This window comes from Lycorma delicatula, chromosome 1, assembly GCF_047948215.1.
Source record: "Lycorma delicatula isolate Av1 chromosome 1, ASM4794821v1, whole genome shotgun sequence".
In the NCBI taxonomy this organism is placed as follows: Eukaryota; Metazoa; Arthropoda; class Insecta; order Hemiptera; family Fulgoridae; genus Lycorma; species Lycorma delicatula.
This window is the reverse complement of record NC_134455.1, coordinates 286,388,371-286,532,549: the sequence shown is the minus strand read 5'-3', so window position 1 is coordinate 286,532,549 and position 144,179 is coordinate 286,388,371. Positions and strand designations below refer to the sequence as shown.

The 144,179-nt window shown below is 32.5% G+C and overlaps 1 protein-coding gene across 1 annotated transcript; it reads right to left on the bottom strand.

The window, feature by feature from the left end:
* Positions 1–64,149: 64,149 nt before the first annotated feature.
* Hmx (H6 family homeobox) lies at positions 64,150–124,459 on the bottom strand. Its single transcript, XM_075354898.1, has 4 exons — positions 124,218–124,459; positions 82,863–83,005; positions 65,911–66,221; positions 64,150–64,695 (listed from the first exon to the last, which is right to left on the bottom strand). Exons 1-4 carry the CDS (start codon positions 124,457–124,459, stop codon positions 64,150–64,152), a joined length of 1,242 nt encoding a protein of 413 aa, XP_075211013.1.
* Between the last annotated feature and the right edge of the window lie 19,720 nt (positions 124,460–144,179).

The window sequence follows — 144,179 nt, the reverse complement described above, 5'->3', positions numbered from 1 at the left end:
CAGTAGAATGTTAAATTAGGTTAGTCAGTATTTTACGAAGTGAGGAGGTTTGGAGACATATTTTAGAAGGAAGAGTTTGTGAAAGAATCGTTTAAGAAGATTTAAGCTGATGTGACCATTAAGGAATGAAGAACGAGTGAATTTGTTTCTAGAAGGAAGTGTTAAGAATAAAAAAAGCAAAGGAAGAAATATATGAGAAGACGTGTGTAACAGATAATTACAGAGGTATGATACCGGAGGTATGTTGGGGGTAAGGTGCTGCAACAAAAAGATAGGGAATGGTTAAATGGAGAAAACAACTAACCAGTTGAACGAATAATATCAAATAAATTTTCGTGTCTACATGGAGATCGAATCTGCTAAAGATTTAATGGAAAAAGCTTTATTCTTTTAAGATAAAGTTGTTGTTTTTTTGCCTGATTACAGTGCAATGAAGTATTGAATTATAGCTGATTCTCTCATAGGATGGGTGAGAATCGCTCCTCGCTTGAGATGGATGTCGATTATAGGAGCAACACATTTTTGTCAGGGAAAGATCTGTTTTAGGGTTGTGTGTCAGTTTACGCTGTACCTTTCTCCGACGTATCATCCGGTTCCACCTATTTCACCATTCAATACAAAACTATCAGCCACAGTTGAACAACCAGATTTGATCCAATAAACGGCGAGGCCCCTGCTATGCAGTTGGAGCAGCCAGGTCTGGTCTGTAGTAGTTCAAGGCAGATGCTACGGTCCGCAAAGTGAGATTGATCACAAGATGTCCCAGGAAGAACAAACCAAACCCCGAGTTTGAAAATTCAACAACCTTGCCTATTTAAAGTGATATGGATCACCACAACTCGTATGAATTCAGTTTTTACGCGGCTGACGCAATGAACATTTTATGCTCCCGCTAGGGGCTGATAACAGAAAATCCCGCTTGTGGTAACAGAAAATGCGATCACTTTTTGAATACCAATCTATAGCTGGAAGTACAGCCAAGCCGTACTGAATTTAGCGAATAAACGAACGACCTGATTGGTTTTTTAATAGATCCTTTATTTCAACAGTTTTTTACAAAATTATACTCAAACTCAAATATTTTCTTCATTAGCTAAAATATTGATATGTAGTACACAGAACAACTTACTTTACATAGCTTTCAGATTAATCTCTCGTCTTTTACTTTTTAATTAGTCTTTTCCCAGTTTATGAAGGAATTTTTACCAAAATATTTTAGGTAGGTCTTACAGTAGGCAGACAATTTAGATAATAAAGTGGTAAAAGTTAAATTAAGAGCTAGCTATATATGTAACAATAGTAAATGTGATAATTTATTAAATATTTGAAGAAAAAATAGTATTGGCAACTGGAAACTGTCATTACGAGTAAAAATTCCTTTTTCTGGAGCAAAGTATTGGTTCCAGAAAACGTTTTATACGATTGGTACTTGGAAACAAAATAATTGCGTAATTTTATTTCAACTCAATTAAGATCCCTCCTGTCCACGTTCAGTTATCGTCATTATCTTCGTATAACATCATGTCATCAGCTCATAGGCTATTATTATTTACGCTCTGGTAGTTTTTCTTTGTAACCGTCAACATAATGAGATAATATTTTGTAATGGTTATTAAGCTAATGTAACAAAAGTTTATATATTTTCAAAAACTTCACATTTAAATAGAAAACAAATTTTTCTCAGATCTTTAGGAATGACATTGTTTGGTGATCTGTTAATTCACAAATAATAACGGTTAGGTTAACGGCGTGTGCATAAGTTCATACTTTACCTTAATGAACAACCGGCTTTCCTTATTCTATCTGTTGAAGTCTACGAAGTTTTTCACAACGCTATGCCAATAGCCGTTTAAAATTATTTTATATCCTCAACTGCGAATTTTTTTATTCGGCACATTAAATATATTACTATTTTTCAGTGTATAATGGATAGCTGAAATTGATATTAACTTTTATAGCCATATAATTTTTTTGAAAAAATCTCTATATCAACTATATCCGTTCTCTAGAATCAATGTCGTACGATTCGACGTATCGATAAGGTAAGTTTTTATCTCTTTTAGTATATGCTATAAAATAAATTTTTTCCCTGATTTTTATAAATGAGATCAATGCTTTACTTCCTTTGCTGGTTTGACGATTTTAACCCAAGGAATTTTACATAAAAATATAAGATGAATTTTTATATAATAATCATTTCACTTATAACTAAACTACTAGACCGTCTGTGAATGAAAATATATGCTTTGGCTGGATTCATTCTTGTATTCAGGACATTCATTGTATCAGTCTGCTGCTTCACCTATGAAATCAATGAAAAGGTTACGTTACAATAAAATTATGTAATTTAATTGTAACGTAATGTCTGACAATATTTTTTATAAAGAATTTACATTTACTATTTTGAATGATGAACCAAAGAAAATTATTTTTTAATAAAATATCATGAATTATGACAATGGTTAATGCTTTTACGTTAATAAAAAGAGAGAAAAGGTAAAAGTACGAGTATATCCTCCCACTAATACTAACTACGCTACCCTTATTTAAGTTGCAGCTGGTTGTTTAAACAAAGACCAATAGACCAATAAAGTGGTTGTAAATCAATGATGTCATTAGCGCCCATTAGACATCACACCATCTGTTATATTGAAATGCCGCTTCAATAGTCCTGTGTACTATCTCAACTGACTCAATAAAATATTTTTTCCGTCGCGTGTCAAATAATTTTCTCTTTTAATATCTTGTTAATTGAAAAAATAATATACATTTATTTTTATAACATTATTTTTAAAGTATTCTGTTTGGGTAGTTTCTTTTATACCTATCATTAGATGGGTATTTTGATTGTAAAAAAAAATAAAAACATATATTGACTGTTTTCTTCAATGTCTACTGGCGATGATCACTTAAAAAAAATAGAAAAGGTCATCTAGTCTTAGATTTTAAGAAACAATTTTTTATACGACTTTTGGGCATAATTTAGTTTTCCAGTTTATTTCAGCAAAAGCATCGATCGCTGTTTATCTGTATTTTATTTTGCAATAAAAAGTTTTTTTTCTGAAATTAATTATTTACAATTTTATTATAGAATCCAAAAATGTTATAACCATCACTTTTATTAAAAGTTAACAATTCATGGAACACTGTTGAATCATCACTTTCATTTGGTGTTACTTTTAACGTGATTTCGAGAAAATGTAAAAATTTGTTGGTAGAAAGAAATTGGTTATGTAAAACAAAATCAAACAATAAATGAAGTGATGTCAATTCAGTGTGACGTTTTAACTTAAAAGTAAAAAACTAATTTAGTAAGAAGAGGTAAAGCATTAGCATGGAAATAAAAAAGTGAAAGAAAACAATTACAGATAGAGAAAATCAATGTATGTCATTCTGTGGAAAATAAACTTCAACGAAAATTCCTTCAAATCAGATCAGAAGAACGATGTTATAACCAAAATTTGGCGAAATTATATTTATAATAAAGATGAGTTGTTTGTTTGATGTATTGATATTCTGTCATGAACTATAAAATAATTTATTAGCTGTATTTTCTATAAGAGCAGACTATAAAGTAGAATTTATCCTAATATACGTGCACTATACGGAACATGATGACTATAAATTACATTAATTAAATCAGAAAAGAAAATCGACTTGTTTGACTGAGTATCTAGTCGTTTAGATGACATTGGAATACATGAACAGGTAATACTTACTAGTTGATGAATGATATTAAAACAAAAATAAAAATTTTAACAATATAACAAGTTTGGTCTACAACTTTCTGTTTTAGAAAATTACGAAGAAACGTGTACGTAATACGATTTTTAAAAATAATTTATAACGTTTATTCTTGCAAATTTAATAATAATTGTTTGTTAAATGTCAAACATTTACTTTGTTCGTAGTTTTATAAATATTTCGTTTTTGTAGCACTAATAATTAGAATACATATTTTTTTAAGTGTACTATGTTATCATAAGAGCTAATTTCTATGAATTATATCTATGATAATCTTCCGAAATAAAATATCTATTTAAGTAAACTACCCTAACCTCTGATTTGTTTGTATTTAATTTTCACTCTCCCTTCTAGATAACGCTATAGCTCTAGAAGGAAAACTATTATAATCGGTCCGATTTGGGCATAAGGGTTTTTCACAGGATCTTGACGTTTTGACATCTAAGAAACCCAAAAACCGGATGGAAATTTTTCGGATAATAATGTTTGTATGTACGAGTGTTTGATGTAGGCCTATAAATCACATTACATCTCCAGAACTACGGGACCGATTTTGACCAAATTTAGTCAGATTACCTCTATATACGGAACATTGATGCCATTAAATTTTCAACTTAAAAGGTCTAGGGTGTGAGGCTGTAGAGCTAGGTCACCCTCAGTATCACGAGGTTTTCCCTATTAAAGTCATATTTTTCTTAGGACCATTTGTTAACAATTAAAAAATAACAATATTTGCAAAAAAAAAAAACATTTTTTTGCAAAATTACACTCACCCCCAAAATGTTATTGTTATTTCTCTGCTATGTTGCGTCGTCACAGGCGAGTGGTAGAATTAAATAAATGAATAATACAGTATTTATAGTATTAAAAAAATAACTCTCGGTTTGGCTGGATCTTGAACTCGATCGCCCTGTTGACTCGGTAGTTGGTGTGTTAAGCCTAGCGGCTACAGCAGTTTGTAACCGTACAACCGAAATTTGTTCTATGTAAGTTGTAAAATTACATTAGTTCAGTTAGGGCTGACCGTCGCCGCTAGTATCGTCACATCCGCGCGATGCGGTATTCGCGCTCGGTTTGGTTGGAATCATTGAATTAAATAAACGAAAAAATATATTTAAATAAAATGATAAATGTTTTAAATTAAGTTTTGTGTAAGTTGTACATTAAAAACGACCCACAGTTGTAGAAATTTCCCAGAATAAGGCTTTAGTCGCGTGACGGGAAAGTCCTACAACTGAGATGTCAGTTTCTTATAATAATAAAAATTATTTATATAAAAATAATATCTGCTTACTTGTGTTTAAAATGTGTACTCAACAAATAGATAATTAGAAACTATAACTGTATATAGATGAAATAAACATACACAGTTTTACTGCAGTACTTCCATAAAAAAACAAATATTTATGTTATAACTCAAAAAAATTTAAAATTATTTTTTCATGATTTAACTGCTTGTGAATAATTTCTTAAACTTTTAAAATGAATATCATTTTTAAAAATTTATTCATAAGTATACAGAAGCAGCCGGACAAGAAAAAAATTCCTACTATAATCGAGTTTTACGAGCAATAAAAATTATTTTTATAATTAATTTATTATAATTTCTTCATACCTTGTTTTTCAAGTCTATCTGCACTTCTATATGTAAAGGATATAGGATGCAGCCGAAAGCAGAAGTGGAAATTCAAATACAAGCATAAAATAAACAAAATTTGTAACTGTTATAAAGAAAAATACATTTCAAACATTTCATATTACTTTTTATGTTTCTTTGTATTATTTTATTTATATCAATATACACTTCAAAAAAAGCATCGATACTGTTAATCGAAACCGTGTTATGTTTCTATTAATCCACTTCAATACATCTGCTAGTAGAAGATATAGAATCTAAAAATTTAGTAAAAAAAAATTTCATGAAAAACGAGAATATTGTGTAATATTGGGATTCTCAGAGACAAAGCATTTTTAACCGACAGAACTATATTATGATAAATTAATTCTAGAATTCCCGTTTTTATTTAGAAAAATTTGACTTATGAACAGCCCGAGACCAGACAGAGTCTGAGTGTGATAGTATGTTATTCACACCTACAATGAATTTGATGAATGCCTTAAAAATTTAACAGCAATCTAACATGCACCTGATGGGTAGTCTATTGGCATGAATTTTAGGGAATAAATGCACAATAAATAACACGAAGTTTCGCATTCTGAGAAATCCTGCCCGTCGTTATAATAAACGTACATGAACTGCCACGTATAATTTTTTAATCTTGTTTACAAAAATCTGTTAAAGAGCATCATCAAGATTTATTTCTTTAAAAAAAATCAGATTGTTTGATTTGTTTATTAATTCTTTATTGTATTTTATCTGTTTGGTTTATTAATTTTTTTAATTTTTTTCATTTCATATAAAAAATAGTGATTTTTAACAGGAAAGTTACACATGTTTTTATACGTTCAGTGATTCTTCATTTTTTAAAAGAAAATCCTTTCTGTTAACTGATTGGATTGAGTTTGAAGTAATTTAAAAGGCATCCAAAGCAAAACGCCTTTTTTTAAGTTTTTACGTTAGGACCATAATAAAATTTTAGTAAATGCAAGTTCTTACGTGTTATTAATGTTTAACTTAGGTATACTTAAAATGTGGGCTAAACTATAAATTATCAGCTCGAAGATTTATTTGATTAGCATAGTCATTAATATTAGTTGTATTAAAGAGCCAACATTGTACTACTACTTTCTCGTTTCTAAGCATCGTAAGGTATCGGATGATAATTGCTAAAATATAGAGGACGCAGAAATCTACAGTTAGTTCATATACAGTTACCCGATTAAATTTCTACACGATATTTTTCTTTACATTGATCTCCGGTCCTACTGAGTAGTAACTTTAAATTATTTATATATATATATATATATTATCTATTATTTATTTTTATATATTGTAAAAAATATATATATGTGTATATAAACACTGAGACCTTACTAAAGTTTCGTTTCTGATAAAACATGAGTTGTTTATTATAAAAACTGGACATTTCTTCTGACAGCAATATTTACTTGAATCAAGAAAAGAGAAAGTAATAGCTTAGGTTTCATAAATTTATTAAAAACGAAAAAAGTTTTTAACCTAAACCTTTTTTAACCGATGACAAATTATCCGGTAACATTTCGAGAGTAACATAACTTAAAGAATTAAATTTTTTAAATAATATTTTTTAGTGGACTCTAACAGTCCACGGTTTATGTCTGCTAATTGTTGTGGTAGTAAGCTTTTATCTTCTGGTCCCGATATTGAAATTTATTGAAAACGAGTTCAAAAATAAATTTCTGTGCATTTCAATTCTGTTTTCCATTATCTTTAAAAAATGATGTTTAAGTACAGAGAGAAGAGAATGACTCTCGACCTGAAAACACAGTAGTTTGATGTTTTGTAGTCACCTTTCTTACTGCCGAGGTAGTCGGTAGTTATCGAAACGTATGGGTCTGGAGTCTTTCTTAAATAATATTTTTAGTTTCATGGGTAACATTTCATTCTTATTCGAAGTTGCCGTTGGTACTACTGCCTTTCCTCAACTAGAGCCTTTTCAGTCAGTCTCATAACATAAGGCAGTAGAGCTATATCAGTTGGAGACACTTTGAAGATTACAATGGAATTTCCTTAAATGAAATAGTCATAAAGAAATAAAAAATCTGTTACTTTTTACTACTAACAATTCTACTTTTTTTATTATTTTATATTATTTTATTTTGATGGCAAAGTGCCATCAATAAAAATCGATTTAAAGCAATTGAAATCTGCAATTTACAAAATAAAAGGTGATTTAAACCCTGTGATTTTTTTTTTGAATTGCAGTTATTCATCTGATGTTTTGTACTGTTCACATACAAAATAAAAATTAAGCAAAGCAAAATGGATGTTTTTCTTCAATATTACTTATAATGCTAAATGAATAGCTCAGTAAACAACTAAAGTAAAAGTAATTAGAAACGTTAAACAAGGATGGTTGATGGGGTGTCTGACACGCAGTACCTTGTTAGCGTTGTTGCAATGAGTCCTAGCAAAGCCAGTGGGCGAGTTATGTCAAAATACATGCCGAACCACGACAGTTAATTGAGCAAATCGATTAGCTTTTCTCACCTGCTGTCAATTATTATTACACCCATTTTTTTGCAACTTAATTTACGCCGAGCTAAAAAGCTATATTTTTTATCAGTGATTATCACGTGAATAAAATGTTTATGATTTCTAATATGTTAATAACATCAAGATAAGAATATATAAATTACAACTTTACTACAACCTAGAGCAATTAAATTTCCTATGAGCAATTTGCAAACCATTTCCTGTTTAATTTTATGCAAAAACGTATTAAAAAAGTAAGTCCGTAAGCTTACACTGTAATTATTGTTATTACTTTTCCTAATTCGATCAATAGCAAGGTTAGATATTTATAAATTGCTATACAATTACATTATTCATCTTAATTTAATCCCTTCTTGTATTAAGTATCTTCTTAATAAATACGTTATTTGAGTTAAAAATTAAAACCATTGTATATAGTGCCTGAGGCATGTGTTAGTTACTTTAAAATATTTTACTCTTCACTGTATGAGGAAATAAAACGAATAAATACGAAACATACATGGCACAAAACCTTTTGTTTGCAGTCGAGTATGAAAAATGGTTTTCGTTTGAAAAAGATTTAGACTTGTTTAATCTGATTTGAAAATAAGCTTATATTTAAAATCTTACTATTCCTTCATCTTAAAAAAACGGGAGTGGGATTTGATATTTCACACAATATTTGCAAATGTATTACAAATTCTATTTTTGTTTTAATTTTTTGACTTTAAAAAATTATAAGTTATGATTTCTAGCTTTAAAATTTAACTCGTTCATCTTGGACTTAAGGTCATAAATGATAAGTTAGTCAGGTAGCGGAATTGTACTAATAACTTTTGATTCTTTCTCTTCTAAAAACCACAATTACAAATTAATTTTTAATCAATACTTGATTTTCCTAGTTAGTGCACTTTCTGAACAATGAACGGTGTTAATTTGTTGCTTTGCATGAATTTCTTCCTTGTTGATCTCACATATTATCACATGTTTTCGTCTCTATATCCCTTCAACAATATTTATTTCATCGAGGGTTTTCTATATACTCTAGTTAATTTTACTGACTAAAAAATATAAAAGAATTGAAAAAATGAATTAATTAAAAAAAAAATAAAACAACGATAATTAAAAATTAATAGAATCCTCCTGACTCCTAGGGGAAGACACTCTCCAAACCAAGCTCTAATGGGCTTTAACGGAGGTCATCGTTTAAACCTCGGGATACGACTTCTCTCAGTCACCTGGATGCCACCGATGCGAATGCCACAAGCGACATTCCCGTAGGTGTAATTATGAGTATTACTAAAAATCACAAACACATCTCTAGTCTCAACCAAGACTGAAAACTACAGTCGTCAAAGAAACTAAACCACCTATTTACCCGAAAGGTAAAGTGAGTTCACGTGTGACACAAACGCAGAAAAAACACTAAAACTAAAACACGAAAAAAACTAATTTTGATTTCGTTTTTAAATTTCTCCTTTGGGTTTTCATTTTGTATTAATTTTTTTTTATACTATTATTTTGTGTTTATATTACATGTTAGGGGTTTCTTTTAAAATTTTAATTGTAAATTTTGTAGTTTTTTCATAGATTTTAAAACACTTACATCGTGTTCGAGCGATGATAACGCTGAAGCATTTTTCGCCCCCCAAAAAAAATAATAATAAAAAATAAAAAAATAAAACTACACTAACAAGAAATGGTAACAAAACTAAGTACGCGGGAGCAAGACCAAACAGCACCCTCCGCAATCCGTTCCCTAGCCAAATAGTACAGAAATTCTGCAACCACTGATCATTCAGCCCGGTCCTCCCAGTTTCGACTGATGTTAAGCATTGCTCTGACGGTATTCAATCGACAAATGATCGCGATGCGCTCCAGATCGTATTTGGTCCACTCATACAATACATGGAAGGCATTATCCTGCACCCTACACTGAGGGTAAAGACCAAAATCCAGCAGGCCGTACCCAGCCAGTCTACCCCTGAAGGTCCCGTGACCGGTAAAAATTAAGTTACCTACCTGTTAGGGGAAACCCACGAGGCGCCCGCAAGCTTCTAATGTCTAGGAAGAGATTGTGCGTATATCAACCATCAATAGTATCATCCTATCTAGCCTGCCATATATCACAACCATTTTGCTCGATTTCCCGAATCTTTTCGGAAGTCAACACACTCAACTTCCTAGCAGCATACCGCTCCTCTCTCTCAAAAGCTAGAACATCAACCGTTTTCATTCTCGCAACATCAAGACCACCCGGTAACTAACCCTTTGCCATCAACAGTAATAGTCGTTTGGAGCCTAAATAATCTTTATAACTACGGAATTTCATCCTATCGCCCAAACCGGCGCAGTATACAACATAATTGCTTCGCAGACGCCCTTCAACATGATGCTTAAGGTCCTAAAATTGAGACCCCAATCCGTTTTCACACATCGGATCCTAAAAAAGGCACTACAAGCCTGTTCCGTAACGTATTGAAGGTGCTTCTTGATCAAGATACACCTCGAGGTACTTCTGAGCCTGAGTGTACTTTATTCGATGGCCAGACATCGATACCCGAACTCGACGACTGTCCGCCAAACGGCCATTGAGCCGTTTGGCTCAAAAGTCCTTCTTGGCCAATTCGGAATTTATGAAAGTAGTTGGATTTCCGATCTCTGTATTCGCCAATAAGGAATGCCCGCCTCTGAGGATCATCCTCACTTTGAGAGGCCCACTGTAAACGACAGACAGCTTTCTTTATATTAGATAACTCCGAATTCTACCAAGGAGCCAACCTCTCTCGACCAGAAATGCGGGGAATTGAGTACTCAGCGGCATCCATAAAAGCCAACGTCGCCGCCAGGTCCTCTTGGCCAATTGACCCTGTTCTAAAACGCAAAGTCTGGCTGACAAAAGATCGACAAACTTCTTCCAATCCGCATGCCTGTGCAGAACCGGAACGTTACATCGGTAACGATCAAGCAAACCACCAACGATCTCATAAACAATTAATCAATGATCATTTAAGCAATCGTCAACCATTCTCCAGTTGGAAACATTGGCAGGAATATACCTACCAACCAACGGTAACATCAATGTTTGTTCCACCAAACCGACGCCTATCCACCACACCCGCAAAGGTGAGCAAATCGCCAGGTTCATTAAAAACCTGTATACCAAGCTGGGCTATAAACCCCTCAACCAACTCATCACTAACATCAGTGAGACCACTATGCCACAAATGTGACTTAGCGTTGATTCAACAATGACGATTCGACTCGGACCAGAGAATCTGAGTATCCTAACCCAGTTCTCAAGATGACGATCACACAACAGTGAACAGTGTCACGGTACTGAAAATATGAACTTGCAACATAAAGATGCAAGTTCGAAATAACCAAACGAACGACAACAAGATGCTCAATAGAGAACTGTTGAAGAAAAACCCAATCTAACGCTCTTCTGCACAGAACAGCGAACGTACTATTAGAAATATGAAAAAAACTTTTTCCAACTAGAGAAACCTGGCAGATCACCGGAAATAATGTAGGAATATTGCAATAAAACAATATCCAAATTCTTACCGAGAACAATCTCACCAATCTCTACCTGAACAACGTATGCATCCTGTGCGTTCAATTGATCGAAACTAACCATGTAAACCTACCGAATTACAGTACATGTTGACAGCTCTCTGATAAACACGGGTACTCCTTGATGTTCACAGAGTGCTTATGGTCCTTGCAAAAACACTTGCAATTAATGCAAAGGACCCTAAGAACCCTTATGGCAACCCTCACGCTGATCCCCTTCATCCTCACAATGTACACAGACTACTGGCAATTGTTTACAATTCTTGCCCATACAACATATTGACAGCTCTTGAAGTAGAACCAGACATCTAAGTATTCTCTAACATTGCACGAAGAAAATTCGATAAACAACCTGCCATGTTTCACGAAGCTACCAAGAATCTCAGGAGTAACCTCGAATACGGCATGATAAACCTCTGCCTTGCGACTACCCGATTTAAACAGCAACCGACATCTGGCTTTGAAAGTGGCCTCATCTGTCCGAGTATTCTGCTACCTGAAAATAGTCAGGAGCTCATCTTCAGGGAGCCGACGAGATCGATGTCGTAAATAATAACTCTAGGAAGTTTCAATCATTTTGCGGCAACTGTCATGTCGGATATACCAACCTCTAGAGAGGCCGAAATAACCTTAACAGTCTCCTTGTCGTCTGCGACAACGATCAACCTCTTTTGAGTCTCTCTGATATTCCAAATCCTCACGTTCGGCCTCTTGGCCAAGCAGATGAAGGACGACTTAAAAATCATCCTTCATCTGCTTGAATCACTTCCTTTAAATATACGAACCGGACCTCGGGTTGCCGACGAGATAATTTAGCCTTACGCTTTCCTTTATGTACTTCACTCCATCGCTGTGGTTGCATTGACTGTGGCAGCCAAGTAGGAACATTAACAACCTTCTTAAAAACTACTTTCTTAACCACAGGAGGCTTAGTCATAACCGCCTCATAACCGTTCACCAAAGCAGTCAAGATCACTTTAAGTTCCTTTAACTCTTTCTCAACAACCTCACGTACGGTCTTTTTACTGGTCCGACTGGAACCCTCTATCGCATGCAATGCTGCCGCATAATGTTCGTCAAAAGCTGTCAAAAGAGGACTGGAATTCCCAGCACTCCCAATCATAAATGGAGCTATGTGGTCAATGGACCACATAGCTCCATTCTCAGCAAGGACCCCTGACAGTCCAGTTCTCAGCTCCTCATCACCAGACAACGACGAAGAATCATTGTGCTGAACCTCGTATACTACATCACCGGAAGGTTTAACCTGCCTGGTCTTACTCCTGTCAGACATCTGACCCCGTAGGGAAAGACACTCTCCGCCACTCCCTCCGTTCCGAGCCCTTGTGCCTTTTTCCGGAGGTCATCTTCGAAACCTCGGCTTTTGACATATTCCAGTCCGCCTCGGCCAGGAAGCCACCAATGCGAATGCCATGAGTGACATTCCCATCGATGTATTACTATTTGATGAACTGTAAACAAATCACATCTCACCGAGTCTTATGCAAGACTGAAAAGACCTAACTAAATAAAGGAATTGAACTACCTATCCATAGAAGGTAAAAGTAAGTTCAACACACAACACAAAACATAAAAATATTACACGGAACAATAACAGTAACATTGAAACAAAACAAAGAACAATAACAACAAAAACATAATTTATAAAGCAAAACATCAACAAAAACAGAATACTAGAGAAATCTAAGCAGAGCTCTAGATCCCCCTTTGCTAAGTACACTATAAAACTCTCCACTATTGCCCATTCGACCTGGCTCCTCCAGTTTACACAGAGATCCAACGCCAACCCTATAAGATCAAGCCGACAGATAGTTTCCGTACGCATTAACTCGTACTTCAAACGCTCATAAAGAACATGCATGGTAGGTGTCGTCCAATTGTCCACACTGAGGACACATCCCAGAATCTACCAGGACGAATTTCTGCAGTCTGTCTTTAAAAGCACCATGGCCGGAAAGAAATTGCGACACATATTTATTAGGGTGCACCCAAATCTAAAAGTTTCCGTAAATAATACCCAATTAATTCCATTTAAGCAAATTACTTTCCAAGAATTAACAATCCGTAATTCTAGTGGCCAAGAAATGAAACTTAGCATGTTACTCAACTAAGGCATTGATAGATACACAAAATAATTGTATAATCAATATACGTAGTAGACATCTATCTACGAGTATTATTACGTAATAGACATCTATCTACGAGTATTAATATGTAATAGACATCATACCTAAATAATGTAGATTACTTAAAATAGTTAAAATATAAATCAAAGTAGTTCATGTGAACTTCACATGAAAATCACAAGTTGTTTTAATAAAATGCTGCATTTAGGATATAATATTATTTATAAGACTTTTGTTAAGCTGTTGTAGTGATGGAAATAAAAAGATATTTAAAGAATTATATCTCAATGGAAATATTTTATATGTAAATGATCGAATCAGGCATTAAGTTTAATACGTTTTTATTTTTTTTAAATACTCACAAAAACATATTTGAAATGATTATAACTTTTTACTAAAAGAAAAAAGAAAAATTTTGAAAAAATTTAAATCCAGAAATCAGTTTTTTAAAATCAAATGCAGTACTAGCAATATTATTTCAAATACAAGTGAAACATAAAAAACCTACGTAACGCTATTAAATTATCATTTAATTAAATATTGAGTTATTCTTATTGTAGTCTATGTAATGTATTTATTTCTTAAATTATTTTTATTATTTCTGCAACCATAATATTATTTTATTACTTTTTAAATCTATATAATCAACGAACTTTTGTTTTACTAAATTTTCAAACAACTAACTGTTACCGGTTAGCTATATACGGTTAGTTACTGATACCGTATGATGATTAATCTCACTGTATTTCTTTGAAAAGGTGAGACGTATTTTTAAAAATAAAAATATATAATTAATAAATGATATTAATGAATTTATATTGACGTATGATTAAATTACAGTGGCCTTAGAAACAGCCATTAGGAGCTTAACTACTCCTAAAAACGGTTTATATGTAGCAGTGGGGAAAATATAAAGAGTGTATTAATTCACTGCTACTTACGATGTCAGAAAATTATGAGGAAATAAAATTATAACATGTTGACGATGAAGAATAAGGATGCCGCTGGGTAGGTTTGCAAAGTTATGATGTTTAAATTTATAAACAGGACCTATTAATAGTTACCTAATGGACTCAATTTTTGGTTCGCTAGCTGACAGTTTAAAGCTGTCAGAAAGGGGAGATTAAAATAGCAGGTGTACAGGCGACTATAAACATGGAGTTCGTTTAAATCGTAAACACATCGGTAATTAATTTAGAATTTTTTTTGAGGCCCGAAAATACATCTGCTCAAGGATTTTGTTACAAGTGTAGCCATCCTAGTTATCCGTTTATCAGCTCTTACCTTTAATTTATCTAGAATTTATTTCGAGTTTAAATCATTAAAAGAATTTTGTAAAAGATTTTTATCTTCTCACATCAGTCGATTATTTAATTCTTTGTTGGTTTTCTTGGTTAGTTTATTCTTGACGTTTTTCTTTACGTGGGTATTCATTTATCTTACCGTACCAACCAGCAAACGATTAAATTTGTTAACAGGAACCGTTATAAGATTACAATTTAATAGCAAAACAATATCTTCCAATCATTAATTATTTAATATTATCTTTAATATTGAATGTTGAATAACTGCATGCTGATCTAGGAATAATGCTAGGGATATAATAATAATAATAATAATAATAATAATAATAATAATAATAATAATAATAATAATAATAATAATAATAATAATAATAATAATAATAATAATAATAATAATAATAATAATAATAATAATAATAATAATAATAATAATAATAATAATTTGTTTATTTTTTTTAATTGTGCAACAGAACAGTTACAAAACCTTTGTATGCCGCACAATATCACATAAAGTCACTAAAGAACAGCCACAAGTCAACAACCCACATATAAATTAAAAATACAACATTCAAAACACAATAATAATAATAATAATAACAATTATGCAGTCAAATACAAAAAATAATTAGAACTTTATAAACGGTAGCTACGGAGTGATAATAAAAACACATAGATGAAAACATACAAAAACAAAAAGACAACATTACTAATACATTCCAAATAAAACAAGTTATAAGCAATAATCTTTAAAAAAACAACAATAATTTTAAAATCATGAAAGTGAGCATCACACCAAGGACAATGATCCATCGCCACGTAACCCTCTCAAATTTTTAACGAAGGTTGCCTCATCTTCCCAAAAGCTTAGCTTATCCTGGAACTCCACTGCAACACTGGTACACCGCTCAATCGGAGACACGGTGGAACCAACCGGCGTCACAAATTGCCTAAAAGACCTCACTGACCTGGCCTGGTTCCGCAAGACAACATGATAACTCGTCGGAAGTCTGTTGTGCAGAGCTTTATAAAAGAAAACCAAGTCAAAGTACGTTCTTCTATCAGATAACCTGGAAAGGCCTAATTGCCTCAACATATCCTCTCTACTAGCACCAACAAAACAATCTCCAAACTTAAAACGCATCCAGTTCAAGAACCTATCCTGAACACCCTCAACCAGATCAGAGGCAAAACGTCGTGTACTATTCCACACCACGGTCGAGTACTCCAAGCGACTCCTCACCAAAGTCTTGTACAGCAGGTTACAAGTGGAAATATTGCTAAACCGTCCACAAATCCAAAGGACAAGACCAAGGTCCCGGCGTGCTTTACCGACAATCCGAGCAACATATTCGTGAAAATACAACTTCGTGTCAAATAAAACCCCGAGGTCCTCAACCAATGTTTCAGCGACAATAACGTGCGTACCAATCCTATAGCTGAAAACAGAGCTCGACGTCTTACGAGACAAAGTCAAATGTTTGGTCTTCCGAAAATTCAAGGGCATACAATTGCGGTCAGCCCACTCAACAACCTTGTTAATATTCAATTGTAGCAACAGGTGATCCATACTATTTATGATCGGACAATATATTTTGCGTCATCCACAAACATCTGAAAATTTCACGTCAAAAGATGCCCGATATCATTTATAAAAATAATAAAAAGAATAGGACCCAAAACAGAGCCTTGCGGCACTCCAGACTTAGCCAAGAAGGATTCCTCAGACATCTGTCCACCAAAACGAACCGAAAAACGCCTGTCACGAAGATAAGAGGATAGCCAATCATTAAAACGATCGCTGAAGCCGAAGCCCTTAGTCTTTGTTAACAACAAATGATGAGGTATCTTGTCAAAAGCTTTGGTAAAATCAAAATATATCACATCTACTTGACCCCTATGCTCAATTGCATTAACTGAATCCTGCAAAGAGGCGGCCAAATTAGAAGCTGGTGAACGACCTTTAATAAATCCATGCTGAAATGACGACAACATCGGGAGAACATGGTCATAAACATGTCTAAATAGAATCCTCTCGAAGACTTTGGAAAAAGTACCGATGATAGAAATAGGCCTGAAATTATCCAGGGAAGGGACACCAGGCTTAGGTATAGGAGTAACAACTGCGTGTTTCCATAGGGACGGAAAAGAAGAAGACGACAAGCTCCAATTAAACAGGGAAGCAAGGATAGGAGAAACAATCTCATTCAAACCTTTGATAACAAACGCAGGAATCCGATCCAAGCCGACCGCCGATCTAGCGTTAAGAATTCCTATAGCACTGGATACGTCAGAAGATGAAACCATCGGAATGTCAAGAATCCGATGGTTGTTGATACAGGCGCTACCAGACGTAGTCTGCGTAGTAATAATAATAATAATAATAATAATAATAATGACGCCGTTGACATGAGAGACGCACCAGCACAGTTTAAATCACCAGCTAAACCTGCGATTACTAAGCCACCAACTGAAATAAGAATAAAAAATCTTGACTTATCTAGCAAAGAGAAACGGATCACTCCGTCGTCTAGTCACAAGCTTAAAGAAATTGTGACAAGAAAATCTGAATCTACGGAAATGGAGGTACAAGTTATTATTGAGAAATCACCAGACGTAGAGAATATAAAACATATACCAATAGAGCCTCCAAAAGCGCAAAGATCAGCTTCGGTGAGAGCATCTATTTCAGCTGGACCCAGTACTGCAGTAGAGATAGAGTCCGGCTCATCCGCCGCGGAGACATCATCGCCTATTAGTTTAGATTCCCTAGCAAAGATGCTAACAGCACCGACGAAACTTTCATCAACTGACGTCGGCCGCAGAACGTCAATGGCATCCGAAATAGAGGAAGACGATGCCATGTCTGAGGCCTCAGATACGCTGTCATCAGAGGTTGAGGCCGTCAGAAGAATGGAGAAACGGTGCAAGAAAGGATGGCCGAAAGGAAAGCCTGGAAAGTAATATTCTGGATTCGAAGTTAGAAGAACGTAAATTTTTGAACATTTTTGATTCATAGAAATGTGAATAATTGAACCTTTTTTTATATATTTTTTTTGAAGTTTGATGGGGCTAATGACCAAAGTAGTCGACGAAAAACCTCAATAAAAAATAAATAAATAAAAAATAATAATAATAATAATGATTCCCCTGATAAATCCAACTCTACTTCCATGCAAAAACAACTACGCACACGTCCAAGGCGGGGAACGACATGGTACATCGGTACTGCACTTATGTTGGCCAACGAAGAAATGGTCTTGCTCAGGAGTTCCCGTTGGAGTACGGGATTGGCGGTCTCGAGCTGTCCGAGCTGGTTGCGGTTGTGCTTCTCGGTTTCGCTGCTGCAGCGGAGCTGGGAGGCATGACATGATCTGTTTGCCGACGCTGGGCGCAAACGGGGGAGTACCCATCTCTCTTCTTGATTGTGGAGCCGGGTTGAGGATGGGCTGCTGTGAGCTTGCTCTGCCGAAGTCTCACGCCGTCCAGTGTGAGTCAGTCACTTAGGCCCTTCGCAGGGATTGTCCCGCGGGTGAGGGTATCGGAGCCCTTACTGCCATGTGTGAGCCCTGGGATGTCGGTATCATGGGTTAGGCAGTTCTTGGCTCACCGGCCCGGATTAAATTTGTGGGAGGCGGCTGACTGGGGGAACCCAGGGAGATCAATGATCCGGGGCACGCCCAACCAACTCTCCTCCCGCATCTTGTGACTTGGTGGCTGGTATAATTTAGGCTTATGAAACACTTAACATCCACAATTTCTGTGGCACAGGGTCCAAGTAAGAACCCTCGTTCTGGAGAGCTTTTGTCTTTGCTTGCAAAGAGAAGGAAAAGTGTAGAATTTACTGATAAAGAAGAGATTATAGAGTTGGAAAAAAGAATGAAACACATAAGTTTGGAACAAAGAATATTGGTTCAGTACCGAAATATTTAGTTATAGATAGGAAAGACCGGTGATTTTTCGAAAATAGTCCTTTCGTGGTAGCTCGTGGAATCACGGATGCTACTGGAGGACCACTAAAGGAGACACGGAAAACTGCAGTTGGACTTTTTTTGTAGAAACTGTCAACGATGTTTAATCATTGCTATTATTAAAAGCCAAGAAAATTGGATTCATGGACATTGAAGTATCTCCTCATAGTTCATTGAACACCACAAAGGGCGTTGTGTGTAGGGATTTGTTAAACTGCACAGAATCGAAGATTGTAGATTAACTACATGAGAAAGGTGTTGCGTGCCGTCGTTTAAATATACTTCGGAACGGGAAAGTTCACCCTCCGCATTACATGTGCTAACTTTCAATAAACTAAAGTTTCCGGAGAAGATTAAAGCTGGTTTTCGCAGATTGGATGTGCGTCCGTTTATTCCAACACTTTTGCGTTGCTTTGGGTGTCAGAGATTCGGAGATACGACGGCTCATTGTACAAGAAAGCAAATAATATGTGTGTGTGTGTGTGTGTTTGGGAGGGTGTGTGTGATGAACTATTACACCCAGATGACCCGTGTAGGGATCCTCCTGTCTGTGTCAACTGATGATCTACCAGGTCATTTGTTGTCTGTTCTATGATATCATGATCTATCTCCGGTTCGATGCAAAGGGCTGCGGGTTTATTCCTTGCGACGCCAAATTGCTTCTTTCGCAACAGATAGGTGATGAGTGCGGGTTTCTAGTGTGGTAAGACTCTGTTAGCAGAGTCGCTTCCGCATCGGACAAGAGTGGATCTATCTTTTATCTTCGTTAGTCACAGTCTTAGACTGAGTTGCCGTACTTTTTGATGGTATGGGACCTGGTAGAGTCTTACTTTTTCCGTGCGGTTTTTACCGCTGTTGTTCTGCTTGACTAGCTTACTGCTCCTCTAACCTACGTTGGCGTTTGTGGTTACCTTGTCGTGGTTAGGATCTCAGATGGCTAGGGCTCCGCCTACGTAGTAGTGGCTAGAGCCAGAGGTAGGCGTGCTAGCCACCGTGCCTCGGTTAGATTAGCTAAGTTTCAATGGAGGTCGTGCCCGAGGGAGTTCACTCTTCCGGGTGTGATTACTGACTTGTCATGGCGTTTTGGTCGAATTGGAGTGCACACTTATTATTGGGGGTATTATGTTTAAATATAGGTTGCGATCAACCAAGTGCTAATCCTAGTGGTCCTCAAAGTTGGAGCTGAAGTGGGAGACTAGAGGTTATACCTATTTCCCGAGCGGACCAGACCTGAGGTCTTCTGGGACTTTATGCTGGGTGCACTCCAATCGCTTAATTTAACGCTATGTCGTTGTGGTAATTTAGGCTGAATTTGCTGTGTTTGATATGCTGTCGTGGCATACTTGTTGGATTTGTATGTACTGTTGGAACTTACGGTTTAGGGCTTGTTAGTAGTGATAGGCGCGGGGTCTTCGATTTTCCGCGTGTAGGCTTGTAGCTTAGTTCCTGAGGGTTACGTGGTAGTATTAGGTGTCTGACGTCTTCTTTGAAGGCAAACTTGACTGGGGCGAAATTACTGATGTAGATGTTCCTCGGGGCATCTCACGAGGCCGGATTGAGCATTGTGGAATGTGATCAGTTTGAGGGCATAAAGATGACCTCCGATTAAGCCACTCTTGGCTAGGAACGGAGGGGGTGGTGTAGCGACCAGACACGCTGCGAGGTGGGATCTTCTCCCCTCCGGGGGGGGGGGGGGATCGAGATGTCTGTGTCAACTCTCATGGATACCATTCTGTAAGGTCTGGGAATTGTTTTATTTACAAACAGGAAGTAGCTGTACAAGAGATTAAGATAGCACAGAAAGTCAGCTACTTTAGCGCAAGGAAAATTGTGCTTGGCAGAACGCCAACGATAGCTTCATTCGCGCAAGTTGCTGCTGCACCTGCAGTTTCTAAAAAAGTCACAAGATGTGCCGTCAAAATTAGCAGCAGCCTTAGCTACGATAATCGAACATATCATCCAGGTTAAAATAAACAGTCGACCATCAAGAGGACTCAGTCCGAAGCCAAAAAAGTAGATGGATCTTTTGAAAGCAGCACCGTAGAGTCGAATTTTAATCCTACAATTAAAGCAGTAACTGAGACGAAGATTGAAGCAACTAAAGTAAAAGTGCAGAAAGTAAAAATCCCCACCGAGGGATCTGCGAAACTAGAAGTGATGATTCTGGAAAAGGAAAACTTTTAAAAACCACTAGTGCAACCTCCAAAAGTACAAAGCTTTTAGCGGAGAGGGCGAGACAATCGACCACCCCCACATACTGTAGCGATAAGTACATCCAGTCTAGACTGCGATGTACTTTTGACTGTGCCAGTGAAGCCGGTGTCATCCGACGCCGGGAGCAGGAGATCCTCCGAGACTTACGGCGGGGAAACTGAAAACTCCATCTCTGAGGACTCAGATACAATGCATGTCAACATTGAGGCAATGTTGATATCCCCATGAAAGGATGGAAAAAAGAGTAAAAAAAGGATGGCCAAAATGGAAAACGAGGCGATAATTTTTAACAAGAGATTGATTTTTTATTTCTATGAAGATTTTATTTTAATATAATTTGTGTTTTATTTTGTATAACAGGACAGGTTTGAAGATGTGTCTTTCTGGTATTCTCTGACCATTTTCTGCTACAAGTGATGTGTGATATTCAGGAGCAAGGGCCCTTTACACCCTTGTCACTATGTGTTTGACACCATAATTTTATTGGTGTTCTCATATTTTATAATGGTGATTTTCATGGTGTTTACTTGATATAAATTTGATTGTTTAACAACTTTCGAAAGAAACCGTTTCTTGTTTTTTTAAGTGGCAAGGATAATCTACACACTTGTCATTTTGTATTTCTTTTTAATTCCAGTCTTTTAGGTGATTCTTATTGACAAGACAAGTCTATGACTATGTCGCTAGCGTTTTTTTACCGGGAGGGAATAGCATGTTTTTCTTTTCTTTTTTTTCTTGTGGAAGGGTCTAATGACCATAGCAGTCGATGCGCCTAAAACATTAAAAAAAAAAAAATTTATTTATTTCGTGTAACAGAAATCCTTTGTATATCCTACATTATCCTTTGTATATTCCTTTGTATATTGTACATTAAACACATATAACTAATAATGTACATATACTTGAACATATACAAATTAATAGCAAGTTTACATGTATATAAGTAATAATAAATGTAAGTAATGAATATATGCATAACATAAAAGTAAAAGTAATAATCCAAAACATAACAAATATAATTTTCATATTATTATATGGTGCGCAAAAATAAATAATAAAATGAATTAAACAATTTCTAACAAATTTTGATACCGTAAAAAAATATAATCATTAATTAAACAGATTCCATCAGAAAAAAACATAAAAAAACCTGGCACGTATGATACATGATAGTAATAGTAATAATAATTATTTATTTTATTTATATAACTCAATTTTACAACAATTATAAAGATAACAATTTACATTTTTACAATTCAAAAAAAAGAAAGAATAACAGACAATTCAAATATACAAAAATCTAGAACATAATTTCAATAATAATACATTTAAAAAAATACTAATAATTATAAATTCATAAAACGAACACAACAACCAGAGTTATAATTTTGATAATTAATAAGTAACAATAATAACACAGGTAACAATTTACAATTTTACAATTCAAAATATACAAAATCCACAACATTATTTTATAATAATATATTTTAAAAGTAAGAAGAATTACAAATTCATAAAAATGAATACTACAACCAGAGTATTAATTATGATTATTATTAAGTAATTACCTTAAGAATTCTTATGTTGTACATATGTTGTATCTTCATTTCCCCTCGTCCAACTATAGCGCCACAGACGGATAGAGGAGGCTAGGCACCAAGGAAACAATGGGGGTGTCCACAAGAAACAATAACAGAAAATAATTCTGAATAAAACTACTTTAACTAATAGAAAATTATAATATTATTTCAGAAGGTGATTAAATGAGCATGAAAAAGTTAATATCTAGACATTGAAATACGTATGAAAAATAGATATATTTATACCATCCATCATAACCTAGTCAATGCACCATCTACAGCACGACGTATTTCACCAATAGATGACGAGCAAAAAGATCCAATAGATCAGCGAAAGTATTTGCCAGACGAAAGCATCTTAATATTGGAGAACACTTAGAAACTCTTCTAACGAAGTAGGGCCTAATGCTCCTTAAGTTCCGAACTAGCACCCGGAGTTGTAATTCCTGACATTCCGGAAAAGTACCATGGGGCAGCAAACTTCAAATCGAAAACAGTCCGCCGATCGTCCAATTTGTCTAAGTTCAAATCTCTGCATTGTGTAGTGTAGGAAGTGGTATAAAATTGACCAGGAAACCTATATCTGAACGCCCAAAGCAGTTTCTTCTGGACGCTTTCAAATCATTAGTGAAACCACGATCCCTGTTCCAAATGACTGTACAATACTCAACAAGAGGACGAACAAGTTTTATACGGTAATAATCATGTGCTTATCAATATAAAACGACGACAAACCCATCCCACAACACCCAAATTTCTTGACAATTAAGTGATGCCTCAATTTGGCGTACAAAAGAAAGTTTCGTATAGGAAAAACCCCTAAGTCCTTCATCTTCTGAACTCGCTCAATGCGAGAGTTGCCCATAAGATTAAGATGACGTACCAATTCGTCTTCCTTGTAAATCTTCGTCTTTCCAAGATTCAAATGATGACTATTCTCAACAGACCACAACCAAGGATCGTTCAACGCTCTCTGAATAGCAAATGATCTGCATCCGAAGAAATCCTCCTATAGATCTTGATGTCATCAGCAAACAGAAGGACAGAACAAATAATATGCTACATAATATTGCTGATGAAAATCAAAAAAGGAGTGGACCAAGGTTCGATTCTGAGGAACACCAGAACCAATCTGAAGCTCATCAGACGTGAAGCCAACAAAACCCACCCTGAAACGAGTAAGGTAACCAGTGAAGAGGTGGCTCTTCTGAAGATCACCAGTTATCGACCCATTAGTTGCTCATCAGCAACTTGCCGGTTATCGGCAAGTTGCTTGAAAGGCTGGTTGTGTAACGGCTCTGGGAATGCTTCGATATGAACTCTCTTCGAAATCGAGGCCAATATGGCTTCATGAAAGAGGTTGGCACCGAGGATTGCATCTTAAATGCTCTTGCTGAAGTAGAAATCGCCGACTGTAAACATGTTTTGGCATTTTTTATTGACATAGAGGAAGCATTTTCTTCCATGTGTTAAGGTTCTGTCCTCCATGAGGCGGAACGCCACAATGTTCTCGTAGTCCTGCAGCCCGTAGTGCGTGGCTATTTGTCTAATCATAAGGCTCTGTTTAGAGATGGGCATCTAGCTGTGGAAAAATCTGTCACCAGGGAAAGCCCGTAGGATTCCGTTCTCAGTCCCCTGCTGTGGAACCTGGTATTTGACTGATTTCTGGGACTTACATTCCCAGAAGGGGTCACGGCCCAGGCTTTCGCCGATGACTGTCTCCTGATAGTTCGTATTATTTCACGATAGCAGCAAGAAACCGAGCACGGGCGGCTTTATCGACTGCGGAGGGCTAGATGGACATGAAAAATTTTTAAATGCCGAATTAGAAGTTTATGCTTTTCAAGGGTGAAGACAAATTATCATACAGTAGTAACCCCCGTATTAAGTATAAAGGCTGTGTAATCAGCCGAGTTAAAGTTCATAAGTACCTAGGTGTTTTGTTTGATGAAAAGTTGCTGTTTAGCAACTACATTAGGCAAATAGCAGCGGACGCCGTCTCTATGATGCACAAGCTGAAAAGGATTGCTCGGAAGGATTTCGGGCTGTCGGGCCGTCATTCGTAAATTGTGTATCGAGGTGTCTTCGAGAGTATGGCCTCTTTTGCTGCGTTCGTCTGGGCACATAGCTTGGATAGAAATCGTGCCCTTATTCACAATTTAAGGAGTGCCCAGCGCACAGCCTTAATTGTATGTACTGTTGTTTTTATTAAACAACCTCCTGTGAGCCTACCACCGTATTGAGAAAGGCTCTACAATCAATTTAGTAGTGAAAGTTCGGGCTGCCATGTGGAAGTTGTGAAGAGGCAGGGAGGCCGAGGTATTCTGGATGAGGTTTTGAGTAGGGCCAGTAACGGACCGGAACGGTGATCTCAATGCACCGGTTCTAATTTTCGAACAGTTGCCCACCTCCCAACCGCGGGGAGGCTTTACAGCCTCGCCATGGATGCATGGCAGCAAGAATGTCACGCCACGAATAAGGGAAGGTCCTTGTATAGATTTATACAAGAGGTGGAGGATGGTATGCCTCTCCTTCGTTTTAAGGGCAACGAGTGCCCGGGTGCTCTCCAACCACGTGAACTTTAACCAATATTTGTTTCGGTTTCGCCTGACAGCTGACGAGCTGTGCGTCTGCGGAGAGGTCCAGTCGAACGACTACATGATGTTCGATTGCCCAGCTCCTTGTGTGGGGGGGGGGGCAGAACTCAAGCCACCCTGGAACTTAGAGGTTAAGTGGAAGATTGACCACTCATAACCGGTGAGCCAATATGGCGAGCCTCATTGTCGGACCGTGTGGGTGTTCCTTACTGCCATTACGTTGTTCAATCGGCATCAGTAGTTTATTCAGAGAAAATACTCCCACCGGGCTCTGTGGGAAGATACTCGAGAGTGATGGCTAGCCACCAGCCAATTAAAGCTCCAAGCGCTTTAATATTAGTGGAAAACTACCTAGGCTACCTAGCTACCAGCTACCTAGGCGTGGCAGCGAATTGCTGTAGTGACGAAGTAAATTTAATGTATTGAGTGTCATATATATTTTTATTAGTTGACGTGTTATTGTTATTAATGGGTGATTCGATCGCCGAATTAAATGCTCCATTCACATTCAATGAGTTGTCCCACGCACTTAAAAACTCACGTGGGCTTCTGCTAGACTTGACAATATTCGTCTGTACGCTTTGGCGCACGATTTGTTTCTCATCGCGGCGAAAAGATTGGCAACGACTCCTGGTCACAAGTCCCTGTTACGAGCAAAAAAGCCTTTACCCTTAGTCCTGCTTGCGCTCTTTTATTGCGGGGGCCTTAATCTGTAACTGTGTGTTGATCTTTGATTTCACATATTTGATCCAGCAGCAGCGAAGAAGTGCAAAGAGTGACAACGGAATACTGAAGGTTTTCAACTGCCGGTGGCTCGCTGCGGGTAAACGTCACGCTTGTGGGCTTGTACCCAATATCTCTAAGTAGAAGGAACACAGCGAGCATTTTGTTCGTATACTGTTAGGTCAGGTACCTCCGACCATGACAGACGTTAGGGAGGTAGGTAAGTTGCCTAGCCGAAGGAGGAGGCCGGAGCTATCTCCTTCGACCACTTGGAACACTGGTTCTGACCACGATTGTTCAGAAGTAGATATAGGGGTGACCACCCAGGAAGATATGAACCCACTTATTGAAGACTTTTTTAAGCCGGGGACAGGCCTGGCAGTTCTGCTCCGTTGGCCCGTGATGTTTTGGCGGAACCTGGTTCCTTGTCTTTCAATTTAGCTAACCCCAAATGTACTAGTGCAGCTACTAAGAAGAGATTATTTCCGCTGCTCGACATCATCCGAGTGAATTTCAAAGCTCTCGTCGATGGTTTTGAAAATCTTGCCTGAAGTCCTAAAGAAATACCTGTAGTTCAGAAACCAGCCCCGGCCCCGATGCAACCGCGTAGGTATGCTGAAGTAGTCAGAGGCAAACATGAAATCGGCCAGTACTCTAAGTTACCTGAGGTTGCGTTTGTTAATAGAGCGGAGAGCTCGACTGTGTCCAGCAGTCAGCTGAAGAAAGACCTCCATGTTGCCGTTTGGGGTGACCGGAAAGATCTTGAAATCAGGAACATTAAAGAGACCGGCAAGGGATTAGTTGTGGTACGGGATGACACAGAAACCATTCAGAAAATTAGAAATTCCACGGGGGTTAAGCGATTGAATGTGAAAATAGACCCGAAGAAAACGCGTAGGCTTCGTATTAAAGTCTATGCTATTGATCGTAACCTGACAGACGAATATGTCTTCTCCCTCACTCCCTTCCGGCCGGACTGCAGGTTGGTCTTTAAAACGGGTAGGCGTGATACCCAGAAATATCACGGTGTCCTTGAGGTAAGTTCTGGTCTCTCAAAAATTTACGTCTGCAGGCAGACGTAAATTTATCGATTTAGGGTCCTGCCGACTATAAGAATACGTGGATGTCAAAGATGTTTCAAGTGTTGCAGATATGGTCACAGGGCTAAATTTTGTAAGTTTGCCTTGGTGTGTGCCCATTGTTGCGAGAAGGGCCACAAACGTGACGATTCATCGCATAGATCCGAGGCTCCGACCTGTGCTAACTGTTAGAGGTAGCACAAGAATCATGAGCACCCAATTGTTAGTAAGGAGTGTAGCTAATACGTAAGGGCCGTTGCGCTGTAATTTAATTTCTTAGATGGTTAGGTTCGGTCAACAAAATGTCTAGGGTGCTTATGTAGTTCAGGTTGCGTTAGGTGAGATTGTAGAGAGACGGAGCCTCGATGATGTTCTTCAGCACCCATATATAGTTATCGTTGATCTGCCAGGTTTTCACAGCTGGAAAATGTTTTGTGTAGGGCATACCTGATGTCTGCTGTTCTATGCCGGAAGTCGCTTGATAGTGTCTTTATACGGCAGGTTTCTGACGCGCATCATGTTGTGGTTAGACTTGCCTTTTGCGGACAGAACCTTACAGTTGTTCATATTTCTAATATAGGGATCTTACTGACGAACACCTAGCGAATGGGAGCTCCAAGCATAATACCAACTCCAAGCCAATATACCATACTCTAAGCGTAATACCTGGCGATCCTTCTTTCTGGAGCAAGGGAATAGAGACCTTTGGAGCATTGTGTATAGAGCCCTTGAACATAAGTGCAGGAAATATGTTCTCTTGTCAGTCTTGTCAACCGGCGAAGGTGTGGTCATTTATAAAGACCGTGTCCTTAATATTTTTCCCCTATGGCGGAAACATTGTGTTTACGTTAAAACTCATACCAGCCAAGCTCATGTCGGATCCATTAGTACAAGGTCTATGCCTCAACCCAAACCAGCCCGTTGACTCTTCCTCGAACAGCTAACAGCTAACCCCCTCTTTTCCCCATCCATCGTTCATCTCCTTCACTGTAAAACTATGAATTTGAATACTATAGACTATAATTTAATTTTATATGCATATTTGAAATCAATTAATTAATTAAAATAGTTATATTTCTAAGAACGTGACGAGGGATAATGAATGACCTTAGTAGTCGATGCCCGTAAAAATTCAAGAAAAAAAAATATGGCTTTTAAATATTAAATCCAATTGAAATTAATTACGCATTTTAAACAATATTTATGAAATACGTTATTTTCAAATTACGCCCTTTACGTGTTCTCTTCTTTAGTTATATTACGAACTTTTTATATCTTGTCCAGACCTATTTTATGCCAACTGGCTGTATCGTCTTTTTCCGAAACCCTGAGCGGTGCCGCATTTTTTATTGTAAAAGTCACATCTGGGTTTCTCACTATCGACTTCCTCAGCTGTTATCTCATACCGAATTCATCGAAAAGAAAAAAAGCCGAACTTACTGCAGAGCTTAAAACTAGAATTGGATGTACTCTTGCAGTCATCGTATGTGAGGTGAATGTATAGGTAGCCCTCGCAGGTAATGCATACATATCCTGTTGCTGAACGGAAATTCTTATCTCAATGCTGTTGTTAAAAGTAGAAGCCGTGTAAGGGTAGCGAGTATGGTACTCTTCACTCGTGATGGTTTTATCAAACACCGCTTTTGCCGAGTTTACATTTATTATCTGTCTGTTCATTATTGTATAACAGTGAAGCCTAAAAATTCGAGAAAGTGCACGTTTTCTCGTGTTAACCGTTTAAGCTTCTCGTGTCGACTATTTATTTATTCTTATTTTACAATTGTTGTGTAATTTGCAATTTTTAAACATTTTTTATAGCAATTTTTAACTGTTAATTTTGTTTTAAAAATTTTTCATAGCACCAAAAAATAATTGGGTTTCTGTTTATGTTAAATTAATACTTTTCGGATAAATGTAGTAATGTACTGTTTCTAAATCAAATTCGAATTTTCTGAGTTTTCTTTGTTTTATTCCAATCGTCTTACAGAATTTTGTTCAGAAATAAATTATCTATAAGTTTTGTTTAAAAGTTGTATATATTTATTACCAAAATAACAAAGTTCGTTTACGTCAAATATAAAAAACACTGTTTTTTACCTTCCGTTATGGACTTGGTGTTGACCAGCAAGTAAATGACGCTGTAAGGCACTTTGATTATCTTCTATCCCCGTCCGATCAACGGAAGAAATTCGTGGATTGTATGGACTTTTTCCTTTTCCACATTCGAACAGCGGGGATGATATATTACATTATTCAGATGTCGTTTACGGACGAGATGCTGACCGATCGATCGCTGGGATATGTGCAACGTGTTTGCGGTTAAGACCGCCTATTCGAATTCCGAAAGGGTGTGGATCAAATAGGGTTTTGTAAATTCTACTCTTTCAGAAAAAAAATTGTTGAATATATTGTAGTAGGATCAAATTTGATCTTTAGTACGTAATTTGGAAGTTTTTCTTACTGTGCAGATGCTGTTTCCATTTTTTGAGTCGGTCGCGTTCGGATCTTCATTCTTTTTGTTTTCTCAATTTTGCAGTCGCCCATCCCATATTTCAATTTTACCCTCAGATCCTCAACCTTGTACATCCCGGGTGAGTGATATCTTTTTGTCGTTACCGTAATAAAACATGTTGTTTTCTCCTTTTACCACGTTCGGGATGTTGTTGTAAGATATGAAATCGACCAGACGGATATCCCATGCTACATCACCGAATTCTAACGGTGGAAAGAATCTACTGTCAGCACGGATGATTTTCTGCTCAGGCAGAACATAATCAAAAACTCCAGACAAAGATGACAACTGAATCGAATCATTGTCTTCAGTCTAAATTATACTTGGCGTTGACCTTCTTGACGTTTGAAAAGTGTGAGCAAATTCGATATGGAGGCGCGTTACCGTAACTGTCGAAATGAACTACGTTATTACCCAATTTCACATAACACACAAAATGGGTGCCAAGATTCTCAATAGGTTTAGCATTCCCGATTCGGATCATTTTATTGCAGTCGGCAGAGTATCACGCATGAAAACTTTTCTGAAGTGAGGTATTTTAACTTGACACGCGAATTGCGTCAGTTCAACACCACTTAACGGACGAGTAGGAAGTCTATGCAACAATTCTAATACCTCTCTACCTTGACTAGGACTGTGGTGCCGTTTGCGATTTGTGGTACGGTGGCTTACGAGGCGGCTTTTTTTATTCAGCAATCTGTCTTCGAACGGTACGGCTCGAGGTAAACACTTTTCACTTTTCTCATTATGGTGTTCTTCTACGTCTTTTCAGGCGAAGGCTTCTTCAGTCTTCCGCGGAACTTGCTTTTCGCTTTTATAGAGCTCTGTAAAAGCCACTGCGTCCCACGCAGTGGCCTGTCTCACAACTCTGGAATCGGAGGCGGTCAACCTCTGCAAAGCACTTTCAGCCAATTCTTTATCGGCCTGCGCTCTTGGTTGAAAGTCGTTGTAGATATTATACGCTATATTGTGCGCCTTACAAGCTCTGTCGAGCAGGTTTATTCTTCGTTCGCCCCTTTGCAATCTATTTTCTAGTTTGGTCGCCGGACTGCAGTACTAGTAAGTACTAGTCCGGTATGTGATCTTCGAAAGGGAGCATTTTTACCGCTTGATTGAGTACGGTTCTTTTGACCTCGCTTGTAGCGCCAAGTGCATTACCTGAAAATTTTCAACAGAGCTTAACAAGCCGGGTCCTGTTTTCTCACTGATCGGCTGCTTGTTGACCTGTTTCATTTTATTTTCAACTGAAATTCTTCCTCCGATCCGTCTGTATTTACACCCAAATATTTTCAGAATTGGTTCCTGCGTTTTTCCCGCTCTCAATTTTCAACCAGGTAACGGTTTCGTCTAACCTCTGTCAAACAGTTGAATCATTCGTATTTTTACCTACGGTAGAGATTTCTACGTCATCCCCGATCATATTTTTAACTCGACGATGATTTCATCGAATTTCTGCTGGATGAGAAAGCGTTGATGACAAAGGCGTGACAAAGCGTGCCGGATGAAGAACGCCAACAGATCGTCCTAATTGTCCGGATGAGCTGCGTTTCTTAGCGCGAGCGCCTTTGAAATTGACGATCTTAAATTTCTTCCGCTCTTCACATGCTAAAACACAGTCTAAAACAGTCATCTGCTCGATGACGTACAGGGAATTGTCCATGTTGAAGGCATAATCGTAATTTTCTGCACACGCCAGATTAGATTGATTTTCACGAACGTTGACGTCGTCTTCTGTGGTGTTCTTGCACGGGATCCTCGCGCTGAATTCATCAGACCTAACATGTTGATCGGCATCTATGGTTCCTTTCTCCTTTTATCAGTCCTCGTTTCTTCAACTTTTCGGTTATTGCAAAGATCTCGTTATTGTGAGTCGTATTCCCAGCCTTCTTTGATGCGATCAGCAGTTTTCATCTCTCGCAGATTTCGTTAGAAATATCAAACCATACATATTCAACTTTACGGTCATCATTTGAAGTCATCGGAGCGTGGATTAGACTCCCTCCTCATGTCTTTGAAGTGCCGGGCGGAAAAAGCTTGCTTATTATCTCCACATAATTGTATCCCGGGTTGGTCTTCACCCATTTCAGAGTGGAGATGTTTCTTCTGTGCGTGGTCGTTGCGATGAGAATTTTTTTACATTCTTCCAAATAATTTTTCGTGTAGAACTGAAACCACTTTCTGAAGAGCAGTTCGAACGGTCCTAGGCTCGCAGGATACGTTACTTATAATTGTACTACAGTTCTGTTTAATAAACACATAACGTAACAAAAAAAAGAAGGAAGTAAGATATAAAGGAAGAGGATTATAATAGATATGTATAGATTATAAGGATAATAATAATAATATGTTGAACCTTTGACAATAAGCAACTTTTTTCAGTATCCAAAAGTCGGAATTTAAGGGAAAACTCAACGTACTTACATACTATCTATTCACATGATAATCCTACATATATACTTTGTTAATTTCCTTATCCAACATTCCACAAGTATGAATGTAACCAAAACAACCAGAAACAAATCCGTTCGTCTGCAGCATGATAAACGAGAACATCGACTATATATTACACAACGAGTGTGAACACGGCGAAATAATCTGTAACAGTATACATTATGGTAATAGGGATCAACAGTATATCGGGTAGTTTACGCCGCTAGACCAACACAAAAAACAAAAGATTGATTTTCACAACAATGGCGGACTATCCTACGACGAGTAAGAAATCGAAAAATACTTCAACTACAGAAACGAACTGGAAGAACGACAAAGACAGATTGACGAATATAAAACTTCGGTTCAACAAAATAACAAACATGATGGAGAATCTTCAACAACTGAAAACACCAGGCATGGCTCGAGCAGATCTAAGAAAAAGAAAACTATCCCACGATAATAAACTTATATGTAAAAAGGGCTACATGCACCGAGACGTTATGTGTGTCAACTGAAGCTGAAGAAGAATGTAATAACTATGATAGCGGACCAACTAAATGACATAAAAGAGGGAATAAAAAACACACAAAGCCATCGTTTTGCTCCGGATCCGCTGAGGAATCTGCATTCTATTTTTCAGCTGTTGGTGGAGCAGAATAGGAATGTTATCTATTTGGTACTTGTGAATATATCGAGTCAAATTATACGAAAAACGATATGGTCAAGTATATAAAACTTACAGAAAAAAGTACGTACCGATACTAACATAGATGCAACTGGGACACAAGGAAGATATCAGCTGTTACGTGACCTGGTAGAGGAAGTGATAATAACTGCGATAACTGTATCGAAAACGGAAGCGGTGGGACTGTTACAGACGCCTAATATACCTCCTCCGTGGAAATTTGTGTTTCGGAGTCTTTTACTTCACCTCATGACATACAAGGACAACGCGGCACAAGCACCAGAATAACAAGCTCAACCAATAGTCAGAAAAAGGGAATTAAGAGAACGTGAGAAGGCAATAGTGAGCGAAAGACTAAAATTGAAAATGAACGCAGAAGAAAGAGACGAAAAGATGACATCAACACATGACACAGACGGACTAATTGGATCTGTTGATGGAGGAATCGGACCGTAAGCTAGCAAAAAATAATGGAAAAAAAGAGCAGGAGTGTAAGGGAGATGATAAAATGTGTGGATTCACATTCATTATCAACCAATATTATAAGAATATTTCTCTCTGGGTTGAAGTCTACGGCCGCGTCATTGATCTTCAGGATATTTCCGTCAAAGTAGATGACGTATTCATGTTTTCCAACATCTCTAATGGCGTAAAGCAAGCACTCTTGAGTAAGCCTTTCTCAAAGACTCGTCCTGATCGTCATGCTTGCTTTCATTTTTCCTTCAGGAGTTTGGCTGTTGCTCGTTGGTGTCTACAGTTTCGTAAGACTCTTCGGTTGCGGCTTACAGTCTTCATTGCAACCCCGTAGGGGAAGACACCTGCCTACTGACCTTTTGGCCGCCATACCAGCCCCTCCGTTCCTTGCCATGTTGGGCTTTAACGGAAGTTGTCTATCGCTCTCTGACTTCATAGTAATAAGACTGGCCTCGTTGGGATGCCACCAATGCAGATGTGTCGGTAGACATTTGCATCGGTGATTCATTAACTCGGCTTCTGCCTTCGTTTTAGGCCTCATCCGGACATCCGGATGAGCTCGCGGAAGCGCGAATCCGGAGCCTAGTTTTACTTATTATGAGCCAATTTCGTGAATGTATCGTAATTCGAGGCAATAAACACAACATACCACCAAAAATATTGATCGCAACAACGAAATTTAGTCGTAGTTCCCTACACACCAGACTAGTTAAAACCCCAGACTTAGGTTAAATTATGGACTCCGTCTGGTCCACAAGGGAGAGGCAGACAGACCTCCTAATCCCACTTGGCTCCATTGGCTGTAGGGTCCAGGCGGACCCTAGCCAGCCAGGTTCCAATTCTAGTAGATCCCTTCGGCCGTCTTGCGCAGGGCTAGGAATCGAAGGAAGCCAGCAACAATTACCCAATCTCGGAGAGTCCTCTAATTGACTCGCAGATTAAAGTAGGAGTTTATTGTCTCAAGTTCCGTGGATTAACTCAGGAGCGCTAATCTTCGTACTAGGGACAGTCATACAGGACATGTTCCACCGTGTCATCGACCCTACAGTCCGGACACAAGCCGTGGTCAACCAACCTAAACCTAGCCAAACTATCCCTAAAAGCACCATGTTCCGAAAGAAATTGAGTAATATGCCGATTGGGTGAAACCCAGCTAATCGCTCGCAACTTCCTAATATTTGGAAAAATACCATGCGTGTATCGACCAGTAGAAGAATCGTTCCACCTAGCTTGACAAAAGTCAAAACCTTGGTCTTCAATTTCTTGCATACGCCCTGACGTTAGAAGGCCTCCCTTCTTGGAAATATACCGCTGGATAGGTTCCTTAGCTGAGATGTCAAGAGTTTTATGCCGTCAATCATAGTGGCTGCCTCTCAAGAGACAGTTCTGCAACCACAGCAGCTAACAGTAAAGACGCTGGGCTCGTAAAAGAATATTCCTATATCATTGGAATTGTAAACGATGGGCCCAGACGAGCGCAGCCTACATCATATAGCCTCACAGACACCTTTGCAAAGAATACGCATGGTTCGATAGTTCAACCCCCCAATTGGTATGAATGAGTCTACGGACCCGAAGAAGCATCGATGGGCTTCTTCGCTATAAACTAGAGATGCTCCTCGAAGAGAAATCTCTCATCAAGGATAACACCCAGATACTTCTTAACGGTAACATACCTAATCGGAAGGCCATCCATCAAAATTCGCGGATGACGGGTTGCAGCTAGACGACTCATCAAGAATATCATAGTGGTTTTCTCCGCCCGGAAAATCATCTTATGCTGAAAACTCAACAACCTTAATACCTTACATGACTGTGTCGGTCTGAACTCTACCTCGGCACGAGAATTGCCCTCAACCAGCAGGAGCTCATCGTCAGCGTAAGCCACGATGCGACAGCCACTGTCGCATCGGGCTCAGGCTTCCTCTTCCGCCTGGACTTCCTAACTTCTTGGAATTCGAACATGGCTGAAGATTCCCTGCCATCTAGCACACTAGCACCTAGCAGAACTAAGCGACTCTCGCCGTCTTCTTTCTAACTGAAAACTCTGGGCAAGCCCACTAATATGACGACTGCCCCCAGCAAGCACGAGCAGCCAGAGACCTTAAATATTCTATGAACCTCTTCGCCGCTACTGCATCAATTAAATGCAATAAGTAAACGTACTGTAAGAAATCACGGATTAGTGCCCTCGTTCTTAAAATTGTGCGAGTAGGACTAAGGGCGTACTCTTTCCTCGTAATGGGGACTTACGATCAAGAGTCGTTGTCACCTTATCGCCACGCCTAGTCGGGTGCCCGAACAAATTTTTTCCTTGCACTGTGTTTCGTTCCACGTCGAGCCGTCCGGTGTTGTGATATAGTGGGTGCTAGCGCTAACCGGAAAGTTAAGCCGTACTAACATTCTACGTTAGAATCCCGCGCAGTGCGGTCGCATTTTTCATCTCGTCCGGATGGACGATTAGTGTTACTCATAGTTACTAGTATTCGGCGCTCGAATCTGATCGAAGGCGGTCACGTCATACTCTTTGTCCGGATGGACTCCATTCCTTGTTCGGATGAACGTTAGCTTTAATGTTTTATTTAATTTATATTTTTTATTTTTATATGTCAAGTTATACGTTATGTTACAATTCATTTCATTAAGTGTCAAGGCGAAAATTCATTAAACCATTATTCAACAAGCAACAAGGCGTTTTCGTCATTCATCACCTATGAAAATACAGTCCAACCTCGCTTTAAAATCTACCACACTGCGTGGAAGGTAGAATCGACGAGCCTATAAGTGATGCTACCGTTGATAAAGCACTCAATTCAAATCGCTCAGAACTGCAGAAGGTACACACACGATTGCAGCTTAAAACACAGATAGAGAGTCTCAGACACAACGTAATTTGTCCGCATGAACGGAGACCAAAGAGGCTTAGAGTCTTCAGCCTTTTCAGCCTGGCGACGGCCTGTATAAGGAATAAATAAATCTCTTAGCCTTATGCCGTCGCCTCACTCTCCTCATCTCATCGTCAGCGGTGTCAGGAGGCGGGACCAGTCTTGGAGGAAGCGAGGTGGACGTATCCATCTTCCGATTCAACTAGCTGAACTGTTATTTGTCACTGGGCTCAACCACACTGAAAGAGTGCTTGCTCGGCGATCCGTCATTGTCAAAAGTGCATTTACCGTACTTCAACTTGTTTATTTCACTCATTTTATCGGTTGTGACGCTCATACCTACCCTCTTTTCAAAATCTCGGTATTCTCACTCCTCTAACTCTCTCTCTCTCTCTCAATTATTTGGCGGTTTTTATCAGTGCGGTCGAACCTTGTAATAAATTCCCTTCATAGCACTCTTTATTTCACCCTCTTTAGATTCGATTTGTTCGGCAAGTTTAATTAAAGGTTCCGTGAGAGGCTTATAGTCTTGTTGGATCTTCAGGTCGGACTCAATCGTCCCTCTAATCAAGCGATTTTTCATAATACTTCTGCAAATCTTGGTAATCTCCGCTGTAATTTGTTCGTGGTCCTCTAAGGTAGCCAGTCCTTTATTTATCTGAACAGACTGTCATCCGCTCTGGTTCAAGTACACTTTAAAAGCGTGAAAAAGCCTGTAAACCTTCGGAAAAGCCTGTACCCCAGCCTATACCCTTGTTTAACGTTTACCTGTACGCTTGTGGAAAATCACTCCGTTTGATAGTAGATCAGTTTTTTCTTATTAAAATATCGATATTAATTCTGTACATACCCTTTTCATTGACCCTCCTCTTATTCATCACTAAGAACGGAGTTTTAGTTCGATACCAAGCTTCGTTGCAAATCTCTTTAAATTTGTCAAACGGCATATAAGATGTCACATGATTGTGGTATGTCTTACGTTTCTTTCTAAAAACTTTCATTAGAAGATTAGTATTATAACTGAACAGTCGTTAATAAATTTTTCTATACGTCTGCTCATATAAAACACGTCAATGTTATTGTGTCGGCCATGGTAAAATATTTGGTTATGTTGCTTTTTTTTCACAAATTATATCATCGAATATCATTCTTGAATTCGGCTTTGTTTCTTCCGGTGCTACGATAACATCATTGTCGCTAAAAGGTGTTACTACAAGACGTTACCATACTTGGTTTTACTCAGTTCTTCTGCATAGAAACTTCCTTTTACTATTTCCCCCTTTCCATCTTTAAGAATATTCGTTATAGGGTGTGTCATTTTAACTTTACAGATCATAAAAACCTTTTCGTTCATTTCGGAAGATATCCTTTCACAAATATATTTTACACTAACTTATTCTTGCCTGATCACCTAATTGAATTTACATGCGGCCGTACGCTGTCAGTTTTTTCGTGTAGCTTTTGATATGTTTAGCAACACGTGGTGTTTATTTTTATAAACACTTTAGGTTTAAAACCAATGGTTCTGTATACCTTATTATTATATTGATTAACGAATTTATCTAATATACATACCAACGTTTTGTTGAACTGCTCGACTATCGAAGTCTTTTTATCAGAATATGTTTATTAATGATTGATACCATACTTTAATATTAAAGTTTAATTTTTGAATTAAACTATTTCCTGTCATCATCTGCTTGAAAATATTTCATTTTGTATTTTTAAAATATAGGTTTGCGGACTTTTACAACAACATGAGTTTTTTTCTCTTCAATGGAAAAACGAAAGCGTAGTTAGAGAAACAATTTATAAGTGTGGGAATATATTTAAATCTTCTATTTACCCAGGAGTACTCCCTGAAAGTATACACTGGAAGTCAGTTTTTTTGCATTTACGTCTGACATTATTCTCCGATTGAAACTACTACATTTAAAATTAAATATTGATACCTACATTTACCATTCGCTCGTTCTAAAGTACCAGTTATTCCTGAAACTTGCATGAACTCAAACTTTACGCTTAATGTGTAGTGTGTTTCAGTTTCAGTGGATAATACTGGCACTAAAACTAAAACCCAGCAGTTTACGTGTCGTTTTTTTCTTGTGTTTGGCTGTTTGGGAAAGTGGTCGACTGAGAAGCGAACAGGCTCCTCAGTCAACTGGTTCTAGGTTAGGTTGCAAGCTAGGTACTGGCATTTATTCGTAATTTCATGATTAATTCTTCAGAAAATAGAGATTCTCTGTAGTTGGACGTAGGGCTGTTAAAAATAAACTACTGCGTAAATAAAATACTACGAAACTATTTATTTGCTTAGATTGGTAAAGAGTAGTATAAAATCACTAACACAAAACATTTTCGCTGCTAATATAAAAATATTTTTTTTGAGAGTATAATATTTTATACTATCAGATTTAATTAGCAATGACGTCCCTGAATATTTTTTTTAATATTTGAATAAAGTTTATATGTTATAATCAACTATCTACATATGTGGTGTTATTAAACAGCAGTCTTAAATTTTTTAATGATTGTTACAAGAAGTGGACGTAAGGGTAATTATATAATTAATGTATTTAGATAAATAAAGGTTTTCTTTTTAATAAATTATTAGGTCGTTTCTTTAAAGTTGTGTTACTAGCTGGTAAAATCCCTGTTTGCAATTATTGAAGAATAAATAATTATATTGTGGTCTGGTCCACGGCAGGGAAAAAAGACGGGGAAAAACACGTCCGTATTCTTAGATCGAATATGTAATATGTAATTAAGTAAAAATAAACTTAGCAGTTAACTTCTATTATTAATTTATATATCATTCAAACCTAATTCAAAAATATAAATTTCAAAATTTATTCACCTACTTTATTACACCACAAAAATAATTTTTTATCAGTCGTATAGAAAAGCAAACGGCCTTGTGTAGGAACTAGTTCAATAACTGATATTTCGGCTACACACACACACACACACACACACACACACACACACACATGCATACACACACACACACACACACACACACACACACACACACACACACACATATATATATATATATATATATATATATATATATATACACGCAATTTTTATGAAAAATGTTGTAATTCAGAATTACATTTAATAATAAAAGATATCATGATACATGCACATACAGTAAGCAATTAGCTTGTATAAGCAAGTGTAGTTTAACGTTAAACAAATATTTTATACGTGCTACAACTTTTTTTTGAGTTATCAAAATAAGATAAAATTAAATAATAAAAAGGTTTATATGTAACACTGAATGCATGGGTTTTTTATGCTAAGTCATATTTGCCGGTTTTCTCTTCGGTTTGATTACTGGTGAATTATTTTTATTGTTGTACATCTTTTTACAATTTCTCACATAAAACAGTTTATGTTCCATGAAATTACACCAGAGTAAAAGAGACTAATTTATCTTTCTTCGTTATCCGGCCTTGAGTAATTTTATGAAGTTTTGTATCAATTAATTTCAAAGAATTGACTCGTAACAAAAACAAAAGGCAACCAAATCGGCTGTGGTGGAGGCCTTCTGAATGTTACCTCCTAGAACTACAGTAAGAAAAAAGTAAATCTCAAAATATTGCTGGTTAGTGTTAACAGTAAAGTTTATCGAAATCTTTATTCATATGGACGCTTCTGAAGAGGTATTTATGTATTAACATGCGAGTAAGTAAGTCATCGAATCACCGAATCTCAACTAGAGAAAGCAAAGGCGAAGACTGGTTTTGCTAATTTTCAGCCGCAAAACTTTAAATCACTCATAAATGCAAAAAGTAGAATAAGAAACTTGCGAAATAAACCCCATCCACTTTAAACTACTTGAGAAACTGGTACTTCATTTAAATCTAAAGAAGAAATTCGTATTTTGCTTCTATTTATTATTATTGTTATTATTATTATTAATAAGTAAAAAGGATCAAAAGATATATTGCATTAAAAATCATTCAAACCCAATTCAAAAATATAAATTTTTCTTTAGAATTAATTCACCTACTTTACTGCGTCACAAAAAATAAATGTTATCAATCGTATAGAAAAAAAATGGCCTTGTGGAGGAACTACACAAGGCCATTTGCAGTAGGCATACCTTGGATTGGTATCCTGGTGGTTAAAGGTTAATTTTCATTTCATTTTCTTTTCAATCCATATTTATGTTATTTTATATTTTAAAGCTGAACCGCAGAGAGGATTTTATTTTAAATTAGAGTTGCCAGTAGCTTTCATAAAGTTAGCAATTTGTATTTAAATAAAGTAATTGTTTATTCACAGTTGCTATATTATTATTTATTACCAATAAATTTTACCTCCACCTATTTATTATTTTCGTCACAGATTATTTATTAATAAAAACTACAATTTTTTAAGGATTTATATTCATTAAATTTAATAAAATAATATCCTAAGACACTGTTCTAATATCCGAAGAACAAATAAGATTAAAATTTATTTAATCATCGATCCGCTATCCGCTATACCCATATGGTAGAATAGCATTTAACCGATGCGTTTTTCGACACGATAAAATAGGTGATAATAAACACTGTAAGATAGATAACATAGGTGATTAAATATAATTAACTAATTTTGACTTAATTTTATTTGTAATAATTTAAAGATTATACAATCCTATAAAATTTGGACTATTTACTAAGATTTAAATAAGGTAATATACTAATCAGGGAATGTCTGTAAGCTTACTGCTGTATTTTTAAATTCAGATTGAACAAGTAAAATGCTACTTTTAAAATAAATTTGTTCTGCCCTTTTTCTGGTGTTTTTAAATATTTTATTTAATTCCATAATATTTTGTGTGGTTTTGATGATTAAGTATAAAAAAAATTGCGATATTAAAAATAAATTAAATGATGAGGAAATTGAAAAGAGTGATAGAGAAGAACATTACATTGACTAAGTGAAATTAAGGGAAACGGGTATGATAGTGCCTTTACAAAGGATAGTTTAGGGTGGTATTATTTGTAAAGCTACAAGATGGTAGGAGCGTTGGTGAGAGGCGTGGCCATTGTTAATAATTACAGGTTTTGATGAAGACGATAAGCCAGCCAGAAGAGCATCGCATAGGAGTATAGCGTTACTCGACAAGCCTCCAGGCTGTACGGCATCATATCAGCGCGTGGCATCTATTTTTGGCCTAAAACCTCAGACCCCTGGGATCATTCCGTAGTACACTGATACCATCTAAAATTGAATAAGTTTGCTTAATTATATCGAGCCGACCGAATATTTTTTAATTTGGCTCTATCGCTTTGTTCTATTTAAAAAAAAAAACTAATTGAAAACGTTTCTCTTTATTTTAACCCTTGATTATTCGCTAACTTCAGGGCAGTTGTTAAACAAGATTCACCTGCCTGATCTCTCGAGTTCGCTGAGCGTTTATATGTAAATGAAAGTATATATTTGCTACCATCTGATTTAGCTGAACTTTCTCCAAATAGGGTAGTACAGATGTTTAAACGGCGAAATGTAATACAGTAAAACCTCCCCAGAACGGAATCTGACGGGACCGTGTAAGAATTCCGTTTTGAATAGGTTTCCGTGTTGGAGAGTTTTTAAAAATCGAGCTAATTTATCGTGAGGTCCTGTACTATGAATTACACAAATGTAAAATGAAGTTGGGCAAGGATAAACGTTTGGAATAATCCGGAAATTATACTGCATGTAGAGAACATTAAACACTAATCTTCAAAAGTTGTTCAGTTACACTAAAAGACGGTGTTTTATGTTTTTGGAAGTTAGTAATTTTTCATTTAAGTTACGTTTAATTAGAAGACATATACTTAGACTAAAAATAAAATCATAGTACAGTTTTGTTTCAATAACTTACTCTTGGAACTTTTGTTTTCAATAATTTATAAATTCACTTCACTTCACGTCATGCATACACTCCAATAATACAAGTAAATATAAAAGTCAGTTAGCTTAAAACACAACATGATCTAACACTAATTCTAAAATAAAATAATTTTCTAAAATAGTCAAGTACATTTTTCTGTTTCAATAATTCACTCTTGGAACTATCGTTTTCAATAATATATTCTAACGGTTAACATATTCTGTCGCAAATCGCTGTTTATACGAATCATGAATTCTTCCAGCTGTGTGATCATACCCAATGCTTCTCCGAAACTGTTAATTTTGTTTTGTATCCTCCCCGTGTATTTCTTCTAAACTTTCGTTAATCTTCTTAGTTTCAGAGAAAATAATTTCATCTACAGTCTGAAATCATTTTTCAGTTAGCAAATAACTATCACTATTGTTGTTGTTACTGTTCATTCAAATATTGTTATTGTTGTTGTGCTGCACAAAGTACAAGTATCGGGAACATAATCATTATCCGTTTTCGTGCAGAAACCAGTTTCTTTAAACGCATTTTTGACACAGTTATTTGTAATCTGTTTGTACGATGAAGAGAGCCACCTTAGTGCATCCAGAACAATTTTGCGTCAGTTCTTGAACATATGAACATGAATCCATATTGACAACTGGCGACTGCAGAATGTGTTTAGGATAATGAACTTTTATGTTTTAATAACCCCCTGATCCATTGGTTGAGTTGCACTAGTTGTGTTTGGAGGCAAGAACACAAGTTTTGTTAGATAATTTCTATCAGGGTGACACAATGAATTGTCTAAAAGCAGTAGAATATTTCTATTTTCACTAACCATTATTTTCATTTAAATTATGTTAAGCCATTTTTAAATTATGTTAAACGTCATCTAAGACTTTTTATTTGCGTGTCATTCCAGTGGTAACTGAACGACATTTTTGAAACAGCGAGGCTACCAAGATTTACCTGTCACGAATGGTTTAAGCAACGTGCCATCCGCAAAACCGTACAACAGAACAAACTTTGTTTGGATTGCTTGCCTCCAATATACTTTTCATTTTTGAAACACAGTGTTTTGTTTGATAAAGCTCGAAAAACAACTACCGATATCGGTAGTTTCATTGCAATTACCGATATTGTTTGGTGCGTAATCTGCGATTATTTTTTTAATTTTATTTTTCCAGTCAATAACTATTTCTTGTATCTACATCTTTAACCTAACCTGAAAGTTGAGTGTTAGATAAACAACAGTTACAATACTGTATTATTGTAACAATAATCATTTCTACTGGATTTATAATTTGAAAATCGTGGGAATGTACAATCTTTTTTTTAATTTCCTTTTCGTCAAGATTAATTCGTACAATTAAACGTAATATCTGTGTTTCCTTTCCGTTTCTGTATTGCGGAGTTTTTCGTCTTGAAGAGATTAATTTCTATTAAAATGTATCGGGACCTATGAAACCGTACTTTTTGAGGAGGATTCCGTTTTCTGGAGCTTCCGTTTTGTAGAGGTTTCACTGTATTTATAATATTTTTCCTTAAATACCATGCAAATTCTTATTGAACAGAATGCAGAAAATAGTAACTAATATGAAGTAAGTAATTTTGCTAATATACTCGTAAAAAATTACTAGCATTGGATAAGTAAATGAAGATTTCAATAAACATCCAAAATCGTTATGAAATTCAAAAAGTAAATTTAAAAAGTTTTACAGGTTATTAACGGAAGACCAAAAATAGAGTATTACTTGTAAGCTACTTATGTTACCTAAAATTTAGCGGGCGGGACATGTGTCGTTGATGTTAATAAAAAAAAAAATAAATAAATAAAGTAAAATAAAAAATTCCTTCAAAAAAGCATGATGCTTGAGTAATTAACCCAGAACCAAGAAACGTTTTAATTTTTTTAATAAATAACCAAACAATAAGAAACACTCCTTTATTAAAATTAAAACCTTGATCTTTGCTTTTAAATCTATAATGGGTAAAGAAGCTGAAATTCCTTCGTTTTCCTTTCAACCATTATCGTATTTTAAGTACATCACTTAGGGAAATAATTCGGGCCTCCTTCTTCCCCATTCTTCCTCTTTTTTTAAATTTCGAGCCATTGGATCTTGTGATCATTTACATCTTTCTCTAAAGCATAATTAGAGATTTAATTTAAAAAAACTGACCAAAGGAAACGCACAAGTTTTTAAATGGAGTATAAGATTAATTCAGGAATTAAAAGAAATCGGTTCAGAAAAATATTTTTCAAATTAATTCAGCATAGACTAACTTTGGTTTATCAATTTCTCCTTCGATGTAAAATAGTTTCGTTTGGCCTACTAAAATTCAAACTGAATGACGAGGAGTGATTCTTCTTTTTATGTAATTTATTGAACTTTTTTTTGGTATGTAAATCTCTGAATAACATATGATGTTATAATACAAAGAAAGCAGACTGAAAGGTCTATTAATATTTTTTTAATGAACTACATTTACATAGCTTGAATATAAACGTTTCCTATCACGCTTTCTGAGCACTTTTATTAATAAACATCATGAAGAAGTGAGTTTGCAATGATTAATGATGATAAATAACGTTATAACGGATGTTCCCTATCTCCGTTACTTTTTAATCTTTACATGGATCTAGCAGTTAATGATGTTAAAGAACAATTTAGATTCGGAGTAACAGTACAAGGTGAAAAGATAAAGATGCTACGATTTGCTGATGATATAGTAATTCTAGCCGAGAATAAAAAGGATGTAGAAGAAACAATGAACGGCATAGATGAAGTCCTACGCAAGAACTATCGCATGAAAATAAACAAGAAGAAAACAAAAGTAATGAAATGTAGTAGAAATAACAAAGATGGACCACTGAATGTGAAAATAGGAGGAGAAAATATTATGGAGGTAGACGAATTTTGTTATTTGGGAAGTAGAATTACTAAAGATGGACGAAGCAGGAGCGATATAAAATGCCGAATAGCACAAGCGAAACGAGCCTTCAGTAAGAAATATAATTTGTTTACATCAAAAATTAATTTAAAAGTCGGGAAAAGATTTTTGAAAGTATATGTTTGGAGTGTCGCTTTATATGGAAGTGAAACTTGGACAATCGGAGTATCTGAGAAGAAAAGATTAGAAGTTTTTGAAATGTGGTGCTATAGGAGAATGTTAAAAATCAGATAGGTGGATAAAGTGACAAATGAAGAGGTATTGCGACAAATAGATGAAGAAAGAAGCATTTGGAAAAATATAGTTAAAAGAAGAGACAGACTTATAGGCCACATACTAAGGGATCCTGGAATAGTCGCTTTAATATTGGAAGGACAGGTAGAAGGAAAAAATTGTGTAGGCAGGCCACGTTTGCAATATGAAAACAAATTGTTAGGGATGTAGGATGTAGAGGGTATATTGAAAGGAAACGACTAGCACTAGATAGGGAATCTTGGAGAGCTGCATCAAACCAGTCAAATGACTGAAGACAAAAAAAAAAAACGTTTTATGCTTTAAAAACTGATATTTTAGACTTACTTCAAGAATGTATTATCGTCTATGAAAGAAATGCCTGGAGAATAACATGAGTGGGAAATGATTGTAAGGGATTATTTAATACAGTCAATATTTAAAAAAAATATAATTATTGTTATGAACTTATTATTACTTTTAAGACTGTGAATTATTGTTAATTCATTCTTCGTTATTTAAAATATGCTGTACAAAAGAAAGTAAAGATAAAAATTTAAGTATCGAAGTTTGTTTCTATCGGGTGTATTTACTAACTCTAACACACACCTAACGATTGTATAAAGGAATTTAAAAAAAAATAAATATCTTTATTAAGTTTTTTTTTGTAGAAAATTTGCCCAAAAGAAGTAATACAGTAAAGTAATTTTGCATGCATATATATTTTCCTATGACCAATCGTTTAATTTGGAAAATCCTTTCACTGGTTGTTGGTGCATATTATTAGTTACAATCTAGATTTTATATCATCATAAAAGCATCAAGAAAGTGATGATAGTTGGATTAAGTTAAATAACCATAGTTCTATTAATATTTATAAGCAGTGTCAGGTAAAGATCAGTAATCTAAGAAAAGTAATTTTGAGCAATTTTGAGCGAAGAGTTAAACTTGTTCGTACCCTGACATTTATCGAATTTGTTGAAAATGCGCATTATCAAAATGTTACCGAAATTCTTTTTTTAAGTTAAATTACGAACTATGTGGTCATAGTTCGGTTGATTTTAATATTTCTCATTTTACTTGGATTCTTTTATAGACCTTAATATTAATACTCATTAATTTTATGTTCTGATTATTATTTCATCTTTCTATTTAGTTCTTCAAATGAAATTTTGGGTATTCTATAGATTTAGTTTATTATAACACTTATATTACGATTATAGATTCATATAATCATTTCATTCTTTCAGTAAAATTTTATAATACGGTTAGAAGCATAACTAATGTCGTCTGTGCGAAAAAGTTCTTGAAATGTAGCAAGAGGAACTGTACACCTTATGTTAAGAAGAAATCTTATTACTATTCGTCACAAAAAAAATAATTATACGATTACTGTTCGCAGATGCTTTATCTAAAATTGCTTTTTTATACACAGATTGAAAGTGATTTTTACGAAACCGATTTCCGTAAGAGTAATGTTCAGTCATTGTTATTTGTATTTATTTAAACTGACGTCACGACTTGCGTTTGTTTGCGGTCTGGTGAGCTCTCTTTTCACTTCGAGTTTAGAATTGAGACAGTCGAGCGCCAGTACGGGCTACGCTAGGCCGGGATGGTTAGCGCTCCTCAGTTTGTTGTGAGAAGTTGTAATTAGTGGAGCAATCCGCTGGAAGCAGAGACTGATTAATCCGTGTTTTAAGACAGCTAACTGCCATTTCCCTCCTTTTCCTTCCCTTATCCTACAACATTTCTTATCTGTTAATCAATCCTCTCAACCCCTCCTACGGTCCCTAAGGGTATCGAGCCTTACAACTTATCGAGAATTATCTTCTTAGTGTTTTGTTTGAGAAGAAACCGCATCAGAGAAGATCGTTATTGTTATTTGTTGTACTAACAAGAAATGCTTTTCCTCTACATCTTCTGATGAATAAAAAGTCACTTATTTTTTAACCTATGATATTTTGTTTCTTGACTGAAATTTAATATTATTAATTGCATGATTGAAAACTAAAAGAAAATTAAAATTAATAAAGTGGAAGTAACCGGATGAATATTGTAAATTAGTAAACTACTTACTTGTAAACCGCATAACGTGCCAGAAATAAATGCACATTCGTATTGTTTGTTGTCATTTTCTAAAAAAATGTGATTGCTTATGAAAAACATTATTTAATTGTCTCTTACTAGTCAACCTTGCAAACATGATGTGCGATCAAAATACTAGTCATTGTGCCACACAAGACTGAATAAAATCTAAATATTACAACAATAACTTCGTTTTTATTCGTATCTTCTAAAGTATCTGAAACAGATTATGCAAATTTTTTAAAAGTTTTTCTGTAAAATAATTACTGAAAAACATAACTTATTAAACCTTTAGCATGTTCGACTACTAACAGCTATTTCCCAATTTACGAAAATATTTTGAGTAATATACATTACAAAAATATTGGCTTTTCGATATTCGGATCTCATTAAGATATTTAATTTCCTTCTTCATTTCTCTCATATCAAATTGGGTCCAGAGAAGCTGCTTACAGCCGGTTAAAGTTATATCTTATCAATCTTAAAATACAGTTGAAAGACAGGTTATCGATTAGGATATCCATATAAAATGGTTATACGAGTATAAAATCTAAGTTGTGAAACGCGGAGTGCCAGCTGAAAGTTTCCTCTTAATATTAACGATAATGCTTTAAATTAATGTTAATGTTCTTGTTATTATTAATGATTACTATTATTTATTAATGATTTTCTTTAAAATCTCAAACCATATCTTGTAACCCTCTTCACAGACAATTTCGTTATATGTATATTTGAAAACTACAACTGGTTGAATTGATAATATTTTAAAGGACTACCAGGTTCTACTTTAGTAGTTAAAAAAAAATTAGTTCGGTTTGATAACTACTTAACTTTCAATTAGGATAAGCAGGCGTAAAATTGAATTTTCTACTTTTACTTGGGTAATATTTTTATGAATGATAGCATTAATTTTTATATTGACCATAATTTAATTTTTTCTTTTTTTTATAAAAAGTTGTTGTGGAATAACAACTTTTCTTTACAAATAACTTTTTTATGAAAAGTTGTTGGTAGAACCGATATCTTTGCAATATAATTGAACCGTATTGTTTACACATTTTTAAACGTTTATGTTTAAAAATGTGTCTTTGCTTTCCTAGAAAAACAAACAATATCCATCTCATCAAACAGACAAAACTATTTTTGTAAAACGCAGGAAATATTTAGTGTGCGACTAATTATCTTATTATGCTTACCTAGCCTATTTTAAAATCTTCCCACCAATATCCTTAAAATTAATTTAAAAGATTTTATTTTACAAAACCAGTATTACTCTGTTAATAAGTTTCTAAATAATACTTAAAACAAAATTTCTTTATTTTCGTCTAACACGTACAGATGCTCAAAAACTTTCTTAGTGCTGTAAATTTTTTTTGCTTATTTTAATTTTTTTGGAGTCTCTAGATGTTTGGCTCACTATTATTTGAGGTTCTTGTTATTTTTATGCACTGATTTGTACTTAAATCTTTTTAACTTTACTCCTTTCATTTCCTTCTCTTTTTTAATCTTTAATTAATGTTTTATTGTGTGATGTGTTCTAATCAAGATTTTCCCATCTTACGGTTTTCCTCGAGTCTTCTTTGCAAATCAGTGGGGCAGTTTCTCTTGATGTATAATTATTTATGTATCTGAATAAAATGTTTAAGTTTATAAAGACATGTTCTCAGAGAAAGTCGATTTAGTTTGATATTTTCTTTATTATGATGTGTCATTTGAAGCTGTCGCTAATTTCTGATGATAATCAAATAGCTCATGACGTTGGACAAAATAAGCATGATTATAAGTGCATAATAACATTATTATTATATTGTAATAATCTCAAGGCCTCTAATCATGCAAATAATCTTATTTAGGCTTATAGTTAATGAACTTTGCGTCTTCACTTTAACCACAACTATAATAAGTCTCATTTTCAGACATTTTTTTCTCTACATTTGTTTATGGTATTTATAAATGCATATATACATTTTTACGATGGGAAAAACTGTATTTCTGATTATCTTTTCCAAAAATACCACCACACTAACTGTAGATAAAATTAATATTTGTATAATCTTCATTAAATAAATATACAATAGGATATCGTACTTTTTAAGATTTTGAATTAAACGTTATCCTATCAATAAAACTTATTACTGTGCAATTCCTATACGATAATATGGTTTCCTGACGAAATGGAAGGTATCGCAGATGATAATGGTTTCAAAACTGGATTTCGACCCATGATGTAGCTTCATACAGGCCGATAAGCCTGTTACTTATTCTATCGAAGGTATTTGAAGGATTACTTCTTCAGAGACTGTAGCCGATTTTGGAGGAAGGGCCTATTATTCCTGATCATAAGTTTAGCTTCAAACGTGGTCACTCAACAATTGAACAAACACACAGGATTGTCAATGTTCTCAGAAAATGCCTAAAAGAGAAGATTGATTGATTTAGAGAGAATTGCTCGCTGTTTTTTTGGTTGTCCAGCAGGCCTTTGATAAGAGCTGGGTTCCTGGCCTACTCTATAAATTCTTCAACCATATTGCTTAATCCTACACAACTATTTAGAAGAACCTTTTTCCAAGTGAGGTACAATCAAGACTTGTGTGACTTCTTCGATACTGGGTCCAGTGTTCCTCAAGACTCAACTGTCGGGCTGGATCTATTCTCGGTTTTCACAGAGAAAGTCAGTCTTCCCGAGTCCAGAAAACATCACAATAGCATTGCTTGCAGATGAACCTGGCGATCCTAGCTGTGGATGCTGAACCTATCGTAGCTTCTGATAAATTGCAAACTGAATTGAATCTAAACGAATGACTAGCTAAGTGGAAGATGAAGTTAATCCGGCTAAGTTTACACATGTTTGTTTGCGATGAGGCGGGGTGACTGCCCATGAGTTCAATTAAATGACGTTCTCATCCCGCATGGCAACAGTGAGCGATAGCTAGGACTGCATGAATCTTACTTGGAGGATTCATGTTAGGGAGAACAGGATGCACCTTAAAATTAAGTTCAGGGAGATGTATTGTAACTATCATTAACTAACATGCAATTGCTGTACTAAGCGGTCCTGAAAGCGATATAGACCAACCGAATCTAACTACGGGGCACAAGTGAGAGCAACATTGAAGTAGTACAGTAATCCCAAAAAAAAACTACTGTAACAGAAGCGACGTAGTTTGTGAAAAACCCTGAAATTCACAGTTATTCGAGAGGAGATACGGCGATTCGCCGTAAGATACAAAACGAGATTAAACAGACATATGAATTAACTCGCGGTTAACCTCCTGGATAACAGCGAGGATGTTAAGCGCCTAATTCGACTGGATGTAGTAGATCTGTAAGTTCTACGAGATCTGAGGTTAATCAGGTATCCTAACTCTCCCTATGAATCATGAAAGTTTGCCGATGGTGAGGGGGCTTGAGTGTTCAATGATACACAGTAGCTAGACCGAAGGTGCAACCACATTGGAGAGGTATCTGTTGAGAGCCAGACTAAGGAATGATTCCTGAAAGAGGGCAACAGCTCTTTCAGTAGTTGTTAAGAGCGTAGGTCAGGAGGACTTAAACGGCCATATCTACATCACTCAATCTTCTGAGTACTGCGCAGCTGAAAGCAATGGAAAACTACAGCTGCTTTTTTCCAAGAAAATGTAACTCTCTGTAGTAACAAAGATGGAGGCGCCTTCCTTGGTAAAATATTCCGGAGGTAAACTAGTCCCTCGTTTGGATCTCCGGGTGGAGACTACTAAGGAAGTGGTCACCAGAAAATTAAAAAATAACATTCTACGAGTCAGAGCGTGGAATATTAGAAGTCTAAAACGGTTGATAACACAGCTTCAAATAAAGGGCAGAAAGGAGTAGGTTTTCTAATGAACAAGAAGATAGGAAAGAGTGTAGAGTATATGAAAATGCATAGCAACACAATCATTGTAATAAAGATAAAATCAAAACCTAAGCCGACAACGATTGTTAACTTGTATATGTCTACAAGTATCCGTGATGATGATGAGGTAGAATGTGCATACGAAGAAATTGACGAAGCAATCACACACATAAAAGTAGATGAAAATTTAATGATAGTTGGAGATTGAAATTCAAGCATTGGAAAAGGTAAGGAAGGAAATATTGTTGGTGAATATAGGCTGGGCAAAAGGAATGAAAGGGGGACCGACTTACAGAGTTTTGCACGAAGTATAAGGTAGTAATTGCCAACACTCAGTTTAAAAATCCTAATAGAAGAATATACACATGGAAAAAGTCAGGGAGTACTACAAGGTATCAGATAGATTATATCATGGTTAAGCAAAGATTTAGAAATCAACTCATCGACTGCAAAGCTTACCCTGGAGCAGAAATTGATAGCAACCACAATTTAGTGATTATGTAATGTAGATTGGGGTTTTAAAACCTGAAGAAAAGGTGTCAGATGAATCGGTGGAATTTAGAGAAGCATGAGGAAGAGGAAGTAAAGAAGATTTTTGAGGAGGACATCGCAAGAGGTCTGAGTAAAAAAGATACGGTAGAAAATGTAGACGAAGAATGGGAGAATGTGAAGAAGGAAATTCTTAAATCAGCAGAAGAGAACTTAGGCGAAACAAAGAGAACTGGTAGAAAACCTTAGATTTTGAGGATGTATTGCAGTTGATAGATGAACGTAGAAAATATAAGAGTGCTAGTGATGAAGAAAGTACAAGGAACTATCGACAATTAAGAAATACTAAAAAGAGGAAGTGCAAACTAGCGAAAGAAGAGTGGATTAAAGAAAAGTGTTCAGAAGTGTAAAGAGAAATGAACACTGGTCAAGTAGACGGAGCATAAGGAAAGTTAAGAAAATATTATGGTACAAAAATTAAAATCTAATAATGTGTTAAACAAAGATGGTACATCGATTTATAGTATGAAAGGAAAGGTAATAGGTGGGTGGAATATATTGAAGAGTTAGACGGAGGAAATGAATTAGAAAATGGAGATATAGAGGAAGAAGAGGAAGTCGAAGAGGAAAGGGAAGAAACAATACTGAGATCTGAATTTAAGAGAGCATTAAAAGATTTGAATGACTAAAAGGCTCCTGTAATAGACGGAATACCTGCATAATTACTGCGCAGTGCAGGTGAGGAAGCGATAAATAGATTAGACAAATTGGTGTGTAATATTTATGAAAAAGGGGAAGTTCCGTCAGACTTCAATATGAGTGTTATAGTTATGATACCAAAGAAAGCAGAAATAGATTAATGTGAATAACACAGAACAATTAGCTTAACTACTCATGCATGAAAAAGCTTAACTAGAATTCTGTTCAGAAGAATTGAGGGGAGAGTGGAAGAAGTGTTAGGAAAAGACCAATTTGGTTTCAGGAAATGTATAGGGACAAGGTGCTTCCCTTGTCCCTATGCATTTCCTCATACATTTTAGCACTCAGATTAATAGTAGAAGGAAGATTAAAGAAAAAACCAACATACTTGGCATTTATACAGTAGCAAAGGCATTCGATAACGTAGACTGGAATAAAATGTTCAGCATTTAAAAAAAATTAGGTTTCAATTACAGAGGTAGAAGAACAACAATTGCTAACGTTTACAGGAACTAAACAATAACAATAATAATTGAAGAACATATTAAAGAAGCTGTCATAAAAAAGGAAGTCCGACAAGGGTGTTCCCCATTAATAATTTTTACATAGAACTAGCAGTTGATGTTACAGAACAATTTAGATCCGGAGTAACAGTACAGGGTGAAAAGATAATGAGGCTACGATTTGCTGATGATATAGTAATTCTAGCTGAGAGTAGAAAATATTTAAAAGAAACATTGAACGGCATGGATGAAGTCCTACGCAAGAACTACTGCATGAAAATAAATAAGAATAAAACGAAAGTAATGAAATGTATTATATATTAATAAAATGTACTGAAATGTATTATTATAGTATTGTAATAATGTAGATGAAACAGTGAATATAAAAATAGGAAGAGAAAAGATTACGGAGGTAGAAGAATTTTGGTATTTAGAAGTAGAATTACTGAAGATGAACGAAGCAGGAGCGATATAAAATGCCGAATAGCACAGGCAAAATGAGCCTTCATTCAGAAATATAATTTGTTTATATAAAAAATTTATCAAAACATCAGGTAAAGATTTTTGAAAGTATATGTTTGGAGCGTAGCTTTAGGTGAAAGTGAACCTTGGACGATCGGAGTACCTGAGAAGAAAAGATTAGAAGCTTTTGAAATGTGGTGCTGTAGGAGAATATTAAAAAAATCAGATGGGTGGATAGTGACAAATTAAGAGGTGTTGCGGCATATTGAAGAAAGAAGCATTTGGAAAAATATAGTTGAAAGAAGAGACAGACTTATAGGCCACATATTAAGGCATCCTGGAATATTCGCTTTGATATCGGTGGGACAGATATAAGGAAAAATTATGCAGGCAGGTAACATTTGGAATACGTAAAACAAATTGTTAGTGATGTTGGATGTAGGCGGTATACCGAAATGAAACAACTGGAACTAGATAGGGAATCTTAGAGAGCTGCTTCAAGCCAGTCAAATGACTGAAGGTAAAAAAAAGGTACCCTAACGTTTGTATATCATCAAAATTGTTCATTTCGTTTCACTGTTTACTGTCATTTCACTGTTTCTTTTACACCTGTATTTTCCCCGTCCCCCAGAGCCGGACCAAGCATAAAGTAGGCTCTGGGGGTGCCATCGCCTCAAGCTATCTTGGTAGAAACAAAGTCTTACCCAGGTAGCCGGGACACGGTCTTTATTTGCGTGCCTTCTAATGAAAAAACCCCAATGGGAGCCCTCACCGGTACTCCAGTTTTACATTCCCTCCCCCGAAGGTGCTGCGAAGGAGTCCCCGGCCAATCATTCATGGTGAGACACCGGAATCTCCCAGCCTTCCTGAACGGGACTGTCCCTGTTGGTGTCTGTCCCCCACAGACACCCGCGCTAAGCAGACGCCGCATCTTATGACGCAGGTGAAGTCTTACATCTCCGCCACGTGGGTGCATGCCAATGTAACCTGCAGATTGGACACCTAGATTCCCGCTGGCAGTACTTTCGCAGGTGACCGGCCTCGCCATAGAAAAGCAGTGGCCTCTACGATCTGGCCCAGTACAAAAATTGGGTCTATGGCCGGCTTCCAGCAGCAGAAACAAAGGTCGTCAACTGAGCGTCTCATGACTCTACAAGCCACCCATCCAATATGAACACGTCCGTTGGCCACTAATTTGTGCGCCAGGATGGGTGGCACGGCTACAATGACCACTTCCGTTTCACCGTAAGCCGGTCGCATGGACAGAACGTCTACCGACACTGACTCCCCCGTAACCTTTCTAAGTTCCGTCATGAACTCATCCTAAGTACTTAGGTCCTTGACAAGGAAATGAACCATCCTGCCATCTCTACCTGTCAGGGCGGCCCTAGGAATGCCCTCGACCTTCACGGAAATGTCCTTACTAACTCATTCATCTGCATCACTTTCGCCTTGCACCCGGATAAGAAGATCCTCTCCTTGCCCCTTACGTGAGAAGAGAACCCCGACTTCACCTGTTGACACAGCTCCTTTCACTGAGAGGAGGAGATCGGTGTAGGCCTTCTCGAATTCAGTATAATTTATTAAAACAGTTGAATGAACAGCTTAAATTTAAAGGAGTCATTATCTTAAAAACTTTAAGACATTATTCAATTTTGATCATTAGATTTTTTTTAAGAAGAAAAAAAATAGCTTCACGTTTGGATTAAGATCTATTTTAAGAACACTTAATTTTTATATGGTTTTAATTAGAATGTAATGAAGTTTAACAATCAATTAAAAATTAAACAATGAGATAATAAATTAAAATTGTTTTCTTAAACTGAGTTTCTTTCATAATACTGAAAGATTCGTAGAAGGAATTAAGTTTCCTATTCTCTTAATTTAAGCTATAACTGGGCCAGCACTCTCGGGGCCTTGACTCGTTGTGTATCTTTTATCGTGTATTGCAAAGTTTTCTCTGGATATACTTATTAAGTTATTAAGAAGAAACTTGTTTGCCAGTTACTTACAGCAGGCAGATGAATGAATGTAAATCAAATATTATCTCATAATACAAACAAAAACGAAGTAGTAATAAAATTACTTGTTAATTTAAATTACCCATTAATCTATTTAAACTTTAAATCTTTTGTTATTAAAATAAATTTGACTAAAATAAATTTTTTTCATAACCGTAATATATGTATAAACTCCTCATAAAATGTGGTACAACATAAATTTTGCAACAAACTAAAAGCGTATTAACTTAAAATAAAGTACCATTTTGTGAGGTTAAGGATAATTTCTTAAATAAGTTTTCAGGTAAAATAAGCTTCCATTAAATATAAATTGCTATAAATTTATGAATAATAAATATAATATAATATAACCAAGTTTCCAATTTATTTTTTAATAAAAAATAATTCTGGTGTTATTACATCGTTAGCCCTTAAATGTGTATTCGAATGATATGATTTGTCTCAAAAAGAAGATACCCTATGCAAAAGAGATAAATTTTATTTTTTGAAGTAGACAACAGATTTATATAGAAAAAAAATACTATTAATTGGTTCGAACTCAAGGCACGTCGTGGATTTCATATTTAGTGCATAATAATAGATTATGTTAGAACCAATCAGTCGTGGTTACTTTTGAGTTATGTGAAAGGAAAATATTCACTCTAGAATATTTCCGAAAAAGTATTATTTCATTAATCTAATATATGCATATTCGATATTTTTAACGATAGTAAATATTTTATTATATATGTAGAAGAACTTTATATTTTATTCATTTTAATAAATTTCCAATCCGAACATCGTCGTCCGAAATCACACTACTTATATCAACGTTTTTATAGTAAGCGGTCATTACTATTTGATTACTATTTGATTTTTCAGCTTCGGTCGACGCATCGTCACGGGAATCTGAGATGTTCTGTTAATCGAAGCCTACTAGACAATTACAGCTGTTATCCATTAATAGGGTCAACAACAGACAGTTGTGAGAATAATTTTAACACAATGATATATATATATATATATATATATATATATATATATAATTTGTCTATTGTGTATGTATATATATATACATACATAATAGCCGGTCACTCGCCTGACCATATAGGCCAAACCCCTGATCCTGGACCCCCGACGCTTTCGTTATCCTCATCGTTGTGAAAATATCAAATATTTAATAGATATTCATTAAAGAAAAATTAATTTGTCATTTCATTTTACTTCACTATATTTCTGATGTCATGGAGACAGAAATATAACGAAGTAAAAGAATTAATTTTTGTTTTTTTAATGAATATATTAGTCCCCTAGAGAGTTAGAACCTGCATATATAGCTTACAACCTTCCCTGGGATAACTCGGTTGATTGATTTGCATGGCATTTCTCCCGCCATCACCTCATTCGGTCGCCCTAAAGCATAAGACTGAATGTCTGTGCCACAAACGGCTACTGAGCCTCGAATCAGTTTAGCGACCATTGTCCTAACTAGCTCCTAGAGGTAACCTAATTGTGTGAGCAAACTAAGTATGGTGCCACAGACCACTTGCTTCGTGTCCCACCACTGACTTGTCATATATTCTAAAAAGGGTAGGTGCACCCCGTCAACTACTAAAATATATATGACATTCAATAAATTAAATTTTGGCCGTCAAGACAGCAATTCGCTGCTACTTCTAGGTCGCTGAATGCCAGCAAGTATCTGTCCACCAAAGCGCTTGGAGCTGTAATTGGCTGACGACCAGCCATAACTCTCGGGTAGTTTCCCGCAGCAGCGATGTAGGAGTCTTTCTCTTAAATAAACTACTGATGCCGGTTGAACAAAGCAGCGGCATCAAGGAACACCTACACGGTCCGACAATGCGGCTCACGCCACACTGACTCGTCGGTTATGAGTGGCCAATTTTCCCCTTGACTTCTAAGTTCCAGTGTGACCTGTGTTCTGGCCTCCCCAAGATCTGGGCGGTCAAACATCATATGTTCGTTTGACTGGACCTCCACGCAGACGCACAGCTCATCAGCTGCCAGGTGGAACCGAAACAAATATTGGTTCAAAAACGCGTGGTTGGAGAGCACCTGGGCACCCGTTTCCCTTAAAAACGAAGGAGAGGCATACCATCCCCCCTAGTCCCGTATACATAGACAAGGACTATCCCTTAGTCGTGGTGTGGCATTCTTGTTGCCATGCATCCATCGCGCGGGGCTGTAAAGCCTCCTCCTCAGGCAGGAGATGGGCGACTGATCGAAATTTAGAACCGGTGCATTGTGATCACCGTTCCGCTCCGGTACAAGCCCGGCTCGAAACCGCATCCCAAATACCTCGCCTCTCTTCCTCTTCGCAACTTCCACATGGCCGCCTGAACTTTTACCACTAAATCGATTAGGAGGGCCTTTCCCAATACGGTGGTAGCTTCTTGGTAGGTTGTTTTAAAAACAGCAGTATATACTATTAATGCTCTGCGCTGGACATTCCTTAAATTCTGAATAAGTGCTCGATTTCTGTCCAACCTATGCGCCCAAACGGACGCAGCATAACAGGCCATACTTTCGAAGACACTACGGTACACCATGTACAAATGACGGCTCGACAGCCCGTAATTCTTCCGAGCAATCCTCTTATGCTTGTGCATCGCAGAGACGGCGTCCGCAACTACTTGCCTAATGTGGTTGCTAAACAGCAACTTCTCATCAAACAAAACACCTAGGTGCTTATGAACTCTAACTCGGCTGATCACACAGCTTTTATAGTTTATGTGGGGGTTACGACTGTACAATGATTTGTCTGCACCCTTGAGAAGCATAAACTTCGTCTTGGGCATAGAAATCTTTAAATTTTGAATGTCCATCCAGCCCTCCGCGATCGAAAAAGCCGCCTGCGACAGGTCTTCTAGCTGTGATTGTGAATTACCACGAACTAAAAGGAAACAGTCATCGGCGTAAGCCTGGGCCGTGACCCCTTCTGGGAATGTCAGTCCCAGAAATCCGTCAAATACCAGTTTCCACAGCAGGGGACCGAGAACGGAACCTTGCGGGCTTCCCCTGGTGACGGATTTTTCAACAGCCAGGTGCGCATCTCTAAACAGAGCCGTACGGTAAGAGAAATATTCACGCACTACGGCCTGCAGGGATACAGTAACATTGCGGTGTTTCAACTCATAGAGGACAGAACACCAACACAAGGCAGGAAATGCTGCCTCTATGTCAATAAAAATGGCCAAAACATATTTACAATCGGCGCTTTCCACCTTGGCAAGAGCATTTAAGATGCAATCCTCGGTGCCAACCCCTTTCATGACGCCATACTAGCCTCGATTTGGAAGTGAGTTCATATCGATGACTTCCCAGAGCCGTTCCACAACCAGCCTTTCAAGCAACTTGCCGATTACCGGAAAGGGGTTGATGGGTCGGTAAGTGCTGGCCTCACTCGAATAAATCTTGAAAATTTTAAAGCAATCGGTTGATTAGTTTTCGCGTGATGCTGTTACAAACAAACAGACATATCCACAAACATTCGCATTTATATGTAAGATGTTTACGACTTTACCAAAAGGTGTTTTTAACATACGAGTAATATTTACTAGAAAGGGAGACTGAGAATGGGATATGAGTTATCCTGTGTAATTTAGAAATGAAGGTCCAGTAATATCGATTAATTATAGTCTCCAACCTGAAGTTTGGCTAATCTTAACTACGTATAATAAGATCTAGGATCTAAGATCTAAGATCTAAGATCATTGCTGAGCGCGGAATTATAATAGAACAGCTGGACTGCATGTTATCCAAGCAATAAGGGTAACACTAAAAATCTTTAGAGAGTTACTGATTTACTCTTTTTGGAAAAAATATAAGCTAGACTAAAAAATAAAAACAATAAATATCTATTTATTTTATCAAAGGTAATGTGAGTTAGCGCCAAAACGTTGTTTTATAACTAAATAGCAATCTTTACCTCCAATCTTGCGATTCTCTTTCATCTCTTGGTAAATAAGATATAGTAATGCGTTGTATTATTTCCTTAATTTGGGAAAATATTCTAAAGGATATATATATATTTAGGATATTATTGGTTTGTGAACAAAAGTAAAAAAAAAAAATAATGTTTTGTATTATTTTGTATTGCAATTAATTAGATACAGACAAATAGAACGAACATTAACTGTACATGATTTTATTCTATTTACGATACGTAATTTGGTAACTCTTACAAATCATGGATAAATAAAACAATAAATAAATATAACATTTTGACTAAATCTAACATTTACAGATAATGAATATATTTTTGCACAATATTAAATAGGATATGTGTAATTTTTGTACAATTTATAAATTTGCATTTAACTTTCTTGAAATTAATGGAAGAAAATTACAAATTCTGGACAAAATTTTCAAATAATCCCATTTTTGAAAAGATAAATATTTATGTCTGTTTTATAACACTATTTTTTTTAGATAATAATTAAATTATCTCATAACAAGTAATTATTATCTAAAGGTATAAAATATTCACTATTAAGATTTCTTTTATTTTCTTTAAAAATTATTATCTTTTTTGTATACAAGTATAAAAATATTGGTAGCCGAACTCAATTAACAATAAATTATCTAATGATGATATATTATGGCCTGCCTGAATATTTGTTTTGATTAATTATTATTTACATATGTACACGTTAAAATGTATTTTAATAGGTGTTACTATTAATAAAACTAGTTAAATATATATTCTCTTGTACAAAATTAACGTCACTTCTCATTAACGATACTAATTAAACAGTACAATGGAAGTGCGTAACCATAACTTAGTAACAATTATTTACAATCAGATATTTGTTTATTTAATTTCAAAATTAATCAGCTAAAAATAAATATGTATGTATATTACAACAGTAGACTCAGCACACTTTTTTGCAGTGTCATCGATAAAACATCAAATAAAAACTAATACTTTTAAAATGATTATTGTTACTAAAAATGTTCATTAAAAATGTGCATGTTCATTATCAATTTTTAAGTTAATCCTGTTAATTAAACTGATAAAAGTTATTAAATGTTTATACCTCATTTGAATCAACTGAGGAATGAATGATTGTCTGAATTTAAAATAAAACGAAAAGGTCAGGATGATTTATTGCTAACCTACGTCCGTTATTTATTTATTAATAATTCTGATATTTTTATATTCGATAAATTAAATCTATCGTAAAAATAGTTTATTGAATTGCATTTATTTCATTAAAAATAGGTTACGTGTTTTAATAGGGAAATAAGTTATTATACGTAACTACATTTTCAAAGAGCATGAACAGGTATTTAAAAAAAAATTTGCTTGTAAAATATTTTTTATTAATTTTCGATTTTATTTTAACCATTGAAACACCAATTTTAATTAAACTTCTTTGACAGTTTTCTCCCGGTTATGTAAAAATTTTGTTAATATAAAACCGTTAAGCCTGAGATACATTACTTGTTTTAAGCTAAGTATATTATTAGCTTACACAGTAAGCTACACAGTAAGCTAATTATTTATCTGGTTTTAGATATTTATTTTAATTGTAAGGTTTTTTTTTTAAATTTGCTTACACTAGTAAACTTTTTAATACAAAATGAAAATGTATTTATTTATTTATTTATTTTTTTAAATCAGTATTAATTTTATTTAAAAGAATTCAACTGTAAAGTAATGTGGTGCCGATTTTTTCTACTGAATAACATTGATGTGCGTTATGTAACCGATTTCGATAAGAATATTGCGTTTGTTAGTGTACAGTAATAACAGCTATAAGCCTATTTGTAAATTAAAAGTAAACAAAGTATATTTCTTTAAATTAATAAAAATTTTACAATAAAATAAACAAACGGAAGTTCAAATAGTCTTTTTGAAAGGGCGAAAGTGGGACAATATAGGTCTTACAATTGTTTAAATTTCTGTTGAAATAATAATTGGTTTAAATTAAATACTTAAAGTTTAATAACTTTTTTAACTTTAAATTAAAAAATTTTAAATCTTTACGTAAATCGTACTTTTTATTAAAACTGTAAGTAATTTAGATTTGAATAAGGTTTTTTTAATTTGTGATATAATTCCTAGCTTTTCCCAAAATTTATCAGAAATATTGTGCGCTTGGACATACAGCAAAATATGAAAATATTATGGTATTTTGATTAAAATTTACAAATCTACAGTTATTTAAATGCTAATAGTAGAATAAACAGCGAAATAGTTGAGAAGTTAAAGTGAAAAAATATTATACTTTTTTCACCACTTCTCTGTTCCGAACCTTGGCTATAAGCAATATTAACCCCAATAAGCAAGAAAGTACCAAATAAATAAGTAATGTCATTACAGTCTAAGAATTCTTCTGAGTTTTTTAGAGTTAAATGTTGATGATTGAAGTTGTAGACGTAGTTAAATTCTTAGAACCAAATTAAAAAACAAAGTACACATGTATTAGTTATAAATACAGGCCCATTGAATTTATTTAATATCATATGATTGTGATTTCGATATCACTACTTTAAAGAGCGTCTGTACTTTAAATCAGTGGTAAGATAGTTAACCGCAGACAGTTTAACGTTTAAATTTATGATTTTTCTTAATGTTATATATTCGATGAAGCGTTAGCAATGACTACATTAAAAAATGGCGTAGATCATTAATTACTTTTACTTCACTTTTACTACACTTTTACTTCCTAAAAGAAATTTTAAAAAAAGTAGTAATTTTATTCCTTGAGTTAGAAAATAGTCATGAAAGCCAGAGGAATTTAGTAAAAATATAGCTGTTTCAAGAAACCAAGCAATTTATTTACCATCTTTCCTTTGCGGTGTTTTCTTAGCTTAAAATTATTCAGAAGAAAATCAAACACAAATATTAATTAGGAAATTTTAAAATGTGTGGTGGTAAACTAGTTACAAAGTATTTATGTTTGTTAATGCAAAAGATAATGTAATAATAACAATAAATTAACATAGCAATAAATCTATTACTAATTGAGATACACACTTTCATGGAATATTTTGTGGTATTTGTTAAATAATTTATTGTTTCGGTACCAAAATTGTAACATTATGTAAAAAAAATAAAAAAACCTGAGCAAATTTAGTATATATATATATATATATATATATATATATATATATATAATTTTAATTATGAGAAGCAATTTTGATTAATATGGTTGCTAATTGAATCCATTTATTTGCAGTAATTATTTTAATCTCGTTACCATCCGTGTATTTTGAATTTAAATAGGCATCTGCATTTAAAGTCAGTCTGAATTAAACAATTCTTTAATTGCATATCTGCCCAGTTGTTAATACCATTAATTATCAAATGCAAATGATTAATTTATTTTATGTTCGTCTGATAAAAAAAAATTAATTATGGATTGTGGCTTATTTTACCTAACTATTCAATAATAATATTAAACAGTTACATCATATATATTTTTTTATATTATTCGATAATTTAAAATATTTAATTTATTTATTCCATCAAAATCGTGTGATACGAGTATATATTTATTTATATATTAGATTAAATCGTAATACCTTTAATATTTTATGTAATATATATATATATATATATATATATATATATATATATACATATATTGCAAGTTATTTTTTGTACTTTTAAGGTGCATTAACAATTTTAGCTGTATTATCGTTATCATATTATTCATTTATTTCCTGTTAAAAGCATCAGTTTCATCAATCCATAGCATTTTTATTTATTTAGATCTAATGATTTAGAAAGTATCAACCAATTTTTATGATTGCTTGGGTTAGAAAGATCATAAATAACGTGATAGGAGTATGACACAGATACAACTACTGACGCACCTTTACCGATTTTCTTCTGAAACAGATTTTAGAAATTATATACATACAAGAGTACATATATATATTTTAACTAATTTATTTTAGAAAACCATTTTATTATTTTAATAATTTTGAGCATTCTTCGTAAATATATACTCTTTATGAGCATAACTTTACATAGTTTTAGTTTTTAGCATACTTTTACGAGTTTTGTTTGTCAATTTTCCTTTAATAGTCTTACAGGTAGTAAGTTCTCTTCTATTTTTAATTTATTAACGAAACTAAAATATCTGTTGCCTACAGCAATAATGCAATTTTCAGTTTTATCCTGACAATTTAAAAACTTGTACAATTACTTTCTTGACTATTTCAATAATTTACGCAGGTTTATTTATGTCCATAAAAATAAGAACAACATTTAGAGTGGTTAGTAAATGAAAGTGAAACGAACAGATAATAAAAATTTACGCAGCCTCTATCTATGATGATTAATTATTTTTTACTTTATTTACCGATAGCCTACAAGAAACTATTTCCATAACCGATTTTGTCTTGTTTTGAGGTAGGCGCAGAAATAGAAACTAAAATTTTTGCAATTTTTAAGGTAAATCAATGTTGAATATCCTACATTATCAGGAGATATATACTTTTTTCTTGTTCAAATATAACAATTTCTCTAAATTACAATTTATCAGGTAAGTGAAATATTTAATTAGGAGGATTTATCCGTTCGCAAACTATAATATTTATTTATTGCTTACATAATATACTGCTTTATTGTTAGGAAATTATTTTTATATTACGGTACTATTCCACTTCCAGAAATTATTTATCCAAGCATGTGCTGAATAGTTTTTATATTTCATATAAGAAAAAAGTTACAAATGTAAGCACGGAGCCTATTCTTTAAATAAGTACCCTTGTGATAGATTGTTTTATAGAGATTTGTAAATCTTGAATATCTTCTCTATTCTTAGCAGGTATTACCGATATCGTTATTAAATTTAGCTCATCGTCAGAAATATTGGCAGTGCTGTAATGAATCACACTGTCGATAATTGGTGATTTTTTAAAAATCGTTTGTGTAGTTTGCCGTTGTAATTCAAACGATGGTAGGAAGCGGTGCTCGAGCCGGCACAGGACTGGGTGGTAGTGTTGCTGCGCCTGATGTCGGTGTGGAATGGTGATGGTGATGGTGATGGTAATATAAAGACGGGTAGTTGGCGGCGGCGGCTGTGGATGCAGTACTGGCGACGACGGGTGGATGATGAGTCGAAGATCCTTCATGATAAAGTATAGGCACCCGCACTAATCTTTGAGCCGCGTGAGCCATATTAGCCGCTTCTAATTCGGCAGCAAGCTGTCTTTTCCACTTATTCCTTCTATTTTGAAACCAAATTTTTACTTGTGTTTCAGTTAAATGAAGACTAGCCGCAAGACCTGCTCGTTCTGAACTCGACAAGTATCTTTTCATGTCGAACGTCGATTCTAACTGAAACACTTGACTCCGGCTGAAAACAGTTCTCGTTTTTTTCTTCCTTTTGTTACTGCTATTACTTCCATTACTATTCAAATGTCCATCCTTCTTTCCATCTTCTTTAGAGTCGAAATCTTCCTCCGTTTCCTCGATAACTTCATCTTCGGCCACCTTTCATAAAAAAAATTAAATTAGTGATACATTTGTGTTATATTTCTTTGTCTACCTTATCGATAACATTAATTTTTAGGCATAGTTATATAGAAAAAATATTAAATAAAAATAATTAATAATATTAATATTATTATGAGAAGCATTTGAATTTATTTGGAATGTAATACCGTAAGAATTGTTTTTTAAGATAAAATATTTTATCTTAGAAAACATTTGAGTACTCAAATGTACGCATGAAAACCCACATTGCCTTATAGAAAGAAGCGTTGCTTGATTATTATCTGAAATGGATTCAGTTTTTCTTATCGGAGTTAGTAAATATTACTTTCAAAACATCATGTTTTCATTTAATTCGAAAAAAGAGGTAGGCTATTTATCAAGAAACTTTATAAAACTTAATTCTATGTAATTGGATTAAACGAGTACAAGTAGTGAATACTTTTTTTTTTATTAAGCGCCTTTAACCAAACATTATTTTCAGGTAAAGATTACAATTTTAACCGTGTGTTGGTGACTGAACCAGCAAATCAGACCAATTGTAGAGCACAAAGAAACTGAAAAATTAGAAATATATGGTAAACCATCGTTGCGAGTAACTTTTAATACCAGATGAAAAATTAATTTCAGCATAGTTACTAATGTAGATTAATACCTCTAAAAGTTTTCCTGATACTTTGTGGACAATTTGCTGGATAATGTGGTGACAGCCGTTTGGAATGTTTGAATTAACACATCAGTCGACAACTCAAAAGAGGACTGCAATAGCTAGTTCAATCAATATTTCTAATGCCACAAACCAAGCATAAATTTCCTAATAAAGAATTAGAGTACATGCAAAAGAAGTAAAAAAATAAAAATGGAAGGCATAGAAAAATACTTGGAATTTAACAGACATACAAAACTAACACGTTCTTAATACACAGAAAATATACTTCTCTGTCTTAGCCCTCTTGTGTATGCAAATAACCTTGATTAATATTGGAAAATTTATATTAACTTATAAAACAAAATAAAAACTAAAAAATTACAAAATAAATAAAACACTGTACGCTTGTTTTACGGTTCTGAAAATATATTTGTTGACTCTATCTACTGTACTTCTTGCAAGACACCAGCAGTTGTTTCCACATTTCCCTGCTGAACTTCAGTTCATAATATTTTTAATATTCAACGGATGAAAATTATCTGAACATGCAGTAAAAATTAGCTTACAGAATCATCTTCATGAGATCTATGCCCGGGGTACAAATTCTTCTGGCCAGTTTGCACTTGGAGTAGACTAGATGGTAGGAAGGCATCGTTGTGGATGAAGCCAGGTGCTAGGAGGGATCCGATCGTATGAGACCCCCTAAATGAAGCCTCATCCCCTGTTGAAGATGCCGGGCTGGGAGCTCGATTTTCCGTTGTACTCAAAGATGGTGCGATTGTTTGACTTGCTGTCGGTGTGCTATTCGGCTGTGCACCCCCAATGCTGTGTGGAGTACTCGGTCTACTTGTTTCTTCGTTCGTCGTGGTAGAACCTCCTGTCATAGACAAAATATAGCAATTATAATTCAAATAAAGAGAATAAGGAAAATATTTAATTTCGTAAAATTAAATAAATAAAATAATTTTTATATTTTTAATAAAATTATTCTTATTATTGTTATATCATAACATTAAAATTATGTTTAAATAAACCAAATAATTAAAAAAAAGGTACATTGTAATTAAAATTCAAAACAAAAGTACAATTATTAAACTGAAATTTGATTTGTTCCTACGAGCTAAATTTCTACCACCAGAATAATATTCACTGAACTAGATTAAAAAAACGCTTAAAGACCCGTTTACACTACCTGCTCAGTCAGAGAGCGCATCAGTTGCAGAATAATCACGCAAAACAACCTGCTAATTATATTATTCGTGTGTGTCAGATCAAACTGTTTTAGATACTAATATTTTATTTGTTCGTTTGACTCCCTTCAATAGCGCAGAGATAGAACTTTATTGTAATGTTTTCACACCTACCTGAAGAAACTTTACGCATAATTACTTTAATATTAGACAAATAACAAAAACGTCTTTAAAATTCAAATAAAATATAGGAAAGTTTACGATGAATACAGTTTAAAAGATTTCTTATTAAAGATCTTTCAAAATAGGATACGGCTTTCAAAGAAACTAACGACCCGCAGAGCCGTTAAAATTATATAGGACAGTACCATATTCTTTTCTTTTTTATTATTTATCATATTTCTTTCCTCTTTTTATTACACTAAAGATCTAAAATTATTTTTCACAAAATACTTAAAAAGGTTTTATAGTAATTTATTACCTTAATTTGACCGAGTGAACTCTATGATAATTTTTCAGACTATGTTATTTATTAAACTTCTAACTCATTTAACTTTAAACTATACAAAAGCAAATGATAACACGGATCATTGTCAAAATCCATGATAATAATGTATTAAAAAATTCTTATTTAGATTTTAGTGCATCTGTAGAAGACCTTATTTGGTTTTAAAATATTTAAAGTTACTTGAATGTATCAATATTATAATATATCTGTACTTAATAAATAAGTTGCTTAAAATTATAATCCTTAAAATCAAAAAGAAATAAGATATAAATGCAACCAATTTAGTTAAATAAGGCTGTCGGGTAGGAATAAAATGAGATGGTTACTTAATATAACAAAATACTAGTACTTTATATGAATGTTCAAGTGATACCACAGATATGCTGGCTATTGTCACACAAAATATTCTTTTAAGCAACGTGAATGTATTATATCCGTAGAGTTTTATACGATCTATAAGTCTGAAATCGTAAATTTCAATTCTGTTGCTGATTTTTCTATAATAAAGCAACGTTTTAAATGATATGTTTTATTGAATTTAGTCGTTTTATTTTTTTCTAATGTTAAGATCAGCAAAACATGAAAACAGTTATTCTTCAACCTCATTAAGATTTTTTTTAGACTGATTTTCTTTTTTGATGGCATTAACTTGATTGGCGCAAAAAATTAAAGGGTAAAAAAATAAAATAAAATTATTTAATAGCGTTAAAAAGAACGTTAATAAAAACACAAAAGGGATGTAAAAAATTCCACTAGAAACTTAATAAATAATTAATGAAATAAAAATCATATGAAATTAAATAGATGCAATCCATTTTATCATAAATATGAAAAAAAAATTATTTAATTAATTTAATTACCTGTTAAGAAATTTACGAAGGTAAGGGATGAATTTTTTAATCTCCACTAACTCATATACTCCAAAAAGTTAATTAATATACTGCTTGGGTCTGAGTAATGAGTTATTACTAGGCAGTCTGTCTTTCTAACTGTGCCGAATTTGTGTATAATAGATTTTGACCTAATCAGGCCATTCTTTTGGTGCTTAAGTGGAAATAATGATTTTCTCTTTTTCCTGAATATAACACATTTCAAACATTTTCGTCGTAATAATGACTTCTTATTTTAAATATATATTTCTTCAATAATTATTTTTCGAAATCCTGATTTATTACTCGGAAAGATATATATAAAACATCTATAAATACTTATAGTCGCCTAATTCATCGGTGATAAGAATTTTTTGGTAATATTTCAGAAAAACATATTTTTTAATTTAAATTCTGTCATAGATATATTCTAAAATCTTTAATTTTTTTTTACATAAAAATATCCTTTTACCTTGTTATCGTCTTTATAACAGATTTCTAAAGTTTACCTGTTTATTAACAAAACTTACAGGAAGCGACCAAAGCTACTTAGAAAACCTATGAAGCACCCATCTAGAAAGACAACTTGCACAAAGTTGAACGTCAAAGTTTCGAATCTTTACAGGATTTTAAAAACTAGAAATCCGAGAAAAGATTATACATTTTTCTGTGCAAAAGCTAACATTAGATGTTTACTAACATATACATTTTTAGAAATTAAATATTTCTTAAAAAAGATTATTAATAATGTTAAATTATACGTATAACAAAAGAAAACTAGTTTAATGATTTTTTATCCCCCTCCAGGGGATATAAAAGAAAAAAACGTTGAATGGTTTATCTCAGATTTATTAATCTTAATTACTTATTTTATTAACGTTTAATAATTTCTTGTATGAACACATGTAAAATAAATATCTTTACACATACGTGTTGGTGAGGCATTATGTAGTCTAATAATTTAATGGAAATTAAAAGATTGATTCAATTACTTCTTGAATTTTTTATCAGTTAAGTCATTACATTTAACAAAAAAATAATTTATTATAAAATGTTTATTAATTTTATATATCATCTATATTTTATTATGTTTCCGATGGGATTTATTTTACACCGCTTTTGTGTTTTTTATTAAACATTGTCTCATGAATTTGGAATTAAAAATAAAAGATTATTTCTGTGTGAATTTAATTTTAACTGTAAAAATTAAAACTAACTCAATTTAATTTTAATTATTTCTGAATTTTATAATATGTTTGAAGCTATTGATAATGATTAATTATTTCTAAATAAATTTCTGATTCTACGACTACAAATCTATTATTTTAGTTGGTTTAAAAGATTCGTAATATAGAGGGTTCAGTTAACTGATTCATTAATTAGGCAAATCGATTGATAAAAAAAAAATAAAAAAAATAGCTAAGGAGTGGGTGAATAGCTAATATAGCAATCCAAGATAAACTAAAACCTTAGAAGCAGATTTACTTATAAAGAAAAATAATACAACAAACACTGAAATATTTTAATCCATTTCTGTGTAAAAAGCAGAATTTGTAAAAAGTTATAATTATTTGCAGGATCAAATTATGTAGGGTAGAATTACAAAAAATACGGTAGAAGTAAAAATCTAATCCACTGTAGTTAGAAGATGGAATTTTTATCCGTAAACCTAAACAAATACTTAAAAAACCTTCAAGGCAGGGCTAGTTTAATTTATATATATATATATATAAAACAGTATTAAAACTGTATATAAAAATATTTAATACTTGTAAATAGCTTTTAAAGTGATCACGTATTTTAAGCATATATATAATGTACAAGGCAGAATCACTATAAATATACCATTGTAAAGACAGGATTTTTAAAATTAAAAGTAAGTACAAGTTTTTTACTTTGTCCTTTTTTCATGCTACTGAAATCTATTTAGCTGAAGTTTGTATCTTTTTCAGGCTGTTATCCCTAATGTGTGAAGACAATGTGTGTAATTTATCGTTTTAAAATAGATGTAGTCTCTTTACTGGATTGTTTTACAATTATTAGTTGCTCATAATATCTATTCCACGTAAAGCAGACAAATTATAAGAGGCACCTGTCAGAATACTGTTGTTACGTAATGGTAATCGCAGTAAAGTTTAAAGCTAATTATTTTGTTGAATTTCTGAGAATTTGGGATATTGATGTGCAACAGTATTTTATAATCGGTTGAGAAAGCTACGGTAAATAACTTCATATACCTGGCGAGAGATGTTTGTTTTTCTGGAGAATGACTATGTTATTTTTAGAAGCGGCTTGTGACTTTTCAAGCCCTCTAGATCCGTTTATTTAATGCACTTTACGGACATACAAGTTGTTAGTATAAACCTATAACCTGTCCTAAAAACCTGTGGTACAGATGAATAGTTATAAGAAAGAAGTACATTTTTATGTATATTGGCTTTTTTAAACTTTATTTATTACGATTAATTCATAGAGAGGGAATTCCGAAGGAATGTACTCGATATAGGCAAAATCATTACTATTTTACCACTATATCGAGATGTAATTAAATTCATAACGTACTATTTTTTAAATATGATTTCAATTGGAAATTGCTAACTTCTACTGTAATAAAGTATCGGATTTTGATTAAATTAATTTAATTAAAGTTCTTCTGTATATCACAATGATAATATAGGGTGAATATAAAGAAGGTATTATTAAATCAGTATCTATAAATCTGAATTTCAATATAACTTTTTCTGTTTATTACGAGTTGAAAACAACGATCAATTAATTATAGATACGTAAAAATTTTAGTAGTCACAAATTGTTAATGATGGTAAATGAGGCTAATAATCGGTCATTAGTTTAATTACACTAGAAAGATAATGGTTATTGAACAAATTACATGATTGATAAATTAATAAATCCTACAGCAGAAAATTGTTTATACGCTAAGAATATCATATTATGCGATAATGTTAAATAATCTAAATTATTAAAATGTTAACACGAAAAATATTAATTAATTAAAATACTAAATAAAAAAGGTTTTCTTATTATTCAATATTTTATTCAAAAATTTTATATGTAAAACAATTTTGGCGAAAATGGTTACAGTGTAACTATTACTATTACAGTAATTTTATCCTGTCCATGAATAAGGATGTAAATGACAATTATTATTCATTATTGATGATCATGTTTAGATCATTACTAATTTATTTTTTTGCGTTATATCTGAACCTTTTATTACTTAGTTGAAAAATCTTCAATCGATTCAGAGAACGTATTTATAGACCACTGGTGATAATTAACATTTATGAATGTCGATATATGATTAATATTTAATACAAATTCTGTAAATGATAATAAAAATTTTCAAGTGTGTTGCACTGGCAAACATAAACATGCATTGGCAAACATTGATAATAAACATCAATGTATTGCATTGGCAAACATTATAAAATATAATAATTTTAACGTTAATGTCGAAAGAAAAAATAAGCTGATGTGGACATCACATGACTTACTTGTACGCTTATGAAATTACGTATGCACATTTTTTTCTGCACTTCATAAACTTATTTCGTTTGAATGTGAAATTCGATCTTTCAGTTCTTTAATATAGTGGACAGTTACACAATTGTATTGTATAATACACAGTCACATTTACCACATTCATGTTACCACATTGCATCACATTTTTTTGTGGTGTCCGTATCAGCAGTTTATATTAGTTTATATATTAATTTTTTTCACCTCGCTCAAGTAGTTATGTGGTGTAAGTGAGAACGTGGCGGATCCGTCAGTTCGAATCTGACTTCATATATATATATATATATATATATATATATATATATTAATAATTTAAATATATTGATATTGATTGATTAATAATTATTAATCTCTGTAAAAATTTCTGAATTAAAATGAAAAGTACATAAAATTTTATTTTATTAAACATTTCTGATATTTTTTCTTTTTTTTGTTATTATTGAATTATTATTCATCGTAAATTTTTTTTACAATGAGAGGTTAATAATTATTAATAAATCAATATATTTAAATTAAAAAAAGTCATGAAAAAAAGGTGATGAAGTCTGATTAGAACTGATCTGTCTCCTTTGTAAGATCCAAATATTTCATAATTAAATTTTTATTCTGCTATAACTCTGGAACCAATGAAAATAGGTACAACTTATGATATTTTGTTGTAAAGCTCTCAATGAGGGCTTATTACTGCAGTTAAGAAAACGTCCAAAATCCAAACTCTTGGATTTTTGGCTTTTTTGGACACTTGTGGTCCAGTCGATTGCAATCAAAAGAGCAGGTGCACAACTAGATGTTACAACAGTCCTAAATCCAAAATTTCTGCATTCTATGGCTAATCGTTTCTGAGTTATGCGAGATATATACGTACGTACAGACGTCACGCCGAAACTAGTCATAATAGATTCAGGGATGGTCAAAATGGATATTTCCGTTGAAATCTGAAAACCGAAAGTTTTTTGCTATCACAATACTTCCTTTACTTTGTACAAGGAAGTAAAAAAGAAATTCATAATTTAATGTTACGGTAATTTATGTGTGGATACGGCTAGTATATCACCACATCCATCTTTAACTACGCATCAGAACTCTAATAAGTCAACATTCAAATATTTGTGTTTTCAGTAGATAACTAAATCAGAAAAATTGAAATAAAATTTTACAATAACCCCGCTTAAGGTATTTTACGTACAAAATAAGATTATCTGATTCTAAAAAATTGTAAGTGTTTTCCCATATATTTCGCGATTGAACTTCATTCTTTTCAAAATTTTGTTCTGTAATACGATTTCGACTAGTTCAGATTACGTTTTATGTCAATCGAACGTGCAGTTTCTTTGACTGATCTTTAGTTAGAAAGTTACGGTTTTGTTAACTGTGTAAGCGTGTAAGTTAAAATCGCAGCAAAGAGTCATCATCTTTGGATAATCACTAATAAACTTAATTTTTGTTTCCTAACATGTGAAACATGATTTTAATTTGTTTTTTTTTTTTTTTTGCTGCTGAAAACGGATATGAACTCAGAATCTTTCTATCACTCACCATTTTTGAAAAATTTTTAATTTTTAATTAAAGGATTTTTTTCATTTTTCAACGTATAGTTAGCATTTTGAGCTACTGTATTGTATTTTATTAGTTCATTTTTTATTGTTTAACTTTGTTAACATAATTTGTAAGCTATAAATAAACAATACGACAATGAATTAAATCATATCATAGTCACATATTATGACATCATATCTAATACTGAAGAGTGAGCCTTCATGGACACATTAATCATGTCTGTGCAGGTCAAAAGATGTAGCTGAAAAACCTGCTGTGCTGTTTGTATTAAGCACTGGATTTAGCAATGAATTAATTTTGTTCAGTCTTATTGCTGTCTTAAGTTTATTGACAGTTCAGTGTCATAATACTTCGAAATTGTGTAAATGCCTTTTGTTTTGTATGTGGTAAGTTTACCGTAAAATCAAATAGAAAAAACATTACATCCTTAATTAAAAAAGCATTTCATTTACACTTTCAGCGTAAAATTGGTGATCAGGGCAAGACGTGAGCTCCTCATATAATATGCAGTAATTGCTCTGTATATTTATGAGGATAACTGAAAGGTTCACGGAAGGCTTTGCCATTTGGTGTACTTATGGTTTGGCGTGAACCAAAGGATCATGTAACCGATTGTTACTTTTGTTTAGCAAGTATGTCTAGAATTTCTAAACATGTAAACACACTGTAAAATATCCTTCATTGCAATCTGCAATCAGGTCTGTATCTCACAATGAAATTATTTCTGTTCCTGAGCCACCCGTGAATATAAGTTTTGAAAGCAGCGATGAAGAATCAGGCAGTACTGAAGAAGACAACAATGATTTTGATTTTAAATTATCTTCCAATAAGCCACATCTTATATCACAAGGTGAATTAAATGACTTTGTTAGGGATTTAAATTTATGAAAAAATCAAGCTGAACGGTTAGGATCAAGACTGCAAGAAAAAAATAAACTAAAAAATAAATTCCTAAAAAAATAAATATTTTTGGAATTTACTTTAAAAAAATACAAAAATTTCGGCTTTCGAAGCCGACAAAAAGAACTTTTTCAGTAATTTATTGATGAAAATAATTTGGTTTATTCCACAAATATTGGTGAACTTATTTTTCACTAAGGACAAGTTCATAAACCTGAGGACTGGCGCCTTTTCATAGATTCAACCAAGTATAGTTTAAAAGTTGTTCTACTACACAACGGTAACAAATATCCTTCGATATCAATCGCTTATGCTATTAATTTGAAAGAGACATACGATGTGATGAAAGACATTCTTGAAAAAAATAAATTATAAAAAAATATAGCTGGAACATATGCGGTGATTTGAAAGTTATAACTACTTTGTTATGCGTACAGTTAGCTATACTAAGTACATAAGTACATGTGTTTTCTTTGCGAATGGACAGCCCAGCTAGGGATAAAAATTATGTTACAAAAGAGTGGAAGATACGAGACAACTTAACTCCAAATGGGAAAAATATTATTCATGAGCCCTTAGTTGAACCCAAAAAAATATTTTTACCCCTTCTCAAAATTAAGTTAGGACTAATGACAAATTTTGTAAAAGAAATGAAGAAGAAGGATAGTCCCGGACTTTTGTACATCAGGCAGAACTTTCCAAATGTAAGTGAAGGAAAAATTAAAGAAGGAATATTTGTTGGTCCTTAAATAAGAGAGTTGGTCAAAGATGATGTATTTAACTCAATGTTAAATAGTGTAGAAAGTGCAGCTTAGGCTTCATTTAAAGACGTTTGCAAAAGTTTTCTCGGCAAACAAAAATCCGACGATTACTACGATATTGTTAATCAACTTCTTACATCATACAGAGCTATGGGTTGCAATATGTCTTTGAAAATACTTTTTCTCCATTCACATCTGAATTTTTTCCACGACAACCTCGGAGACGTAAGTGACAAACAAGAAGAACGTTTCCACAAAGACATTTTGGTGGACATTTTGGTAGCGGCTTTGATGGAAAGCCGCTATAAAGGGAAATGGAATACTAACATGTTAGCCGATTACTATTGGACGTTAATTCGGGATGGGCTTGAGGTTATTTATAAAAGAAAAACATCAGTAAAATCATTCAAACACAGATATGGCGATGAAAAATTATAAATTTTACTCATTTTATCTATATTTTTCCTTAATTTTTTTGAAGCGTAATTTATTTAAAACTAAGGATGAAAGAAAAATTGTATTTGCGTATCTGTAATGTACGCAGAACAGCAATTGGAGAAATGATATCAGACTTAGAGAAAAATTAAACAAATTTTTTTTGTGTATCAGTGCAATTATTTAAAAGAAATTGTGCATAGGTAATCTAAAGCTGCTATTAAGGTGGATTTTAATGCAACGCAGGAAGTGACCACAACTTTGTGTACTGTATCAGTACGTACTGCAAAAATGTTTGTCATGAAGGCAATGAAAATGCATCAGCCCAAGACCAATTATGCCAACATTCTTTTGAATCACCTGGGAAAACAGTTCCTTATAAAACTTGGGTAACCGATCTCAAATATTCAATAAAGATATACTTTGTCCTTCCATCATAAATTTTACAGTAGAGAAGAGAATCCGGCGTGCAGTAAAATTAGAGACATTTTGAAAAAAAATTGAACGGGAGTGCGTATTCCAAGTGAAACATTGTAAAACGATTTGGTTCCTCTTTCTTAAGTGTAATGGCGGCAGAAACATTTTGATGAAGAAATCTGACATGGTTCTTGCTGGGAAAAAATTTTTATGGAAAATTCACGAAATTAGACAAAATAATTATCGACCAATAATTTACCTAGATGAAACGTGGGTAAATCAGAACCATTCCAGGATATACAACTGGCAGAATTCAATGAGTGGTGACCTTAAGATTCCAATTGGGGAAGGATTCCATTTAATTACATGCCACGCTAATTGCTGTGAACTCAAGTTCACAGCAATTAGCAAGTTCACAGCAAGGTCAAACACATTCTTTTATAAGTTCAAACTTATAAAAGAATGTGTTCCTTTACAGTCAAAGCATACGTGGGACTTTCACCAAGAAATTAACGGTGTTATATTCCGAGAATGGTTCATAAATTTGTTAAGATCTTTGAAGAAGGCAATGTTATCTTAATGGATAACGCCAGCTATTATTCTGAGCTTAAACAGAAAGTGCCAGTCAACAGCAAAAAAAAGAAATGGTAGAAATTGTTTCATGATTAGAAGAGAAGAAAATACCACACAATCCTTCACACAATTTCCGAATTACTATCTATTGTTAATGAACGCAGAGAAAAATACAGACGGTATGAGCTTGATAGCTTTGTAACAGAAATAGGGCATGAGGTCGTTCGGCTACTGTCGTATGTTACTGTCGTGCTGTTGTGCCAGCACAACACAATCGAGCTAATTTAGGTGCAGATAAAAAGTGAGGTAGTAGCCAAGAACAGTTAATTTCAAATAAATTACGTATAAACGTTATTAGAAGATGCCATAAACCGCATAACAATAAATGACTGGAGAAAATGAGTTAGACTCGCAGAAAACCTTCAAGTAGAAATTTTCATAAAAAAGGATTGCGGGACGACCACTTACAACATATTATAGTGAACTTACAAGTAGATGACAATGACAAAAATACGACAGATTTATCAGGTAATGAAAACTTATAATTTCAGGTGATACTGACTTTTAAATTATAATTTATTTAGATTTTGTGTAAAGTTTTACAAATTTTTCAGTTTTAAAGTCCATATTTTAATGTAGCTGTAACATTTCCAAATTTCTGAACATGTGGGAAAATTAGAAAAATATTTTACGTAGAATAAAAGGTTTCAGATGTGAGATAGTAACTTCTTATACGGACCACAATAATGCAATAAATATTTTGCTAATAAATACGTAAGATGACTTGAATGTTGGCCTGAAAAGAGAAAAGGAACAATGTAGTATTATGTTATTATGTTTGGGGGGGCTGAATGAGAAGAAACCTTATGAGTGGAAGAGCAAAAAGGGCGTGACTTTCACATACAAGATGATTTCAAATCTATAATTTCGTAGTTGACGCATTTCGGAGTACCACCATTCTAAAAACTACTTTTAGCATTGCTTCCTAAGCTGGGATCGTCGAATAAATAGTGATATTAAGCTCTTCCAACTCCCCATGCCTATTGTAATGGCCTCTTTTGCTATGTCCCCTGCTCTGAATATCTTGAAACTAATCCATCTGATTTTTTATTTTAACAACTTTAAATTTTTAAATATTACATCGGATTGAATGTTTATTAATTCATTAATTATTTCCTGTACGTTACTTTTAGGTTGAATATTTCTATGTTTTCTAAAATACTTAAATGTTTTCCTTTTTCTGTTTAATATAATATTTTCATGAATTTTATCATTTCATTGGGAGTATGTCATATAAGATACTGGAAATATGAAAGATTTTGAAAATTTTAGGTGGAGATTTATTAGTAATTTATTCTCCTAATTTTCTGAGTCTTCTTTCTTTTACTTCTCTGTACTACGCACTACATGCATATATGGATTATTATGACGGTTTATTCTCATGTTTAGTTCTTAATTACTATTTGCCATTTTCATTTGAATTAAGAGTACAATTTGTACATACTATGAATGATATTATGTCCTTGAATTGCAACAATGAGATTTTCAAATATTAAGACAAATGCATTTGTCTTATCACGAAGTCTCTTATTCAGGATTTTTTTTTGTAATTTTGATCAATTGATAAAGATAACAGAAATTCTGATATCCTTCAGTCATCTGTAGAAAAATTGAATTTGATAATGCCTTTATGGATTACATACATTAGTTGAAATTAAAACAAATAATTTGACTAGTCTTAGGAATTTTTAAAAAAAATAAAAATAAATCCTTGCGCAAAAATGTCATTAAAAATATAATTTTATCTCGCAGAATTGACAGAGTTCCTGCTTATAGAATCTTTATAGAAAATCTCACGGAATCACTAAATATTGCTTAACCGTCCCTAGCTCATGTAAGGTAAGACTATCACTGTTTAGAAAAACTTCAATCCCAAATATCGTTCCATTCTCAACTATCGATTTTAAAATGTTAATAAGTTCAACGCGTATGTGAAATTAATTTAAAAAAATAAATACATTAAATTATTCCATGTATGCATATCTTAAATTAATATGTTTGGATCTACACGTGAATTGCAGTTACGAATGCTAGCTATTTTGAATTTTAAGATCTAAAAATATGAATAATATATAGGATATAATTGTCTCGACGAAAACTGGTATCTTGGATAAAATTTTTGTGGAGGTTTATGTCAAAATGCGTTGTAATGTGGGTCTAGCGTGAAAAAGCGTTCTTGTCATGAAAGCACATCAGTCGATTGATATTCCGAAGTTTTCAACTTATCTTGCTTCATGATTCCGTCTACTGTGCGGCTTAGTTTCTCATTCTTGCAGTGAACTTGTTAGATTTATACATCGCCAAGTCAGGATATCCTGTTAGTCGCTGACAACAAAATGTTTTTCAAGATATTATTGAGCCGTTATTGGTAAAATATAACTGGTCGAGTAAAATCAATCGTAAGTATAGAAAGATAAACACTAACCATCTGCTCATTCTAGTCCACTGTTTGTACTGAAAGTACATTTATTATATACGGTATGAACACTGTATGTGAGAATAAATACATATTAAACTTATTATTACTAGTAGCAGTTATAAAGTAAGTAGTGTAGTAAATAGTACATTAGTAGCAATAACAATGTCGTCATTACCCAAAACCACTCAATAAAAATGAAATGATTTATCATAGATTTCCTGTATTTTTCGCATATGAAGTAGTAAATATAGATATTTTTCTAATAAATTAAGGCTAAAAACATGAAACTCACCTCCCCCACGCACATATAAACACACACACACACCCATTCTCTCTCACGCACGCACGCGCCCTAGAAGAGCACGGACATACACACACAGAGAGAGAGAGAGAGAGAGAGAGAGATAGAGAGAATTAACTAGATGAGTCTTCTGGAGTTATGGATAATGTTAAAAAAGATTTACTCACCATATCATGGAACAACGAATAAAATTATTTCATAAAGAAATACACTTTTTATATTTAATTATTATCTCATAAATGGGAAATATTTAAAATTAAAACTCATGTACTAATTAATTTTGAGTTATTGAAGCACGTTACACAAATAATTAAAGTGCTCTAAATCATACAATCTAAATAATGTATACAAAGCTTATATAGGAACTACCAAAAATTAATAATATTTTATACGCATTAATAAAATTTTTATTTGATATAAATTAATTTCATAATTTTAAAATTGTACATAGACTCTATTACACGAGCTCTAATTATCGGTTGACATCTGGATTAGGTGTTGCGCGACTTAAATTTTGCCGTTGACGTACGCATTGTCACCACCATCATCGTTAAATTTACATTATGAATTTAATAAAATTGTAGCAAGTTTTTGAAAAATTATGGAAAAAATTATTCTCTACGAGAGTTAAAAATCTCATTCAATTTTTCTAAAACAACTGAGGGATAATTTTATAAAGGATTAAATTTTTCCCTTCTTATTCCCTGGAGCATAAATTAATATAAGTTACTTCCCTAGTGAGCGACTACACATTTCTCAGATTACTCACATGGAAACACTAAATGACTAGGTAAGTGAGAGGCTTAAACGATCGCTGTTTATTTTTTATGAAGTAAATTGTATACAGAGCTAGATAGAGAATATTAATTTGTTTTCATTAGGAGTGATTTGTTATTATGCGAGAAAAGTGATGAGGTGGGTCTTAACAAAAAGAAACCTTTTAAAGCGGAAGCCACAAGCAGCTGTTTTGGTAGGCAGTTCGTTGTGGGGTCACCTGAGGAAACCTTTCAGTCTCTTACCATACCGGCTGATACCAGCTCACTTATTCGTTTGGTTCACACTAGCATTTAAGCTTCTTAAATGAACCCTTAAACTATGCTATAACGTAATTATCATCAACTTTTCTATTACAATTGCAAAGTCATGATAAACTGTTTGTCTCTTTCAATCTCCAGTTGTAATTCCCACCTTCTTTGTTAGCTAAATTACGTAAGTAATTTTCATTGCTTTAAAAATAAATAGCGGTAGCATATTTAATAATCTTTACACAGTTATTGTTCTACCTAACTATTGTAATTAAAATTCTTAATTAATATGACACATAATAAATTTACCCTATTTATGGTATTGAGAACTTTAATAAAATGATCTTAATATTTGTAATCATGTAACCTTATTATAAGTGACATAAATATAATAACTTAATCATGTTTACGTGCACGTGTGAGCGCACACAAACACATACACACAGAAACAAACACACACATACAATAGGGAAAGTTATGTATCTGAGAATTGCATGTAAATTTGTATTTGAAATTTAATATCCAAGAAAAAAATTAACAAAGTTGTGTTTTATTGATATTAACTTTACATAATTTGAAACTGAAAAACCGTCACAATAATAAAAAGTATTTATTTCAATAGACGTATAATCCATTTACTGGAAAGAAGTTTAAAATAAATAAAAAAGAGTAAGTCGAAAATAATGAAACTATGACAAAATGAGACATTGATGAGGTAGATACTAAATTGATTGAATAATGCTGCATTAGTTTAGAAAGAATATTACTGATAAATTTATAACAAGAGGAAAATATTAAAAAAAAAAAAACGATTGCCAAAAAACCATTGCTGACATACATTACTATTTAATATAGAACAATTATTACGTAGAATATTTAAAGAGGGTGCATGTGACAATTTTGTATATAGTATTTGCATACGGTTGAAGATGGAAATATTTTTCCGAAAGCGCTAGGATGTAAATTTATACAAATATTTGTGGGTAAGCGGATTTATAATTTTCTATAAAAACCAAAATATATGTTAAACGAAGAATATAAAACCTTTTAAGGTATTAAATTTTCTCAGCTACAGAATTTTTTATTTATATCTTTTGTTAAAGCTCCTATAATTCAATTGTACTTAAAAATTTCAAAAGATGATTTAATGTATATTTTATCCATACAATAATTTATTAATTTCTTGTGAAATATAGAAAAATCCCTCTTTGCATACGACTAAAATAGCCATTAAACTAGGCATTTTAACTGGAGATAAAAGCTTGATATCGGTAAGCAAGCGAAGCGACAAAAGAATGCACTTAAAAGAAAAAATAAATCACACATTTGATTGGAAGAGTTAGTGATATATGAATTGACAAATTTCAACTACAATAAAAATAAATATGACTACATTTCACACGTTAAATTTTTAAAATATATTTATTCGGTAGAGGCTTCTTTTTTCATCTTCTTTCTGAGTCAGTTTTTTTTTTTTAGATCTATATCCAAAAATCGATTAATTTTAAAGGTAAACAACTTACAAAAGTTATTTAATAATATACTTTTAAAAGTTTAAACAATGTTAATTTCTTTTATGTCAGTTATGAATCTCTTGTATATTTCATTTTTGAAGTACATCACGGATTAATTTCATTTATGTGGTAGTATAATTCATAAATTACAGTTTGTAAATAAATAAATGTTTGTTAATTTACAAATAGTTGTAATACAGAAAATAGTCAAATACACTACAACTATTTTGTTGAAGTTGCAGGGTGTAACTGACCACACAGTTGATTCAGAGAAGAGCGATGTAACATGATAAATAGGGTTATTGCAGGGCTTCTGTGAAGTAGAAAATACAGCACTAAGCCGCTTAAAGAAAAACAACAGTCAGTAATTGTAAGAAAATTTTAAATTACCCACTTCACCACGGTCATGAAAGTAAAACCAATCAATAAAATAAGCATTAAATATAAGTAAGTCTACACAAGTTTTAAATAGAGCTTCTTATTTTTATTTTACCTTTAAGTATTCAAAGGAAGGTAAAAATCGTTCAAAATAGAATATTTTCATAAAATATAGTAAAATTTGTTTGAAATTAGCTGTTGATTTTTTGTAGTTCAAATGCTTGTTTCTGTACCAGACAGGCTCAGCATGAATACTCAGCTAAAATCTATTAATGAGATTGATCCTTTCATTTTCATAACTGAGAAATACATGACATTTGTCACACCACTTACCAATAAAATTATGAATTTAATCCTAAATTAAGTTGCACACGTACTAGAAAAAATAACTAAATGGTTGTAGAACCGATATGATGCATATTTTACATGACAAAATTTTAATTTTATAAAGAGACTTTTTAAAAATAATATTTTAAAATTAAATAGCCTATTAAAATTAAATCCGTTGAAATAGGATCAACGAAAAAGGCTGAAGAAACATGAAAAGAATGAGACTTCTATTATTTTGTTTGAAATGAAGTTGCATGGAGAGATGGATTCATTTAGAAAATTGGTATTTACACTTGAAAGAATTAGATCTGGCTACAATCAGTAAATTATTATCCTTCGTTCCGAGTTATTATGTTAATAGTATGTAAATGAAGATTGTAGCCAGATCTAATTCTTTCAAGTGTAAATACCAATTTTAAAAATACCAATTTTAAGGTGTAATACCAGATTTAAGGAAAATCTTAATCTTTATTTACAAAATAAATCTTTAAATATTTTTGTGTATTCCTCGGCAGACAGAGAGTCCACTATTCAGTATTTCCTATTATCCAGTAGGTGGATAAAACATGCTTCTGTTTGGTTAATTTTATCTCCGCACATTTATAAAAAGTGTTTTAATCGGTAGTATAAACTAATCGTTTTGTTTTGTGATTTAAACAACAAAACACAAGAACGATTAAGTTTTTCACTAATAGGAAATATTTATGGTAACTATAGAATTATTATCCTATACAGACTTACCTGTAGGACTTGATGTAGGTTGTGGGTGTAGCCGTGTCCAAGCGGTATACCATGGTTTCTCCACTGCTGGAGGATATACTAAGAAGGGTGAACGGCCACTCGCCGCCGCGGCAAGAGCATTAAAGTGGGACATAAGCCCCAGCCTGTAATTAAAATATTTACATAAATGTTTATGTAATTAATTATCTTACCTACTATTGTTTTACAGTCTGTTTTCCAAATATTTTAAGTGTTAACTGGCATAATTTTAAGAAGAATAAGAATTCTTCATCTTAATGCTCTCATAAAAGAAATAGATTACAGAATTATTTCTTTTGCAAAGTAATAATAATTATTGTATCTGTACCTTCACTCAAACTCGAGATGTAACTCGTTACATCCATAGTAGTTGATTTCAGCTGTCAGTCAAGCTTTTTTTCAGATTCTTTGCAAAATTAGGCATTTTTTATTAAATTTCTTGAATTTCCATCTAAAAATTATTGCAAATATACTCGTAAGATTGAAAACAACTTGCCTTAGTTTAATTTTACCGACCTACCTGACTTGAAGTAGCCATTTTTTCCATCAAGGAAAGTAAAACATCACACTTCTATAAGGTTATTTAAAAAAAAAAAAATAATGTGGTGTTTTTTTTTAAACTTATAAAATGCCTCCATGAATGTTAAATTTAAATATTGGAGTTGTCATTAATGCCAAGTTATCGTAGCTTTTAACACGAGCAGCAAAAACGTAAACTCTTCGCTGTTGTAGTAAAGAAAAGAATATCTGCCTAGTTTGTTGGAAGTAATAAAATCAAATTTCACCGCAAATAATATTACGTTGCTGTTAGTTAACAGTTTCTAGATTAGTAGGTTTTTTTATGTTAGAACTACTGAAACGTAGTAGCAATTAAAATGTTTATTGTAGAAAATAAACAAAATTTTTTTTTTGAATCAAAACTTTATTAAGTGTATTTCGCATTACGATCATCATTAGAATTCTAATTTTATAACATAATACTTGTAAGTTAGTGAACAAATTTTATTAATGCTGTACAGTTTTTTAAACTTAGTCCGTTAATGTTTATCTCTCTACCTTTCCAATCAAACCTACTCTACTGACAGAGATGATACGGGTGCATTGTCTCTCATAATGTGTTCATTGTTAATTTAAACTTTATTGTGCTTTTATTCAATTATGCAATTGTATTTAACTATATTTTATATTCTATATACAGGCTTTATATTAAATCAAATTGTTTTACAATTTTAAATCTAACTAAACAATCTTAAGAAAAGAAATTATTATTTCAAGATCTATCTATTGTTTATCAGATTTATTTTAATTTAGTTCAGAAATAATGGAGTACTTCTACTATTTGAAGTTCCATTATTTTTCATTCAGAATCAGGAAATATCGAATCTACTCTCAACAATTTTTCAGCTTACACATACCTTTTACATTGTAAGAAGGCTTTGTTAAAGTAAGAAATAACTCCTGAACGGTAAAAAATACGAGAAAAATACATTAATTTAGCTCTCGCATGTTAAAAATTTTATTAAATTGCTTTCAAAAAAAGAATTAAATAAACAATTTCTTTTTACCAGTATATGGAAAAAAAATTTTTAACTTTTTTCATGAAATTAAGATGTTTAGATTGATTTCTTAGGTGCTTTTTAAAGAACAAGTAAATATTAGTATATGTTGACACATTACTCCTCTTACTTGCTAAAATAGGTGGCACAGCGAAAGTATTAGTAAGTTTTACAAAAATCATAAAGCAGATGTTAATTAAATCGTAAAAATATTAGTAAAAACCATGTTTAGATCTCTAACACGAGCACATTCATTTTATAAAGATTTTAGAGTATTCATTCTTTTGGGAGTTCGTAGTTTATAGAATTCATACACTAGTTAGAATCCGCTGCCCTGTGGAACAGGTCTATTGAATATATTTACTTATTAAGAATTTTTTAACATGAAAATTTCCATCAATACTGAAGTCAAACAATTCGGTATAGAAGGCAGTAACTTGAAGCCGCTATACAGCAGAATCAAATACAGTAGTAAAATATTTAGCTGTAAAAAATTAAAAAAGCTGTTAAAGTAAAACAGACTTAAAAGAACTAACATGAAGAAAACCGTATAAGAACATATTTTTGCATAGGTTTTATTTTAAAAATTGCCAGTGGGAAATTCATGACAAAATATAGACTCAATGGGGTAGTTTTGGTGATGTAGGGTAAGTTTTTACAAGGCATGCAAAGTGGTTTCCGATGCTCAGATTCACTAGAATCAAGTGCTGTTGTACTCGCCCCACGCACAGATAAAACACCATCTCACCCTCTTATTTCAATAGATTTCAGCATCAATGCACTGAAAATAACTGTATGGGGGTAGTAACAAGAAATAATAACAGATCACTGTTCTTTTTGTCGTTCAAACTCTATATAAATATATGCTCTTGAGCAAATTGGGAAATGAATCGCTCTTGGGACAGATTAATTTTTTTCTTTAACTCGTATTTTTTGTTAAAAATAATTAAGCTGTCGTAAAGCAATCAACTTACCAATACAAAGTATCATACTTGAATTAAGCCTATTTTAAAACAATTTTATTCCTTTATTTGAATCAGAATAATTTCATATATTTAATTCATTTCAGTGCCTTATGTCTTGATTCAAAAAATGAAAATGTGATCAAAAAAAGATACATTTTCATTATTATACAGTATTAGCAAACATTTTTATTAAAAAATATTTTTGGAAAGATTTTTTTCAAGATGTAATCACCACCATTTTTCATAAAAAACACTAAAGCTCTATCTTTCTTCTGAAAGGTTCTGAGTTCCCACTTGACTTGCACATTTTACACGCTTTAAAATTAATCTCTTATCCACATTTTGAAGAAAAATTATGAAATTGAATTGTAGATCAACTTGTAATGGGAAATTTTAATAAATAAGTTAGTAATACTAAATTCATGTTGGGTTTTTAAAAAATACTCGATAATTCTGTATTAGTTTGTTTATCAGTGTACAAGATATAACACAGCATAGCATTGAAACGATATTTATCATTATATCTATTTAAGTAATATTTATTTTTGTGTGAAGAAGTAAAGAGAGGAATTTACATTTTTTAACATCTTTTTACGCAGAGGGTAGTGGAAGCATACAGTTTGTTATTCCCTAATTCGTAAAGTGAGAAATCCATTCATCCAATATTTTACAGGTTGATGATAGTAAGTAGCGCTGCCATTTATGTAATCAATATTCAATTTTTCTTTTCATTTTATGTAAAAAGATTGTAAAGATCGTAAAAAACCATTGAACTTAGTTTTATGGTAACAATATTATGTTAAAAATTAGTTTATTTTAAGTAATCATATTTATTTGCAAATATAATAATAGATTCCGGGTGGTTTCCTACAAAAAAAATAATGTTGGTAGTTTCAAGATGATTTTAATCTTGGAATAATATTAAGAATAAAAAGAAGATATGATTTTTTTTTCAAGAGGTTAATATTTTTTAACAGTAATAAATAGCAAGTACTAATAATTTAATCTCGCAACACAATAACCAGTGAAAAATAAATTAAATCTCGAAGGAAAACTATGTCGAATGAAGAAAGTACCTGCAAGTCGTCTTGAGGATAAGATTGTTGTCATAAATGTGCACTAGACAGAAGTTAAAAGTAAAATTTTTAATTACAAAACATTTCAAAAGAGAACAGCAGTATTAACTTCAACATATCTGATTCAGAAGAATATTAGGTAGTTATCTTTTTTTTTTAAAAAAAAAAACATATAAGAAAGTATTTTTCCAAAATAATGTCATTTTAAGCAAAATATAAAGAAATATAAATACATTTTTATTAAACGAAATTTTTAATTAATAAAATTCCAACCAAATATTACAGATTCATTATATCCCTTATAAATTTGTATAAAGTTATGATTGATAGGCTACATATTTACATCAAATTTCGTAAAAAAGAAAATTATTGATGGAATAACTATATTATTATCATTATTGTTATTGTTATTATTATTATTATTAATAATAAAATAATTCGTAAAATTACCAGTTATCCACAAATATCATTTGTGGATATTTGTTAATACAATTTCTTAAAAATGTTTTTCTACTTTCTTTTTGAACAGAGATCCATTAGAATTTGTTTCCAATTCCCCGATACCGAGTTTCTGTATTACATGATTATCAGGGATTTCGACTTGTTTTTTAGTTATAAAAAATATTTAATTCGAATTGATTTTGAATTTCCGATTATGTTGGAATATGTTTCTAATCTTTTCCACGGAACCAATAAATAATTTATGTATTTTTCTTACTGCTTTCTACTATTTTATCATGTTACCTTTTTAAGAGTAGCTTCTTGTCGGGTAAGAAGAAATTTTATACAAACAAATGGACCTCTTTCCTCTTTGGGAATTGGTTTGCTAGACATTCCTTTTTATAATAACTATAGAATGCCATTTGAATCTTGAACATTTTCTAAACATATTATTCCTCTTGTATATTTTTATTGTTCAGTAAACATACTATATGTAAGTCAGTAAGGAATATTACATTTCCACTTAATAAGCATAAAAATACAACTAACTCAGTAGAATTTATGTAATGCAGGAGCATTTCTTAACATTAACAAGGTGTAGTAAAACAGAACTTAGATGGCTGCAACAGTTGAATTAGTAGTACAGGGTTAAAATTACGGATTAAAGTGTAGGGTTACATTGGAATGTTTTCCGTTTCTATAAGGAGCTAAAATTCAAGTTTCATTTCTGCTTACAATTCTTCATAAGAAGACATCACCTTCCATTTTAAGCACCTTTCTTTCAATTCTACAGGAAGATGCAATGGCACTTTTTTGCAATATTTTATTAAACTGAAGAACATCCTGAGCAATATGATGTGCTGGTTGACGTTTCATATAAGACCAAGGTTTTTATTTACTATTATGTACCGATTTCCTTCATTTCTTCAACCAACCCAGGGAATATCGAAACTCGGTGTAACCGGCCTTATAAACGAGTCTAATACAAAACTTTTACCATCTAGAACTTCCTAGTCCATTATATATTTTCTTTTGTAGTAGATATACACATTGAAATTTTATTTTATGAAATTTCACCAAATTTCACCTTTTAATGACTCAAAAACCGACAGCAAATCGATATCCTTCTTTGCTGAATGATACGAGAGGAATTACTTTATTTACATTTCTGCTGTATTGTCGAGTTGCGTTCTCGGCATGGTAATGCCCACTGAGGGCCCAAGTTCAACCTTGTAAATTATTGTTGCCAACTAAAAGGAAAATGGACCGATATTACTTTTAACTTCTTTGAAAATTTTGTTTCTTGGTTCTCGATTATGTACTTTGGCCCTTTGATGCGGATAAAGTTACGTTGTGTCTGAGTCTCTATTTCCGTCGTGTTTTGAGCTGTTCGTCGTGTGTGTACCTTCAACAGTTCCTTGCGAATCCAATTTAGAATGGTTTAGCAACGGTAGCATCATTTGATTCAGAGACTCGTCAATCATTACTTGTGCACGCACGGAGTGCAAGGCGAAAATTTGTTCGGGCACCCGCCTCAGCGTAACGATAAGGTGTCAATGGCTGCTGGTCGTAAGTTCCCGTAACGAGGAAAGGGTAGCGCTCTTTAGTCCTACTCGCGTTCTTTTAAGAACAATGCCCGTAATCTGTGGTTACTTGATGTACGTTGGACTTATTGCACTTAGTTGATCCAGCAGCGGCAAATAGTATGGCATAGTCTGACAGGAGAATATTAAGATCTCCGGCTGCCCGTCTCACTGCGGGCAGTCCTCACATTCGTGGGCTTGCCCAACTTAGTGCGATAGGAGGAAGACAGCGGGATCTCTAGTCATAGAGTTAGTTAGTTAGGGAATCTTCGGTCACGAAAGGTTTGGAGGAGGTCCGCAAGTCCAGGCGGAAGCGAAAGGCGGAGCCCGTGCCGTCCACCTCTTCTGAGGATGAGTCGAGCGCGATGGACACGGGCGCACCCGCCCGAGCCAAGCCACTTCCGGCTGTGGAGAAATTTCGGAAAGCGAAGGGCAAACCAGGGAGTTCTGCCCCGTTGGCTAATATAATCCAGGAGGACCTGGACTACCTCGTGTAGTTTCTTTGCTTTCCCGGCGGCGTAAGCATTGGGACGAGAAAGACGATGCTTCCGAGGCTGATGAAGATAAAGGAGGCGTTGCTGCATTTGCAGATGGTTTCGAATCCTTGGCGTCTAAGCCAAAGAAAGTCAAGGTGGCTCCGAAAGTCGTGCAGGCCCAGCGCAGCCCAGGCGCTAAGATGATGTTGTAATCGAAGCGAGAAGCCAGCAAGGTGGTTAAGAAGCCAGAGGTACTCTTTGTAAACAGGGCGGAAGACCACGAGCCAGGAACTAAAACGCGACTTTCAGGTTGCCCTTCCTGTTACCCGAAAGGAGCATCGAATCAGGGACATTAAGGAGACCAGCAAAGGGCTGGTAGTGGTTACTGATAACAAGGAGACTGCCCGAGTCATCATGAAGTCTCCATTGTGAAGAAGCTTAAGTTCAAGGTTGATCCCAAGCGGTTTAGAAGGCCCCAGTTCATAATTTATGACATAGAGTGGAGCCTCTCTGGTTAGGTTTTGTCTCTCATTCAAGAGCAAAACACCGACTTGGACGAGGCTTCGTTAAAGGACCAGTGTAGTTTGGTCTTCAAGGCTGGCAAGCACGATGCCCCACGGTATCACGGTGTGTTCGAGTTAGGGTTTGGTCTCCACCAGAAGTTCCTGTCGGAGGGATGAATCTTTTTGGACTTTGCATCCCGTCGCGTCAAGGAATACCTTGATGTACAGCAGTGCTTCAAGTGTTGTAGGTTTGCCCACAGGGTCAAGTTCTGTAAGTATGCGTCAGTCTGCGTGCATTGTGGCAAGGAAGGTCAAAAACGTGACGACTGTCCGCAGAAAAAGGAGGCTTCGTCTTGCGTTAACTTAAAAGGTTGCGCAAAAGTCATAGGCACTGCGTAAATAGTAAGGAGTGTGGTTCCTACTTGAGAGCAGTTGAGATGTATTTCAACTCTCTTGATGGTTAGGTTCGGTCAACTTAATGTCCCAGGGAGCCAAGTTGAGTTAGTCCAAGTTGAGTTAGATGAGGTTGTGTAGAAACGGAACTTCGATGTTCTCCTTCTACAGCACCCGTATATGGTTAAGGGTGATCTGCCAGGTTTTTCAGTCTGGAATAAGTTTTACGTTGGTGATAGTAAATCCGCCGTGCTGTGAAGGAAGTCGATAGATACCGTCTTCATACGGCAGGCCTCTTACACGCATCACGTCGTTGTCAAGCTTGCTGTGGATGATCCTAGTTTTTGTTAGTTTATATTTCAGTACAGAGATCCCTGAGATTTTAACAGCATTTGGAAAGATGGGGTAGAATTGTTAGGCTGGTAGCGGATCGTCCTATTCTTATAGTAGTTGATGCGAAAGCCAAATCGCTTCTTTGGCATAGTGGGATTACGGACGACGTCGGTGAAGTAATCGAAGGTTTCATCGCGCAGCATCAGTTTGATGTTTTCAATGTAGCCATCCAGTTGATTATCTTCGCCGGTGCAGTTGGTTTGCAGAGGGCCTTCCATAGTACCAACATGATGTTATCATTGTTAAGGATATCCGTGGTGGAATTCTGTCGGTGGCGATGTCTTTAGGACGGACGTTCCTGCTCAGCAGGGGCGCTTCCTGCATAGGCGGGCGGATTGGACCAAGTTTTATAATATTTTTGCGGCCAGGCTGCGAGTTTTTACTCGAAGTTTGGACGAGGTCCCATTAAATGACCTGGCAGATAATTTCTCTCCTGCGGTAGTTGAAGCCACTGAACGCTCTATCACCAGAAGTACTGGTCGAGAGAGTGTTGCTGGATGGTAGACACGGGAATTGACTAAGATGAAGCGGACTGTGGGCCGTCTCAGGAGAGCCACCCAGCGTGCGGATGATCCTGATCGGCAGTCTTGGTTGTGGATTATCGTCGGAAGAGGACCAAGTATTTTCATAAGGTTAGGTCTTTTAACGTGATTCCTGGCGCTCATTTATGCAAGAGCAGGGAAATAAAGACCTGTGGGGTGTTGTGTATCGAGTTCTTGGTCATAAGCGGAGAAAATATTCTTCTGTCGGCACTCTCGACCCAGGATGGTGTTGTTATAAATAAAGATCGTGTCCTCACTCAATTGATGGACTTCCAGATGATACGAGATCTGACCAACCTCATAGGTTGGTAGGTTTTTGCTCTGAGATTATGTCTTCAGAAATTACTGAGCCAGAAGTCCGTCAAGTAATTTGTAGCCTAGCTAGGAATAAAGCCCCGGGATATGATGGTATCACGGTGGAGGTCCTTGTTCGAACGTTGCCTGTTATTGTTGGTCCTTTGACTAGGGCTTTCTATAGGTTGCTTTTTACTGGGCACTTTCCAGCGTGCTGGAAACGTGGTGTGTTGAAATTGCTCTTCAAAGCTGACGACAAGGATCTCACTGTGATTTCATCTTACCGTCCTCTGACGCTCTTCCCTGTAGTAGGTAAGGTTTTCGAGAAGGTCTCGTACCTCGTACAATATTTTACGCTGCGCCCGTCTGGGCTCATCGTTTACAATTCCAATCCTATTTACATTCTTTTGCAAGTCCAGCGGCTTCTATTGTTAGCTCTTGTCGGTGGCTACAGAACTGTCTCGCGAGAGGCAGTCACTGTAATTGCCGGCATAAAACCCCTAGATATTTTGGTTACGGAGCGTAGCCAGTAGTATACTTCTAAGAAGGGTGGCCTTCTAACGTCAGGGCGTATGCGAGAAATTGAAGACCAACGTTCTGACTCTTTGCAAGTTAGGTGGAACGATTCTTCTACTGGTCGATACACGCATGGTATTTTTCCAAATGTTAGAGAGTTGCGTGCGATTAGCTAGGTTTCCCCCAATCGGCGTATTACTCGACTTCTTTCGGAACATAGTGCTTTTAAGGATAGTTTGTCTACGATTAGATTGGTTGACTCCGGTTTGTGTCCGGACTGTAGGGTCGATGACACGGTGGACCACGTCCTTTTTGTCTGTTCACGGTACGAAGCTGAGCGTACCAGAGTTATTAGGGAACTTGAGATAGTTAACTCCTTCTTTGATTTGCGAGTCAACTGGAGGACTCGTAGAGACTGGACAATTGTGGTCGGCTTCCTTCGATTCCTCGCCCAACTTAGAGCGGCTGAAAGGATTTAGTTGAGGGCGGCTAGGATTCGCCTGGACAGTCTGATTGAAGAAGGTAGGCGCCTTGGCAGCGAGCCACGGTTAGTTAGAAAGAGGTAACTATGATTGTTGAAGCTGTCGGCGGAACGGCGACTACACTGCCAATGGACATGGGATGCCATGCAGCCATGAGGTGTAGCGGCATCTCGACGATAGTTTATGTGGTGAATGTCACGCCGGACTCTGCGATGGAGTAGAGTGGGAGTAGGAGGTCTGTCCGCCCTCCCTAGTGGACCAAACCAGAGTCCATAATTTAACCTAATTCTGGGGTTTGTTTAAAGTTTTGAGTTCACTAAGGCAACTAGGACTAAATTTTCGTTGTTGCGATCAACATGTTTGGTGGTATGTTGTTTTCAATTTGCTTCGAATTACGAGACATTCACGGGATTCGCTCATAATAAGTAGAACTAGGCGCGGGGTTCGCGCTTCCGCGAGCTTGGTTAGCTACTTCAGAGGGATACGATGTAGGACATTCAAGATGTCCCGACGAGGCCTACAGCGAAGGAAATAAAATGAGTTATTAAATCACCGTTGCAAATGTCTACCAAGGCATTTACAAGGTAGCATCCCAACGAGGCTAGGCTTATTACTATGAGACGTAAAAAGTCAGAGGGCGATAAACGACTCCCGTTAAAGCCCAAACGGGCATGGAAAGGCGGGAGGGTGTGGCGACCGGAACTTCACTAGACGGGTGTCTTCCCCTACAGGGTTGGGGAAGACAACCCTGTTCTAGTTTATGAATTATTTGTTCAAACCAGTTTAATTGTAAATAAACCAATTGAGTTCTGGCTTTGTTTCGCTGTATTTTAACTACATATTAGTTGCTCTTAATCGGTTACGAATAAAGTAACTAGGTCAGATTTTTTTCTTATGCTGGTCTTCATAATATTATTATTATTCATTTACTATCGTATTGTATCTATTCGTTTACTATCGTATGTAATATCATTTGCTACGGCAATCAGCCACTAATAATGAATGTAAATTCAGTGAATTTGCTCTCAATGTTGTAGAACTATAGTAATCGGTTTTATGGTGGTTTAGCTACCAGTGAAATTATTTAATGATTTACTTATTTATTGTTGCTGTAGTAGCTATTAAAATTAAGTATTTATTTTAAAAAAATAATGATTACTAATATATAACATGGTTATTCTAATATGTCGGAAGAACTGTAACGCGAGAAGTGATATCTTACAAACTATTTGTAAAATTAAATGAGTATGTTTAATGATATTACATAATATATTGTACTGTAAATTAGCATATTTAAATTACTAGAAATGAAAAATAATGACTAAAGACGAAATCTATAAATTAAAAATCGTAAGCGCTCACTGTTAAACGTTTGTATACCCTACAATCAAATCTAAACCTTGTCTCACAAAACCGTGCAGCAGATATAAATATGAATTCAGAATGTATGAGTAATATCTGAGTAGTTTAATCTGAATCATTTTGTCATTCACACTTGCACGAGGAATAATTTTTTTTTGCTAATAATAATGTTCAGTAGCCGCCTTGTAACAGCGAGCTTTGGTGATTAGCCCACATGTCACTGCTATACTATTTTTCTCTGAAACATTGGCACACTATGATTAGTCATCTCTTAGGAGCATAAACATGAAGTAACTGTTTATGAAACAATCTGTTTTTGTATGTTTACAGTACTAAAAAAGTGACATCATGTTTCAAATACAAAACAATTACTTTTATTTTATTTTTGTTTCTCTTTTGCTTTTCCATGTACATAAAGTTAACTTCTGTGGTTCTGCCTCTAGGTACGATTCTTTTGGTGTGTGTTGTGTATTTTGTTACATAGTTAATTAATGTAGGATACGATATTTTTTTAAATAGGCTTATGGTGGTTTGCGATTCAGATTTTTAAAGTGGTTCGTTCACATCGAATAATTATATTATCACATTTGAATAATTATAGCTTAAGTCTGTTGTGAAAGGTAAGAAACTTTGAGGGGAGGCGCGTGAAATTGTAAACAACGTGTATGATTTCATAAAGAAAAAATCTTTACCGGTTGAAAAATTAAAAAAGACGAGCATTTAATCGCAATTTAGAACTGTGAAGGGAGAACTGCAGGTGCCTTTGGCACTTCTAGGATTCAGTTTCAATGCCTAAGGAATGAAAAAATAGAACTACTTCGATCCGAGGGACCAGAATGTTCGTTCGTCACCCCGAAAAAAAAAGGTTCTAAACAGTTTAACAATCGTTGCCAACAGTTAACAAACTCTGTAAAAAATTAAAAATTAAAATTAATTTTAACGGCAGTGAAACTAGTTTAAGAAGAATATTGAAAGAATTCGGTTTGAAGTGGCACGAAAGAGAAAACGAAAGAAAACGTTTAGTTGAAAAAATGATATTAGGCAGAAAAGGACTTCATATTTGCAGGCAATCATTGATTTTAGAAAATGTTACCGGGTAATCGTACATTTAAATGAATCCTATGTTTTATCATCTCATTCAACGGCAAAATCATGGGTTAACGACATCTGTTCAGGACTTCATTTACCCGATAAATAAACGAAGTAAAACGACATGTTTTGAGCCACAATACAACGTTTAAAATGTCAGAAGTGCAGAAAATGTGTGAAGATAAAATGAATTCCATGAGCGACGAACACTGGAAATCTTACTCTGAAAAGGTTAAAAAAATCGAAGGTGAATATTGGAGCCAAGAATCGTTAATAGAATCTTTCATTTTCTCTTTATGTAGCGACAGTGATAATTACACTGAGAATAGTGACGACATCGAAGAGAGTGTTTTAGTTGAGGAATTAAACAGGTAGTTCATTTCCCAGTAAGTAAGGTACAATAATAACCGTCTATCGCAATATTTACCGTGTAATTAGTAATAAATAATATTTTGTCATCCGTTGTTACATTTTATAACGTACAGTACAGAATTAGCCGACTGTATTTCATTTCAAAATTGTTGCATTCATTTTTTTAAAATAGAAAATTTATTTGGTAAGGGGGTTACTAAGAGCGAGGAACATGTATTTATGTTGCGTAGTAATCGTTGCCACTCCAAGCTCGCCGTTACTTGACGGCGAGTACACTGTGAAATAAAACTTGTCTGGCACCGATGATAAGCTATTAAAAATGTTATTTAGTCTTTGTTATTGAATTTTAATAATGATAACGTCATTTGTAATGCTTCATACCATTATTCAGTTTAGTGAAATAATGTATTTCAGTCTATGTTATCGTTACGGTACGATACAATTTTATACAATGTTTTTTAACAGTTTTACTTTCATTAATTTACCCTGTGTTTTTGGCCAATCGGGTTTTATTATTGAGTGATTCTATGTTAAAACATAAACTGGGAAAACTCTAAGTAGTTTGTAAAAACAATCAGCAACGTATATGTAACCTTAAAACAAGATAACCCTGAAACTATTGTCAGAGAATTGCGCGCAAAGCAAGTAGGGCAACGGGCGTTTGCGAAAAAAATATTTTTAATATAATAAAGAAAAAAATTGATGGTAAACATGTCGGTCCTAAAAAAGACTCAAAAACATGTGAAAATCATTAAAATGTTGGACGATTTTACTAAAACCGCTATCAGAAAGAAGTTCGTTTATTTTATTCTAGTAACTAGATTCCTAACTTGAACAAAACATTAAATTCCGATTCTTCAATACCGATTCTGAACTACTGAATCTTTCTAAAAGTATATTATATCGTGTTTTAAAATCAGTGACTTTTTGTTTCATGTCCAGAAAAAATAATTCATTATTGACCGAACGCGAGGATATTATTATTTGGCGAAGGGAATATTTAAGAAAACTTAACCAACTTCATGAAGATGTTAAGATAATTTATTTTCTAGATGAAACTTCAATCCAACAGAATCAATGTGGGGGCACAAGTCAAAGGCTGAAAGGGAATAATAACACAACATTTAAGTTAAATGATGTAAAACATTTATTGATAGAAGGTGGAATAGAATAGTAGATACAAATGCTTGGAAAAATTATATTAAACATGTAATTAAACAAAAAAAAACATAGGAAGCGGAAAATCTGTCTGAATGTATCATTGAAAATATTGTGATGAATTTGAGAAAGGATGACAATAGTTTAACAGCGGCTTATCGGGTATTGAAGAATTAAATTGACGTAACAAACATTTCTTTCCTGTTGTACTTGATGAAATTTGAATGTAGCGTTAACTTATATTGCTAAAAAATTTATTTTTAAGGTAAAGATACAATTTTATCATAATTTTGTAAAAAATTACAAAATTATGATAAAATAAATTAGAAGTTAGTAGTAGATTAGAAGTTATTTTTACAACATTCCTTTGTTGCAAGAGAAGTGTTTTTTCTAGGATGAGTTGCACTAAAATAAATTAAATTAGAATAATCATACTGTTATGTTTGGTTGCTGCACGGTTTCGTGGACAAGGTTTATAAAATACACAACTTATTACGACTAAGTCGTGAAGAGATTTTAATTCATTTAATTAAAAATAATTTCCCACTCAAGAGTCTAAGCAGAAATTTAAGAAAGAAAAAAACTAATTTTTTCAAAAAAAACATTTTTTAAATTATTTAGAAATATTTTTCTAAAACTAATAGTAGCTAGCAATCGTACTAATTGTTACTGAGACTTCATTTATGAAGTCCTAAGTTCATACAGGTGGATTATAATTAAACAGGTTGATTTGTATTCTACAGGTTGCATTATAATTTTATTCCGTATTATATGGAAATTGTTCCAATAGGTATAAGTATACGCTGTGTGATATACTGAAATGTAATGCTATTGTGTATTGATAATTAATAATATTAAAGTAACACACTTTATTTTGTCTTGTTAAATGATACGTCGATCGTATACTAACTGAAGTCGGATAGAATAATGAGATGTTGCATGTTCAGAAAAGGAAGTCTCGAGAGGAACAGCAGAATCAACGGAAGTTTCTAAGCCTTGCTTAGGGTGGAAAGGAGAAGAAAGCTTTTAACTGTTTGTAATTGCATGGTAAACGCAGGTAAGCTGATTCATGCTAAGTGAAGGGAACTTATACTAAGTTGGGCTTAAGAAACCACCCCACCTTAAGTACATACAGCATCTTTTGAGATACTTAACGGATTATAACCACCTCCGATAAACTCCTTATCTGTATTAACATCTTTCAACCTCTCAATAATTTATAAAATTAATGAGAGCATAAAAGGTTAAATTGCAATTTCAAAACTCCATCTCTTTTAGCTATTTATTTATACTTGTAATTTTATAAAACTTTTAATAAATTATATTTTTGACATAACCTAATGTTTCTCACTAACTCCTCTTCTTCTCAATAATTTTTCTTACATCAGTTATCCCGTATATTACTGTGAATTTACATCGATTAATAAAGAAAAGCGATCAACGGAATCTAACAGTAACTTAATAAATTTGTCGAAACAGAACTCTAATCGGTCAAAATACCTTTTGAATTAGGACTGCGTAAGCCTATATCTGCTAATACTATAACAATAAATTTTACTCCTTATTCATTTATATTAATATTTAAATTTTATTTTTAAACCATTAGGTATTCAAGCAGACACATTTATAGGAAATTATTTTTTTTAAAATTTAACTAAAAATAAAACTATTTTGATTATTTTTAGTCATTTATTTTCAGAAGTTTATACAACTCATTTTTCCCTGTCATGTGCCTTTTGTAGAGTCTACGTATTACTTAGATCGACTCGTATTATGAAATTCTTAGCTAAACTAAAAATTGGATAAGTTGTTAAACGATATAGTTGCATCTTCCAGCTTCGGGAATCGGGATAACCATTTGACATTTGTCCAGATACTTCCTCTCACGGGAAAATTTGGGGATAAAGAAGATTATTCCTAAAACAAAGCCTGAGCCTGCTATCGGTTGGCTTTTAATTATTTGGGAAATAATACATTTTTGGTAGCATATACTTGAGTAATCGATCAATGAAAAGTTCTTGACATAGGGGTTGACAAAATAATCCAGCCGGGGTTCTTCGTGTTCTTCAAGACATTAGCCTCCATTCTGTGATCCCTCGGCGGGTAGATTACATTTTTCCACTTCCTACTTCTTTACCTCAATCTTCATCCATTTCTCCCTGTTTTTTTTTATAAGTTTTGGCTCACAGGAACCACAATAAGTTAGTGGGAATTTTTTCTTAGCTTAATGTATAGACTTCTTAGTATTTATGGGGATTGTTTGGTTAGATTATCCTATCGACCTATCTGGGAACTACGTCTGTTCTTAGGTGATTGTTTTAAAGGCTATCTAGACTTAATCCAGGCCTTTTATTTACATTTTGTAAATAGAAATTTACAAATGTACGTTATGTATTGATTCTTTCGGTTGTGGTTTGAAATTTCATCACCAGTAAAACGGGTTATCATTTTTCTGTTTACAGTTAAACCGTGACAATAATAAGTTATTACCCGATGTCCGTCATTAAATGAGTGAAAAAATATGCTTAGAAAGATTAATATCAACCGGTTTTGTAAAAAGTACAATAATTATTCCTCCGTCTTTGAATAGACTTAATTCTGAAAAAGATATAAGAAATTAATTTTTAATAAAACTAATGTCTCATTAAGTTCTTGCAATAAATTAATTTAAAAAAATAAAAAATATTTAAATAAAATGATTATGATTTTTATTTGTTAGAAAACATAAAAGAAAACCATCACAAGGAGACGTTGTAATTTTGCGAAATTATAACTTTTTTTTAATTACTGAAATAATAATGCAAAACATGTAGCTTAACATTTCGAAAAGGTAATAAGGAAAAATGAAAAGATAATAGGGAATAAAGTAAGTTGAAAAATCGAAATGTTCATTTTTAATTACTACTAATTTCAAAGTTTAAATTAATTTCCTTTTGCATTAACTTTCTTTAATTCATCATAACGTTAGCCGTCATCGAAATAACTGTTACCGCTTCGAGGCAAATAATATCAAACTACGTTTGTTACTACTTTTCTATCTTATATATTAATCGAGATAGATGTAAATGTTTTTTTAATTTTATAAAAATTAAAAAAAATTTTCATTAATATTAATATTGTTTCATTAATTTTCTTAATTAATAATATGCTGATAGACACTGTTAATTTAAATAAATAAATCTTAATTTTGATAATTCAACCTAATTTCGTAAAAGAATAAATAAATATCTACAACAAATAAATACCAAGAACGTATAAAAAAGATATTTCTTATACTCGAAGAGAAACCAATGTTTTTACTTTGGATAAAACTAAAGTGAATTGTACAAACAGAGATTTCAATTTTTGAAAGACAATGACACAAAGCTGTATCACGTATGAATATCTACAAAAGTGTTGCGATCACGTAAATGGAGTAACAAAAGTTACACTGAGTTGAGACCTAGATTGAAGATTTGACTTGACGGCTCCACTTTGCTCGAGTGGTGAACATCAGAAACCGCTTTGTGTACCACCTGGGAGCACGATTGCGCCTTAGTGGCCAACTCATCCTCTTTAACCGACCGTAAAATAATTTTTCCTTATCTATAATCAACTGCTCTCAAAACAGAAGAACACTCATTCCACGCGCGTTAATGTGAATAAAATTATGTATAATCAAACCTCATGTCAATAGAAACAAAAATATTAAATTACCATATTTTAATATATTATGTACTGTGATTTTATAAGTAAATAATCACGCTGAGGTAAGCCTATTTTTTCACTTCTAAGAAGAAACAATGGAAAAAGAAAACAATGGAAAAGAAAAAGAAAACATTACGGCACAATAACATTAATTCCCTTTTACGTTTATTAATGTTTTAAAATTACGTGTTTCAACAGACAGGTTGTTAAAATTAATAGTAAACGATAGTGAAAAGACTGAAGTAATATTTAGTAGATTATATTGACAAATTTTATATTAAATGGTATAAATAATTTTTTTTTTCATTATAAAAAGCGTATAATTGTATGATTGTAAGCGTATGATGTAAGTAGTACTACGTCTAAAGCTCATAAATGGATAAATCTATTTCAGCAATATTAAATAAATATTTTTTTTAAATTTTACTTTTTCGAATTTGCAGGAACATTGTTATAAAACCGGGACGAACAATTTGATACCTCCTTCAAAAATATATATTCAACAATTTTTAGTAGTAAAATTGTGTTCTATAATGTAATTTATAACATATGATCTTATACTTCTGATTTTTTATAATTAAAAATTTCGAAATATTTCTATAAGGATTTCATCTATTTGATTTACATCAAATTATCATTTTTTATTGGATATTTCTCACATTTAGTAATTTATAAAATTAATGTGAAATGTTTTATGCTCTGATTAATATTTCTAATAAATTTATTTAAAAATTTTTCTAACTGAATTCCATGATTAATATTGTTCTAGAACAATACAATTAGCGTATATTCGATTCCTGTTGATCTGTATTCAAAATTTACTTTTCATGAACTTTCGTATAATTTCATTAATGGGTTTAGAGTTATTTTCGTTCATCAAATTTGAAAAACTGACATTTGCAGTTGGCCAATCTGTCTTTTAAACCGTTTTATATCTGTGTCATTCCTGTGATAACGATGAATCGTTTAATATTAGTGCTACAATTATGCATTTACAGAACCACAATATATATATATATATATATATATATATATATATATATATATATATATATATATAGGTTAATGAAAAACAAACCTCCCTATCACATTACCTTTCTTTTGGCGTAGTCTGGTAAAAATGTTGTTATGTATCAACATAATAAAAAGTGAAAAGTGATATAATACATTCATTAGAGTGTATTCTGAAATTTTAATAACGTGTGAAGGTACTACGTGTTGTAATTATAAATACATGTACAAAATGCAGGTGGGGAAAGTAGACATCCTATTTTTTAAATAATTATGAATTTGACCAACGCACTTGTAATAAAAAAGGTTATAAAAGTTATATTCATGTTATTCAACATTCGTTGCTCATTTTTCCTTAGTTTCTATTTAATTTATAATTTCTGAAATAAAAGAGAAGGAATAATCGATGAGTTATCAACGATTCTATCGTCACAACTAACAAAATGCGGATTTTATTGATAACGAAACCCTTTTGACGATTACTTATAACTAGCGGTACATTTTATTTTCTTTTGGGAAACATTAATTTAAAAAAAAAAAAAAACGAATAAAATGTAGACTCATATTTAGGAAAATTTCCGAGTCAATTTTATGTTTGTTTTGATTTTACTCGTAAAGTATAAACAACTGAACTACGATTGTGAATACTGTATTCATAATGTAATGTAAATTCGTATAGATAAGAAATAATAATAACAATAACGTGTTTAATCTGGTCTACAAACTTAATGTAGTTCTGAATAATTTTAATAAAAAGAAGAAAAAATTAGAGCAGTCACTTTAAAAGTAATAATTTCAAGCATTCGTTTTAAGAATTTCACAGTATGTAACTTAAAATATAAAATATATATTATGTTTTTTAATTGATTAAAACATCTAATAAATATTTTTATTAGATTTTTAAGTGTATTTTATATTAACTCCCAAAACTTTTAGCAGCATTTCTAATGTTTTCTTATAATTCTCTCGTTCACATCACTGTCTATTTATTAAATTGTAAAGTATCTTGGAAATAAAAACAAGAAAACGGGCTAATCTTTATTTCGTAATTAAATTGACAAATGTGCTACATAGAGAGCAGATAATTATGTTTAAGATATAATTCCTCCTTTTTATTAAATCAGATAGTGGATTTAAATTTTGAAGTTTTGTATTAATAGAAAATAAAACGTTACTACATCTGAACTATGCATAGATAGGCTAAACGGTTAGAGTCAGGATAGGCTGCTCGGTTTCAAAAATATGCGCGACCTAGTCTGAAAATAAATAATTTTTGAAAACAATTTGTTAGACATTAATTTACCTTAAAACACAACCTTCTAATTTACACAAATATATTTTTTTGAACCTAAACGAAGCTTATCTTCGTGTTACAACGGTTGAGAGTTAAAATTCTACCTCTGTAACGATGAGATAAAAGCGGATACCAAAAAGAGCCATAAATCAACGTTTCTAAATCTTCATATAAAATCTAAATTTCTGTTCTTGTTTTAATTTAGATGTTATTGATTTTATTTAAATTATTATTTTTTGCTGCGATATTTGTAATAGATTATCTACGATAGATCTTAATGTTATTAATACACAGTGACAGTAGTGTATGTTCTGCAACTGATAGCAAAGATAGAGCATAAAGAGTAAAGGATATTCGTAGCATGGAAATTAATAAAAAAAAAACATCATAGGTTTAACAATAAAAATAATGAAGTGTTTTGTCTAAGCTTCTGCTAATTATGCATTCCGTTAGGAATTTCTTTATTTCCAGGTTCTGATAAAAGGTAAGATCGTAAAAAAATGTCATATCCGTGCTTTTCACGCATCTACAACAACTTTACATAATACTAATAAATGTGCAATGGATTTTTCATTTTATATTAACAATAAAAACTGCATGCACGTGTATTTTTTTCAAATGTAATAGTTATATTCATAATTACGTAATATATCAATATACATAATAATATATGTATTATATATAATAATTATATTATATATATATATATATATATATATAATATACATAATACAATATAATACATATATAATACATATAATACATATAATACATAAATACAATATTCGAGCTCGATCAATTCCATCCGCCGCTAGCTGACTCCCTTTTTCATATCGGTCAGTTGCGTCCCCATTCCTCCTCCTGCTTCTTGTTGTATTTATACCTTTTTCTGGATTTATTACTCATTTATTTTTTGTTAGTAAGAGTTTTCAAACGGCGTGTATAGTGTAGAAAGTGTAGTACATCGATCATGGAAGTTATGAAAAGTGAGAAGGGTAAATCAGCCTTCGTAGCTAGTGGTTTCAAATTCAGATTCAAAAAACATCTGATGGACGGAATTCAGCGATGAGCATGCACCACAAAGACTTGTAAGTGAAAGTAAATGAAATGAGCTGATAGTAAATAAGAAATTTACTAATTCACTAAGAGTGAACTATAAAGTAATGAGAAACATTTCTCATAATGCATTTATATATTTTGGACTATATTTAAAATTTATTACATCTTGTTGTTATTGAATATAGCTATTCAGTTTTCACGTAACACATAATTTAATGAATTTATAATTTATTTTGACTAACAACATGATCTGTAATCCATTTGTTTTCTATAAAACTAAAACTGATTTTAAACGGAGTCGAAATAACTAAAAATACATTTTTTTAACAAATTAAAAACAAAAGGTGTATAAAGTTTATATAGGCTACCGCTGATAAAAGCGCATATATCCTTTGACAAGATTAATTGTATGAAATTAAAAACATCATCGTTTTGAAGATAAGTGATGGGGAGGGAGGGGTCAACAACAGCCAATAGTAAGTAGGATATGCTTTGTACTTGGCCCCCGGCTTTATTCCCCTCTACTTTCGACTCATGCCCTCAATTAAGTTAATGTAATATTGGCCCCTACTCTATTTCCCCTTCCCGAAGTAATGTATAAACACACACATGAACCGTAATTAAACAGAAGGTCTAATATCTATCTAGGTAAACGTACACACGCTATGAATGTTCCTTCTCGGTGATATGTCCATGCCATGAATGCGTCAAACATATTATCCCCACCCCAATTTTCGTTTACCGGTAAAACACCCCTTCCTACGTCAACCGACAAACAGTCATCGAGCGCGAAATGTATTACTTATTCTAGCATGACGACACGAAATTAATCTCTTGTAAAGTCATAACAATTCGAAGTCAATTAAATTAACGAAGTACCCATTAACTGTTCCCACTTTATTGTTTCTTTGTAAGATAAAATTTTGCAGTTTAACCTTTGAAAATTTATATTGAAACACGTTTAATGTTAAAATAACGTCCATCTGTGAAAACCATTTACATCAACAAGTAATAATGTAGATTAATCAAAATAAAAATGACATAAATCCTAGTTAAATAAATAAGTAAATGATTTTTGTTTTTTATTTTAATTTTAAACATAAAATGCAGTCATATTCATCGAAACAGACATTAATAACAGTTTACACACACTATTATGGTTTTAAAATTAATATAAGCTACTATATACAACGGAAAAAAGGAAATGAAAGCAACATCCAAAATTATATTAGGATGTGAAACTTATTTTCAAAATAAATAAAAATAAACGAGAATTGAAATAGAAATGTTTACGTTATGAGATTTGAATTATTGTCATTAAACAAAAATTAAATAATAATAATAATAAAAATAAAAATAAACGAATTAAATTGTGAATTCAAACGTATGTTTAGGACACACAATATTTTTTGCGTGAAAACTATTAAAATTTACTTCTACACTTCATCGCTAGCACACATTTCCGTGCTAAAATAGAAATTTATAGAATTAGATAAGGGAAAAAATGAGTTTTGTTTCAAGTGTTTGAAAAAATGAAAGTCTTCTTTCAAGTGTTATAATTCTAAAAAATTCTAAAAATAGAGTTAAATATTATTGACATAATAAATCAATAATACTAACTTTTATTATGTGTTCTGTTAAAGAAATGAAAACACTTAGGGAGAAGTTCAAATCAAATTATTAAAATGTGGTAAAAATGTTGTACATAAATGTCAAATGCTTATTATAGGATTCAAAATCAATGTGATTGGACAATATAAAGCAATAGAGTTGTATATTTATTTTAGAAATTTTAGACTACTGATTCCTAATAACTTTTGATTACACAAAAATAAAAAAATTATTTATATCATGTTTAGGAAACTAACTGGATTAGCAGTGGCCAAGTGAAGAGGGATGAATGATAGCATCTCAGACAAACAATAGTTGTGATTCAGTGAAATTTTTTCATTATGAATTCATTCAATTGATGCAATAATTGTATATGGTATTTTTACATTATTGGAGTGATTAAAAACACTACCTCACTTCTTTCGATCGACATCGCACCAACGTCTAAAGTGATTAATAAATAAGGAGTTGTTCAAGGGTGAAAGATCAAAATGCTGTTAAGTCATACAGAAAAATGATCAAAGTCTCAGAGAAGCTTAAATTGTAGGCAAGTAAATGCATATGTTATATGTATATAACATTAGAATGTTGCTTTGTATGAGTAATCCTCGTGGAAATACTGAACCTATAAAATCTCACTGATTACCAGTTTTTCTGAAAATCAATAAACGGTTTATGAGAAATAACCTAGCATATAATTGTGAGTTTATATTTAATTTAGATTAATATTTTTTAAAAAGCGTTACCTAATTGGTAATGATGAAAGGGTTCTTCTAAGTGTCGATCGAAATAAATAATTAGAATTTTTGTAAAATATATTTAAATTGAAGTATGTGTTAATGCACGGATTATATTTATGCGTTGTACGTATGAGTACTCAGGTATAATGCATTAAAATTTATGTGATTGTTTTATTATTGTTGGAGAAAGACACCATAATAGAAGAGTTAGCCTGTTAGACAAGAAGTCGTATAGGTTTTATGTTCATCCGGGAGTTCACCGTTTGGTTAGATGAGGTTAATAATCTAACAAGTTTTAAGTAGTCGGCTAGCTGAGAAGTTAGAGGAGTGGTAATGATCGAAGGGCTAATTCCGGATTCTAAAGTGTTGTTGAAAATTTAATACGCTTACGGAGTACGCTGTGGTGGGGTAAGCGATATCGTACCAGAAAGACGAAGACGACAACATTTAAGACAGAATGAATGAAGAGAGTTAGTTATGGAGGGGTTGAAAACTGGAAGCGAGTATAACGATTATCATTGTTAAAAATATTATTCTCAAGATGTGCTTGATATTACTTTTCTTTAAAAGCAATATTCTAATTTGAAAAGAAAAAAAATAATATTCTAGCTTGGAAAAAAATTACTTTTTACTGATATAAAGATCTCAAACTTAAATAAGTTATTTGTAAAGAAGACGATAAAAACAAACATGAAAAATAGTCCACCTACATTTTGTGTAATTAAGAAAAATAATTATAAGAACTTACATCTGATCTACTTTTTTTATTTATTTGTGATCTACTTTTAAATTACAGAGTGCTAAAGCGCATCCTCAGCTTTTTGGTCATGTAGTCTGTAGGTCCGGCGAAAATCTTAAGAACCTAGTTGTACAGGAAAAAATCGAGGGCAGTAGGTTACGCAGAAAGCCGCCGAAAAAATGGTTGGACCAAATTGAAGAGGCGACTGGAGAAAGGCTAGGCATGTTGATTCGAATGGTAGAGGACAGTGAGCTATGGCGGAATTGTCAGCGGATATGATATGAATCGGGTCACTATCTCTCAGACATGAGAAGAAGGATCACTGATTGATGATGATAATGAAAGCTTTTAAAATATTGTTTATCTTTTTTTTAAATAACTGATTTAATTTCTCGACTGTGACTCGTTACACGAATGACTGAGTTTTTCTACGTTACACCTACACTCGTTTAACTATACATCATTACATCAGAATGTATTGAGTACTTTTCCAAAGAAAAATATGTAATAGGATTCTTTAATACATTCCAAATTTATTCAGGTGTCCAATTAATTTAAAACTGGTCTTTATAGGATACGGACTCTTTATTTGTAGACAAATCTTGTATACTACATTTCTATGATTAAAAATATACTATTTTTAAGGTAATGAACTCAAAACCAACACAATTTAGAAATATCACCAGTAAGATTTAATTCCTATAATTTTTTTTTAATAATATTTTCTAATAAACCGATAAAAATTTGTAGTTCACGAATTTAAAGTTTTCTCTTTTTTATTACAGAATGATAATCTAAATAATCTAATTTTATTTTTTTAAACTGATATCTCCTAATGAATTTCGCAAGTGGTACTTGAAAGTTTTCATTATTATGAAGAGGTATTTATTAAAAAGCCCGATATTTCGCTAAATGCAAGTTGTTCGTCTTAGGAGATCGTATTATTTTTATTAGAATTAGGTTTTTACAAGAGCACAGTAGTTTACAAATTTTATATTATAAGTTAATTAAAAATTATGTTAATTAATTATCAAAGTAGGAAAATATAAACAATACTGAGCACATAAATATAGATTATTCATTTCTAAACGTGGATAAAAAACTGCTGTTTAAACGAGTGAAAATCTTTTGAACTACAAACATAATCGGTTGTACTCCAGGGTACCTTAAATACTTTTCCCCATAATTCATATCATAAAACTGAATCTTATGAGAAATATGTTGAAATATTTAACTGATTTTATTTTTATTTATTTAAGAAAATTGCCACCAAGCCCACCTGAAATTCAAACGCAGAACCATTGGGATGAAATACCACTCTAAGACGGAGATCATCCAATTATAAATACACATTAAATTTTGGAATAACACAGTTCATTCACAATAAAATGTTATTGATAACAGTAATTAATTAATATATTATGTAATTAATATAATAATTAATTCATAAATTAAATTAAATTCTTTTATGTTCTCAAGCGGAATTATTCTGCCAAATCTACTTTGTACTTTAAACTTTTACAAAATCTTTAATTAACTTCTACATGTATCTGAATATTAAAAAGATGTGAATCGGTCAAAATGTTTCTGCATATACAAAAATAATACTCTACTAAAGAAATACATAATTCATTTAACACAAAATTATCATTAATTTCAATTTTGAAATTAGAATTTAATTTAATATTAAGTTAGAAAATAATAAAAACTTAAACACCATTTGTCAAATTTTATTTAAAATCTGTTAGGTTTCATAAACCTTTTACAAAAGATCTATAATTATAAAGTATAATTGTGTTAACGATTTTGAGAGTTATTTTGTTTATTTCAATAAATATTGATTAATAGCTCATTATTTGTATTGAATTATAGTAAAGCTGAAGCGACACCAAAAAAGTAGACCGATTCTGTAAAATCACGCGATAATATAGTTTTTGTTTGATAAGTAAGAAATAAAATATTTCTCTTTTTTACCTTTTATTAATTTGAATCAACTGTTGTAATTGTATTCAGTATACCAATTTTGCAGCTCTGAAAGTTTGCAAATCTTGTGTAACAGAATAAATTTGGAAGTATTCGTAATGTACAAAGTAAAGTCATTAATTTTAATCATATCCGCCTTCTTACAGAGTAAAATATTTTTAAAAACACGAAAACATTGAAATCGCAATATTTTTCTGCATGCTGGACTAGTAGTAGTAAATTTAAATTTTTGAGGTAGAATGCATTTTGGGTAAAACTTTTGTTAAACAAACTGATGTTCTGATGAACATTTTGATATAAATTATCACACTAACAGGTTTTTATAATATGTGGTTTTAATTAATTTTTATCCTGTATCGGAATTCTTTTACGTATACGGAATGAATTAAGAAATGTTTTTGCTCCCGAATAGTCTTCCTAATGTCTCTTTACTTGGATTGAGCATGCCAGAGAAATGGGAATTAAACAAAAGGTCACAATCAGTCATTAAATGCCAACTCCTAATTTTAATGTTCATATAGAAGCTGTGAATTAACGCGGCTAAGTTGATAGCAGCGGCTTACGTATGTTTACTGAGCAAAGTTATTCTTTTCATAGTTTTTAAAACACTAAAAAATTAGTGAAATCGGAAATTAATAATAAGATAAATCATTACTTTTTATTAATTCAAAACAGTAAAACTTATTTTTTCACTGTATTTTAAACTGAAATTAATGGTTTTTATAAATTTTTTTTCAGAAAGATTGTTTCTAGTTTTCAATGAGTGATTAATGTACACATTTTTTTATTTGTTAAACAGTTAAAATTATTTTATTTATCAATTTCTTATTGGTAGATACTTCATCAGTTTTTCTTAAAAAGTAAGTTTCCAAATTTAACACAACAATTTAAACAAGTTTATTCCATTTTTATACCGAATACGTCCATCAATAGCATGTCATCAACATCTTCAATAATGACTGGTTGTACCAGTGAGTTTATTTTATAATTTAGGAATTAATTTATATAAATCATTATCATTTTTAAGGTAGAAGATATCGTTCTTTTGATGAAATATGAATATTTTGTATTTAATCGTTATCATAATTTATTGCGACGTGAATTAAGGTCGTTGCATAATCTGGTCAGTCTAATCTCTAGGATAATGTAGGGTGTCGAGAGCTGAGGAGTTGAGTGAAATGGGGCGTGTCGGTGCGTGAACAGTTATGAATAAATGAGCGTGAAAGTGCTCTTCTGATGCAATATTCAAGCCAAAAGACTTAAGTTAAATGCTCTGCATATTGTCGATGCATAATTCAGTACCTCCTTATCTTACAACCCTACTGTACACTCCCGTACCTCTTAGTACATTAAAACTACCGCTCGGCTGTCGCCCGTTCTCTTCTCTTAAATCTCTAAAACAAATTAATTGCTACGAAAAAACATTATGCTGTTCTTATTTTATTTTCTTTAATCTATCTAATTCACAAATAAGCGAGGATCCCTCAATGAGTTTAAAAGGCTTTGTCTAAGGGTTTGACAAAGCTTTGTCTGAGTTTTTCTAATAAATTAACATTTATAGAAAATACTATATATCTTTAAACTAAGAGTTCTTAACCGTATTAAATATATTTTTTTATTTCTATTTTTATTATATTTTTCTATATTTTTTTTTATTATTTTTTTTTATTTTTCACATTTTTCAATCTATTTTAATTAAAATAGATTGAAAAATCTATAATTTGAACTTATATCTTATATATTTTAATATTCTTCACTACGAACACCTTAATCGTTTTTGATTTTCTTGTTCATTTTTGAAGAATTAACTTACCGATCGGTACCATTTGTTATCATTTAATAGCCATGAAATTAAACATTCAATAAGTAAGTAACAAATTAAAATTAGAGCTTAATTAAAAATCTTTCAGTAAAGCTTTCAGTAATCTAATGGTTCATCTTTTTGCATTTTATAACTTTGTTAATCCACTGACAACCGATACTCTTATGTTTACTCTCTTCGTAACGATATTCTTAATTAGAAGCAAAATATAAAAACAATTTAATCGTAAAACAGTTCAAGAAATAGAAATTACAACAAAATAACAAACTAATTTAAATTATTTAACTAAAATAACAAACTAGATAATTTAAGTAGATTTCCCTTTTTTCACATTGATGGTTTTTATTAATTTTTTTTTGTGGAATTATTCATATTTTTTGATATTTCAATTGAGGCTTATTGATCCGTCAAGTAATCATTTAATATTTAATACAGTTTCTTTTTCAGAATCTTTTAAAAGAGCAAAAACCCAAACTTAAACATTTTTCTTTTTGTAAAAAGAATATGCTGTTTAGTTACATCATTAACTGTGTATCTAATTTTTATACATCTCCATTTGGGGATCAGTAGAACTCTCATAGTTATATATCGAAAAATAGTGAATATTTGCAAAATAAAATTTCAACTTTTACAAATCATCTTTATGATTATAACTATTGACGTTTTCGAAAGTAAAGAATATTAATATAAGTACTTAACAAATAACAAAGGACTTGCAATGTAATTTGTAAAATGTATTTATTAAAAATAATGTTATTCACAATAATACTTATTAATAACGAAATGCACTGTTTAATTTTAAATATCTGTAGAAGAAATATTCATAAAATAACACTGTTTAGTAAATGAGAACTTACCGTATAAACCATTTCATTACCTTTTCATGAAAAAATTGATATCCAAAATGACAATGTATAAACAATGAAACGAGAAGTTAAAAAAATCAACAGATATTCGTCTTTTTAACGTAATCTAGATTGAGAAAAATTCTTCTTCATTAAATTTCTCAATTACAAAAAAGAAAATCTTTTTTTGTTCTATAAAATTTTTAGAAAATCTTTTAAATGATTTTGTTTTTATGTTAATAGGTAAATGATACTAATTTTAATTCATTATTCATGATCAGTAAGATAGTAGAAATCTTTATTGTATGATCTTCAAGATCTCAAAATTCTTTCAGTACTCTTATTAATCATAATATTAAATTTTTGATACACTAAAAACAAATTTAACACTCGATTTACTAAATTTTGATGCAGTAAAGAGATCTCATTAATACTAAAATACTAGTAAATATTTAATTTTTTTAATTTATTTTCTGTGTACTTAAATATCAGTGCTTAAGTATGAGCTACAGAAAATAAACAGAACAAAGAAAATTAACCTTTGTTGAAAATTATCGCAAAATAAGTTTTACTGGCAGTTAAATCATTAATTTTGGCAAGTAAAACACAAAGGAATTAATACAAAGTTATCTAGTGTGAAGTACTTTTATTTAAGCAGATTAGCTAAAATTGACTAAAAAGTATAATTAGAAAATATCTAGATTATTCTACAAAACGTAAATTTGGTACCCTTACACAATTGTTGATTTTTATTTTTTAGAAAAAATAAATAAAACGTTATGAACACTTTTTATTTTTTTCCGGATAATTTAATTCTGAGCGATGTTAATTGAAAAAGCCAACAATCAATTGCGATGCAATCATCACAATTTATATTAATGTTTTAAATAAATTCTGGTATATATTTTTCTTTACCGATTAATTGAGACAATTATAGTAAGCGCACGCACGAGCACACGGATATACGCTACCTGGAAAAATAATTTTGCATTCATAATTTTATATACTTTGCTCTACAATATTTACGTAAACTGGTAAATTACAAATAATAAGCTATAAATTGCAATTAAAATAAAAAAAATTGTTTCTTTACAATATTAGGTGATCTTTAACAGCAAAAATCTGTTTTAATCATCTTTTAGTAGAAATTTAGTTATTAGTACTAATTCATATCGAGGTTTACTAATAAAAGGTTACCAACTAAAATAAAGCTACTTCGATTTCTTAATCGATTTTCAATAATTTAGAGAAAGACAGGGTTTGAAAAAAAATTTTCGATATTTTGAAATACGTAAAAATGCTATATATAAAAAATGAAACGATATATAGAAAATACTTAAGTTTAATAAGTAATACTTACTTAAACTTAAATAATAATATTTAAGTTCTCTTAAATACTGAAGAGAACATTACTGAAGTGAAAATTAAAAAAATAAAATTGGATTTTCTGTATTGGAAATAACTTTACAATTATTTTAATGGCCTACAAGCTCATCGAAAGGCACTTTTCTTAAACTATGTTAGATTTCTTTAACTAATACACTAAGGATGATGTCTTAGAATTTTTGTGTGAAATTACACAGTCTTACAATTCTTAGCAACATAGATTATTCTTAGTTACCTGTTTAGAGAACTTTCCATTGTATTTATGCAAACATGATGTTCAGCGATATTCAGCGGTCAAGATAATAACGTCAGCAGATGTTAAAATTATAGAAAATGTTATATATATTTTAATTATATAGTCGCTATAAAAGATTATATTAAAAGATTATAAAATATTATATAAAAAGATTATATTAAATTTGTTATTATTTAATGTATGTAACGCATGAAATATAATTAATTTAAACGCGATAAATAAATTTATTCGATTTTATACCAAAAGAGTAAAGATTTTTTTTAGAAAGTTATATGCTGATATTATTTGAAATGCTTTTTTGGATTACTTTTTTAGTTCCGAACAATTTTCTGATGCATTTTTTTTTAAAAATAGAAAATATCTTTCGAATCATAAAGAAAGGATTATTATTATTATTTTTTTATTAAATTGTAATGACACTTATCAATGTATAGAACTTATATTAATTAGTAACAGAGAATTTTTTACACTGCCTATAATTAATTTATCATCTGTTATTTTATAAATATTTTGTTTAAAATAACCACCTGAAATCCTATGACTTACACCTTAAAAATATTCTACTCATATTATTATTATTCCTTTAATCTTGTTTTTATTATTTCTTTTTATGGCTTTTTCTTAAGTTACCTAAAATTATTAATTTTAAATTTATTCATAAAATAAGAATCACTCATTACATCGAACTGAAAAAATATTATTCATTAATAAACATTAATTATACAGTGGGGCGTGATATAATGTAACTGGACGCTATCAGGATTCTACTATCTGCAACTCTCAATTATTGACTAATTGGGGAAGGCCTTCGTTGCGAATTTCACCCGACTGCCTCCTCTTTCTTGATGCCTATTCTGATAAAAGGAGTCTGCAAACATCTGTCATGCTTACCGTTAATTCTAACATACAAATGTAAAGATTAAACCGATGAACAACATGTGATAGTCCTCCTTTTATACAGAAAATGAAACGTACAATTAAATAACAGATAATATAAAGTAACTATATTTGTGGCTTGATAGTAATTTTAACTACATAAAACAAAAAGATAATTTTGAATACTATATTTTTTAAATATTTCTTTCTTTAAATTCAGCCGCTGGTAGTACAAGTTGATTAATATTTATATATATATATATATATATATATATATATATGTGTTGTGTGTGTGTGTGTGTGTGTGTGTGTGGTGTGTGTATTTGTTAGTATCAAATTCATATGTGTAATAGCATTAAACTTTTACTTCATTTCTCAAAACGGTACTCTTTATTTTAAAATATCTGTTAATTATCGGAATGCGAAATAAAAGGATAGTGAAGCAGTAAAATTTCAAATATTATATATATTATTAAATTAAGTTAATAATAAAACTTGGATTTACTTGTTATACTTTATTAAATGCTTTCTGTTTGTTCAACTGTGTTACTTACTTCTAAACATGCTACGTATTTTTATTAAAACACATTGTTTAAAGTGTGTAAATTACCGATTTGTAGTTTCCGAACGTTTTGTACTCAAGAAGTATGAAACAACAGACGGTAAACTTTAGTGAAGATAGTCAACACTAGTTAGTATATACCAGTTTTATAATGAAATTTCGATATTTTCTATGTTTTTTTGTTTTAATGAATAAACGGGACTCTTTATATCACTAGTTTTATTGGATTAATTGGATTTAATAAGTATGTAATGGAGAATTACAAAACAAAATCAGCTGAAGAGATAAATTTTACGTCTTGAAAAACGATATTCAGATACTTTATTATGTATGTCAGAGTATGGATTATATTAGTTAAAGCTCTGTAGAACAGATAAGTAATAATGACTATTTTTAATACCTGCAAAGTCCTTTACAACGAAAAAATTAACAAGAAATACACTAAATATTTTTATAAAAAAAAATAAGCGTACTACTGAGAAAAATAGATTTTAATGGGATATATTAAATTTATTATACACACAGAAATAAATAATCAGAAAAAACAGTGTAATACAAATTGAAAAGTAAACATCCATATTATAAGAATTTTAAGACTACAGTATAATGAAAACGTAAATTATTTTTACTGTACAATAATAAGACAGGAATTGTGCTGGTTGAGCTCAGCAGAAATTTCAACACAGAAATCAGCAAGGGATAAGCACTCTACTAATGATGTTATTGTTTTTGCAACGATGTTATTTTATGTATAGCTTTTTTGTGACATTTTTTAAAATTGACAGCATTAATCTGTAAAAAATTTTAATTAAATGCAAATAATCGAATCAAATCACTAATTTTTTTATTTCTATTGTTTTTATTATTATCACATTCTACAAAAAGTAATATGAAGTTTAATGCTGTTTCAAGAGGAGTTGATACATGGACTGTAATCAGAACGATAAATTATTTTGTCTAGAATTCAAAAATCGTTAAATTTCGCTGATCAATAGCTCAGTCACCAAAATTCCTGAGAGAAGATTATAAAAATTCTAAACCGTAAAGTTTTTTAACGCATCTTTTTTGTGACGAATAACACAAACATTTTATATGGTTTCTACTTGATTTTTTATTTGTTTTTCAGAGTTACAATTTCCTGTTCTGATAAAATCGGTTTTTTATTTTGTTTTCCAAAATATTTTAAATACATAAAATAAAATATATAAAATGAAATCATAAAGAAAAGTGGAAGGTTTTCTTTTTGTAAATGCTACAGGTTTTGAGTAAAATGAAACTATATATAAGAAATTTCCAAAATTACATATAAGAAATAATGAGCTTTTGCCTTTGTATAACGTAAATAATTCTATTAATCATTCTAATTGCCTTTCTATAAAAGGAAATATTACTTTTACCTTCTTTTTATTTTTTACTTATTTACTTTTACGTTCTTTTTATTCCAAGAAACAATTCAGAAAAATAATTGTTTGGCCCGATTTGAGTGAAAAGTACCCTTATGGTTTCATTATAAAATCTTAAAAATTCCTTGGCCATAACGGGTCTCTCATATCATCATATCCTAATAAGGAAATAATACTTTTTTGTTTTGTTGTTACTGAAAAAAAATTAACAGAGCATTCATTCTTAGAATATTTTATTTTTCGTTTAGTCTTTTGACTTTCTCTTTCTTTACATTTTTTTCTTTTTTCATAAAGTGCTACTCTCAAATCACACTGCATAAACAGTCCACTTATGCGCTATTATCATTTATTAGACTTTTTAAAAATTTCAACTTGCGCAAAATTTATCAGTCTTGATAAAAAATTATATTAAATACAATTAAGGCTCATTTTCATTTCAAATTTAGATTAAAAAATTGTATGTAGTAGCTTTGTTTGGAGTTAAATTATAATATTTTTGTTGTGTGTACCATTAAGTTGTGTTTTTAAAAATTACGTTATTTCTTACGAATCCACGAAAAGAAAAAATATTTATGCATAAACGTTTTATTAACAATGAAAACTGATTTTTCCTAGTTTCTCTAGACTAGTTTTGAGGGGTTTCTTTGAGAAAATATTACAAAAATTGCGGTGAAACTTGTAATGAAAAATAATTTTAAAAAAATCTGATGTGGGTATCAAATAACTTCCTCGTACGCCTATTACATTATATATACTAATTTTTTTTAAATGAAAAGTACACAAAATTTTATTTCATTAATGATATTTTGATTAATATATTTTTTTTATTGTTATTATTGAATTAATTTTTTTTTACAATGAGTGGTTAATTATTAATAAATGAATATATTTAAATAAAAAAAGGTAAAAAAAAGGAAATGAAATCGGATTCGAACTGATGGTGCCTTCCCTTTGTAAGATCCAAATATTTCACTAATTAAAATCTTATTTGACTATAACTCTGGAACCAATGAAAATAAGTACCACTTACGATATATCGTTGAAAAGCTATCAATGAGAGCTTATTACTACAATTAAGAAAAAGTTCAAAATAAAATTCTTTTGGATTTTGGCTTTTTTGGACACATTTGGTTCAGACAATTGCAGTGAAAAGGGGAGGTGCACAACTACATAATACAACAGTCAAAAATTTCAATATCCTACGGCTAATCTTTTTTGAGTTATGCGAGATACATGTACATACGTACGAACAGACGTCACGCCGAAACTAGTCAAAATGGATTCAGGGATGGTCAAAATGGACATTTCCGTTGAAATCTATAAACCAAAATTTTTCGCGATCACAATACTTCTTTTACTTCCTACAAGGAAGCAAAAAGAATTAAATCAACAATGAAGAAAATATTAAAGAAAAATGATAAAAAAATAGTCATAATAATTAAAAAAGTTGTTGAAATTTAAAGAATACGTATCTCCAACTATAAATATTGGTTCATTATACTAAGTTATATCTAGAGTTATGTAACGTATATATGCTTTAATGCATACTTTTACGTGTTTCTTTATTGATATAGTGCATGTACCTAACTTATACGAAGTTATCTACGACGGTTATATGTAAGTTGACGGTCAAGGCGATGGTAATGCCAAAAGACCTAAGGATTTTCAATGATGTTTTAATCAATTTATTTTTATTTTATTGACACTTTTTATTATCAAACACAACTTTGTTACAGACCTTTAATATATATATATATATATATATATATATTTGCACTAATTTTATAGCGATTTATAAACAGGTAACTTAAAAAAAAGATATGACTGACTAGATTATACAACGAGAGTACATGTAAAAATGAAATTCAGAGGTAAAGTATGTTATTAGAACCAATCAATTCAGAAGTTTGAAAGGGTTTAAAAATTGAAAATGCACAGAATGGTAAACTAACATGATAAATACCTTGTACTTAATGTACTGGTATATTGAAAATTTACACAATGATTGAAAAAATGATTTATAAAAATAAAATTTGTACTATAAAATAATGAATTAATAGATGCTCTATATATGTGTGTATGCTGGCGCACAGATAGGCGCGGGCGCATGTGAGGATATATTTGAATAGGTTAATTTCTATAGGTTATGCCGGCCTCCGTGACGCGAGTGGTAGCGTCTCGGCCTTTCACCCGGAGGTCCCGGGTTCGAATCCCGGTCAGGCATGGCATTTTTCACACACGCTACAAATCATTCATCTCTCATCCTCTGTACAGTAATGGTTAACTGCGGTCCCGGAGGTTAAAAAAAAAAAAAAAAAGAAAAAAAAAAGTAATTTCTATATTTATTCCTCCAGTTTTTAAATGCAATTTGTAAATATGGTCATAAAAAACGCTAAATTTAAAGTTTACTTAAAAGAAAATATACATCTTCAGCGGAAACTATTTTTACGAATTTACCGATACTTTAAAAATGGACGTAAGCGGCTTATGTAAAAAAATAACAGAATTCTTATTTTCATCGGTTTAATATAATTTCAAAAGTATTCATAAAATTGCTCTTTTTTATGAATATTTATAAATATGAATATCAGAAAAACATTTACTTCGAGAATAATATACCGTCATTAATCGATACTAATAATTATTTTAACGTTTGTTATCAATTTAAATTATAAAGCGACAACTTACATTTATTTAAAAAAAATTCACCTTTATTCGGAAAAGTATTAATGAACCATCATAATATGAATAATGCATTCTTGCAAATTAAGACTTTCATTAATAAACCTACAGAATACGTGCTTGTAATACCTTTTTGCAAGAAAACATAATTTAATAGATTTACCTTATGCAACGTCACTTGGAAAATTTATTTGATTTTTTTGAAAATCTAATGGAAAATCACAAATACTTATTCAAATTAACATAACTACTAGTAGAATTCTTTTTAAAAATATAACCGCTATAGACGTGTGCAGGTTACGTATAATTACAATTGTAGTTTTTATATCTCATGTATTTTATTGAAACAAAGGTAATTTTTTTATAATGAGATGTATAAAACAATGAAAAATATTTTGATAATACTGTTTGGATGAAATAGAATTATTTGTAAATAATGCAAAAATGTAAAAATTGAGAATTATAAGTAAATATGCTAATGAAACGTGTTGAACTGTATTAAACTGATTTGTTAGCTGCACCTTTTTTACTAATATAATAAAAAGTTTTTTTAAAGTTCATAATTAATATTAAATACAATTTATATGAAACATGTTTAGAAAATAGAATATTTAATTAATTATATTATTAACTACAGCATAAGTCTAAATATTGTTATTATTATTTTTTTTGTTTTAGAAAAATAATCTAACGATTGATATGCTATTAATTCTTTTGTTTTATTTTAAAATGAAACAGGAAGCAAAATATCATTTAGGGCCATACATTTTTGGAAGAAAATAAATCTTAAAGGTTTTCGAACATTTTTCACTAATTTCATTAAGCTAATGAAAAATTAAAATAGAAAAAAAAAACAATTACACCAGAAAAAATTTGTAAATGAAAAAAGGAATAACATTTTAGTGAGAATGTTATACAGTCTAAAATTTATAATGCAAGGATGAAGAATTAAAAGATTATTAATTGCAATGAAGAAATAAATTCGGTTAGCAGTCATTATTTATTTTTATTATTCTTGGCCTGGAATTTACTGTTTTCATTGTAGGGAAAGATGTTTTTTCCCCTGTTTAGCGCTTCCTGTTTGGAAGAGCTAACCGCAGTCTATTTATAAATTATTTTATAAAATAATTGTTGATGGAGCACATGCAACCTTTAATTTTAAACCGAAAGTTCTGAAATTTATTGTTACTTAAGTCAGTGATTTCTGTAACAGGTGATTTCCATATTAATTAAAATCCCATAATTTTTTATTAATTTAGACTACTATAAATTTCACAATATTTATGCGTTTTACATTTAATTTAAAATTAACACAAAACTTTAGACTTGGTTAATATATTGTTTACTTAAAAAGCTACCGAAATTCATCTAACAGTATTGTGTTACGATTGTTAAATGTAAGGTAAGTAAAATAATATTAATATACGCTAATATTTTTCATAATTATTAGACTATTATTATAATCGTAATAAACTTTCATTAGTATCCTATGAAGACGAAGATTTTGTCATGAATCAATCTGTTCTTGATGTAGTTTTATCCAATAAAAGAATGGCTAATAATTTTGACGATTATTCACTGGTCAAGGTAGATCAGCTTCAACCCCCGTTTACAATCTTGATCAAGGAATTTGAGTTCCATCAATTTGGATGCACCCAGAGCCATAAAGAATTACAGTAATGACTACCTGAGTCTTTACACTGAAATTTCTCAAACGGCTGGGAGTAATGTTTTGCTTAATATCAATGTTGGCACAAAAATATCTGAGTTACAAGGTTATTAAATCCATTTATAATAATGTTTCTGTCATTGAATTCAGTACCAGCAGTTTTCCGATTTGGTTCTCTAAAAACTTTATTAATGTTTAAAAAGAAGAGAACACACTCTTGCTTTAAACGTTCTGGCCTTACTACTGATTATGCGGAATTATGCGGGTCAATGGAAAGTCTGCTGTAGGTTTTGATGGGATACCGGCATTTAAAATTAAGAGCATTGGTTGCCTCATCGCTTCAGTTCTGCATTTATCTTTGCCTGAAGTCTCTCAATTGGTTCTTTCTCTTCCATCTGGAAAAGGTCTTGGTCAATCCTGTCTCGAAGCTCGGGATTCCTTTACTACAGAATCAGCGTTGTATATCAGTCCTTCCGGATATATTTAAACTTTTGGAAAATATTTTCTTTGCAAACATCTATTCTCACATCCAATAAATTCTTTCGCAAATGCAGCATTGTTTCAGAAAGGGATGATCAACACCGTCGAATCCAGCTGTAAACAGCACGCCCTGCAGTTCATCAGGAAAACAAGTAGATTTGGTGTATTTTGATTTACAAAAGACCTTTGGTAAAGTGTCCCGTCACTTGCTTCTTTAAACTTGCCCAATTCTGGATTTAATATACAGTACGTCAACTGGATAAGGTCTTATCTTCAAGGTGTATTTTTTCGGTGAGCAATGCTGGCAATACATCTTCTTTTTTTTCTGTTTTCTGGGGTTCGCAAAGGAACCCCAGAGTGCCAATCTTGGCACTCATTTGATTCTTTTATTCATTAATGACATTTTTGATGTAATTGATTGCAAATTCCAACTCTATGCAGACGATTTGAAGTAATATATTATAACATTTGTACAAGACGTCATCGTATTTTAGAAAATAATATTAATAAAATCTATGCTTGGGTACGAACCAACTTTATCTCTTAACATCGATTAAACTCAGTTTGTATCGTCCTCAAGGAAGACCTTGTATTTCAGTTACAGCACCTGATGTACCTATAAATAGAGTATATGAAGAGAGAGATCAAGATATTTTGTTTAACGATAAGCTTCTCTTAGAAAAATACGTGGAAAGGACAATCAGTAAAGCTAGGAGAAACCTTGGTCTCTTAAAATAATTGGTGCGTAACTTTAAAACTGTGAATATCTATATTCTTCTACACTTGTCAGTTGTGAAGTCTATCTTAAATGTTCTACAATATCTGGAATCGAGACCGACTACAGCTCTATTATGACTGAGAGTGTTCAGGAAAAGTTTCTCTCGTGGATTAAGAGGAAGTTCCATTTTTCATCATCAGTTACGAAAGAATGTATCCGTCAACAATTCGACTTTTTCTTCTTGGTGATAGATGACTTTTCTTGGATGCCTGCATTTTCATCAGCTACTCTTCGGCAAAATAGAACAAGAAATGGCTATTTTGCTGTTAGTGCCTCCTTCCCCATAAGGGATTATAAAATCTTTCAGTCCCGTATAAAAACTGATTTGAAAGGTTAATACGCCTGACTTCTTTGGTTTCAATGAAAATAGGTTCATAATTTCATCATTTATTTATTAATTATTTCATCGATTTTAATTTTGATTTCTACTTTGTATATCATTATATATACATATATATATTTATGTATTCCACACACATCAAATAACAATTTATTTAGATTGTTTTATGTTTTTATTAAAAAATAAATAAAAATAAAATTTATAACAGAACTAGTTATTTAAATGAGGTCGAAGATGTAAAACATGAATTACTATAGTGTAATCGTCAACGATGCTGAACATTATGTTTATTTTTTGTACGAAGAGATCTTCCATTTTATTAATAAGAACGATTAAATTATAACCGCAGGTTATTATATTCCAATCTTACTGGTTGTTCGCTCGATCCTGTAAATTCGAAATAATTTTTATAGTGAACATATGTAATCCTTTACTGCTTAGTATTATCGTGATTATTTTGTATTATTATTTCGTTTATCCGTTCTTTTATTTTTATAATCTAGCTTTAAATCCTTATGATAAGCATATCGATCGACTTCTTTGTCTTAAAAATCTCCATTTTGAATTATCTGACACTATTTTACGGCTACTTCTTCCCCTTATTTGGGGCACCTTCCGCAACCGTAATTTTTTTTCCGCAACCATATTTTTCTTGCACTATAGGAAGCAGAGTGCAGTGCAGTCCTTTTGAAGCCGAGACACAATAGCTCGTAATTCTGAACTGTTCTCGGTACTTTGTAAAAATGTAACTTAACTGGGTAATTTACCGGGTAGTTGTCATTAAAAATAAAAACTGTAGTTATATATTCACACCGTCAGTATACCTTATCGTCTTGCCGTTAACCATGCTTATTTGATTTGATCCTACGGTTGAAAAAGTAATCTGAAATTTAGAGGCTCTATTTGGCTCAAGGCTTAGATTTCTTTTCCTTTAGTTCTTTTGTGTATGTACCCGATCACTTTTTCATATCCCTGTAATCTTGTGTGCGACTTTCATCATTCCACTCAGTTCTATTATGTGTCCTTAGAAATTACCCATATTCCCCTCTGATAATATTATCTATAGTGTCAGATCCATAACACTTGGGCATTCACGGCAGAACCACTGATGCTAACTTGGATGATGAACTATTTGTACCGGTACTTCGTAAACATTACTTTGTCTTTAAGATAATCGTAATCCCAACCGTTGTTATTAGTAACATCCTCCAGTAAGCATGGAAAGATTTCCAACAAAAGAGTTGACTATTTACTGTATTGTTCCTTTGGTTTACGTCAAACCATTACTGTAATTGTTAATATATATATTCTTTTCTGCTAAGATCGTCATAATTTTTATATTGAGTACAATTTCTACCTTTCTTAGCTTCGTCATGATTAAATCATTTGTTGACGCGTTTCGGATATACTCCATTTTCAAAACTCACTGTACTACAAGTAGTAATCACTGATTAGAAAAGTGGAGAAAAAGGTTGTAAGAAAAATAGATAACTGTACTTAATTCAAAAGAAAACCATTACTGCAGTCTTCCCACAACCAACTAAATTTCTATTTGGTTATAAGCACAGATTCTATTGCAAAAAACAAAAGGACTATAGAAAAAGACAGGTCTTCATCTAGGACGCCCTTAGACCTTTTGGAATATAAATAAAATTCTATTAATTGTAGTCAATAAGTTTCTAGCAATTATAAAATGCAACGGGAATTAATATTCCATTACAGAATATTTTGTTTTCCCAGTATATTTAAGCTTCTTCGCGTTACATCGTGTTTATTTGAACGCTAATCTGTGTTGTTCTTATGTGAGCGCTTCTCACAGAAGAAAACATCCAAACTCGACTTCTAGGGTATGCTGGGCTTTATGAATGACCTTGTGCGCGAATCTAATTTATTATCATCGTCATCATAACCTAATTTTTTTTCGCTACCCACTTAACAAGTAAGCTCACGTTACAGGTTGTCTATTCTATCTAATCGGTCTAGGTCTGGTGCTGCTACAGTAATAAGTTAAGGCTACGGTATGTCAATTGGAGGTGGCAATGATTATAGATTTCTTACTTTTTACCTCTTTTTTCAGCTCGTCAGTTTCATGTGTTTGTAATTTTTACACTCATGACGTATGTTTACATTAATACTATAGCATTATTTGAAATTTTGGCAATACGTTTCATGATTGTATGTATTTGATGTCTGATTATACAGAGATATAAATGGTTGACTGAATTAACTACTTCCTTCCGCTATCAACCATTTTTCCTAATCATTTTTTATTTCGGCATTCCCTACAATACTACTGATCTTGATCGTTTAGTCAAAATCTGTAGTATTCGGCACTTGTAACCAGTCCTCTGTAGATTAGAATTGAACATTTCTAGAGCTACAACTAATTTTATAAAGTATTATTTCATAAGTATTGTAAATATATTACTTAAATATTTAAAACAACTTTTTTACATTAAACGATTTTATAGTACTTTAAAACTTCAAAAAATGTGTACGTTATTAAAAAAACCCGAGAAGTCAGTACCTATTGTGCTGTATATTTTATGAAGTTGTATGAGTAACTGATTTGAAATTGTTCTCGTAAATCAAATGACTACATTTTTAATAAATTCTAGACGATATTGGTAGATAATTCTTCACAATATTGATATTATGCCTACATTGTGAAAAGTGTAGAAGGAAATAGTTTAAATTTAATAAAATGGCTAAATGTTTATTCAATGAAAATGTATTGCTACAAAATTACTTGACAATCTATTACATTGTTGTTGTAGTATCTATTGTGCACAATATTAAAATTTAAGGTATAATAAGATAGGTAGAATGAATATAGTAATTAATTCTCTAAAAAAAATAAAAAATAAAAAAAAATACTAATATTTATTTAAATGTAAATTTGACTATATTTACCTGGACAACATGGCAGAATCTGTGCCGCACGGATGCAAAGCTGCAGCGGCAGCAAGATGAGTCATATCCAATGGCGGATTTTGAGTTTGCGTTGTTTGTTTGGAGTCGCCTTTACTGAGGATGCTAGAAATCGAAAAAGATGTATAACTTCCATTTTGTGGTTTTGTCTCTTTCCTGGGCGGTGGTGAATCTTTGTCCCTTTCTGGGCTGCTAACAACATCTATGTTTGGAGATGAGCTCATATTTTTTCTCCTTTTACAGACACGATCACCGCTTTAAGTATGTTCTCATTATCAGAATGGTATTAATGGATTGTCTTCATAAGAAATATATCATTGAGAAACAGAATTTGTTAATCTGTCCATATATTTATTAGTTTATTAATTTTTAATCGGCTTTAATAGAACCTTTCTGATTGAAATCAATGTAAGCTACATTTATCTGATTATAATTTTTATTAAAATTTGTAATATTGAATAAAAAATGTGTTAGTTTAAGTCTTTAACTTGGCATTATTCAAATAATATAATTTCAAAATAATTAAATATATTATCACTGCTTTTTTATAAATTTTAAGTACGTTTACGTGTTTCAGTTTTGTACATAAAAATAATGTGTAATGTATTTACACTTAAGATTAAGTTTAATTATTAATAAAAGCTTAATAACGAGGAGAGATAAACGCAGAATTCAGATTTCCTGAAAGAAAAAAAAACAAATAATTGAACTTTTGCCAAATAAAATTAAGCTAGTTTACTGGTTCTTTTTCTTTAAAAATTAACCGATTGTATTTATAATTCTTATTTTAACATAAAGCGTATGGGAAAATTACTTCTTTACTTTAAAAAAAATAGTAAATCTATTTATTATGCGTCATTTTCTAAAAATAATTTAAATTTAAACATATTTTCTAACTTTATTTGTTATAATAAATTTATAATCAGAAATAACATTTAAAAAAAAAAATAATGCTTATTTTTAGGCGTAATAATTATAAAATGAAAAGTTAAAATGTATAAAGAACCTAATTTATACGATACTTGATGAATCTTAATATATGATCATGAGTATAACTATAAGATGTTTCGGAAAGTAAACATTTTTCATGAGTTATTAGTTATAACAATAAAGCTGGTTTGTAGTATGTCTATAATTATTTTTTTTTTATATTCAGTTATAAGAAATACAATTAACCTTTATTTGTTATATTAATTAATTGATAACTCATGATTTCTGCACGTTTACCGTGGATTTTCATTTATTTTCCTTAAAATACTGTTGAAAGGGAAAATGGTTGTGGATTACGTTCGGATGAAGAAAATTATTATATATTAACGTTATAAGTAATAATATTACTTGTAATACAAATAATGATAATTACTTATATTACAAGTAATGAAATTTAACGAATGATAGCAAAATTTAATCATGAAACAATAAGCAAACGGAGGCACTGTATGCTTTGTCTTCAGAATTTTTTACAACGGTAATCATCCTAACATTTTTAAAATGTTATAATCGGCAGTATTTTGGTAATAATATAAGTAATGGTGTTTAAAAACTGACATAAATATTTATTTGAATGGTAGATTATGTTTAATATTTTTTAAAGCCGAAGTAATTTACAAGACATAAAATTGAGCCACTTCACTAAAATTTAAATTTTTTTAATGAAAATCATTTTTTAATGAAACTCCTCATCAGTAATAAAAAGATAACATTCCTGAATAATACAGGAGATGTATATAAATGAATTCTTTCATTGCGTATTTATACATATATATGTATAACAAAGTTTCAGAAGTGGCAATAAAAAAGAAACATACGGCGGTAGCTGAAAACAGTATAAGTCAGTCATTATCATTAGATTAACTTCCTTTCATAAATAATTTTAAATTAATATTTCGATTACCCCTATTAAAGCAATTAGTAGTTTTCCTAACTATAGGTATCCATTTTTCATTTTTATCGGAGATTTAATTCATCTGCTTTATTTTCTTAAAGTCCATTTGTGCAACCTATCATTTAAATTAATAAAACATAAAAATTATTTAAAAACCCTGTAGGACTTTTTCTTATATTCTCCTCAAAATTTAGACAATGTAAAACTAAAAAACACGTTTACAGAAAGTGATCTTTTATAATATATAAGCAAAAATTACGCACTACCCCGTAAAATTACTAATATAATAGGTTTCCTTTAACAGTTTCATAAAAAATAATTATTTTAACTTTAATTGGATTTTTGTGTCTTATTTTCATTAAAATACTTAATCACTCATTTGTACGAATAACTTAACAGAATGTATTAAAGTAAAAAAACAAAGTTTTCAAGCAAAATCTCATGCTAATTACTTATAAACAGGTTCTAAGTATTGTTCTAATACCTATCTTATACGCTGTTATCTTTTTTGTAAAGATTATTTATTAAGATAAATAAATAAATATGTATATGTATGTAGACAAAAAAAAAAATAATAATTTTTTACCAGTGATCTGTTTCTGTGGTGCTATGTTCAGTTTGAACTTTATTTCAACCACTTTTACAAGTGCTTTTTCTATATATGAGATTTTGAAACTGTGCTTTAATGACGGGTTTCGTTGGGGATCTCTCTTCGTGTGATTATCATAAATAAAATTTACTTATGGTTCCCTGTGAGGTACCGATTGTAAATACTAACACAAAAAAGTACAAGATAAATTCAGACGGAAAAAAATATATGTATCAAAATTATACATGAAAAGATAGGATGGAAATAAGCGATGAAACGTAATAATTGTTTAATAAAAAAAAGCAAACAGATGCAGTATTGTCAGTTAACGTTATTTTTAAAAGCTATTCAAATTTTCAAATTATTACAAGAAGGTTGAGCAGTATCTTAATGTTATTAAATTGATTGTTCATAAATTTTAATTATATAATTACCACTTAAAAAAGTTTGAAATACATAAAATATAACAAAAATTACATATATAATATAATGAAGTATCTGTATAACATAAAAATATATTTTGTTCGTTCATCATGAAACGTGCAAATTTTGCTAGCGCATCTTCGATAGATTAATTATATTTCATATGTAAAGAAAAGGTGAATTTTGTAAAAGTAATTTTATTACGTTTAAAGAGAAAAAAGATAAGATAGTTTATAAATTGTTAAACAGAAATTTAGAAAAGTTGAGTTATAGTTTAAACGTATGAGTTATAAATGTATGAGTTATAGTATTTAAATTTTGCCAAATAAAGTAAGGGGAAAAATTTGACAAAGAATAGGGAAAATATGAGTTGTTTTTTAGTTAATAACCTATTGAAAATTAAATTCTAACAATCATTAAATAATTTATTTCGGTCGTTATTTCGATAAAGTTATCGAAATAACTCGGTAAAGTTATTTCGGTTAATAGCTTTAAGATACCGTTTCGCTTTTCTTATAAGAACGTTAACATTTTTGAAGCTTTGTAAGCAAACTTAACCAAAAATTAACTTAAACTTAACCTAGAGTAAAACGGACTTTTTTTTATTGAATCATTGATATTAAGTTTCATCACTTATTGTATACGCATTTTAATAAGTTTTAAGTAATTAATAATCAATGGCACGATAATAATAATTTCAAAAGAGAAGAAAAATATTTTTATCAATTTCGCTTAAAATAGCATCAAAAACTTTAATTTAAGCATTAAATCTATTTTAAGCTCTAATTTAATAATTCAGTATCCATGCAAGAACATACGTGTGTATCGATATACAAAGAAATAAAATAAAATAATATAAGTGTTATGTCGTAATTACGATAATATACCAGTAATACAAAAGAGCTATTACAAGAAAAATTAGTCGTTTGCTGTTGTTTTAACTATTAGTAACCTGTTGTACAGCTAACAGGGATCGAATTAACTTATTAAATTGTTACTACAATAACAATCTCAAAATTAAGTAAGGTATGATTTACCGTAAATTAAAATTATATAAGCCTTTTATGTACAATTTCACTAAAATGTTTTTGTAGATAAAGTCGTTAAACAAGTAACTATTGTAAGATTAATAAAACGACAATTATATAGCAATTGCATGGTTTTAAATTGTAGTCACTGTACTTTTTAAATTTTTTCCCGAAAAGAAATTCATAATATTTTTATTTTATAGTTTATAAAAAAATAGTTGCATTGTAGCTCAGTGATTATAAAAAACTTTCTTTTCATTAAATGATAATAATACTAACAAAATATGTTTCAAAAAGTTTATAAATTAATACTAAGGTGTGCTAGAGACTATTTATTAAATACACTAACTTTAAAAAAAAAAATATCTTTCCCTCTCGGTACCTACTACGTTTTTGTTAGTAGACAATAAATCTTACTCATATTCTTTTATCATATTTTTTAATTACATATCTTTTTTAGATCACAGATCTTTCTTTAATGAGCAATGTCACCATTAAAAAAATATACATTGATCTAGCCCAACTTATTGCAATAAATGCAGGTAATTATAATATAAAAATAAATAAAGAGTTCAAATGTAACAGATTAGGTTATAGAAGTAACATTGTTAAACCACTTACCTCTTCAAAATCATGTATTTTAAATAAAAAAATCTAGAAATTGTACACCACGCGCAACACACTATTTCACAAAGTGATTTGTCACTTTTCCGGTAATTGTTATCAGTTTGTAGTTTTAATGATACTATTGCCGGCAATTATATTTTTTGTTATACACATCACTACACATCCGTATACATATATATCATAAACAAATGTAGATATGCATAAAATTATTTAGTTTATTCAAATTTGTGTTTATTTATTTAATTGAAACTTTCGTTCGCCTACACGTAATTATGATGTGAACAAGTTTATTGACCGGCTTACATTATCGCCACCTCGGTGTTTAGATGCCTGTGGTCAAAATTTGACTGAAGCGTAGCCCCACTCTAACCCTCAGTACCTATATCTATTTCCTACAGTAAGAGGTAGTGGGGTGAGAATTGGGGGTGAAAGAGAGGGTAGCGAAAATCTCTTTTGTTCAAAGAGAAAGGTTTTTTACAATATCATCTTTACCGACATAAAATCAGAGGCACAAAAGTAAAGTCACGAAGATTACAAAACTCCCTCAAGATATGTCCTAGTCGGGGTATAACATAATTTCAACCCCCGTCTCCGCTTCCCCTACTCGACGTGAAAAACTCGAAACTTGGAAAATTGGAAATGTCAACAAGGTGGAATCAAGGCACACTGATCTTTCGTGTCGGGAGATTTTCACCCTTAATCTTAGAGTGATTTAAGGGTGATTTTTGTATGAATGTTCTCAACATATCACACGTGAACTTATCTTTCCGTTTTAAGGGAAACCAGTCCTTATCCTACCTATTGTTTAGGTCGATATTTCCACGCACGGATACAAGAATGAATCTCAAATAAAAATTCCTCCCCCTTTCATTGCCCTAACCCCTGTTTTATCGTTCTAATAAAACTCACCCCTATTTATAGCGTACGTCGTTGTAAGCGATATTGTACACTGTTGTTATCGGTAATAAGGGTTGCTATGGCTTGAAAAATACTTCCTTCTGATGCTACCCTATGAAAGCCGACTGCTGATTGGTCCACCTGATTATTTGATCTACTGGAAGGGGAACAGAAGGATCGATAAGGTAGGTAAACGCTCAGATGTACAACGGACTCACTCTCGCTAACATGGCCTAGAGCCGCTCCACTGCGCACCTCTACTGTTACAGCTGTCATGTCAAACACCTTTTTTTTCTGTAATGCATGGAGAAAACTTGTCGCTCCTTCACATTAATTATATAAAAAAGTTACGTAAATGTTTTTCCTGCTATAACTGCGGTTCATTTTAACAAACATTGCTTTATTGCACACTTTTCAGGAAATCGTGTTTCATTTCTCACTTCGAATTCGTTACGCACACTTACTTTTATGTATATTTTTTCGTAAAATAAAATGAATTCTTTTAAATAATCACTTAATATTTTTTTATAATAACTTTTTTTTAAATTTTAATGAAATCCTGCAATTAAACACTAACCGAACAATGTGACTGTGAAATATAAACAAAAATATTAATAATAGGTATATAAAATAAATCATATAATAATAAATAACAAAATAATAATAATATAGTAACTTGAAGAAGTTATATTTCACCGCCGCCTCTCAAAACTTGTTTATTAATGCACAAATATAAGCGATTCTATCCCATAAATATTCTTTTGAATAGCATTTTAGCCACATTATTGTCTTTTTTATTTTTATTTATTGGTTATTGTAATATGTCCAGTCTCAGGTAAATACCTACTCCTGAGATAATCTACAGTTCCTTTGAAGTAAAACAATAAATTTTACGATATATTTAAAAGAAACCGTAATTAATCTTCCATCGTCATAGTTACGTATAGTATTAATTGTTATGTTTGAAGTTATTTAAATATCATTCTCATATGGAGAAGGATACTTGATTTCATTTTAAAAAAACTGGATGGATGATCGAGTGTAAAAAGGATTCTTTTTAATTAAAACTTTATGTATGTTTTTGTTGAATTGTTTTCTGTAGAAATTCAATTATTTTTGTTATTATAAATGAATTTATCAACCTAATATTAGTGGATTAAGCGGTTAAGAGACGGTTGCGAGTTTCATGCCTATCTTTGGCTTACAATATTTCCCCGGTCAGTATTCACCCGGATGCCAATATTTACAAATAAAAACTAATTTAGAACTACAAAAAGGAGAATCTTCATAGCTCTGTAACTGAATTGTAGGTAAGAAGGTTGATGGAAAAATTAGGGTTAAAAACTTAGTTCGAAACAAAAGGCAGTTTAATTGGAATATAATCCTGTGGATTTAAAAATTCATTATTTTGGTCATTTGATAAGAGGAAAATGAATAATAAGATATTAATATGGAGTGATTTCAAAAAAAAAAAAAAACATTTTCTCAAACGATGAAATAAGTAACCGAAAATAAAATGATAATGATGTACTGAAAATAGTATCAAACCCTACCAACGGGAAAAACAGTTCCAATGATTTCAATGAAGTAGCTCTCTAATAATTTCATGACAGCTTACGTTTACTTTTTTAATTTTTTGGCGTTTTACAAAAAATTAAATTGCAATTACTAGTCTTTCATTTCCTTGAGGTTTTTAAAATTAATTTAAATTATTATTGAAACTAAAAGGCTATCCAGGATATTAACATTGACTGTTATCGAGAGATAAAACCAGATGTGCATAATATTTGACTAACTCTTGTAAAGCATTTGTAAATTTTGTAAATGCTTGCATTGAGACCGTATTATTTTACATTCACCTATATGGCACCATTACATCCTTTCTTTTGATGAAATTAACAATTATAGAAAAATAAAGATTTTTCAGTTGTAGGTTTAAACCATTAAACACAAAAAAATATTCTTGAAATTTAAAATTCTAGATTTCTGTTTTAATCGATGTTAAATCAATTAAAACATGGACCATGCGATGCTGAATTCGAATAAAAAATTCGGCCGGAAAAAGAAAAAAAACAAGAATCTTCTTGTAAAATATAACTTCATGTAAACGAAATAAAATCGTTCTAATGTATTTTAATCTATGGCTGGTCGGACGTTTAGCGCTCTAGTACAAGGGTTGCGTTAGGGTGAAATATAGGTAAATGAAAAGCTTAGAAGGGTCTATTCAACCGGGGTACAATTACTTCATTTTTTTAATTCAAACTGGATATCAATGCGAGGGGTTGTTAGTACTGGGATTTCAGACAGTTTTCAAACAACCCTAGATACCTCCCTGCAAACTGCCTCCAAGTACAGACGCCCCCGCCACATGCAGAGTGTGGCTCTTTAGGCTAGACACCCTTATAAATGTATTTAAAGTAATTACGGGGTGTAACATAAAATATACAAGAATTAAGTAAGTTTCTATAGCTCTCAGGGTGTGATTGCGTATTTCGACAACTGTGAAGGGTGCGGTCATTATGGATGCAATATGCTTTTTGAATAGCACTTCAAAATACATTTCTATAGTACTCAGCTGTATATAAACAACTATAACAGCCGTCTATTGTGATTCGATGCTATAATTAAATTGACAATACTAGAACCCTATCAAACAATTATGAATTTTCATAAGATCTGTTTATCCAAATAAATTATTTGTGCAGTGTTAATTCATAATGCTTACTATAATTTCAGTATTATTTTAATATTTTTAACAGTATGAAGACAGCTGCTTGTGGCAAAAGTAGTCTTTAAAAATAGTAGAAATCAGTATTTAGATTATGAAGCTTCATTTGAATCATTAAAAAAAAAATCAATATTAGAATTATCTTAATTACTTAAATTAATGAACTTAAAAGTACAAAAAAGGTAGCAGGTATTTAAAAAAAAATTGTAATAAAACGATTTTCCTTGTTCTAGTACCTTATATCTAGCATATTTTACCAGAGAGTTATTTTACTATATAGTAATTCTCATACCTCGCTTAATAGGTATGAGAATAGGGCCTTTATTACAATTCGTTGCACAATGAGAGTGTCAAAGCTAAAACTTTTTAAAGATGCCTTCGTCTCGATTTGAAAACGTTTTCTCCTATTTTTCTAAAAATAATGCATTGAATTTGTACATTTTTGCTCGCATGAATGTGTACTAGACCTTCTTTTCTCTTTTCTCTCTTAACGTAAATTTTGTTCCGGCAAGAGAATTTCTAAGTTAAAGAGATCTTTTCATAAATATGTATTCGGTAATGTACTTATTTATTTTAATTTCAATGGGAGAAAGATTAATCTATTTTTTATTAGCTTTTATTGCTAACGCTAATGGTTTTTCAGATATCATCCATTTTTCGAATAATAGATATTCTATTCAGGAATTTTTAAATATTAAGAAATTGTTATATCGCTTTAGATAACCTGAGTAAGAAATGGATAAAGTAAAGAGGATCAAACATTTTTACATTGCAGATGAATTTTTATATGTAAATAAAAATGCTATTAAATATTGCCCATTAGAACGAGCTGTATACTGAATAACTCTCACGATAAAATTATAAACCATTGCGCATATTCTTTTATGTCCACAAAATACGTCAATGCTAAGCGATTGTTGTAGTTATCAACGAAGTTACTTCAAAATATTTTTTTTTTTTTTTTTTGCAAATAACAGTCCATCTGGATCCCTATTCCAATAATGGTTAATTTTATGGATCTCATTTTATTCAGCTTATTAAAATGAACATACCTGTTTTTTTATTATAAACAATCTTGGAAACCGCTGGTCTAAAATCGATAGTGAAGGCAGCGAGCAAAAAAAAGAAAATTGTTATTATTATGCAGTTAATAGGGCTTATATGTAAGAACATATTTTTCATTTTTCATATGAGTGAGTTAAAGTTAAAAATTAAACATGAGTGAAATAAGTAGTGTTTAGTTAATAATTATCTAAAAAAAATCACTTTTCTTTATTTTCTGAAGATAATGTTCAATATTAAATGATATAACATCGACTGTGGGAGGGAAATAAGGAAGTTCTCAATTTTTTATTTTGCTATGAAGCGAATTACTATGTTTGCAACTCATCAGTTAAGACATAACGTAGGATCGAATATAATATACGTACCATTATTTTTATTATTATTATTATTATTATTTGTTTTCTCCCATAAACGTCAACAAAATAAACAAACAAGTCTAATTAGTAAAAACAAAGGAAATAACAGGCCTGCACAAAAAATTATACATCTGCTCACACTTATTACAACTATGATGCTCGCTTTTGTGGTTGCTATAGGGGTTACTATTGTAACGTGTTTATTATTTTTTCTCTACGCAATAGGTTATGTTACAGTTATTTTAAAATAATTTTTGTATTTAAATAATACTGTATTCTTGTAGTAAAAACGTTTATTTAGTATTCTACACAACTTCTTATTCAGTTCATGAAAATTAATTTGAAAGTTTTTAACTATAAAAGTACTAGAAAAAACAGACCTACAGCCCGCCGCAAAAATGTTACATGGTTTATGTTTCATTACACATAATTTTGTTAAATATTTTTTCCAATTGTAACTAAATATCGTTCATGAATTTAGCGTAATAATAACAACAAAAACATTTACAATGAAAAGCTTCAAAATCCTGAGGATTTTTAGCTGTTTCTTGAATTGAGATTTTTTAACACAGCTATAACGTTAATGTTTTCCTCTTTTATCCCCAAACCACAAATATAATTTTATATAAATCGTTTGTAACAAGAATTATAACTCGTATAACGAATGAATCCTACGAGAAGTATAAATCGTTCGAATGAATGAGTCGTTCGTAGGCTGCGCGCAGCCACCCCGGCACATCACCATTGGTCTGCAGCAATAGCAGCTTAAATAAAAATGTTAGCACATACAACAAACAAATAAACAAACCCACGCACCATCCGGTTTTATGGGAAAGAAACATTTAGAGCTGAAGTAGCTATCGTTTGAAAATTGCTGTTAACCGGAAAACTGCTTTAACGTTTATGTTTTAACTGATCAAGCACAAACAAAAATGACTAAGCTACGCAGTTAGTGGTGCATAAATTTTAACATTTTTTCTTTGACTGGAAAGCTGAGTGATTTTGACCAAAAAATAGGAAACTTTTCTTAAGTTTTCCAAAGAAAGATTTAAAGAAAAAATACAGAAATAAAATGACATTAAGTTATCGGGGAATAAAATAAAATATCATAGCCACCCTCAGTGGCTGAGTAGGTAGCATCTTAGCATTTTGTGCAGAGGTCCCGGGTTCGAATCCCGGTTAGTCATGGCATATTTTCACACGCTATTAATTTCCACCGAGCTAATGACCAAAGCTGTTCATGCCCACTCTTTCATAACAAAAAAAAAAGAAAAAAACATCCTAATTTTTTTACACTGTTATTTTGAATTTAATTCTCAGAGCTGAAATTCATTGGTAAGATGTCACAAGAGTACGAAGAGAAACAGTAAGAAAGAATAAGAGAAATGTTATAATTATTTATTTATAAAATTTATTTGATTAATTTATTTAGAGAATATATCATTAACATTATCCGGAATACTTTTCTCAGTTAAATTAAAATGAATATTTTATTTGATGAAATACACGCGACTCAAAGTAGCTATTCTTTATTTAATCACTTTTATTTCTACACATAACTCGCTCGGTGTACATTTAGTGAAATTTTAATGAATTTGCTATTATATAAACAAGCGCCAACCATCAGTGATGGGCAACTTTTACTTTCAAGGCAAAGTTTCGTTCGTATTACAATACATTATATATAAAATGGTGAAGTAGTACACTACAGCCGACGAGTGAAAAACATTTCTATTTTTTCTTGTGCTAATATCTGATTAACACATTCACCTAGATAACTGAAATAATTCAAAATATAGCAGTTTAAAATTATTTATTCTTCAATAATTTTAACAATTATAATTGTTCTGATTCACAAATTTATTTCAAGTATTACAATGCACAGTGAAGACAAATAGGCTAAAAATAGCCTTTGTAACTAGGATCGATAATACTTAAAATTTACCGTGTACTAAAGTAAACTATTACAACTGGTACGCTTAACAGTAATAATTATCGCGATGTTTTTTCTTTATTTTATGTTTTATTTAGCTTTAGCAGGATTTATTTTTATCTATGAATAGCTTCCAGCAGCCGATACAACAACAAGGTTTTTACTTTATGTCCTTTGGTTATATACAATTTTATAAAAAGAAGGATGGTTTTTATAATGATTAGTCACAATATAATGAATAATTTTGTCATTTCCCACTGAAGATATTCAACGATTCGAAACTTTAGAAATGTTTTATAATAATCAAACGTGGAAAAATAAAATGAAGCTGATGCCGGTCAAAAAGAGAATAGCATTCCGTTCCGCTCTAGGCGTTTCGCTATTGTATCGGCAATCCTGCGCGATATAACCGAGTAAGAGAACAAAACAGTAAAAGTAAAACAAAATATCTCTTTGAAGCGATTTTAATCCACGCATGACGGAGATATGGGAATAGGAGCCCTGCGGGAAAATACATGGAGCGGAGGACGAGAGATTTCAAAATAAAATGGGGGATGGAAGATCAAAACAGAACAGCACATTAATTGTGAACTCAGAGGAGGCGCTCGTTTGTTGGAGGGGGGAAAATAGGGGCAAAATAATTGGGCCCCTTTTAAAAATATAAAACCGACTCCCTGCTTTCTGTGTTTAGTTACACATACGCAGGCCCTGAGCGTAAAATACTCCTTCCCTCGTGTAATCAGTCAACGCTGGAACTTTCTTTCATACGACAATAAATACTAAACTTTTAAAGTCTTTCTCTCCTTTTACAAAGCCAATCCATCTATTCCTTCTTTTCACATTCTTTTTTAACTTATACCGAAGTGTTTCTCTGCTCGTTTCTAATTTTAAAGCAAAATTACAACATTAAAAAATCTCTTCATTGAAATAATCCTTATTGTTATGAAGAAATAAATTCTTTTGAATTTTCAATATTTTAAGGGCATTTAACACTACCAGCACAGAAAAATGTTTTTCTCTTTAACAAACTCAAGGGAATAAATATTTTAAAATCTTATTATTCAGCAGAGTAGACTGATGTATACTTCCTTTTTGAATCACAGATAATAGTACATATTTCAAACTACTTCCCTCCACTACAAATGAATGACGTTAGTCTTTTTACCTGCATAACCTTAAATCTATATATTTAAAAACAGCTATTTCATTAATTAGCGAGATGAAAAAGCTTTTTAAATTTATTTTTAAAAATATTTTTAAAAAATTCATAAATAATTTTTATAAAAAAAATAATTTTTTATTCCATAATTTCTCCAGATTAGTTTGAACACTTTTTTGTTACTTAATTAAATGTGAGTGATGTTTAAAAATTATTTCTTCATAAATTAATTATCTATATTTGGTATTTTCCTTAAAAATTCAATGATAAATTTACTCTAAACGAACAAGATAACTGAGAATTTTCAAATTTTACCGCTAAAGGCAGTGTCTATGGTTTTAAGTAGAATTAATTGATTTATTTTATTTTTAACTAAAGCCACAGATTAACCGGCCTCCGTGGCACGAGTGGTAGCGTCTCTCAGTCTTTCACCAAGAGGTCCTGGATTCAAATCCCGGTCAGGAATGGCATTTTTCACACACGCTACAAAACATTCATCTCATCCATTGCGGGATGAATTCCTTAACTGCGGGACTCGGAGGTAAAACAAACCAAGAAAAAATATAAATAAATAAAAAGTCCACAGATTAAAACTATGCAGATAATATATTAGTAATAATATTATAAAGGTTTCTTAAAATGATTATGAAACTTATAATTTACTTTTAAGATTATTTTTCAGCAATAATATTACTAGAAATTCTAGAAAATCCAAATTTTTAAATAAGTCATACGGTTAAAGTGAAATTATCCATAAAAGTAGCAATAATCATATTTATTGTTTAAAAAAATTATGTTTTTGTTTTTATTCTTCTGAATATTCTTCCATTCAAGAAAAAAGTGTTATTATAATTTAGTACAAATTCGTTATTTCTTTATTTAAAAATTATAACTTTCATGTTACATGTAATTAAGAAAACTTACTTTTTAAAATATAAGACAACTAAAAAAAATTAGACGCTAAATTTCACGAAACTACCTTAAATGTGGTTTATTTCTAGTTTGAAATAGTAAAATTAATGTTAATTGTTGATCTAATTATTTTTTTTTCGAAAAATTTAAACAGTCAGAAGAAAGTTACGGAAAAAAATGTAAATAATATTGTATATTGTATTGATTAAAATTTATTAACAGAAGTACACTATCAAATTTATTATTTCATTGCCTATCAGTTTTTGTGCCCAGAATAAATACGACATTCTTGGTTGGACTGTAAACGAAAGCCGTTTTATTATTTGCAATAAGATTAAATAAATCTTTACTATACTCAAAGTTTTAATTGAGTTACTTCAGTTTTAATAATGAGACGTTAGTGATACATAATTGAATTAGAATAAAATCTTTTACTTTCTGTACTATAATACAAAAATTCTCTGTTTTAGCTATTGGTAACGGTTTTTTTTAAGGATTTATAAAGGTTGGCTAAGATTTACAGTCCTCTAAAAAAATGTACCTTTTGTCGTGGTAGGGAGTTGCTGAGTTTGAAAAGGTGGTATCTTGTGATTATATAGTAAACGTAAAATATCTAATCTATTCGTATGAATTGGTAAATTTAATTTTAGTGAAGTCAAAGGTAGATAAACGAAACTATTTCTATTTTGTTTTAAAAGGAGACAATTAAGAGACAGTTAATAGTCGATAGAAATCTATTGTTAATTTTAATCTTTTTTTTTAAATACTTAGATTCTGTTTAAACTAATGAATACAGAAATTTAAAAAAACAAACTATTAATTAAGCAGTGAAATTACGGCAGGAAACCAAAATCTAGGATCTACAGTAGATTAAGGTAGATATAAAAGTGTATAAGAAACTTTTTACAAAGCTCTTATAATAAAAACGTCTGAAACCACTCTTTGCATGCGGGGATTCAAATGGGATTAGAGGACTGGCCTTAGGGCTTGCATTATAGGAAAATGATCCTTTCAGTAAAATCCGATTGGCTGCTTCTTAAAGGCTCCTCTTACTCCATCCACTCTGAATCGAGTTACTTGTAGACATTCGTCTAGCAATATCCTGTTTGATACCACTCAGCCATGACATACTTGCAATACATTTCCTTCTGCTTCAAATAATATTTTTGAACTATCGGTCACTCATATCAATTTTTGCCATTTGTAGCGATGAAAAGAGTAAAGTTGAATTTCCTATATCAATACTAGTTTATTACTAAATTATATCTTTAAGATTTATTGAAGCAGAGAAATTGTTGAATATATTTAAAAAAGAGTTCTTAATAATTAAAAAAAAAAAAGAACTATATGATATCCACAAAGAAAAAAGTATCTTCTAAAATAGAACATTATTTTAGAAATAACATATTTTTTTTAATATTTAACAATATTTATTAAATATTATGTTACTCATATTTATATAACTTTAAACATCTTTTGGAAGTGAAATAATTTAATTTGCAAATCTACTCAAAAAGTATCTTTTACAGATCTCTCTAATAAAGGATGAAAATTTAATTGTCTTGTAATGTAACACCTATATTAATAGATTATGATATTATTTTCTTTGAAAAAAAGAAAAAGTAAATTAATAGAAATACTAGAATGTAAAACAATTTTATTCCTCACTGTCTGATTTTTGAAGTGAGTAACAAATTAAACAATAACTTCTTTTTTTTTAAATGGGTTTTCGAATCTTCTTAACGTACTCCTCTTATATAATCCACAGTGTCATCGACTCTACAATCCAGATACAAGCCCTAATCAGTCCTAATCAACCAAACCAAACCTAGTCAAACTATTCCTAAATGCACCACGACCCCAAAGAAATTGAGTTATGTACCGATTTGGGGAAACTCACCTAATTACACGCAACTCCCTAACATTCGGATATATACCATGCGTGTATCGACCAGTAGAAAAATCGTTCTACCTAACTTGCCAAGAGTGAAAACCTTGCTCTTCAATACGCCCAGAAGTAGGAAATATCCTTCTTAGAAATATACCGCTTGATACGTTCCGTAGCTAGAATGTCAACGGGTTTTATGCCGGCGATCACAGAAACTGCCTCTCTCGAAACAGTTCTGTAGCCTCCGACAACAACTAACAATAGAAGAGGCTGAGCTCGTAATAAAATGTCCTTATAGCATTAGAATTGTAAACGATGACCCCAGACGGGAGCGGTGTACAACATTATGGCCTCGCAGACCATAATGCGTATTCTTTGTAAAGAATACGCATGGTACGGTAATTCAACCCCCAATCGGAATAGATAACTCTAAGAACATGAAAGAAGGTATCTATAGCCTTCTTTACGACAAACTGAAGTTGTTCCTTGAATTAAAGACTCTCATCATGTATGAACCCAGACATTACTAAACGGTGACATACCTAATCGGAAGGCCGTCCATCACGACCCACGGGTAACTGCTCAAATCTAGGCGACCTTTAAGAGACATCATAGTGGTTTTCTTCGCAGTGAAAACTTATGCTGAAAACTCTACAACCTTAGTACCTTACATCTTTGAGTCGCTCTGAATTCTATTTCAGCAAGCGAGTTGCCCTAGACCAGAAGCAATCCATCGTCAGCATAAGCCACGATGCGGCAGCAACTGGGCATCTGCAACCGCATTAGAGAGTCGAATTCAATGACAGACGAGGGGACCTAAAACAATGCCCTGTGGACAATATTTTGAAAGTAATGAGTATGTTCATACCATCAAAAAAACCAGACTCAAGTTATGGCAAGAATCCATGCGCCAGTTGCAGCTTAGTCTCTGGCAGCTCCCAAAATTATGTTACCGGCCAAAGCTATTGCACTTGCTGCCCAGTGTTTGATGCTGGTTTGGTGGTCGTAGCCACAATTTAACATCTGTGGTGACACCAGGCGTTCCTAGATACTCTGTTTCCAGATGCTGCGGAGGGTGAAGCAGAGGTCGGCGTTAGGGTGAGGGCTACTCCCTTCCCTGGCGTACGGGCTGTGGATCCCGTAGATATAGACCGAGTGGTTTCTTGAATGGTACTGAAAAAGGCATCGGAGATTGACCAATTTCACCCAGGTATATTCTACCATCTACTGCCTGTCATAAGAGAGCGGTTTGGCAGGACGTTCTCGGGGTGCCTTAGCTGGGGCTGCTTCCTGACTTGTTGAAAAGTGGCTTTGGTGAGAGTGCTCTTAAAACCAGGAAAGGATCCTAGAGGGGTTGACAGTTATCGATCTATCAGCCTCTTGCCGGTAATCGGAAATTTGCTTGAAAGGCTGGCTGTTGAACGGCTCTGGGAAGCATTGAGGTAAATTCTTTTCTAAATCGTAGCCAGTATGACAACACGAAAGGGGTTGGCACCAAGGATTGCATCTAAAATGATCTTCTCGAGCTGAAAAGCGCCTATTATAAATACGTTTTGGCAATTTTTATTGACATTGAGGCAGCATTTATTTTCTTGTGCTGAAGTTTTGTCCTCTGTGCAACACCGCAATGTTCCCGTAACCTGCAGCCGTAGTACGTCACTATTTCTCTAATCGTACAGCTCTGTTTAAGGCTGTGCACTAAGCTGTGGAAAAATTCGGCCCCAGAGGAAGCCCGCAGGGTTCTGTTCCCGGTCCGCTAGCGTAGAATATGGTATTTGACAGGTTTCTGGGATTGACATTCCCAGAAGGGGTCACGGCCCAGGCTTTCGCCGATGACTGTCTCCTTTTAGTTCGTGGTAATTACGATAGCAGCTGGAAGATCGAGCGCAAGCGACCTTGTCAACCGCGGAGGACTGGATGGACATTCCGAATTTAAAGATTTCTGTGCCCAAGACGAAGTTTATGCTTCTCAAAGATACAGACAAATTATCGTACAGTCGAAAACCCCACATTAAGTATAAAGGCTGAGTAATAAGCCGAGTGAGAGTTCATAAGTACCTTGGTGTTTTGTTTTTGAGAAGTTCCTGTTTAGCAACCACATTAGGAAAGTTACGGCGGACGCCGTGTCTGTGCTGCACAATCTTAGGAGGATTGCTCGGAAGGATTATGGTTGTCTGAACGTCAAATGTACGTGGTGTACCGAGGTGTCTTCGAAAGGTGTCTTCGAGAGGTCGAAGAGGTGTCTTCGACCTCCTACGTGGCGCCCGTTTGGGCGCATAGATTGGATATGAATAGAATACATCATCAAAATTTAAGGAGTGCCTAGCGCAGAGCCTTAATTGTATGCACTGGTGTTTTTAAGACAACCTTCTACGAGGCTACCACCGTTTTGGGAAAGGCTATCCCATGGGTTTAATAGTGCAATTTCGGGCAGTCATGTGGAAATAGCAAAGAGGCCGTGAGGCCGAGGTAAGTGGGATGCGGTTTCGGGCCAGGCCAGATCCGGAAGAGAAGGTTAATCACAATGATCTAAATTTCGTTTAGTTGCCCATCTCTCGCCTACGGAAGAGGCTGCCAAGCTTCGCAGTGGAAGCATGGCAGCTGGAATGCGACATCACGATTAAGGGAAGATCCCTATACAAGTTTATACGGGATCTGGGAGAATAATATGCATCGTGTTCGTTTTTAAGGGCAATGGGTGTCCAGGTGCTCACCAACTATGTCAAATTGAACCAATATCTGTTTCGATTCCGCCTGTCAGCTGATGAGCTGTGCATCTGCTGGGATGTCCAGTCAAATGAACAACTGGTGTTTAACTAGCCTGCTAATGTTTGATGATATTTTACAAACAAATGATTTGATTGCCCTGCTCTTGGCGGAGCCAGAGACAGGGCCATCCTGGAATTTAGAGGTCAAGGGGAAAATTAGCCACTCACAAGCGGCGAGTTAATGTGGCGAGAGCCGCATTTTCGGACAGTGTGGGAGTTCCTTGATGGGGTTGCTATGTTCAGTATGACATCAGTAGTTTACTTAAGGAAAAGATTCCTACCGCACCACTGTGGGAAAATAACCTAGAAATATATGGCTGACCACCAACTTATTAAGGCTCTAAGCCTTAATAAGCCTTTAATATGGTGGAAAGGTACTTGCTGGCATTCAGTGACCAAGGCGTGGCAGCGAATTTCTGTCTAGACGAAGTAAATTTTAATTCATGGATGTCATAAGTATATATTACTTTTAGTAATTGACCGGGGGCACCTACCCATTTTAGTAAATATATGACATGTGAGCGGTTGGGACACGTTAGCCGGTGGTGTATGGCACAGCGCTTAGTTTGCTCACGCTCTTAGATAAGCTCTAGGAGCTATTTAGGACACTGGTCAATAAACTGTTTCGAGACTCATTAGCTGTTTGTGGCACAGACATTCGGTCTTATGCTTTAGGCCAACCGAATGGGGTGGTGGCGGGAGAAATGCCAAGCAAACCAATAACCTTTTGACACGGTCTTTCCTACTTCCAAAACGCTGTCACGAAGGACCACAGTTCTGTTGCTAAAATAGTTCGAGAGATTCTCAATTTTATTTTGCGTGCAACCACGCTGCTGCAACTGAAACAAGGAGAAGGCCAACGCAAGTTATTGAAGGCCCGGATATGTCCAAAAAGACGCCCAGTATATACTTCCACTCGCTGGTCGAAGCCAAATCCATTACTTTAAGAATAGATTCCTCTGTGCGCTTGCCAGGGCGAAAACCTTACTGGACGTCCGTCAGTAACCATATCCGTCTAACCATATGGTTAGAAATCAACCTACCATTAATTCGGAGGTGAAAGACCTCAAAAACCTTACATACTACAGACAAGACCGTCAGAGTCTGTTAAGAAGGAATTATAGTGCGGTCCTTGTAGGCTAAAAATTACTTGTCGGATTTCAGCCTCAGTAATCTCAGAATACTGATTCTCAGAGCGAAAACCTACAACTTCCCTTCGGACACGACGATGATAAGAACTTTCGCCAACCTTAGTATCATCTAAAAGCAGATCGTACATCAGAAGAGTGAGGACACAATCTTTGTCGTCTAATATAACTCTATCCTAGGTCGAGGGAGCCGACAGAAGAATGCTTTTTTTTCTTGTGACCAAGAACTCTATATACGACAGCCCTGAGTCCTTATTTCCCTGCTCTTGTACTAAAGAACGCCACGAATCACGCTTAGACGACCAAACCTTAAGAAAATACTCGGTCCTTTTCCGACGATAGTCCGCAAGCAGGGCTACACGCTAATTAGGATCACCCTTACGCTGTACAGCCCTCCTGAACAATCCCACAGTCCGCTTTATGGCGGTCAAGCCCCGAAACTACCATCCAGCTACTCTGTTCTTACCCGTACCACTGGGAATTGACTGATCAGCGGCTTCAACTACCGCAGAAGATATATTTTCTGCCAGATCTTTTA

Bases quoted from the DNA above. Each gene is read 5' to 3' on its own strand.
- Hmx (XM_075354898.1), bottom strand. From the start codon at position 124,459: ATGAGCTCATCTCCAAACATAGATGTTGTTAGCAGCCCAGAAAGGGAC. The intron at 83,006-124,217 runs GTAAATATAGTC...TTTTAATTACAG, and splicing joins GATTCTGCCATGTTGTCCAG to GCTGGGGCTTATGTCCCACT. The intron at 64,696-65,910 runs GTAAGCTAATTT...TTTTTATGAAAG, and splicing joins GATCTCATGAAGATGATTCT to GTGGCCGAAGATGAAGTTAT.